The 144,179-nt window shown below is 36.0% G+C and overlaps 6 protein-coding genes and 1 long non-coding RNA gene across 8 annotated transcripts; 5 read left to right on the top strand and 2 right to left on the bottom strand.

The window, feature by feature from the left end:
* Positions 1 to 2,960: 2,960 nt before the first annotated feature.
* On the bottom strand, positions 2,961 to 4,954 carry LOC142622838 (uncharacterized). The gene is made up of 3 exons (XR_012841968.1): positions 4,840 to 4,954; positions 4,226 to 4,277; positions 2,961 to 3,171 (listed from the first exon to the last, which is right to left on the bottom strand). It is a non-coding gene; the product is annotated as an uncharacterized LOC142622838 (long non-coding RNA).
* Positions 4,955 to 58,744: 53,790 nt separating this feature from the next.
* LOC142627245 (uncharacterized) lies at positions 58,745 to 60,147 on the top strand. The gene is made up of 3 exons (XM_075801064.1): positions 58,745 to 58,851; positions 58,942 to 59,468; positions 59,615 to 60,147. Exons 1-3 carry the CDS (start codon positions 58,745 to 58,747, stop codon positions 60,145 to 60,147), a joined length of 1,167 nt encoding a protein of 388 aa, XP_075657179.1.
* A 24,670-nt stretch (positions 60,148 to 84,817) lies between these two features.
* LOC142627233 (uncharacterized) lies at positions 84,818 to 85,501 on the top strand. Its single transcript, XM_075801055.1, has one exon. It carries the CDS (start codon positions 84,818 to 84,820, stop codon positions 85,499 to 85,501), a length of 684 nt encoding a protein of 227 aa, XP_075657170.1.
* A 64-nt stretch (positions 85,502 to 85,565) lies between these two features.
* Positions 85,566 to 88,226, top strand: LOC142627223 (uncharacterized). The gene is made up of 3 exons (XM_075801045.1): positions 85,566 to 86,089; positions 86,245 to 86,439; positions 87,317 to 88,226. Exons 1-3 carry the CDS (start codon positions 85,566 to 85,568, stop codon positions 88,224 to 88,226), a joined length of 1,629 nt encoding a protein of 542 aa, XP_075657160.1.
* Positions 88,227 to 99,016: 10,790 nt separating this feature from the next.
* Positions 99,017 to 102,680, bottom strand: LOC142636828 (transcription factor bHLH68). 2 transcript variants are annotated; one of them, XM_075811398.1, is made up of 9 exons: positions 102,182 to 102,680; positions 101,678 to 101,996; positions 101,155 to 101,229; positions 100,747 to 100,812; positions 100,366 to 100,431; positions 100,155 to 100,214; positions 99,941 to 99,985; positions 99,635 to 99,679; positions 99,017 to 99,484 (listed from the first exon to the last, which is right to left on the bottom strand). In XM_075811398.1, the coding sequence occupies exons 1-9, from the start codon at positions 102,406 to 102,408 to the stop codon at positions 99,350 to 99,352; spliced, it is 1,038 nt and encodes a 345-aa protein (XP_075667513.1). In that variant the 5' UTR covers positions 102,409 to 102,680; the 3' UTR covers positions 99,017 to 99,349. The 2 variants fall into 2 exon arrangements, with proteins under 2 accessions (XP_075667513.1, XP_075667951.1); XM_075811836.1 differs by lacking the exon at positions 101,155 to 101,229 and having other exon boundaries at positions 102,182 to 102,631.
* A 17,567-nt stretch (positions 102,681 to 120,247) lies between these two features.
* Positions 120,248 to 120,989, top strand: LOC142627213 (uncharacterized). The gene is made up of 2 exons (XM_075801036.1): positions 120,248 to 120,426; positions 120,545 to 120,989. Exons 1-2 carry the CDS (start codon positions 120,248 to 120,250, stop codon positions 120,987 to 120,989), a joined length of 624 nt encoding a protein of 207 aa, XP_075657151.1.
* A 20,469-nt stretch (positions 120,990 to 141,458) lies between these two features.
* LOC142627207 (uncharacterized) lies at positions 141,459 to 141,839 on the top strand. Its single transcript, XM_075801024.1, has one exon. The coding sequence runs from the start codon at positions 141,459 to 141,461 to the stop codon at positions 141,837 to 141,839; it is 381 nt and encodes a 126-aa protein (XP_075657139.1).
* The last annotated feature ends 2,340 nt before the right edge of the window (positions 141,840 to 144,179 follow it).

Genomic DNA, 144,179 nt, shown 5'->3' with positions numbered 1-144,179 from the left:
CATTCTTCCTTCCACTCAAATTTAACATTCTTTCGAGTTAATTGTGTCAAAGGAGCCGCAATGGGGGAAAATCCCTCTGCAAATCTTCTATAGTAACCAGCAAGGCCCAAGAAACTTCTAACCTCACTAACATTTGTAGGCCTATCCCAATTAACTACGGCTTCTATCTTATTAGGATCCATCGTAATTCCATCCTTAGATATTACATGACCTAAGAACACCACTTGATTCAACCAAAATTCACACTTCTTCAACTTAGCATACAACTTCCTTTCTCTTAGAATCTATAAAAAAATCCTCAAGTGTTCTTCATGCTCTTCTTGACTCTTAGAATAAATCAAAATATCATCAATGAACACAATGACAAATCGTTCCAAGTATTCATGAAATACCCTATTCATCAAATCCATAAAAGCAACAGGGGCATTAGTTAATCCAAAAGGCATCACCAAAAATTCATAATGACCATATCTAGTCTGAAAGGCTGTCTTTGGTATATCCTCACCCTTAATCTTCAACTGGTGGTAACCAGAACGAAGATCAATCTTAGAAAAGACTTGTGCTCCTTGCAACTGATCAAATGGGTCATCAATACGAGGCAAAGGATATTTATTCTTAATGGTGACTCTATTAAGCTCACGATAATCAATACATAACCTCATAGACCCATCCTTTTTCTTGACAAATAAAACTGGAGCTCCCTAAGGCGAGGCACTAGGGTGGATAAACCCCTTGTCCAGCAATTCTACCAATTGCTCCTTAAGCTCTTTCAACTCTGTGGGTGCCATTCTATATGGTGCCTTAGAAATAGGTGCAGTACCTGGAAGGAGATCAATAGAGAACTCAATCTCACGATCCGGGGGCAACCCAGGTAGATCATTAGGAAAGACATCCGAAAATTCCCTCACAATGGGAATGTCTCCTATCTCCAATTCTCTACTTTGTAAATCCACTGCACTAGCAAGGAATCCTTGGCATCCCTCTCTAAGCAGGCGGTTTGCTTGTATGCATGATATCACATGAGGCATAAAAAGCAAACACAAAGCCTTAAATAAAAATTCTGGTTCACTTGGAGGCCTAAACACCACCTCTTTCTCAAAACAATGGACACTAGCATGGTAAGAAGCCAACCAATCCATGCCCAAAATGACATCAAAATCATGCATATCTAATAACACCAAATCAGCCAATAACTCTCTACCCTCAATACAAATAATACAAGACTTAAGCACAAGATTAGTCATTAAAGTATCACCAACAGGGGTAGAAACCGATAACTCAAAATCAAGTAGTTCGGGGCTCTTATCATGATTCTTAGCAAATGCACAAGAAATAAAAGAATGCGTAGAACCAGGATCAAAAAGAACTTTAGCAGGTGCAGAGAACAAAGGAAGTATACCTGCCACTACTGTATCCATGGCTTGAGCATCCTGAGTAGTCAAGGCATACACTTTACCTTGCACCTTCTTCCCATTGTCATTACCCTTTGTAACTTGAGATGAGGAAGAGGAACCCGAGCCCTTTGAACTTGGGCAATCTCTAGCAAAGTGTCCGGGTTGCTTACAAACAAAACAAATCTTGACCCCATCACAATTTTGTTCATCATGAAGTTTACCACAACGAGAGCAAGACTTCTTATCACTAGACTGAGGATAGGCACTCTTGCTATGCCTAGAAGATTGTCCTCTATTACCCGAGTTTTTAAAGAATCCTTTCTTATGCCCTTGACCCTTACCATGTTGAGAATTAAAGGGCCCTTGCTTCTTTTCACTCTCCTTGGAATTGGGGTTGTACTTATAATCTTCTTCGAGACTCATTGCCCACTTCACAGCCTCAGTAAAAGTATGCACTCAAAAGGCTATAATGAGAGGGTGAATCCTACCATCAAGGCCTTCTCGAAACTTTTTCACTTTCTTGGACTCATCCGGAATCAAGTAAGGAGCAAAGCAAGAGAGCTTAACAAACTTAGCAGCATACTCCTCCACTGTCATAGCCCCTTGAACCAAATCAAAAAAATTTCTTGCCTTACGGTCCCTCACTACATTGGGGAAGTATGCCCCATTAAAAACTTCCTTAAACTTCTCCCAAGTAATGGGAGTGTCCCTTCCCAACTCTATCCTCAACAATTGCTCAGTGCTTGACCACCATCTCTCAGCAGGACCCTGAAGAGCATATGTGGCATACTCCACCTTCTCAGCATTAGTGCATCTAAGGGCTCTCAGTAATTTTTTAATCTTTAGCAGCCAGTTCTCTCCTGCTATAGGATCAGGTCCCCCATCAAAAGTTGGAGGGTTTTGCTTATTGAACTCCGTAAAAAGGCAACTGTCCCTCCTCCGATCACCACCCTAGACTACTTTAGCAATCCTAGCATAAATCCTATCTGCCACTGCCACCTTATCAATCTCACTACCATCAGGAGTGACAGGTCTCTCACACTCTTGGCATTGCCTATGGCCATGCTCAGGAGCTATAACCTCATCCACATGCCTTACTTTACGTGCTTTCTTTTTAGGAGGCATAGTGTACCAAAGTACTTATACCTATACCCAAGAAACAAGCAAGTAAATCACAAGGCAACATAGAAGGTTAACATAGAAAAGATAGATAAGAAAAAAGAATAGCAGGTGGAAGCTGAAACAAAGGTATAAAATAAAGAATTCATCAACCCCTAATGCTCTGACTTAGATCAAAATCAATTCCTATTTTCAAAAGTCTACAGAATCATAACCTATGCTCTGATACCATAACTGTCACGCCCCAAACCCTAAAGGGTCCAAAGCGTGAGAAATATGTCTCAAGTACCTGTAAATTTTTTTTTTTTTAAACTTTTTTTGACAATTCAATCCACATAAATCCTATTAAGTACCAACATCAAGAATTATCATAATAATTCCATTGAATATACTCTCAACGTAAGTCAGAGCTCTAAGCATTAATTACAAGGACCATTGGCCACAAAAGAATAGAGATCTGAATAAACAATTACATATCAACAGCTTGTCCCATCAGTGGGAACACAATCACAACCACTATAATATACAAAAAATGAGTCAAGCCTATTCTAAGATGTACAACATCAAATACCTCCATCATAAAAGTTCAGCCTCCATTAGCAGTTAGTCCAACTACTATTAGCCACCAAAAAGCTGTCTCAAAATATTGTTGTCTACTCTGAAAGGTTTATAAAAATAATGGGATGAGACAGAGCCCAGTAAGTAGCATAATTAATGGGAGTGGGAGAAATGCAAGTTTCATCTTCAATAATAATAATATGACAAGAATGATTAAATAATGAAATACAAAATTTCTCTAAGTAACTACCTTGAAACTATATACTATAATCTGTGAGCATCAACAATATAATTTCCAAAGCCATAATATCTAACATAAGATAAATTATCACAATAATATACCACACTACCATATAGACCAGTCAAGGGATCCACCCATTCACAACTGGCATGATATTGTCCTTTCTGGTATGTAGACTCTTGGCCCCATGGACAGCAGCCTCACCCATACCCTCAAGGTTTCTCTCTCCCCCCATGGGCAGTAGAGAGAGCGCGTCAAATAGGCCTTTTTTTGCATGTGGTCTCTTGGCCCTATGGACAGCAGCCTCACCCACACACAATCAAGAAACCTCTTCCCCCCATGTGTAGCAGGGAAGAACGTGTCATCCAAAGTGAAAGGGCACTGACCTGGATTTGATTTCGTTGTCACAAAGACTACAAAAACCAAATCGGGTGATCACCGGAAAATCACACATGGCATGGTGTTAAAACCACATAAAGCTCACAGGTTACACGACTTCCAAATACATAGTTTATATCTAGGTAATTTCAGGAAAACCTTAAATAATCTAATTTCCACAAGGTTTGTAAGGTTTTCCACTTCATTCTTGTCAAAAGATTTTATATCAATTTCCCAATCACAAGACAAGAAAAGCATCTCTAGATTTTCTAATAAGCCATAAAGTTCATAATTTCCTTATCAAAGATTAAATAAAAGATGTTCATATTTTCCATGTTCACAATTCAAGCATTTCCCCAAATGCAATACCAAATATGATGCATTTTTATATATAATAATATGTAATAGGGTCACAACACAACAATTTTAAGAAGACATATATCCATATATAATTTTCCAAAATGTGTTTGACCCAAAAACATCATTTATGAAATATGGTTATTTTCCAAAAATATCCCATTAAGAAGCTACTTACCTTGCAACCACAAAATCCTAATTCTCCAAGCTCCAAGGAGATTAGCTAGAACCTAAACAATATCAAGTAAACCTATCACAATTAAGCATAGAGCTTGAAATTGTATCTAGCCACAATCTAGGAATTGCCAAATAAACACTTCCAAAGTCTCTCAACAAATTGATTCACAAGGCAAAAACTCCAATTTATAAAGTTAACCCATTTAATATTATCTCCAACATTATGACTAGCTTCCATAAAATTTACACTACATCATTAAGAGACCCATGAAAGCAAAAATCAACATATCCTCCAAGACAAGAAATTTAGAACTTCAACTAACTCCAAATAAACCTAATGACAATGGAAACATTAAATTTACCAACCATGACACATTATAACTTAAAACCCCTAAATTTTCCACCATACATAAACCTCAAGTTGCCATTTTTAGCACAAAATATATATACCCACTCATCAAATAGTTCCACCAACACAAAACCCATACATAAAAACACATAAATATCACTTCTAATGCTCATAAATCACATGGGTATCTTTATTCAAGCTTAGATAAAAAAAAAATAACCTCAAGAAAAAGTGTAAAACCCATGAAAAAAATTAGAAATTTTTACCTCAAATAAAATTATGAAGATGCTTAGGGGTTCCTAAGTATTTTTCCGGTGATCTTGCCAGAAAAATGATGGTGAGATGGTGTAGTTTGGAGTGGAGGCCGGCGGGTGAGCTTGAGGGAGTGAGTGTGTGTGTGTGTTTAAGTAAAGAGAAAAGAAAGAAAATGAAAGAAGAAGAAGAGAGGGATACGGCCAAAAGAGAGAAAAGATAAGAGAAAAAGGAGTGGTGGGGAGTGGGGTTAGGTGGGGGCACATGTGGACCACAAAAAAACTGACCTTTCTTTCTTTCTTTCTTTTTTAGTTTTAATTTTATTTTATTTCTTGGTCTGATTCACTGGGCGTGACAACTTGTCTATCCACTCAAATAATTTCCTTAATATTTTGAAAAAACAGTAAACACTTGTCAGTAGCTTTTGAAACAAACCTGTTAAAGGCAACTACTTGTCAAGTGAGTCTTTGGATGTCCTTGACATTTTTGGGGGGCTCCATGTTAAAGATCGCTTGGATTTTATTAGGGTTTGCTTTAATTTTTCTTTGTGAAACCGTAAAACCGAGGAATTCCCCTGATGCAACTCCAAAGGCACATTTGCTTGGATTCAGCTTCATCTTGTATCATCTAAGTATGTCAAAAGTTTTTTGAAGGTCATCCAAATGTTGCGTTTCCCTTGCACTTTTGACTAGCATATCGTCCACGTACACTTCAACATTTCACCTAATTTGTGGACGAAACATGTGATTAACTAGTCTCTGATAGGTTGCTCCTGCATTTTTCAGACCAAAGGGCATTACTTTGTAACAAAATAAACCTTGGCTTGTGATGAAAGATGTTTTCTCCTAATCAGCCTTGTCTATCTTAATACGGTTGTAACTTGACTATGCATCCATAAAACTCAGCAGTTGGTGTCCAGCTGTTGAGTCCACTAGCTAGTCAATGCGCGGAAGATGATAGCTATCTTTGGGGCACACCTTGTTTAAATCTATGAAGTCCACGCAGATCCTCCACTTGCCATTAGCTTTTTTGACCATCACTACATTTGCTAGCCAATCAGGGTAATAAACTTCACAAACGAACTCTATAATTACCAACTTTTGAACTTTTTCTTTGTTGGCATAATCCCGTTCTGGGGCAAACACTCTCTTCTTTTAACAGACGGGCTTGTAAAATGGGGACACATTTAAACGATGAGTAATCACACTTGGGTCAATCCCAGGCATGTTTTCATAACTCCAAGTAAAAACATCCATTCTCTTTTTAAGGAATCTAACGAGATCCTACCTTGTCTTCTCTTTCATGCTTGTCCCAATTCTAGTAAACTTCTCAGGGTTACATCTTCCAATACTTCAATTGGTTCAGCCATTATTCTTCTTTCTTCAATGTTCATTGTCTGCATCTGCTTGTCCATGGCCAACATTGCTAAGTGACATTCTCTAGTAGCTAGTTGATCTCCTTGTACTTCCCCAATGCCACACTCTATTGGGAACTTGATAGACAAATGGTAGGTGGACGTTGTGGCCTTCCAACTATTCAAAGTTGGTTGTCCAATGATGGCATTATACGAGGACAAATAGTCCACAACAAAGAAATTCACTTCCTTATTGTTTTGCTGTGGATAAAAGCCAACCACAATTGGTAAGGAGATAATGCCTACTGGTAGAACCTTCATTCATCCAAATCCGATTAACGACACACTCACTAGACGAAACAACTGTTGGAAAATTTGGTTTTGCATCTCATACAAAACACACAGTGGAAGCAACAAACACGGATCTACTTCATTCATGAGAGATAACATGTAGCCTTGGTTTCTAGAACAAAGAATAGAAAGCATACCTTGATGCAGTAAAATTCAAAACCAAGACTTGAGAATACCTCTAATCAAAATCCCAATTCCACATGGTGCCCAAGAAGAGTGGTCTCTCAATTAGTCTTTATGTACGTTAATTTTCCTTTGAAAAAATGTATTCTAAAGATTCTATTGAGAAAAAAAATTGTTTTTTCTTCTTTTAATCATACGTACATACTAACTACCCTTGGTAGTTAGTTTATTTAATAACTCTTATCAAATAAAAACTAATTATCTAATTGGGTTAAACTTTTGGGCCTACCTAATTGGGCTTTAATTTGTGGCTTGAGATGGGACCAAAGGAAACAATTAAGACTCTAGCTCCAATGGGCTTTGGGCTTATTTGTCAACTCTTGACAAGTCCAAAGTTACCATTAATTATATTTAATACTACTATATAAATATAATTGCACTCTAAGCCTTATTAATAAATTATATCCCAAGACTCTAATTATATCATTTGACCCTTCCATGAAATATCCATAGTGAACAAAGTCATAATGAATTGTTACTCTGTAAACAACTATTTTATTCTTGAGTACCCAATTTAATCTTTTAGTTATTCATATTTAGTGAAATCTAATTTCAATAAATATAAACTTTAGTAACTTCTTACTGAAGTGGATGCCCTGAATAACCAGTTCCCATTAAACTTATCTCAAAGGGATATTTCGTATCTCTATAAAAGGAGATTATGGACTCTATCTTGAGAATATGTGTTCCCTCAACACTACGTGTGGTTACCCAACATACAGAGGTTTTGACCGTCAATATTATATCCCAATCCTGATATATCAAAGTAACCTACATTTTATGATCGGGTTCACCATCCTCTTAGGATTGAGAGTCTATGAAATTGGAAGTCGTGAGATTAATCATTCAGGTGACAGTTGTTGATTGAATAATTAATCTCACAACGGTCAAATTCAATATGTCTTAACACTTAAGATACATCAACACATCAACTAGATGTCTCCACTTCTATGATCAACACAAACCATCTTAGTTGATGTGTTATAGTCTTCGCAGATGAAACACCCAATTTCATCACCGACTACAAACTACATCTTGAGTTTACAAGGAATTTGTGATTTATATCTTTTGTGACTAAATCACATAAATCACATACAATGCATCTCAAGGACTATGATAATGTCTCATTAGTTCATTTACAAATATTCTTTTATGATTAAACAATTTAATTATTTATGACATGCCAAATAATTGGATTTTAGGGCATAAACCCCAACAATCTCCCACTTACACTCAAAGACAATTTACCATATATCTGACACTTTTTTCTCTTTAGAGTAATTCATAGTCACTCTAAGGCAAGGTTTGGATTCAAGTTTTAGCTAGATTTATTGCATAAATTATCTTTTCTACTACTACATCTCACATATTAATATCTCTCTAATGTGATAATACTTACGCTTAATGTGTATCTTCACCACCTAGGATGAACACATATCTAAAGTCCAACTTCATGAATCACAATCAAACTACAAGTTAGAATTTGTACAACCAATAACCATCAAATCCTCACTTTGGTGGATAAGCATATAATCTCTCATTCTCCTAAGATATTTGAGTATATGCTTTACTGCCACTAAATTAAGTGATCCTAGATTCAATTGATATTTGCTTACCATGCCCACCGCAAAATAAATATTTAGCCTAGTATATAGCATAGCATAAAGACTTCCTATTAATATGGTATAAGGAACCGTCTTAATATGCTATTCCTTTTATATGTCTTAGGACTAAAGTCCTTTACAAAGGAACTTCAAACTTAAAAGGAAAGAATTATTTCTTGAAGTATTACATGCTATACTTGGCTAGAATCTAATATATTTAAGTAGTTTGAGATAGACCAAACATCCTAATTTCTGAATTTTAACAAATTTCAATTCTTAGGATGTGACCAATCTTTCCCAAGTACTTTATATCAAATTGGACCGAACAAAAAAAAAACTCTATTGATGAAAATAACTCTACATCATTCTAAATAATTAGAATGTCATCAACATACATTAATAAATTTATTATTCTATATAGCTTTTACACGTAAGGCATTTTAATACTTGATCAAAATCAAACAGTTTGATTGCTTGATCAAAGATGATATTTTATGGTTCAGATGCTTGCTTTAGTCCATAAATGGACTTTAAGCAACTTGCATACTAAACACTACTGGTTCTTTGCTATGAACAAGTCTAGTTATATCATATAGATGTCTTCCTCAAGATTGCCACTAAGAGAAGCTTTCTTGATATCCATTGACATATTTCATCTAAAGGAAATGTAATGGATAAGAGAATCTAGATAGAGTTAAACAAGACTATTGGTGAAGGAAAAATCTTTTCTCCATTAGTCTTAACTTTGAAGGTTTGCACCTTCTAATCTATCAATCTCATTTTCTTGTAGACCTATTTGAAGACAATAGGCTTAATGCCACTAGGCGCCTCTACAAGTTCTAGACTTTAAATAGAATCTAATTGTATTCACATAACCTTGATCCAGTAATCCATATTCATATCATCTATTGCCTTTACGTAGGACCGATGATCAAATTCATATCCTTGTGGAATGACTTCAAAAGTTTATCCCAAAAGTATGAATTTATTTGGTAATTGATAATCCTCCCACTACGATATTGTACCGGTGTAATAGTTATCTATAGGATAATGTCTTGTGCTATATGTAATACAACCATCTCATTTCTAAATGTATTTTATAGTTGTCCTACAACAAATTCTGACATTTTTCTTCTAGAACAATCTACCTTTAAAAGAGCCATATTCCTCTTTTATGTATGCACTGACTTAAAGAAGTCATTGGAACTTTATTCCTTTACAAAAGGAGCCCTAAATCATATTATCGTCTAAATAGAATTCATAGACTGGGAATATAACAAAATAATGGTTCTAAAAGCCCATCTTTCACCAATCTTGAATATCATTTAGATTAATAAGATCTAGACATAAGTGCCAAAACATACAATACCAAAGGATGGAAACATTCTTTTTAAAAAGTAAAACATGTAAATTTCCATCTGCAAAACAATCATGGACAATGCTTAGCTTTACCAAAAGTGTCGAGCTTATGTCGAGCTTCAACATTAAATCACGATAGAAGTCTTTTTGTCGAGATTGCTGTCGAGCTTAATGAACAACTCTTCTTCACTTGTTTCTTGGTCAAATCTTCATGGTTTTAACACTTAACTTGAACAAAATGTTTCTTGAAGTCTTAAACCCATCCTAGATCTACCAAATTACAAATAAAGTGCATTTTGTTTAAGGATTAGCCAATTAGATAAAATATGTCCCTAACAGAATGCATAGGTGACAAGGTTCCAATGGTTCTTATTGACAACGGATCTGCCTTGAATTTTTATCCTTTTAGCACCGCTGTCACTGTTGGCCTAGATATGGAGACCATCATTCCTTCTCCCTTGATTGTAAGGGCATATGACAACACTTCAAGGAAGGTCATGAGTATTTTCAAGACTCCTTGTGAGATTGGGCAAATGGAAACCATTGTGGAATTTCATGTTATGGACATCACCCCAAATTGCAACCTTCTCGTGGGAAAAGCTTGTCGTCACCCCAATGGGGCAAACCCCTCTTCACTACACCAAAAGATGAAGATCCCATGGAAAGGAAGGATTGTCATAGTGCTTGGAGATGGTGAGATCCTAGCACCGGTTTGTGGACTTGAGGAAGGAGGAAATAAGCTTTAAATAAGTGGTATTGAGTTCTTGAATATGGCCGGCTATGGGTTAAAGGATGAAAGGTATGCTACCAATTTCTGTTAAGATTAGTGCCCTTAAATTCTATTGTATGATGCTATGTATGTTATTATGTATAACATTATGTATGACTTAATGTTGTAATTAATAAAGTTGTTGTATTATTATCTAAAAATAATAGTAACATGAATATTGGGACATTATCATATAGTCCATGAGATGCATAGTATGTGATTTATGTGAAAAGTCACAGAAGATATAAATCACAAGTTCTTTGTAAACTCAGAATTGTAGTTCGTAGTCGGTGATGAAATTGGGCACTTCATCTGCGAAGACTATATAACATATCAACCAAGATGATTTGTCTTGATCATGGAAATGGAGATTTCTAGTTTATATGTTGATATGTTTTAAGCGTTAAAACATATTGAACTAGACCGGTGTGAGATTTATTATTCTTCTAACGACTGTCAAATGAATAATAAACTCACGACTTATATTTGCATGAACTCTTAATCTTGAGAGAATAATTGACTTGATCATGAGGTGTAGGTTACTTTGATATATCAGGAGTGAGATCTAGAGTTACGGTCAAAACCTCAGTATATTGAGCAACCACATTTAATTTTGATGGAACATATATTCTTAAGATGGAATTCATAGTCTCTTAACGGAGATACAAAATATTCCCTTGAGATAAGTTTAATGGGTTTGTTATTCAGAATGTTAGACCTAACCACTTTAATAAGAAATTGCTAAAGTATATATTTATGAAATTGGATTTCATAAATATATAATGAATAACTTTAAAGAATTAAACCGGGTACTCAAGGATAAGATGTAGTAATTTACAAAGTGGCAGTCTACGTTCATGACTTTGTATTACTACGAATATTTTATGAAAGGGTTACGTGTATAATAAAGTCTTGGGATATAATTTATTAATAAGGCCTAGAGTGCAATTATATTTATATAGTGGTACTAAATATAATTAATGATAACTTTGGACTTGTTAAGAGTTGACGGAAAAGCCTAAGGCCCATTGGAGCTAGTGTCTTATTATTCCCTTTTGGTCCCATTCCAAGCCACACACTAAAGCCCAATTGGAAAGGTCCAATAGGCCAGCCCAATTAGATAATCAGTTAGTTATAAAGGGAGAAACATACAGAATTTTTTTTATAGAAAAAAGTGGAAAAAGAAAATTAAGAAATAGTGTGTGAGAGAGTGTGAGACACACTTTCATTCTCCCTTTGAAAACTGATTGAGAGACCACACATCTTGGGCGTAAAGTGGCATTGGAGTGAAGATTAAAAGTGTTCCCAAGTGCTTCTAATCTTTGTTTTGAATTTCTACACACCAAGGTACGCTATCTTGTTCTTAAATTCTGAAATTTACATAGTGCACGTTATCAACCATGAATGAAATAGATCTTTATTTGTTGCTTCCGCTATGTGTTTTGTATGAGATACAAAACCAGATTTTTTCCTTCAATTGGTATTAGAGCCAGGTTTTCATATCATGATTGTATAGCGTGTGACTGAGTTTTAGAATTTAAGAAAACTATTATCTTTGTGTTTCAATTTTTTGCATCATATGGATAAAATGAAGAGGAGCCATACATTAACAAAAGTAATCTTTTGATAATAACTGCCCTTGAAGAGTAGTTATTCATGTGGGCCGCGTCTTATTTGAATCCATGTTCAACCACTGGAAGTATTTGTCTAGTGCATTGAAAACTTGTGTTGATGCTTTGATTGTTATTTACCAAGTTTGTACGGATTGCAATTTTTTCATGGTAGTTATTGAATGGGAGTTATGTAATTGTCAAATAACTTTGGATTTGCATTGCACCGTTTGGCTTGGACTTAATGCATGCATTTCATGGCTTGTTTTTATGGCATGGCTTGGTCTTTAATTGCTTGGCTTAGATTTTTTCATGCCATGATTTATACGGGTTGGTTACCACATGCATGAGGAGCAATTATTGCAAGTTAGAATAAGACAGAATGATGGCCCACGGTTGATTCACTTTTGTCCAAATGCATTGGTTTTGTGTGCAAATGCTTTATGGGCATGAAAAAAAAAACATACTATTCGTATGTGGAGATTTCCACCTTCTGATAGCACTATATATAATATAATATAATTATCATATATTATATATTGTACTTGGAATTGATGCATGGCTTGGTCATTTGTCTTGCATGAATATAGTCCACTTGGATGCATATAGATATAGGATTCTATTTGCTTATAGAATCCGTACATTGTTGTTCTTGATGGCCATAAATTATATATATATATATATATAATGTAATAAATATATATTACATATATTAATTTGTATATTATATTATATATATAATATGATATGGATTTTTATATGTAATAAAGGTTTTTATTACGTTATATATATTTATATACGTTAATGTTAGTTTAATGAAATTTATTCCTAATGAGATTAGGATTTTTTTTTTTCACATGTCTAGCATTATTATCATTCTTGATCTTAAAAACCTTTAATTTAAAATATCTAGTGGGAGAGAGATACAATGGTTGGATCTCATGGCCTCCATTGTTGGTTCATAGTAGTGTGAAATATATACTTTATCTTTGCCTCGAGCTTAGCATTCCATGCGGAGAGTATTTATTTCATGGTCCTACAAAATTGAATTTCCTGGTTTATAGTGGTTTGATAAACACCTTGTCTTAGCTTCGAGCTTTGCATTCCATGCGGAGGGTGTTTTATCATGGTACTACAAAATAAGCCTGTTAAAGGGATGAAATGTGGTTACACATGATTCTAGACAATGGTATACACTAGACTAAGTATTATAGTATCCTCTATGCTGAGTTCTTATTATTATTACTTAGAGGCTAAATATAAAACGGCATATTATTAGTATTTGATAAGAGTTATCATGATAGTACTAATAATGAGAATAGTTCTCAATCAATCATAGTATTTTTATGTTCACTCTATGTTGAGGGATATTGAATATGAGATTGGGTTGTCGTTGCATATATTATTTTATGGTTTTATTAAGGTTCCATATTATATGCTTTTATGCTAAATTGATAATGTCCAATTTACTTATTATATTCATGTTTATTATTTTCAGATTTTGTCATGGCATCATTTAGCCCACTTGTTTCTATTCTTAACCAAAACAAACTGACTGGATCCAACTATGTTGACTGGAAAAGAAATTTGGACATTGTTCTTACTGCTAAAGAGCACAAATATGTGCTTACTCAACCATGTCCTAATTTTCCTTCATTAGATGCTCCTCTTGAGGAAAAACAGCGATATGATCGTTGGCAGAAATCTAATGAGATGGCCAAGTGCTACATCCTAGCATCTATCTTTAATGTTCTACAGCATCAAATGCAGGATATAGAACTTGCTTCGGACATAATGCTTAGTTTGAAGGAGAAGTTTGGTGAGTAAGGCCGTTCTGCAAGGTAAGAAACCATGAGGCAAATTTATAATACCAAAATGGCTGCAGGAAGTTCAGTGAGAGAGCATTGTCTTAGGATGATTGCTAATCTGAACACATTAGAAGTTTTAGGTGCTGACATTGATGGAGAATCCCAAGTGGATATGATACTCCAGTCACTACCAGAATCATTCAAGGAATTCAGACTCAATTATAATATGAACAAAAACATTTATTCTTTGTCTAAATTAATGAATGAGTTAGTGGCGGCGGAAGGCATCCTTGGTACTTCTAGTGTTGAAGCCAATGTGGGTGAAACTTCTACTTCTCAACCTAAGTCGAAAGGAAAGGGTAAGAAGAAGAAGAAGAAGGACTTCACTAAGAATGGTGGTAAACAAATTGCCTTAGGGGTTGCCAACAAAGGAAAGAAAACTAAAGGAAAGTGTTTCCATTGTGGTGAGAAAGGACATTGGAAGAGGAATGACATTGGAAGAGGAATTGTCCAACATTCAAGGCTGCCAAGAATAAGGGTATGAAAAGTTCATTTCTTCTTGAAATATGTTTGGTACAGAATCCAACAGATTCCTGGTGTGTGGATTCAGGTTGTACTAATCATATCTGCAATTCTTTGCAGGGGTTCCAGGAGACCAGAAAGTTGAATGAGGGAGAACTATTTCTTACTTTGGCTGATGGGAGCAAGATTCCGGTTGAAGCTGTTGGAGTGTTTAATTTGTGTTTTAAGTCTAGAGTTTTAATATTGGCAGACTGTTTGTATGTACCTAATGTTCTTAGGAATTTAATTTCTGCAACTTACTTAGGTAAACATGGATATTGTGTTATCCTGAAAGACAATGTTGTAATAAAGAAGGATAAAGTGTTTATCTGTTCTGGCAATATTGTAGATGGTCTTTATATTTTAACTCCTGATAAGCATGAATTATACAATTCTGAATTAGATAGTAACTCTCATGTGAAATTATTAAAGAGAAAGTTTCCTTCTACTAGTGATGCATATCTATGGCACTTGCGTTTAGGTCATATTAATTCAAGTAGGATTCAAAGACTAATCAAAGATGGACTTTTACAGCCCATGGACTTTGATGGTTTTTCAGTTTGCAAATCTTGTTTGGAAGGTAAGATGACCAAACGACCTTTTAATGCAAAAGGTAGAAGAGCGCAAGATTTGCTAGAACTAGTACATTCAGATGTATGTGGTCCTATGTCAATCCAAGCAAGAGGTGGCTATGAGTATTTCATTACTTTTACTGATGATTACTCTAGATTTGGTTATGTGTTTACCCAATTGATTCTCAACTTCAGCCCTAAACTCTTTGAACTTTTCAAGGCCATTCGATCTGATTGAGGTGGCGAATACGTTCTTGGTGATTTCAAGGATTACTTGACTGAAAATGGGATTATATCCCAGTTGACTGCACCTGGAACTCCACAACAAAATGGTGTAGCAGAAAGAAGGAATAGGACTCTTTTAGATATGGTTAGGTCCATGTTGGGTTATTTGACTCTACCAATTTCTTTTTGGGGATATGCCTTAAATACTGCAATGTATCTTCTGAATTTAGTACCTTCGAAGTCTATTCCTAAAACACCTGTAGAGTTGTGGAATGGGTGTAAGCCTAGTATGAAACATCTCCACATTTGGGGTTGTCCAGCACATGTGTTGAAAGGAAAGTCTGACAAGTTACAGTCTAAAACAGAAGTGGTAATTTTTGTAGGGTATCCAAAAGGAACAGTTGGAGGTTTATTCTATAGTCCTAAGGATAATAAAGTGTTTGTTAGCACAAATGCCAAATTCTTGGAAAATGACTATATGAATAATTTTACTCTTAGAAGTAGAGTTGTCTTGGCTGAAATGAATGAACCTGTAGTTGAACAACCAATGGATGAAACTAGGGATGATGTGACAGTATTAAATACACCACAAGATACTACTTATGAGATGTTTAGTACATAGGTGCCTCGTCGTAGTGGGAGAATTGTTCGGCCTCCTATAAGATTCATAGGTTTGAGACAAACTTATGAGGCTATCTTAGAAGAGGCTGAATCGGATCCTTACACTTATGATGAAGCAATGAATGATATAGATGCACATCATTGGGTCTAAGCTATGAAATCTGAATTGGATTCTATGGATTCCAATCATGTATGAGATCTTGTAAAGGCGCCTAATGGCATTAAACCTGTTGGTTACAAATGAGTTTACAAGAGGAAGAGAGGGATAGATGGAAAGGTTGAAACCTTTAAAGCAAGACTAGTGGTGAAAGGGTATACACAAAGAGAAGGTATTGATTATGATGAAACTTTTTCGCCAGTAGCCATGCTTAAATCTATCAGAATTCTCTTATCCATTGCTACTCATTATGATTATAAGATTTGGCAAATGGATGTCAAGACTGCATTTCTTAATGGCAATCTTGAAGAAGAAATATACATGTTGCAACCAGAAGGTTTCATAGCAAAGAACCAAGAGCATATGGTATGCAAGTTGAATAGGTCCATTTATGGACTTAAATAAGCATCTAGGTCATGGAACATTAGATTTGATCAAGCAATCAAGTCATTTGGTTTTGAACAAAATCTTGATGAATCATGTGTGTACAAAAGACATCGAGACAAAGTAGTAATGTTCTTAGTGTTTTATGTTGATGACATTCTGCTCATTGGGAATGATGTAGGGGTAATGTCATCGGTTAAAGTTTGCTTGTCAAGCCAATTTGATATGAAGGACTTGGGTGAGGCTAACTTTATTCTAGGGATCAAGCTTTAGCGAGATCGCAAGAATAAGATGTTAGGCTTATCACAAGCTGGATATATAGATAAGGTTCTAGAATGGTTTAGCATGCAAAACTCCAAGAAATGATTGCTTCCTTTTAGACATGGAGTTCCTCTGTCTAATGACCAAAGGCCTAAAACTCAAGAGGAAGAAATATGATGAGACAAGTTCCTTATGCTTCTGCAGTGGGAAGTCTCATGTATGCCATGCTTTGTACTGGACCAGATATTTGTTATTCAGTTGGCATGGTTAGCCGATATCAATCAAATCTAGGACCAAAACATTGGCAAGCTGTAAAGCATATTCTCAAGTATCTTACGAGAACGAGAGATTATATGCTTGTTTACCATAGTGAGGATTTGATTCCCATTGGTTATACAGATTCAGACTTTCAGTCAGATCTAGATTTCAGAAAATTCACTTCAGGATGTGTTTTCAACTTGGGAGGTGGAGCCATAAGTTGGAGGAGTGTTAAGCAATCTTGTATTGCGGACTCCACCATGGAAGCCGAGTACGTTGCTGCTTGTGAAGTAGCAAAGGAGACTGTTTGGCTCAAGAAATTCCTTTCTGATCTTGGTGTTATGAGAATGGAGCAAGTTCCCATCACGTTGTTTTGTGACAATAGTGGAGCGGTTGCACAATCTAAAGATCCAAGGAATCACAAGAAAGGAAAGCACATTGAGAGGAAGTATCACATCATTCGAGACATTGCTGCTCGTGGAGATGTTGTGGTAGCAAAGATTGAAAGTACAAATAATCTAGCAGATCCCTTTACCAAAGCCTTGCCTCAAAGGACTTTCGAGTCACATTTGGAGGGAATGAGAGTTAAATTAGTGCACAATAGTCTTTAGGGCAAGTGGGAGATTGTCAGGATTAGTGCCCTTAAATCCTATTGTATGATGCTATGTATAACATTATGTATGACATGATGTATGACTTAATATTGTGATTGATAAAGTTATTTTATTATTATCTAAAATAATGGTAACATGAATATGAGACATTATCATATAGTCCATGAGATGCATTGTATGTGATTTATGTGAAAAGTCACAGAAGATATAAATCACAAGTTCTTTGTAAACTCAGAATTTATAGTTCGTAGTCGGTGATGAAATTGGGCATTTCATCTGCGAAGACAATAACGTGTCAACTAAGATGATTTTTCTTGATCATGGAAGTGGAGACTTCTAGTTGATATGTTGATATGTTTTAAGAGTTAAGATATATTGAACAGGACCGCTGTGAGATTTATTATTCTCCTAACGACTGTCAAATGAATAATAAATCTCACGACTTTTATTTGCATGAACTCTTAATCCTGAGAGAATAATGGACCTGATTATGAAGTGTAGGCTGCTTTGATATATCAGGAGTGAGATCTGAAGTGATGGTCAAAACCTCAGTATGTTGGGCAGCCACATTTAATGTTGATGGAACATATATTCTCAAGATGAAATTCATAGTCTCTTGATGGAGATATAAAATATTCCATTGAGATAAGTTTAATGGGTTCAGTTATTCAGAGAGTTAGGCCTAACTACTTTAGTAAGAAATTGCTAAAAGTATATATTTATGAAATTGGATTTCATAAATATATAATGAATAACTTTAAAGAATTAAACCGGGTACTCAAGGATAAGATGTAGTAATTTACAAAGTGGCAGTCTACGTTTATGACTTTGTATTACTAAGAATATTTTATGAAAGGGTTACGTGTATAATAAAGTCTTGGGATATAATTTATTAATAAGGCCTAGAGTGCAATTATATTTATATAGTGGTATTAAATATAATTAATGGTAACTTTGGACTTGTCAAGAGTTGACGGAAAAGCCCAAGGCCCATTAGAGCTAGTGTCTTATTGTTCCCTTTTGGTCCCACTCCAAGCCACACACTAAAACCCAATTGGAAAGGCTCAATAGGCCATCCCAATTAGATAATCAGTTAGTTATAAAGGGAGAAACATACAGAATTTTTTTTTTAGAAAAAAGTGGAAAAAGAAAATTAAGAAACGGTGTGTGAGAGAGTATGAGACCTAACCACTTTAGTAAGAAATTGTTAAAGTATATATTTATGAAATTGGATTTCATAAATATATAATGAATAACTTTAAAGAATTAAACCGGGTACTCAAGGATAAGATGTAGTAATTTACAAAGTGGCAGTCTACGTTCATGACTTTGTATTACTAAGAATATTTTATGAAAGGGTTACATGTATAATATAGTCTTGGGATATAATTTATTAATAAGGCCTAGAGTGCAATTATATTTATATAGTGGTATTAAATATAATTAATGGTAACTTTGAACTTGTCAAGAGTTGACGGAAAAGCCCAAGGCCCATTGGAGCTAGTGTCTTATTGTTCCCTTTTGGTTCCACTCCAAGCCACACACTAAAGCCCAATTAGAAATGCCCAATAGGCCAGCCCAATTAGATAATCAGTTAGTTATAAAGGGAGAAACATACAGAATTTTTTTTTTAGAAAAAAGTGGAAAAAGAAAATTAAGAAACGGTGTGTGAGAGAGTGTGAGACACACTTTCATTCTCCCTTTGAAAACTGATTGAGAGACCACACATCTTGGGCGTAAAGTGGCATTAGAGTGAAGATTAAAAGTGTTCACAAGTGCTTCTAATCTTTGTTTTGAATTTCTCCACACCAAGGTACGCTATCTTGTTCTTAAATTCTGAAATTTACATAGTGCACGTTATCAACCATGAATGAAATAGATCCTTATTTGTTGCTTCCGCTATGTGTTTTGTATGAGATACAAAACCAGAATTTTTCCTTCACTTCGTACCTTATACCAACATACAGTTGAACCCTTACCCTAATACCTAATTGGACTTGTTTTGTAGTGACAATCTCTCATTTTCAATGCACAGCTCCTAGTACGTGACTAACCAATAGATGCATATATCCCAATACACGACTTAATCACCAACTTGAGAAAGATGTTGGTTGCAAAGTTCTTCAGTTCATTAACGCGATGAAGATCATGGAGCTCCTTGGTTACAAAACCCAACGGCATACAAACGCAGCAGCTTCTTTTAGAGAAAGATGAACTAGGGAAAATTTTGTTTCCCATCACAATTTTGCATGAACAAAAATTTGCTTCACACTCGCACAACTGTGCTACCTTTGACGGCCCTTAAAATAATCCTTATATATGTTTAGGGTTGTGAGAAAAGAAAGCCTAAACATGTACACACAGATTGGAATGAAATCAAAACTGAAAATCTAATTTTCATAAATCTCGATAGATAGCTTATCTATCGAGCAGCTATCGAGCATCGAGCTAAAGCTGCCTTTTAAACCTCGATAGATTCCATCTGTCAAGCTAAGCATCGAGCTTTAAAATCCAGCACTTCTTTACTTGATTCTTGAACAGATTTGCATGGCTTTAACACTGGAACTTGAAATCTTGTTCCTTGAAGTATTAAACACATCCTTAAACTACCCAATTACAAGTAAAGTGCGTTTTTTTAAAAGATTAGTCAATTCTATATTGACATATGTTCCTAACATGATTCACATATGTCCTAACATGTTTGTTTCTACTCGTAAGAGCACCTTTGTTTTTCTTTTTAGTGAATCTAGCATAGTTAGTCACTTGCATTTTGCATGCAATTGGCAAAACAGGTTTTGGGATAGTGAACTTGTTGTTGCTCATTTCCCGAGCAACAAAGGTATTCGGACATAGGAAATCCCATGCAACTATTTGGAGTTGCACCCCGCCCTATGTGTGCATGATGTGTGTCGTGTGTGTGGGATAGGCCCAAATTGTACGTCAAAAGAAAATGTTGTCTCTTATTCTTTTGATTCTACTAGCAAAACTCACCAATCAAAATAGGGGCATCTATAGACACCACAATTTATACCCCTTACAACTCAGACCCCCGTATTCCAATGATGCTGAATTCTAAGACCCAAGGTTGGTTTAGGGCCCAATCAGAAGGTAAATTGACTTCAGAAGTATTAAAATTTAAAATATAACTGTTAATGAGCAAATAAATATATTTTTGAAAAATTAAGCCAAAGGAAACCCTCACTATGCGCACGCAAGAATCAGCCTGCGCATGCAACTTTCAAATCAATACTAGGTTTCTTTACCACCTCCACTTTGATCAACCAAGGCACCTCGTCGGTCAGTGATGATGCTAGAGTTGCCAAAGAGTTCGCATGCCTGTTCTGCCCTAGAGAAATTTGAACTAATCTCATTTTCTAAAACTTGCTCATCATCTTCTTTACAAGCTTCAAGTAATCGACCATCCATGGATCTTTGGCCTCGAAACTACCCTTAACTTGACTAACCACCAGCCGAGAATCCAAATACACTTCCTGGTCGGCTTCCCCAAGGCTAAGCACGGCCCTCAATCCCGTAAGTAGAGCCTCATATTCGCCCTCATTGTTTGATGCCCTAAATCCCAGCCTAAATGAATGTTCCACTTTCATTCCTTCGGGTCGTCATGCCGTGCATTGGATTCCTAAACAATGGGCTGGCGTCCCATGGGCCGCCCCCATATACCCATAAGGGGTAATGGGCCTGAGGCCGGATACTATTCATAGGCCATTTGGACCTGGGCCTAAGGGAAAAAGGGTCTATAGCTGGATATCATACATCATGCATTCACATGATCATGCATTCACATGCTCATGCATAATGCCATAGGTGTTGAGTTGCTGTAAGGTAAGTAAAAGTAAGTCATGCATTTAAATGAACATGCATGGTTGGGTTTGATAATTGTGATCTTGATGCCTTGGATGATGACATGTTTTGTTTGGCTTTGTTTCTACTTTTGATCTTTAATGCTCACATGTTTTTGCCTTAGATTAATGTGATATGATATGATGGAGTATGTGCTGAAGCATGCTTAGATGTATTATTGGGATCTGTGATGTGATGAATGCTTTGATGCCATGATAGATGAATGTTAGGACCTTTGATATGTGATGCCATAATAAAATGAGTGGTAGGGCTTTGTTTGCAAGCATAATAGATGTATGGTTAGGAATGTTTGATGCCAGGTTGATTGCTAGATGTATGCTAGTGTGTATGAGTTAGATAGAAGCATTAGTGTGCTTTTAATAGGGTTAAGACATAAGACACAATGATGGGAAGCCAAACTTAGGGTTGGGAGATTTTGAGTGCCTAACACCTTCCTAAAACCATACCTTAACTATGAACCTATATCTCTGGTAGTAAGATCAAAAAGTCCTTCCTCAAAAGGACGTTATGATGGAAATATACATGTTTGTATCGCATACAAAACATATGCAACGGAAAAATAATGGATCTACTTCATTCATAAAAGTTAACATGTACTATATAAGTTTTAGAATTTGAGAACAAGAGAGTGTACCTTGGAGCGGTGAATTTCAAAACCGAAGATCAGAAGCACTTAGGAACACTTTCAATCTTTACTCCAATTCCACTAATGCCCAAGATGTGTGGTGTCTCAATCATTTCCAAAGGGAGAATGTCAAAAAGTGTCTAACACTTCTTACACCACTTCGCAATAGTGTTCTTACAAAATTCTCTACAGAAAATTTTGTATGTTTCTCCTTTTGTATCTAACTGATTATCTAATTGGGCTGGCCTTTTGGACCTTTCCAGTTGGGCTTAAGTGTGTGGCTTGGAGTGGGACTAAAAGAGACCAATAAGACACTAGCTCCAATGGGCCTTGGGCTTTTCTGTCAACTCTTAACAAGTCCAAAGTTACCATTAACTATATTTAATAGCACTATATAAATATAGTTGCACTCTAGGCGTTATTTATAAATTATGTCCCAAGACTTTATTGTACATGCAAGCCCTTCATAAAATATTCGTAGTAACACAAAGTCATGAATATAGACTGCCACTTTGTAAATTACTACATCTTATCCTAGAGTACCCGGTTTAATCCTTTAAGTTATTCATCATATATTTATGAAATCCAATTCCATAAACATATACATTAGTAACTCCTTACTAAAGTGGTTAGGCCTAACTCTCTGAATAACAAACCCATTAAACTTATCTCAAGAGAATATTTTTTATCTCCGTTAAGAGACTATGAATTCCATCTTGAGAATATATGTTCCATCAACACTAAATGTGGTTGCCCAACATACTGAGGTTTTGACCGTTACTTTAGATCTCACTCCTGATATATCAAAGCAACCTACACTTCATGATCAAATCCATTATTTTCTTAGGATTAAGAGTTCATGCAAATATAAGTCGTGAGTTTATTATTCATTTGACAGTCGTTAGGAGAATAATAAATCTCACAGCGGTCTAGTTCAATATGTTTTAACTCTTAAAACATATTAACATACCAACTAGAAATCTCCATTTCCATGATCAAGACAAATCATCTTAGTTGATATGTTATAGTCTTCATAGATGAAATGCCCAATTTCATCACCAACTACGAACTACATTTTGAGTTTACAAGGAATTTGTGATTTACATCTGCTGTGACTAAATCACATAAATTACATACAATGCATTTCATGGACTATATGATAATGTCTCAATATTTATGTCACCATTATTTTAAATAATAATAAAACAACTTTATTAAACACAACATTAAGTCATATATAATATCATACATAATAACATACATAGCATCATAAAATAGGATTTAAGGGCACACACATCCTAACATGCTATATATATGGTTCCTAGGCCATTGCAAAAACCAGGTGACGATTCCTAAAAAACGACCCCTTGTGTCCACAAGGGGTATTTCAGTTATTTTATAAGTTTCAGTGGTATTTTGGTCATTTAATTGGTTTAGGGGGTATTTTGATTATTTTATAGGTTTTAAGTGTATTTTAGTCATTTTAAAGATTTCACGAGTTTTTCAGAAATTTTTTAGGTTTACGGGGTATTTTTTTTTTTTGTTTTTAGTTTCTAGGGGTATTTTGGCCATTTTTTAAGTTTAAAGAGTATTTTGGTAATTTTAAGATTTTGAGGGTATTTCGGTCATTTTTTAGGTTTAGGGGGTATTTTGGTAATTTTTAGATTTCGAGGGTATTTTGGTCATTTTTTAGGTTTCAAGGGATATTTCGGTTATTTTTTAGGCTTAGGGGGTATTTTAGTAATTTTAAGTTTCAAGGGTATTTTGGTTATTTTTAGGTTTTGGGGGTATTCAGTCATTTTAGGTTTAGGGTGCATTTTAGCAATTTCAGAGGATTTTAGGAGTACTTTGGTCATTTTCAAGTTTTAGGGGCACTTGGAAATTTTGATTATTAGGTAATTGGGTGGGTTGGGGTTTACCCATAATAATTTGGTTGAGTTAGGTTTGGGTTAGATTTAATTAGTTGAATGGATAACATCCAAACCCTACCCAAAAAATTTGAATAATATCCAAACCCTACCCAATTACCTTCTGTCCATTAAGAATTGGGTATCACCCAAAACATTTAGATCAAATAGGGTTGGATATCCATTACTCAATGGGTATGGTCATCCATAAATTCCTAATTATCAATTTATCTTGCTATTTGTGTATATTTCTGTTCTTTCATACAATAGTTTCTCTTTTTGGCCAAATGGAGTTTTTTTTTTTTTTTTTTTTTTTTTTGAGTAAGAAAAAGATGGAGTTAAATATTAATATTTATTTTTTGAATTACGTAAAATGTTAACCTAAGTTTATATCCTATCTTTAACATGGGTCACCTCGTTTCATATTTTGTTTTGTTTAGGGAGAAATTAGCATTCTAAAGCCCCCAGCTTTTTTTTTGGGCCCTCATTCACCTTTTTTTGGTGGGGCTATTGGCACATTGGGCCCAATTACGCATGCATTGTCTATGTGCCCTGCTTTTTTAGAAGTTAAGTGGGCCATTGTCAGGCCCATAAAAAGCCTTCTGTTGCTTGACAACAACTTTACGTAACGACAAATTCAAAACCCTCGAAATTGTTCTTCTTCTTTTTTGAGCAAATCTTCAAAATTATTATCAATATATTGGTAGATATGAAAATTTGATTAAAAATATTATCCATAATAGTTAATAGATCAAATCCTGAAACTTTATTTTAATTTTAAAAAAATAGCAGCATAGCATGTCAAATAAAACGTGATAAATAAATTATATATTAATACAAATCGTGTCAAGTTAAAATAATGATAATAATAACAACACTAGAAATTTTTTGATTTTTTTTCTCTTTCTAAGTAAAAATGGTTCTAGAAATATTTGAAGTGACATGAATATAAGTTCAAGACCAGGTGTGATTGATTTGAAAAATAAAAAAAAATTGTAAGTAAATATTTTATTTTTTTTACTGATGTGATTTTGTAAGTAGATTTAAAAAAAAAAAAAATATATCTATATATATATATATATATATATATATATATATATATATATATATATATATATATCGATTTGATTAGTTGTGTTGAATATTGTTGTTACTATGATTATTAAACCTCAAAAAAAAAAAAAAAAAAAAGGCTGGCAATGCATGCTAACATCCATTTTAAGAGAACTTTTTTTTTTTTTTTTTTGAATTTGAAATCATCCTCAAAATTTCATTAAATAGGAATAGAATCAAAATATAAAGCCTCCTCAGCTGGGGGAGGAGTGTCCTCAATCCAAATAACATCACTCGAAACATTTCTAAAATGCCTAGCTAATGAGTGGGCTATCGAACTGGCACTACATTTGGCATAATTAATCTTCGACCATCGTAGGCCATTGAGAAGACAAATTATGCCCTAGAAGATGTGTCCCAATCGAGAAGGCGAGAATTTCTTCAACCTTAGGGCATTCATGACTGACTTGTTATCACTTTCAACCACCAACTCTGAAAAACCACACTCCACAATAAATTCAACAGCTCGTTGACGTGCCAATATTTCTGCTTCCTTGCTGCTAGTCACTGGTGGTCCCTTAGCTAATAAGGAAGCCATGACTTCACCTTTGTCATTTCGTATAATAGCACCAATCCCTGAAACCGCCTGGTCTATGAATATTTCTGAGTCGAAGTTGAGCTTGCAGCGAGACAATGGGGGTGGACACTAGTTGGTCAAGTTAGCCACATTTGAATTAATGGAGAGTTAAGTGTTGGCTCTCTAAAACTCCTCTACATAGTCCCTATTTCTCTTGTTTAATACACCAGGTCCTTGCAACTATCCACCGTGAATCACAATATTCCGTTGGTGCCAAATGAACCAATGCTTGTACCAGAAACATTTCCAGCTCATCAGATGGAAGCCGAATTATTAACTCGTTCATTAATTGTAGCATATCAACTTAACCCAAGAGCATTTTCATAGGCGTATAGAGCACCCAGCCCAAACATCTTGTGCCACTCCACAAGTCCATAGTGCATGAATTCTAGTTTTAGGATGATTTTTGCAAACTTCACAAAATTGCCTTGTATGATTCGTTTTCGTGCCAGGTTTGCTCGGGTGGGAAGGATGTTGTGGCAAGCTCGCCAACCAAAAAATTTGAGTGGTGCAATTTGATAAATATAGTCGAAAGAGAGACAGGAAGCTATGTACTACAAACACGGAACACTCTTTAAGTTTTAAATAATACTAGTCTTTGAGCTAGGTTCTTTTATTTTTTTGAGTGAAGGTTAATAATCTACATCTATTATAATTTAGAAATATATTTTTTTATTTTTCAAACAAATAAAAATGATAAATGTAAGGACCAAAAATCATATAACACACTACAACACGTTGTATGACTAAAGATCCAAATACAATGAATTTGTAGAGAGGGTAGCAACAACAAAAGTCCTCCCTTTCGGTGTCTCTCCTCTCTTATTTATACCATTTGCCTTCATTATCTCAACCCTACACCTCTCCATCTACTCAACCCCTTCTATTGACACCTGTCCAGTCCTTTGTAGTCGGTAATGGAGAAAAGTTTTAGCTCTGTGCTTTGTATTGTTCAGGTCATGTCTACATTAATGCAGCGGACAAAACTGGTATTCCCTATTCAATGCGCCCAGAATGATTGGTACAAAACATTCAATGCAATGCTCATAGTTATCCATCTCCACCCGGATATTTGCAATATGTCTCATACATCATCAATCTCTCTCTCGCCTTTTGCCCGGCCATCCCACTTCATCCTCGGGCAGATTACTTTGATTCTACTCTGCTCATTATACCTTTTAGTATGTCTCCGGGTCTTCAGTTCTTTGGATCCTCGGGTCCTCAGATCTTCGGGTCCTCACAATAAACTTTAAAGATAAGTAGAAAAATGTAATTTCTTTTTTGAAGGTGAAGGGAAAAAATCCTAAATTTTAGGAATTCTCTTTTTGAATTCAAAATGAAATTTGTTATTTGATATTTATAATCTTATTTTAAAATGAAGTTACCATTCATTAATAAGGGTATTTTTGAACCACATAAAAGTCCAGTTGAAAGCAGGGAATTCTCTTATATATAGTATATAGATTAGAAGTATTTGTGGATGGAAGCAGATTATATATATAGAGATATATATATATATATATATATATATATATATATATATATATATATATATATATTTATATATAGATATATATATATATATATATATTTATTTACTTATAAAGATAATTGAACCTAGACATGGTAAAATGGGCTGTAATTTGCTGGCCCGACTTGAACCCGCCCGTTTTCAACCCACCCAAATCCGCCCATTTTTTTGTGGGCAACCCATGAAAACCTTTGTTTAATATCCATTCTTTTGTTTAAACAATGCATTAAATATGTTATTATTTTCTATTAAACAAATTTTAATCTTTCAAATGCACATATAACCTATTATGTGAATATCTTGTATATAATAAACATTCATTTGTTTCAAAACTTTAAAATATTAGAAAATGATGAATATAAACATTTAAAAATTGAAATTTGGTACCTTTAGCTTCCACAAAGTTTTCCACACTCTGCCCCCAAATTCTCCATTAGAGCTCTCTACGCACTTCTCCTCTCTTGCCATCTACCTCGCACCATTATACCCTGATTGTAGGAAAAAATTGGTTTTGTATCTCATACAAAACACACAGCAGAAGCAACAAACAATGATATATTTCATTCATGATTGATAACATGTACTATATAAATTTCAGAATTTAATAACAAAATAGCGTACCTTGGTGTGGAGAAATTCAAAACAAAGATTAGAAGCACTTGGGAACACTTTTAATCTTTACTCCAATTCCACTTTACGCCCAATATGTGTGGTCTCTCAATCAGTTTTTCAAAGGGAGAATGAAAGTGTGTATCTCTCTCACATATACACAATTTCTTATATCACTAATAAAAATTCTATATGTTTCCCCCTTTATATCTAACTGATTATCTAATTGGGCTGGCCTATTGGGCCTTTCCAATTGGGCTTTAGTGTGTGGCTTGGAGTGGGACCAAAAGGGACTAATAAGACACTAGCTCCAATGGGCCTTGGCCTTTTCTGTCAACTCTTGACAAGTCCAAAATTACCATTAATTATATTTAATACCACTATATAAATATAATTGCACTCTAGGCCTTATTAATAAATAATATCCCAAGACTTTATTATACATGCAACCCCTTCATAAAATATTCGTAGTAATACAAAGTCATGAATGTAGACTGTCACTTTGTAAATTACTACATCTTATCCTTGAGTACCCGGTTTAATCCTTTAAAGTTATTCATTATATATTTATGAAATCCAATTTCATAAATATATACTTTAGCAATTTCTTACCAAAGTGGTTAGGCCTAACTCTTTAAATAACTGATCCCATTAAACTTATCTTAAGGGAATATTTTATATCTCCATCAAGAGACTATGAATTCCATCTTGAGAATATATGTTCCATCAACACTAAATGTGGTTACCCAACATACTGAGGTTTTGACCATTACTTTAGATCTCACTCCTGATATATCAAAGCAACCTACACTTCATGATCAGGTCCATTATTCTCTTAGGATTAAGAGTTCGTGCAAATAGAAGTCGTGAGATTTATTATTCATTTGACAGTCGTTAGGAGAATAATAAATCTCACAGCGGCCTAGTTCAATATGGTTTAACTTTTAAAACATATCAACATATCAACTAGAAGTCTCTACTTCTATGATCAAGACAAATCATCTTAGTTGATACGTTATAGTCTTCGCAGATGAAATGCCCAATTTCATCATCGACTATGAACTATAAATTCTGAGTTTAGAAAGAACTTGTGATTTATATTTTCTGTGACTAAATCACATAAATCACATACTATGCATCTCATGGACTATATGATAATGTCCAAATATTCATGTTACCATTATTTTAGATAATAATAATAAAACAACTTTATTAATCACAATATTAAGTCATACACAATGTCATACATAATATCATACATAGCATCATACAATAGGATTTAAGGGCACAAATCCTAACACTGATCTCACTGAGTACTCACCATTCTTGTTGTGAAGCCAAAATATAGAGTTTGGGATATATCTTCGACTAAGTGGCACCCGTAAAATAGCTTCAGCATCTTCCTGATTGAAGTTCTGCAAAGTGAAACCTCTATTCCACCACTGTGAGTTTGAATCTATTAGCTCAGAGACCATCATCTCCTTATCAATATTCAATAATGGATGCAGGACTTTATTTGTGGAGTGGTTGAGAATCCAATTATCCTTTAGAATCTGGATAGAAGCTCCATTACCAACCTTTCAACATGATCCCCTCTATAGAATTGGTTTGGCTGTCATGATGCTCTTCAATACAAAAGAGTTATTAGGCAAGTCAGTTGCTTCCAAAAAATGACATCTTAGAAAATACTGAGCCTTGAAGCATCAAAACAACAGGGACTCTTGATCTTGCATCAATCTCTAGCCTTGTTTTGTCACAAATCCTTAAAGCCAATCCCACCCAATGATTTTGGTATAGTTAGTTTATCCCAACTTAACCAATGAATCTTCCTCTCGTTCTCAACTTGGCCCCACCAAAATCGAGCACACATAGACTAAAGTTCTTCACACAACTTTATAAATAGTTGAAACACTCTCATCGTATATGTAGGATTAGATTATGCTACTGCTTTGATCAGTACTTCCTTTCCCACTCTTGATAATAATTTTCCTTTCCACCCCTAAAATTTTTTCCGAACTCTATCTTTTAGAAAAGAAAAAGTATGGTATTTCTGCCATCCAACTAGTGTTGGTAATCCCAAATAAGACTTAAACCAGTCCACTTCCTTCACTCCCAATAGTGCCTTAATCATATCTTTATACTGGATTGAGGTATTGCCACTAAAATAGACTGATGACTTCTCCATATTTATACACTGGCTTGAAGCTTCTGCATATAGTTGTAATATCTTTAGAACTGCATTTTTTTTTTCATTTTCAGATGATTGGCAAAATAAGAGTGAGTCATCTGCGAAGAGTAGGTGGGAAATACAGGGGGGCCTTCTGCAAATGGACACTCCACGGATTTTCCCCTCCAATTCCGCTCTTTGCAAGAGAGATGTAAATCCTTCTGCAAATAAAAGAAACAAATAAGGTGATAGAGGGTCTCCTTGGCGGAGTCCTTTAGTGGAATTAAAAGTTCCATACTGTTTGCCATTAATCAGAATAGAAAAGGAAGTATAGGAAACACAACACATCACCCGTTAAACCCATGTGTCTAGGAAGCCAAATTTGAGCATGATCCTCCTTAAAAAATCTCATTCCACCCTGTCATAGGCTTTGCTAACATCAAGCTTCATAGCTAGTGCCCTGTTTTACCTTTCATCTTCCCACACATCGTATGTAAAGCTTCATAGGCTATAAGAACATTGTCATTGATCAATCTTACTGGAACAAAGGCACTGTGGGTTGGGGCAATTATATTGGGAAGGATTTGTTTCAACCTATTGGCCAGTACCTTTGCAATAATTTTATAAATGAGATTACAAAGGCTAATAGGCCTATAATCAGACATCTTCCTCAAATTTTATTTATTTATTTTTGGAATGAGTAAAATATAAGTATAATTTAATTTAGGTAACATATGACCAGTATTCAGGAATTCAAGAACAGTATACACAACAATATCACCAACAATATGCCAATTTTTTATTTAATTATAAAAGAGGGCATTCATACCATCTGGTCTAGGAGCCTTTTTTGGTCGCATTTGGAACAAAGCTACTTTGATTTCATCTACATTGAATTTTCTAGACAAAGTTTATTGCATGTTAGATGTCAACTTTTGTAGTATTACTTCAGGACATTCCTCAATCTGATTACATAAACCTGAGCTAAATATATTGTCAAAATATTGTACTGCCAAACCTGCCACAACCTCCATTTCTTCAAGCCAATTGCCTTGTGAGTCAGTAATCCCTTGAATGAGATTTTTTTTTATCTTCGTTGAGACGCTTTAGATTGGAAAATTTTTGTATTCTTTTCCCCATGCTTGATCCAATTAACCCTAGATTGTTGAGCCCAATAAATTTCCTACTTTTGAAGCCAGTCATCCAACTCTTTGCTAACCTACGAAAATTCACTCTAATTATGCTCTGTTGGGGAAGCAGAATTGATCAATTCAATCCGCTTTTTCAGGTTTTTAATTTCCTTCGTGCCAGGACTTGTTCTTAAAGCACCCCAAGCCAATAAATCTGAGCCATATCCAATAATTTTTTGGCGAACTGTCTCCAAGGCCAAGTCAAATCCATCCCTTTTTTCCCAAGCTTCTTTGATTATAGTCTTACAATCTTCCCAAAGCAACTAAGACTATTCAAATTTAAAACCACGCTTTCCTATGTTCCTATGTGATAGGCCAAAAACATATTGACCCCTTGTGATGAATTAAGTTGATTAATTAGCCAAGTTATTAATTAATCAAGTTAACATGCAAAGCGCGTGGTAGCACAAACAAATCACCAATAAAACTAAGTATGCAGTGAAAATTAAATGACACGGTGATTTGTTTACGAATGGGGAAAACCTACACGGCAAATACCCCACCGGGTGAATTTAAGGTCACTACTCCCGAAATTCCACTATTATCACAACAAGCGATTACAAGTAAAGGAATCCCAAGTACCTTACCAACCTACAGTTGAATCCTTACCCCAATACCCAATTGGACTTGTTCTGTAGTGACAATTTCTCTTTCGATGCACGGCTCCCAAGTACGTGACTAACCAATTGTGTGAATCCCAGTACGTGACTTCAATCACCAACTAGAGAAAATTGTTGGCTGCAAAGTTCTTCAATTCATCCACACGATGAAGATCAAGAAGATGCTTGGTTACAAAACTCTATGGTGCAAAGACACAGCAACTTCTTCACAAGAGAGATGAACTAGGGCAAGAACTTTGTCTCAAGTTACAATTTGCAAGAACAAGAATTTCTCAATGCTTGTACAACTTGCCACCCTTTGACGGCTCTTAAAATAATTCTTTTATATGTCTAGGGTTAGGAGAAAAGAAGGCCCAAAGACACATCCACGGGTTGGAATCAAAACAGAACTCAGAATCTGTTTTTCTTAAATCTCGACACCACTAAAGGTGTCGAGGTGTTGTCGAGCAGCTGTCGAGCCTCGGGGCCAAAACCGCTTCTTAAGGCTCAATAGATGCAGCTGTCGAGCTTTAATAAAGAGCACTTCTAAGCTTGTTTCTTGGACAGACTTGATGACTTCAACACTTGATCTTGAAACACAGTTTCTTAAAGTATAAAACTCATCCTAATTCTACCCAATTACAAGTAAAGTGCATTTTGACAAAGGATTAGCCAATTACATAAATAATGAATGACATATGTTCTAAACAAGTGAAACAAATATGTCCTAACAATCTCCCCATTTGGCAATCCATGACAAAACCACAAACAACAGATGAACATATGAGAGAAGTCATAAATCACTCAACTCATATACACTTGTTGAATAAAATAAAATCTATCCTAACACAAACTCTTGAAAAACTTTGCAAGAAGAGAGTTTATGACAAGTAGACTTTAACAACCTGTATTTCTGAAACACTTTAAATAAAACTCATCAAGGCATCTTAGTGTGAAACAGAGATAATAGATTGCATACAAATAAAGAATCATGTGTATAAAGAGAGAAAAGAAACAACACATGTAAAGATAGGTGAAAGAAACATACATCATCACATATATAACAAAGATGAGCACAATGTATGTAATAATGGTCACAAGACCTAGGTACAGGAGGAATATGTATCTAAAGTAGAGAAAAGAAAAAGATACAAGTAATCCTTACTACATCCCTCAACACTCAACACTCCCCTTATAAAAAAAATCCTATACAAGCTCTTCCCCTAAGTATGACTACTTTCATAACCAAAACTACTCCCCATTTTTGTCATGAGTGACAAAAGGTAGAGTGTCAAGTAGACATCTCATCGGTAGAGCTAGCATCTCCATCATCAGCATCCGAAGCATCATCGTCATCACCATTATCATCCCCAAACTCGGAAGCCACAAGAGGTGGTGGAGGAGAAACCTCGGGAGCAAAACCACCCATGGTCGCCTGTCGCCTAGCAATGCGACCAACACGAACATTCACCTAATACAACTCTGTAGAGAGCGAATCCAGGTGAGCATCCATGCGCTGAAGCTGCGCCATGATGTATCCTAGTGACACATCGCTCGTAGAATAAGAGGGAGCGGATGAAGCACGAACAGATATAGATGGAGCAGAATGGGAGAAAGGAGCTGCTAAACCTGTCTGACCCGACCTAAGCTGTGCCTCACTACATTTTACGGTAGCAGCGTTTATGGCAACCATGACAGAAAAAGGGTCGGAGACAGGAAAAGGGATAGAAAGATGGCGTAAAATCCTCGTGATAGCGGAAGGAAAGATGAGCTTATCACGGGTAGTCATATCCTTATACGCATCTATGATAGAAAAAATGAAATGTGAAGGAAAGTCAATGGTAAGATCCTCAATAAGAGACAACAGAAAATAACCACGAGGCTTTGTGATAGAGTTGTAATGAGAGAGAGGATATAAGACAAAAGTCATCACCATGTTTAAGAAACGAGGACCTTTAGCAAAAGGTCGACATGACGTAAACTAGTGCTCACCCCAATCAGAAGGGAACTCACAGAAAGCGGTGATCATCTCATCTTTGGACACAGTCCGCAGACGATCACAACCAGGGTAGTCAGGATGCGCAACCCTCAAAACATGGAGCATATCAGATACCAACTCCGGTGTGATGACTATGCGCGTACCTCGAATGCGAGTGAGAAAGAGAGGTACAGAATAATCAAATCAATGCAGGTTGGAGTAAAACTCCTGGATTAGCACAGAAGGATAAGTGACCGGGACGTCACACAGTGACTCCCATTCCCGTTTGTGAAAGAAATCGGGAAGGTTAGTGTCAGCAAAGTCTGCCAGAACAACTTAGCGTTCCGAATGAACACCTCGTTTGGAAAAGTTCTCCGAGAAGTCCTGATGGGCTTTCTCATCATGGAACCGAATAAAAAGAGGAGTGGAATCAGAAGATGAAGAGGCCTTAGAACGAAGAGGGTTCTGGGTCGAAATAGACTTACGTTTTGGTGCCATAGACACTACTAACGCAAACAGAAAGAGAGGGGGAAGAACGAAACACTCAGAAAAGTTCCAACACAATTCAAATATAAAAATTATATTGAATAGATAGAACGTATGCATGGGGAATGCATGAACATGTGACATGCAATATGAAAAACATCATGAGCTCAGCCCAATCCAATCCTACCAGCATACAAACATTTTGCACACATCTAAATGCATGAAAAGATAGTTAGAATGCTAATGTGATGCAATGCATGAAGTTTTTAAGATCAAATCATCAAAACCCGTCCCAAAAATTTCAACACAAACTCATCAATTTTGAAAAACCCCAAAATTTTTCAAAGACCCCAAAACCTAGGTTTTAAAAACATGAAATGCATGTAGAATGAGGGATAAGAAGCTTACCAAGTGAAGAAAAACTTGAAGAAGCTTGAAGAAACCTTAAGAAAAAGGATTTGGAGTGTGAGAGAGAGGTTTGGAAGGTGAAAAGACAGTTCTATCGAGAGAGTGATCGAGAGAAATGAAGAACCAAATTGCACAGAACCTTTATATAGAACCTCAGTAAATCTCGACAGATACAAGTATCGAGAGGTGTCGAGACATCTGTCGAGGTAGGTGTCGAAAAATACAACGTCGATAGATCCAGCTATCGAGAAGGTGTCGAGGAACAAGATAGGACATGAGAACAGATGCTCGATCGATCCACCAGGTGTCGAGAAGCTATTGAAGGGACAGGAGGTTGCTCAATCGATCCAGAAGGTGTCGAGAAGCTATCGAGATTGCGATAAGAAAAAGTTGAGAAGCTCAACAGACAGACAGGTGTCGAGAAGGTGTCAAGCCAACTTTTCAATACAGTTTTTCGAGAAGGGAAAAACACAATCATGAATGCAATCACGCATGCAACTCAACCAAAGATCCAATCAACATATTAGACTCTCAAAATCATCTCTCAACAACAATCTTAAGCCCATGGAATAAAAACAAACACACTCACACACTAAACAAGTCTAATCGATTTTATATTTCAAAAACAAGTCAAGACAGTTTAGTGAGCATACATCAACACATGTAAACCTTGTGATGGCCAAATCACATTGTACCTGCACATGTATCAAAAATAGCAAAGAATATTGCATGTTGTGCGTGAAAACATCGCAAAATTGCATAAATGTCTCTATGTTATGACGATTTGAGATATGAGAAAATCACTTTAACTCACACACAATCATAACTGTTTGATGGGGACTATCACCTTTGAGGTACATCCTATAACTCCCACATCTCCTAGAAAACACGCTTGCAATCATATTTAAAGCATTTTTTTTTATCTTTTTGCTTTTATTTTCTTTGCATATTTTATTTTTATTAAGCAAATCATGCATGGATATACAAATGAGAGAAAAGAAATACCCAATTATGTTAAGCTTTTTGACATTGCACTTTTGCTATGCCGAAGCATACAGATGTCATATCATGATTGGCGGGTAACAATGGTGAGATGGTTATTTATGCCTTTCTCTTAGGATTTTCTAGTCCTATCTGTCAAAAAGAGTGATACGAGTGTTAAATATAAGAGATTACTTAACCTTACTCATCACAAACAAAAAGCCACAAAGCTTACTTACTTAGTTGTGCATAGAGATGCTCATCTAAGTTACAAGAGATACAAAGTTTAGAAAACTCTGTTTCAATGGCCATTTTAAAGTTCATAAGAACCGATGTACACATACACACACTGTTTTTGTATTTTTCTAATTTTTCCATTTTTTTTATTTTGAAAACAAAACAAAATAAAAACTAAACAGCCACACAAAAACAGATAAACAATCATGAAAGCATGAAAGAAAAATGCAAATGCATGAAAGCATGATTTCAAAAGCAAATAAGAAATCAAGCAAAGAGAGTCCTACTTTAAATAGGAAGAATTAAAGCAGAGGACAAACGGAAAAAGATAATTAAGTCTTAGGATCCTTCCTCACCCACACAGCATAAGTCTTTGGCCGTGAAGATAAAAAGACACGTGTCCTAGTATGACTACTAAAGGACATAGAGGAATTAGAACTCCCTTGAAATTGAGTTAAAAAGCTCAAAACTTTTAATAACTTACCAAGAATAGGTACAGAACCTTTGGACAAAGGATGAGACCTATTGGACACTCGCTTATGAGGAAACAACTTGAAACAATTAGGCCGAGTGTGACCGGAAGCACCACAATGGGGACAAACATGAGTAGTTTTAGAGCTACTCGGCTTCCTAGAATGAGGTCTAACCTTAGAGGTTGACAGAGACCTCAACTTCGGACAATTTGGCTTAATATGACCAACAATATGACAATGATGACAAGTGGGGACAAATTTAGAATTTTTATTCAACCTAGGAGGAGTTTTAGACATAGGTTTAGAAACTTCAGCGTTAACATCAACTTCGGACAATTTGGCTTAATATGACTAACAATATGACAATGATGACAAGTGGGGACAAATTTAGAATTTTTATTCAACCTAGGAGGAGTTTTAAACATAAATTTAGAAACTTCAGCGTTAACATCAGATTGTTTACCTTTGTCTATCCTAGCAATATTAGCATTCAACTCTTCATTATTCCTTTTAAATGGGGGAATATAAAAATCTTTTTCTTTTGAGTTAGGCTCAACAACAAGTTTGACACTAGTTAAATTTTCAACTTCAGTTTTAAATTCAACCAGTTGCTCTTCCAAACTCTTAATTTTGTCCACCTGTGATGAAATTTGATTTTTAAAATTCTCATTCAAATTATTGGCTTCATCCAATTTTGCAATCAAATCATCTTTTTCAAGTTTGACCTTTTTAAATTTAGCTTTTAATTTTGCTGAACATTCAAGAGATTTCATACAAAAATTATAAAGCTTGCAATAGGCATTTGAATATCATCATCATCATTCAACACAAGATTATGCAAATCAAAACAAACAAGAGTTTCCATGACAATAGGAGTCAATGGATCACACAACAAAGATTAAACCCTAATCAGAGTGTGCTTGCTCTAATACCACTTGATAGGCCAAAAATGTATTGACCCATTGTGATGAATTAAGTTGATTAATTAGCCAAGTTATTAATTAATCAAGTTAACATGCAAAGCGCGTGGTAGCATAAACAAATCACCAATAAAACTAAGTATGCAGCCGAAATTAAATGACACGGTGATTTGTTTACGAATAGGAAAAACCTACACGGCAAAAACCCCACCGGGTAAATTTAAGGTCACCACTCTCTAAATTCTACTATTTTCACAACAAGCGGTTACAAGTAAAGGAATCCCAAGTGCCTTACCAACCTACAGTTGAACCCTTACCCCAATACCCAATTGGACTTGTTCTGTAGTGACAATTTCTCCTTTCGATGCACGGCTCCCAAGTACATGACTAACCAATTGCACGGATCCCAGTACGCGACTTCAATCACCAACAAGAGAAGATTTTTGGTTGCAAAGTTCTTCAATTCATCCACACGATGAAGATCAAGAAGATGCTTGGTTACAAAATCCTACGGTGCAAACAACAACTTCTTCACAAGAGAAATGAACTAGGGTAAGAACTTTGTCTCAAGTTACAATTTGCATGAACAAGAATTTCTCAATGCTTGTGCAACTTGCCACCCTTTGACGGCCCTTAAAATAATCCTTTTATATTTCTAGGGTTAGGAGAAAAGAAGGCCTAAAGACACATCCACGGATTGGAATCAAAACAGAATTTAGAATCTGTTATTCTTAAATCTCGACAGCTAAAGTTGTCATGGTGTTGTCGAGCAGCTGTCGAGCCTCGGGGCCAAAACAGCTTCTTAAAGCTCGATAGATGCAGTTGTCGAGCTTTAATAAAGAGCACTTCTAAGCTTTTTTCTTGGACAGACTTGATGACTTCAACACTTGATCTTGAAACACAGTTTCTTAAAGTATACAACTCATCCTAATTCTACCCAATTACAAGTAAAGTGCGTTTTGACAAAGGATTAGCCAATTACATAAATAATAAATAACATATGTTCTAAACAAGTGAAACACATATGTCCTAACACTATGTTTTTGAGGGGTTTGATCTTGGAGAATAAGAGGTAGGTGATTCGAAGAATGTGAGTAACAGTGATACCTGGGAATATAGTCTTCCATACCTCATTAGCTACTGCCCTGTCCAGCCTTTCCTTTGTATTTGCTTCCCCCGGTCTTCTATTGTTCCATGTAAAAGGATAGCCAATAGAGCCCAAGTTGACAAGAATACACAACTCTAATGCTTCTTGAAATTCATCAAACTAGCGAGGATGGGTTGGCCTGCTACTGAGTTTTTCAGCGGAGCTTAACATCTCCTTGAAGTTACCAACGCACATCCATGGTCCATCAACAAGGGAGTAGATATACAATATAAGGGCCCATGATTTATGGCCGTCCTTAGTCTCTAGCTAGCCATAAAATCCTGTTAGAATCCATTGAAAACCATCACTCTTGGTCATTATTGTAGAAATTTGATATTTTGAAAATTTGAAACATCTAAGTTAATACCCTCCTTCCACATTAGAGCTAGCCCGCCACCCATTCCTAGTATTTTGACAAAAAAAAAAGATTCTTAAATGGTAAATCACTACACTACTAATTAAGTCCTTCTACATCCAAACGTGTCTCCATAAGGAAATAGATGTTAGGAGCTTGTTCCCTCATGATTTTAGGAAGGCTGTGAACTATCCAAGGGTTCCCAAGCCCTTGGCAATTCCAACTTAATATTTTCATTGTTCCCAGCAAGGGTGGTCCTTTACCCCTGCCGATATAGATTCAGAAATACCATCTCCACCCACTATCTTAATATGTTTTTGGGGCAACTACTTTATCCCTTTGTCCCACTTGTCAACAAAGATGTCGACCACATCTCTTTTTCCCATCCTGATCTTAAGAGGAGTATTACTAGGCTCTGAAGGCCCATAATCCATTCTAGTGAATTTGGTCCACGTTGCTTTTGGTTTATTGGGTTTAGGCCATGATGGCCCAAACCTGAGCTAATATCCTTAGGCGCGGCAATTGATTCCAAATTTGAATTTGAAACCAAATCATCCCTCATCGAAGATTTTAGAGGATGACTTTCCTTAGTGGGATTATTGGCAACACTATTCGTCAAAACATTCTCTTGAAAATTAGGAACAATCCCACCAAATTTGTGCCTTCCATCGTAGGAATGAGAACTGTCCCTAGAAGTTGTTGCCCTAGCTGCCCCCATTTCCGTTGCATGCACCCCCTATTTCTTAATAGCCTGTTTGTCCTTGCTGGATTATTGTAGCCTTTGGTGGGCTAGCTTCACTTTAACGGGGTGGGGACCTAGTTTGCCCACTCACTACTTTCAACCAGTCACTGTATTGATAGTCAATGGGATCAACATTTTTCGACGCTGCATAATGTTTGGGACAATGTTGGTAATCATGTCCTAGTAAACCATAATAGTGACAAAAGATTGGCAGCCTTTCATACTTGTAAGTGACCCAGTGACATTCCCTTTCAGATCCCAGTAGAAATCCACCCCCACGAAGAGGTTAAGAAATAGGTAGAGTCACCCTAACACAAAGAAAAAGGTTTTGATCATCCACTCACCATCATTGTACCACATCCTCTACAATACCTAGTTTATTGCCCACCTCCGACGCCACTTTAGGAGACATCATGTCGAAGGGAGCCCCCCATATTTGGACCCACAGTAAGGCATGTTCCAAGACTACGTTAGTAGCACTCATTCCTTTCTGTCACCATTTGAGCATTAAGAGTTGATTATCAAAGGTCCATGGACCTCCTCTTAAAACTCGTTCTAGTTCAAACTCCGATTGAAACTTGAATTGGAAGAGATTTGATCCCACCTCATATATTAGCAACTCTTTATCTAGGCCCCATGCTTTCTACAATGTGTTTCTTGCTGCCCTTTGATTATAGGGCTTACACGTTAAGAACTTCCCAATCAAGCTTCGTGCAACTATCAATCTCTTCCATTCTGCCTTCAGTTGATACTTGTATCTATTCCTCTTCCTCCAACGTTAGCTTCAGCTCACCATACTATTAATAACTTCTTCAGCCATATTTCCAGACACCAAAAAGTAATGCCAAGCTAAGTAGAGGGGGTAGAGGATAGTGAGAAACCATGAGAGTTTAGAGAAAAAGAATGGGGATGAAAGGAGTTTGTAATTAGAAGTTAGAGGATAGAAGAAACCCTAGGGATAACCCAAGGGAGGGAGTGGCTCGTTTTCAAGAGAGGGAGAGCTCTTGCAAAAGGAGAGTCATTTCCCCCTTTTTAAGAAAACTTGAATGTGAGCTAAACAAAAACAAATAACTCATGAAGACATGATGTGCCAACGCCATGTTGGATAGGTCCCTTTACGACATGGCACACGTCTCTCTTTTCTTCGTTTTTCTTTTCTTTTTTCGCCCTTTTTCATTAACATCCAAAAGAGTGAGATTGACGTGGGGTCGCATGTATTAGTATTAGACAGATGGTTTTATTATTTATGAACCTCAAACAGAGTGATTCTTCTCTCTCATAAGAGTCCTAAAGTTAGTTGTGTCAAATACTAAATATTTATCATTTAACATACCAAATACCAAAAATCAAACTTCATCACATATGTCATATGCCAAAAAATTTAGCATATAGCTATAGTACACTTCTAGTAGTATAAGTTTGCTATAGCTATTTGCTAAATTTTAATAATCTCTCTTTTCTTTACTAACTCTTTTCCTCTTCTCTTTCGTATACCTCTCTCATCTCTCCTCTCTCTTTGTTACTTTTTATTTTTTTATTTTTTAATAGATAGTGGGTGTTGTGGGGGGTAAAAGTGCTTGAATAAACGTTTGGGCTTTGTGCCTGATTAGTTGGTACAATTCTGTTCAAACAGGGTCTCTAGGCCCACAGGTCAATCTGCACTATAGTGGTCCGATGAGTTGTCCGAGGAGGAGTATCTCCTCGGACAGGCCTAGCAAAGGCCCTGGGACTTGCTAAACGGCTTAGAGGCAGAATTCTGGAAGATCTGTTGGGTAAAGGTGTGATTCAAGCACCCTTTCGAAGCGAGAACGTGTGAGAAATATCTGAGAAAAAAGCTGCTACCACCACATTAAAGGCCCTGCATCTATCTCCTTGGCCGCATTAATGGAGAAATGACCTCTAAACAGTAGAATTCAACCTTCCAGCTATTATTTGAAGACTTTAAGAAGGTGGTGGATGGAACAAGTATCTGAAAGGAAGATTTGTGTTACACATGAATGAAACAGGGAAGAAGAAGAATGATATAAAAAGACGAGAGAGGAAAGAAAAGGGGGATCTTCTTTTTTGGAAACTAAAAATTGCAATCTTTTGCTTAGAGAAAGAAATACTATACAAATTGTCTTCGGCTTACGTCCGATGAGGGTTTTCCTGTTGTATTCATCTATCACTTGCATAGATTGCGGCATTCAAGCCTGTTGATCAACTTCCAACATCCCAAATCTAGGTTTCAAACTCATACTCTACAAATTTCATTGTACAAGGCTCTTTGGGCCTGAGTCCATCACTTGTTTTTGGGTCCGGGTACAAATTGTGCACTTATAATTGGCGCCGTCTGTGGGAATCTAGTGTTGAAGGAATTGGAGCATCATGGCAGGCTTAGGTTTGTATCATGCAGAATCTCAGGGATTCCAGCGCGAAGATCTTTTTGAGCGTCTTGAGCGTCGGAGGGATCAAGAGGGAAGCATGCATACCGTATATCCTGACGTGAGCCATTCGTGTGATGGAAGCAGTGCCACCCATGAGGATGATGCCAAGGCCATGCAGAGGGAGATTGACCACCTCAAGAAAAAGCTACGCCGTGTCAGATGAAGGCGGGTTTCACCCCCATCCAATCCTTTCTCAGGGGAGTCCCGGGGAAGCAGTTACAGTCCAAGGTCCAGGACTCCCCCTAGCAAAACCTTCTCTTACGAAAGGGATGACCTACCAAGTCATAAGCATAGGAAGCTTCCCTCCAGGGGCTTGGGGAACGATGCTATGAGCCGAGCATTGCACCAACTCTCCAAGTCGCCCTTCTTACACAGGATCGAGAAAGGAAGGCTCCCTAGACAGTTCACCCAGCCCACCTTCACCATCTATAATGGCAGGATAGACCCGATTGAACATGTGAGCCATTTTAATCAGAGGATGGCGGTGCATTCTCAGAACGAAACCTTGATGTGCAAAGTTTTTTCTTCTAGCCTGGGACCTGTTGCTATGAGATGGTTTAACGGACTAAAGTCGGGGTTTGTCGATTCTTTCATGGAACTTACTAGGGCATTCGCGTCTCGATTCATTACATGCAGCAGAGTCCCTCGACCTTTGGACTCATTATTATCTATGGCCATGAGGGAGGATGAGACTTTGAAATCATACTCTGACAGGTCCTGGGAGATGTTTAACTAGATCGATGGAGATTTTGATGAGGTGGCGATTAATACTTTCAAAGTGGGCCTCCCAACCAATCATGTGTAGTATTGAGCAAGTCTTAAAAACTGCAAGCTATGCATGATTGCACTTCCCTACTTCTTCAAGTCAGGGGGGGAAGGTGGGGGCTCCCCCTCAAACCTCAAAAGGCTATTTTAATTGATGATATGTTAAAATAAGAGATATGATGTAGGGTGTATTGTAAAATGGTGTATTAAAATAGATAAAGAAACTTTTTAGTGTGTCAAAATGACATTTTTTTTAACACTGCTAATGTTGATGCTCTTAGAGAAGCATTTAGCACACCAAACACAAAAGAAATGACCTTCATGAGATGTGTCAAATGGAATTTGCTACAGTGCAATTCTAATAATAGCAGTGTGTGGGAGATGTATAAATAGTTTGTTATTTTTTTATTCAAACTTTCTCTCTTTTCATATTTTTGGGAATTAATTAATAATTATTCAAACTTTCTCATTCTTATTTTTCTTTAATGATGTTAAAAAACAACAACAAAAAAGAAAGAATTAAAAAAGAATAGAGAATGAATATTTAAATAAAGTGGTAAAAAATAGAATACGTGATGTAAGCTGTATTGTAAAATGGTGCATTAAAATAGATAAAGTAACTTTTCGATGTATCAAAATAAAATCATTTTAGAATGCCTAAGAATCGTAGACAAAAAAAAAAAAAGGAAGAGAGAGGTAATTCGGAGAAAGAGATAGAGTGAGGTGATTTAGGAATGTGAGTTCACGAGACTTGTCATATTATTTTAAGATATTTTATAATTAAATATATGCTTGTTTTGTAGTAAAACAATTTTTGAAACATTTACTTGTTCTTATGTATTTAGTTGAGTTGTGACCTAGCCTGAAAATGAATCATAAAATATATTTTATAGTTTGGTTCGTAAAAAAAAAAAAATAGAAAAAAAAATCAGTAATATTCCTAATAATTCCAGTATATTATACAAACAAAAATTATTTAGGAGCCTCAGATGGGAAAACAAGCCCTAAATTTGGAATCTACAAGAAATATTAGGTGGAAAATTGAGGGGGTGTTTGGATTTTGTGTTTTCAATAACTCATCACTCTATTTTCATCACTCATCACTCATAATATTTGGGTCCCACGCAGCAAGCCCTTGTTTGGATGAGTTTCCATTTTTGTTTCCTTCACTCATATCTTACAAAATTGAGTTATGAGTTAGTGAATTTGGAAACAAAAACATTGTTGTTTTTGAGTTATAAAACAGAGTTACGATGGCAATTTGGTAATTTTCCTCACATACCGAGCCCCACAGTTAGAATGTTGTCTCATCATACTCTCTCTACCTTTACTCCCACACCAACGACATTATTTTTTTAGACTGAGACCATTTACTTCACTTTCCTTTCCTCCGTTCCTTTTCCTATTCCTTTACTTCACAGGTAGAGCTCTCCATTCCTTTACCCACCTCCCACTCCGCTCTTCTCTAGCTATAAGTGAGACTGCTTAAGCTATGACTCCTAGCAAAATCCTTAATATTTGAACCAATACCACATCTGGGGGGAAAAAAACCCTCTTATACTGTAGTGAAATTTTAAAATACTCGCAAGTGTACGAACCATACCGAAGTATAGTTTGACAAGAACGAGGTCGAACCCACAAGGACTTGAATGAACGTAGGAAAATTAATTAAATCTTAACCAAATTAATCCTAATCTAGTTTAATAAAAATTGGTTGTTTTAAAATTAAATAAACTAAGCAAATAATCAAATTAAGCAAATAGTTAAACTAAGCAAATATATAAAGCAATAAAAAGATGTAAACAATCAAGGGAAAAGAATTATGGTTTTGGAATCCGCCTTGTAAGTCATATCAGCATATATTTATGATCATTAATTTTTCCCAACTACTACATGATAATCTAGAACTCAATCTTGCTATCATGGAAAATATTCTCATTAAAATCTTTATTTTAAAAATCAAAAGCATGTTCTTCTTCGCTTCTTAAGTATAAAATCAAATCATCAATTGTATCTATAGCCAAAGAAATCACAAGATATATCCAATTCTAAAAATCAAATCATAAATTGTATCCATTGACAGATAAATCACAAGCGATATCCAATTTTATAATCAAGAATTAATAAACCAAGCATTCAATTAATTAAGACAAATCCTAAATCATGAGAAAAACATGATTGAACTCATATCTAGAATATCATCTTAGTCAATTGATATGAAGCAAGAACAATTTAAATCATTAAAGAACAACTATTGTGAGAAAAATCAAATCACATAAATATTACTAATAATCCTTAACAAGGTTTCATCCTCAACCCTAATTATAAATTTAGCTACTCATAATAATTAAAATAAAACACAAAAATAAAATACTAAACATTAAACTAGACAAATAAAATAAAACTAGCTGTCATGGAAGAAAACCAAAGAAGTAGCCGCACTCTCTATGTTCAGCCCTCAGCCCTAGCACTGGCCTCCCTTGAATTTTGCCCTAAAGAGCCTTTAAATAGGTCAATGAATCCTATTACAAGTTGAATTCCCGTTTGAGAAAAATTCCAGATTTTTAGGCTTCACTTAACCGACAATTTTGGCCCATTTAACGTCAGAATTCGGACTTTTGGTAAACTAAAAAGTTGTAGCCCTTTAAGTTAACTTTCCAGACCAACTTGAATCATCTCAATTGGACATCTGAACCGAAAGTTATGCCAAAAATACTAACTGATATGCAGGCTGGAATCCTAATCCGAATTGAACTTGGATTTGATGCAAATTTCCTTTGATTCCCTGCTTCAATTGGACTTAAATTTAATTGGGTTGGCCTTCTTTAACTTCATTATGGCCCTTGTAAAAGTAAAGTCCATTAGCTTTCTTCTTTGCACAAATCCACTTATTTAATTCCATTTTCCTACAAAAGATAAATTCACGCAATAAGATTCAATTAAGCACAAAATTGATTATTAACCATTATTCCAAAACCAAATATAAAATGCAAGAATTACCTCAAAATAAGTATGATAATGCTTTCTAACAATGATATAAATATGCAAAATTAAGCTATTATCAATGCACATCAAACTATTTCTGTAATCAACATAGACACATAAACAACAACAACAAAATTGTGATCTTTTATTGAATACCATGACATACCCACAAAAAATATCTAGGTTTTCTTTTCCCCTAATTTTTTTTTAAAAAAGAACAATAAAATTCATACCTTTGGATGGTGATAATTTTCCTTTGAGCCAAAAACCTCGCAGTCGGAGGGGATGGCAAAAGTGATCAGAATCTCGCAAGGAACAAAGCTTTTCACGGCAAGCACAGTGTGTGCTAATGCTCCACTAGTCGATGTAGCGAGCTTATGCTGTCTGATTCCACTTCTTCTCGTCAATCACCACTAATCTGATTAAGGAGCAGCGCTCCAAAAGGTTCTTTTCTTGGGATCATTTTTATGGACAAAGGACATTTAGAACTACTTGGTGGGTTCAGTTTCAGGGATGAGGATGGACGAAGAAGTTATGGCTTCAACATTGCTAGGTGAGGATGGAGGAGATGATTTGGTTCGGCATGGGTTTTGGGAGCTTTAGGGGGCTGAAGGAAATAAGAGTTAAAATCGATCTAGGCTAAAGGGTCACGCGAGTAGCTGTTTAGTGGGCAGACACAATGTTCAATCCGTGGGTTTGACATAAACATGAGTTTTTTGAGTTTTGGGAATGAAAACTCAACCGTGTTGTAGTGCCAAACATAATTGGGGTGTATCTTAGGGATTTTTAAGTGATAAGAAATGAGTTATAGGGTGACGAGTGATGATATTTGAGTGATGATTGATACGTAACTCACCATCCAAACATGGCCTAAGTGATTTGGGAAAAAACCATCATTTTAGAAAAAGTTAACTATCAATCAATGCCTACCAATAATGGCTATGTGGAGAGGAAAATAAGGAAAAGTTATTATTAGAAGAGTGTTTATTTATTTATTTATTTTTATTGTGTGGAGTTTATTGTGGTGATTTGTTGATTATGTAACATTTTGAAACTATTTTCTATCCTATTAGGCTTGCTTTCTCATTGATCGCATAAATGTTATTTGTTGGCTTATTTATGTCATACCAAACATTAGAAAATATGAAAAATGCATTTCATTGAAATAAACAAAGCATAAATATTTTTGTTTAAGTGATTAGTTATTGTGGTGATTAGTGAAAACATAACACATACAAATTTACACCACATGGTCTTGAAAAGAACCCAAGAAACAAGATGCATGGTTGCCATTCTTGTTGATTACAAAAGCCTTATAAGTTACTGTGTAGGCAAGCCTCAATTTTATTGCAATTAAGATCTTCTAGACCACTGTGCACTCTTAGCGTGATAGTCACTCCACAAGTTTAAATACTTGTGGGGCGTGGAGGACAAGGGACGTAGTTCAAGTCTCTAAGAAAGAGCTTCACACACATATACACTTAAATTAGGCTAGAGTGGAATTTCTATCATGTATCAAAAAATAAAAATAAAAATAAAAAAGATCTTCCAGAGTTTTTTTTTTTTTTTAGAGTGAATTTCAACTTATGGCATCTGCTCCTAATGATAGTTCTTTATCATCAGACCAAGACATCAATCAGTTTTTGGTGTAGGCGGGGATTGAACCCCAGATCTCATATACAACTATCAGATATTTTACCAGTTGAGCTAACTGAAACCCATGGAGTTTTTAAAGTAACTCTAACTCCACCATTAAATTCCTAAAATCCTATTCACTTAATTTGAAATGAGTAAATTTAGAATTTTTTTTTCATGACATTAACACTTAAACAAATATTTAGTCAACATTTTGGTTATTATTTAATTATTCATGTTATGAAAAAAATATTTAATCTACTCGTTTTAAAATATATGGATAGGATTTAAAGTGTTCAATGGTGGACAGGTGGAGTTATCCTAATAACTCTAGAAGATCCCATTCCCTTCTATTACTCAAGCATTACAAAAAATCTTAATGAGGGGAGATAAAACACCTCAACATAGTTTCTCAGGATCCTGATTCAAGTTTTAACAAAACAAGATGATTAGAGATAGAGTTTAAATCATTTCTAACATCTTTACAACCCAAGGCCAAAACTCTCAATCTTAGTCATTAAATTTGGACTTCGTTTTCCTTCAGAGTATGGAAACTCATAAGTTTCTTTTTTTTTTTTTTTTTTTTTTATAGAAGAAATTCATTAGATTTATTAGATTTGGCATAGAGTGTGATGAACTGATGAGTAGTTGAGACTGCTGAGTGGACCGAATAGCACAAATAAAAACCAAAAAGTCTAACATGCAACCTGTTAAAATTATTTCTTGGCCTAAAAAGTTGCATCAACAAAATTGTATCGTTTCCCAGTTTTTTTTTTTTTTTTTTTTTTCGGGTCTTTGGGGGAGGGCGGATGACTGAATTTTTCTCTAAATCAAATTAGAGAAAAAAAAAAAATCTGAACCATTGTATGGTGATTTGAATTATCAACCATAATAATCACGTAACATATTTTTATAGTCATATAGTCTTTTTTTTTTTTTTTTGGTTAGAAAAGTCATATAGTTTATTTAGAGGACTGAATAAGTTGCATGATAAAAAAATATATGTCAATAGTTCTATAAAAGTATATTTCAATTATCATATAATAAGTTAGAAGAAATTGTTCGATATATGTCATAATGAAATTTTTGTGCAAATTTTCTTAATAAAAAAAATCATAACATAAGGTACCTATTTAACACAAAATTGGTCGTGATGAGAAAATAGAAATGGTCAAACAAGTATCACCACGAATAAAAATTCTTTATCCCACTCTCATTTTATGTTCCATTATTTATAGCCTTCCATACATCTTTTTTTCTTTTTCTTTTTTCCCTTTAAAAGTAACAACGAAAAGTTTAAAAGAGAAAAAAAAAATAAAATCAAACACATAGAATATTGCAATTAAGGAAGCATTAAATGAAACATTAAGATTGACACAGTGTTGATACCATATTTTGTCTAACTCCGATTTACGCGTTAAAACAAATGCCAAAATAAAAGCCATAGCCAAAGAATATGAATAGTGGATGGTTGGTAAGTCTAGAATAGATCGAAAAAAGGTAAAAAACTACAAGTTCTAAAGCCAAAAAGGGTCAAAAATAAATATAACATGATTGGATAGTGGATCAAAAGGTCACAACATTTAAAAACCTTTTTGATAGCAATTGAGGCCAAAACCTTAACTTTTTTGTGTTCTTGTTTATATATATGCTGTTAACCATTTAATTTCAAGCTTTTCCCCATCCCCGTTTTACCTTAGTGTAATCCCTTTTAATTTCAAGCGATCCACATTCCCTTTTAGTTTACTGTCATCCTTTTAATTTTTGCTCAATCCCCCTTCTTTTTTTATTTTCCTTGCTCTCTCTCTCTCTCTCTCTCTCTCTCTCTCTCTCTCTCTCTCTCTCTCTCTCTCTCTCTATATATATATATATATAGACACACACACACACATATATATATACACATATTACTATCTAGGAACCTAAAAAAAAAAAAATTATATCCATCACTTTTAAATGGGTTTTAAACCTTAAGTAAAGCACAATATGAGTATGTCTCTTAAGGATGGTTGATGGCTCAGAACTCACATCTCTTTTTGATGAAGCACTCATAAGGCTTGAAAGAGATTATGACTTATTTACGAGGGATAAAAAATAAAAATAATACCTTTTAATGAACTTTATTTTAATATCATTTAAATTTCTACACTTTATTTTTCTTGCGTTTAATTTCCAGCACTTATTTTATTTGTCTTTAAATTTATAGCACTCTTATTATTGTTGCCCTTTACTTTTCTCATCAATAATGTGGCCATAGATTCATATGCTCGGGTAAAAAAAAAAAATTCTTTAATTGCTTTTTCTAAGGAAATGGTTTTCAAAAAAAAAAAAAAAAAATCTTTCTTCCCCTTTCAAAAGATGTTCGTTTTAAAATGAGGTCTTTTTCAAAAAGAAGAGTTTTTTCTTTAAACCTTTACTTCAAGAATGCTTTTTTTCAAAAATGTCTTCATAATTTTTTTTTCTTCTTCAACAACCCAAAAATAAAGTCTTTTTTATATAAAAAAAAATGTTTTTCTTTTCCATTAAAACTGTAAAACCAATTTTTTTTTAAAAAAAGGGATATTTTCAAAAAAAGTTTTCTCTTACCACACTAGAATTTCTTAAAAAAAAAAAAAAATCTTTTGAATGGGCAAAATTTGGTAAAGAAATTTTCCTTTTCTTAAAAATCATGAGATTTTTCTTGGAACCCAAACTTTCTTTAAAAAAAGCCATGAACATTTTCTCAAAATCTTTTGTTTAAAAGCCAATTTCTCCACAAAAATGCTTTTGATACAAATTTTCTTTCACCGTCAAAATCATGGGACTTTTGCTTCAAATCTTTTCAAAAAGAAAAACCCAAGAATTTTTTAAAACCTTTTTAAGTTATCTAGCTCTTTTTTACAAAAACAAATTTCCAAGACAAAGCTATTTTCTTCAAAGAATCATGGGGTTTTTTTGTTGGGGTTTATGCCCTAAAATCCAATTTATTGGCATGTCATAAATAATTAAATTGTTTAATTATATGAGACTATTTATAAATGAACTAATGGGACATTATCTTAGTCCATGAGATGCATTATATGTGATTTATGTGATTTAGTCACAGAAGATGTAAATCACAAGTTCCTTGTAAACTCAAAATGTAGTTCGTAGTCGGTGATGAAATTAGGCGTTTTATCTGCGAAGACTATAACATATCAACTAAGATGATTTGTCTTGATCATGGAAATGGAGATTTCTAGTTGGTATGTTGATATGTTTTAAGAGTTAAAACATATTGAATTGGACCGCTGTGACATTTATTATTCTCCTAAGGACTGTCAAATGAATAATAAATCTCACAACTTCTATTTACATGAACTCTTAATCTTGAGAGAATAATGAACTTGATCATGAGGTGTAGGTTGCTTTGATATATCAGGAGTGAGATCTAAAAGTCACGATCAAAACCTCAGTATGTTGGGCAGCCACATTTAGTGTTGATGGAACATATATTCTCAAGACGGAATTCATAGTCTCTTAATGGAGATACAAAATATTCCTTTGAGATAAGTTTAATGGGTTTGGTTATTTAGAGAGTTGGGCCCAACCACTTTAGTAACGAGTTACTAAAGTATATATTTATGGAATTGGATTTCATAAATATATGATGAATAACTTAAAGGATTAAATCGAGTACTCAAGGATTAAGATGTAGTAATCTTCAAAGTGGCAGTTTATATTCATGACTTTTTATTACTACGAAAATTTTATGAAGGGGTTATATGTCCAATAAAGTCTTGGGATATAATTTATAGATAAGGCCTAGAGTGCAACTATATTTATATAGTGGTATTAAATATAGTTAATAGTAACTTTGAACTTGTCAAGAGTTGACAAAAAAGCCAAGGTCGATTGGAGCTAGTATCTTATTGGTCCCTTTTGGTCCCACTTCAAGCCACACACAAGAGCCTAATTGGAATGGCCCAAAAAGTTAGCCCAATTAAATAATCAGTTATATATAAGGAGAGAAACATACAGAATTTTATAAGTCTCTTTTCATAAGTGTTTTCATTAAGAACATACAAGGAATGAAATGGTTTGTATGTGAGTGTTGGACACTCTCCAATTCTCTCCTTGGAAACTGATTGAGAGACCACACTTCTTGGGTATTAAGTGGAATTGGAGTGAAGATTAAAAGTGTTCCCAAGTACTTATAATCTTTGGTTTTGAATTTCATCGCACCAAGGTACACTTTCTTGTTCTTAAATTCTAAAACTTACATAGTACGTGTTATCAATTGCGAATGAAGTAGATCCGTTAATTTTTCGCTGCGCATGTTTTGTATGAGATACAAACATGTATTTTCCATGTGTTTTTCCAACATTTTTAAAGTTAACGCTTTTTTTTTTCTATAAAAAATAAACCCATGAATCTTTTTCTTTTCAAAATTAACATGCTTTTACCAAAAATTATTTTTTCTTTAGAAACTTTAAGTCCTCCAAATTTTTGGGTTTCCCCTTAAAAAATGGCATTTTCAAAAAAAACTCTTTTTTCTAAAATAGTAGGTGAAAACTCTTTTTTTGTTGCAAACTTTGCTTTTTCCAAACTTTCCTTTAAAAAATAGAATTAATGTTTCGAAATTTGTGTATGCATTGCAATTTAAAACTTTTCCTTAGAATAGTGTTGTTGAGGATTTGTGTCTATGGTTCAATTCCCTTGAATCCATAGGCACCAACCAAGCTTACATTGTTCCTCCCACTTTTTGGCATTGACACATTTTCATTGTCATCTTTTTTGCATGGTAAATATGAGAAAATTGTGGATGACAACAAGGTACTATTCTTCCAACTCCTTCTTTCTACTTTTGTTGTAATTTATTTGTATAATAGTTGGTACTCACATGCTATCTACTTAGTAAATAAATACTCACATGCTATTGTATATTATATCTCTCATTGCATGCTTCCTCACATGATACCTATGTATATATCTCACATGCTATGATTGTAAATACTCTTTGACATAATATTCACATGGTAAAGTAAATAAATTCTCACATATGTGTGTGTGTGTGTGTGTGTATTGTTTGCAAAATCTTTTTCAAAATTCAAAATGCCAAGTATCTTATTTCTTCATAAAATATGATGTTTGAATTAAATTAAAATGAGGTACTACTCTTTGAATAGGCATTGTGGGGGTGTCTAACACCTTCCCAACACGTAACTGAACTTCCAATTCTAAGATCTTTGGTTCGAGACTTCCGGTTTGCCTTAATTAATAAACCCTTAAAATTTAGTTTAGTTAATTAGGCAAATTAAAATGAATTAGACCCATAGGTGACGAATCACACCTAACAAATAACTAATGATTGGTGGCAACTCCTAAAATAAAAATAAGAAAAATGAACTCACACACACATACACCTCACCCTAAAAACACAAGCACACAAAGAGTCACGTCGCTAAAGACCCAATGAGCGACACACAACCAAAAAAGGAATTTTGTGGGTGTCCACACACAGGGTTTTTATCCTATCACCAATATTAGCCTTTGTTTGAGAGTTCATAAAGGAATGGAATAAAATGAGATGGAAATGAATGAAATTGAATGAAATTAAGTAATCTTGTTTGGTTATTTTAAAATAAAGTAATGGAAGATAAGTAACCTTGTTTGAGAGTAACATTTTTTTTACAGAGTTTCAACCTATGGCGTCCACTCCTAATGATAATTTTTTTATCATCAGATTAAGACACCAATCAATTAATAAACCCTTAAAATTTGGTTTGGTTAGTTAGGCAAATTAAAATGAATTAGACCCATAGGTGACCAATCACACCTAACAGAAAACTAATGATTGGTGGCAACTCCTAAAATAAAAATAAGAAAAATGAACTCACACACACACACACCTCACCCTAAAAACACAAGCACACAAAGAGTCACATCGCTAAAGACCCAATAATGGACACACAACCAAAAAAGGAATTTTATGGGCGTCCACACATAGAGTTTTTATCCCTATCACCAATATTAGCCTTTGTTTGAGAGTTCATAAAGGAATAGAATAAAATGAAATGGAAATGAATGAAATTGAATGGAATATTAATCTTGTTTGGTTGTTTTAAAATAAAAGAATGGAAGATAAGTAACCTTGTTAGGGAGTAACACTTTCTTTTAGAAAGTTTCAACCTATGGCGTCCACTCTTGATGATAGTTTTTATCATCATACCAAGACACCAATCAATTTTTAGTGTATGTAGGGATTGAACTCTAGATCTCTTATTCAACCATCAGAGACTTTACCAATTGAGCTCACTGGATCCCACTTGTTTAGGAGTAACATAAAGGTAAATAAATGAAATTATTCTATGATAATATTACTATTAGACTCCTATTTTAAAAGGACAAAGTTTGGCTATAAAATTGATTCTAGCCAATGGCTAAAACTCTTCTCAATATCATTTTATTCAATGTATATTTTTAACAAATCCACTATTGAATTACATTTTCTTTTTATATCCTTAATGCTTACAAAATTTTCGGAAAATAAAAAAAATCAATAGCTATGTCATCAATCAAATATTTAAATTTCAAGTTTTTGTAATATAAAATTATGCATAAAAAATAAGTTTATGGATCGAATAATAAATAACATCTGATTGACACAAAATTTGACATGCATATTAAGGACATAATGAACATGCAATCCAAATGTTCGATTTTCAAAATATCTAATATAAGTTTCATATTTGTAAATTGGCATATCCTGAGACAATACTCATTTTACTTGTATTTGAGTCTTTGGTTCTAATGTGTTCAAGAAGACCATGAAGTGGTTTAACAAGCAGTATTATTGAAGACATAAGAATACTCAAGAAACTAAACAAGAAAGCTGGAACTGTAGATCTCGACACATGCTTGATACCTGTCGATCTATCAAGATTTAATGAACCTCGATATCTAGCTCAACATCTCTTGATCTATCGAGCCTCTAATAAATTGAAATCCAAGAATAGTCTCTAGCCCATGATTACGAGGCTTCCAAGGTTTTCGTGTACTAGGGTTCCAGAGCATATAAAATTTATATTTTACATTTGTTATTAGATACACAGAGAGACATAGGGAGATACATGCTTAACAGGTGCTATTGTGACTTTTTGTGCACGTTAAGGTTTTATACCAAGCTGCTGTCGATATCGTATTTTGCCCGACCCCGATTAATACGTCAAAATAATGTTTTAAAACTCAAAATGGGTGAAAACCATGATTTAGTCTAATTGGAAGATGAAGCAAAAATCCAAAGTCAATTTTGTCATTTCTAGCAAGAATTAGACCAAAAACCCTAATCGAGGGTGGTCAAAAAGTCAACTTTTTTATCCGATCGTCCGATCGGGATAAATTTTGGACCATATTGTAGATCATATTTTTCCCTTCAAAATCACAGTTTGCAGGCCAAAATTGATGTTAAAAAGGATAAGAGATCAATAAAATACCAAAACTTTATTTAAATGTTTCACTATTTTCAAGTCAAAAGAGTTGTTTTTTAGGCGGTTTTCATGCAAAACACTATACCAACTGAGCAACAATTGGAGTAATTTGTATGAACAATATTGAATTATGATGTCTCACCTACCTTTCATAAAAAGGGCTTGACAATACCTACCATGGATTGACAGAAATGAATTTTCCAAGATAAGTGTTGTAGAATTTCCTACACTACATCACCTCCTTTCCAGACTTGATATCTCAACAACCACAACTCCAAATTGAACAAGGTCAAAGCCTATGGAAACTATACATCAACACCTTTCCAGGGACACCAAATTTAAATAAATTGGAGCTCGGATAGGCCTCCAAAAAGCAGCACATAAATCGGACTAGAATTAGGAAAAAGACGAAATAGGAAAACGTAGAGAGCAACTAGGAAACACTTGGTGAAGTGTTGCGCAACACACTTCACCTAGCCACATGACACCATGCAGTTACGTGGAGGGGTTGCAGAAACACCACCCTTTTGGTTCTCCCATCCTATAAATACCCTCCTTCTTTTTGGAAAGATGGACTAGAAAAAATGGATACAAAAAGCCTACAAAAATTCTCTAGATTGGGAATATTCTCTCTCTCTCTCTCTCTCTTCTCTTTAGTTTTTTTACTTAGGAAACCTCACTCCAAAATTTTCCACAACTCCCCCTTCCACCTTTTATTTCCAAAAAACCTTAGGTAAGTGAGTAATTTTGTAAGAAATGGGTTGGCTTTCTTCATAGCTATACCCATTTCCTTTTTCTCTTTTCCTTGTAAACATCATATTTTATATATGAAATGTTTCATTTATTTACTTGTCCATTTATATTCTAGCACTTTATTTCTTTGTTCTAATCTTTATATTGCTTGTTCTATTTATTTATTGCTCTTAACATATTGTCCTAGTTATATATTGCTTTATTTACTTGTTGCTTTATTATATGTTTGTGGGTTTCCCTTAAATAGTTTTTACACCTTATTCTTAGACACAATGTGGGTAGTATCCCTGTAAGGGTTGTAGAAGGCTTTAAGTCTCCCATTTCTTAACACGAAGAGGAACCCATAAATTCTAGACATTTAGGGGAAGTAACTTTGTTGTTTTATTTATTTACTTGTTCACAGATTTACTTGTTACTTTATTTATTTATTTGTTTTTCTTCATATTGCTCCATTTATTTATTGTTCTTTATTTGTTATGCTATATACTATGGTGTTCCTCTCTCTCTCTCTCTCTCTCTCTCTCTCTCTCTCTCTCTCTCTCTCTCTCTCTCTCTCTCTCTCTCTCTTTACATCTAAAAAATGTTTTCTACCCTTTTTCTTTTTGATTGTCTTCTCACTTGAGAAAGCAACCACAACTCCCATGATAAATCTTTATATTCCTAATTAGACGGTATGCAATGGCTTAGGCCGTGTGCATGACCAACCTTAGTTGAAAAATAAAGATTTATCATAGGTGGCTTTTTCTTAAATGGGTTCTAAACCTTGTTCCTAGGCACAATATGGGTGTGTTACCTAGAGAATGGTAGATGACTTGCCTTCCATTTCTCAATATGATAAAAAGCCCACATAAGGCTTGGGTTTAGCAAGATTAGAAATTATTTAGGAGAAATTTCCTTTTAAAAAATGATTTTCTGATAAACTTTAATTTAATGTCTTGTATTTGAATTCCTTTACATTCCAAGATCTCTATTTTAATGTCTTGTGTTTAAATTCCTTTATATTTCTGGCCCTTTCATTTATGTCCTCTTGTTTTTCTCTTTCCATTCTCATAAGTAATCTAGATTGGCATAAAGTAAAAAGCTTGAATAAACAAACCTCTAAAAATATTTTTCTAAAAATGGTTCCAATGACCAACCATTTTCTAAAAAAAAAAAAAAATGTTTTTAAAAGAAGTTTTACTTTTAAAACCCTAAAAGGCCTTCCAAAAGGGCATTTTACAATTTTTTTTTCCCAAAAACTCTTTTCTTTCTTCCTTATTCTTTCTTTCAAAATATGATTTTTACTACATAAAAAGTTTTTCTTTGAAAACCCATTTTGAATAGAAAATGTTTTTGATATAAAAAAAAAAAAAAAGGTAATTTTCCTACACCATGTTCCCTTCAAGAATAACGAAAACCATGAGATTATTAAGTCTAAAGCCTTCATTTCAAAATGAAACCCATTGAAACCTTTTTTGTTCATTTTTTTAAAGAAATTTTTCAATTCATTGGATTTAGTTTTCAACCATAACATTTGTTTCCTCAAAACTTTTGTTATCCAAACAAAAGCCGAGGGATTTTTGGATCTAAAAGCCTTTCCTTTAAAAGAAAAAACCCGTGGGAGTCATTTTCTTTAAACCAAATCTTTTCCAAAATTCTCTTTTTCAAAAATGGTTGTTTCACAAAAAGATTTAAAAACATAAACTTTGTTTCTTCAAAAGAAAACCTTTTTGTCATTTTTTTACAAAAATTTAAGTTGAATCCTTTTTTTTTTTTTTTTTTTTTTTTTTTTCTAAATTGGATAAAAACCATGGTTTTCAACTAAAACATGGAAACCCTTTTCTCAAAATAAAATGGTTTTTAAACTCTTTTCTTTCTTAAAAAAAAATGAAACTCTTTTTCATAATATATATATATATATATATATATTTATATATATATTTTTTTTTTACTCTCCAATCTCCTTTGAAACTAACACTTTCAACACCTTTTATAGAAAATCCTTTTTACAAAAAATCAAGAAAACTCTCTTAAGCCTTTGTGCAAACTTAGTTTTTCAAACAATCTTTTTCTAGAATCTCAATCCTTTTCTCAAAAGAAATTGTTCATTTTCTTTTAGGTAAGTTTTTAAAGTTTCCATCTTTACACTTTTGTGCATATTTGTTTTGAGCTTTCCTAAAATTGCATCTTTTAGAGGTTTGTGTTTGTAAAGTTGTGATTTTCAACTACATTGTGTTGGCTATAATTCTGTGCCAAATTTGATTGTAATTTCTTCAATCATTTTCCCTGTATGTATATGGGTTTATTTGTAAAGGAAGAGTGTGAGAGATTAATGAAGAATCAAGCTTCAAGAGTTGAATTAGTGGATTTCGCGACTGGCTCGCGAGAAGCAACCCGCAAAAAGGCTATGTGTGGAGCACATGACTAGAAGACAAAGAGTCGTGCCAGGCTGTCATTTTCGTGACTATCTCGTGAGAAGGGCCAACTTGCGAAGGACTCGTGAAAGTCTCTATTTGGCAAAAAGTTGTGTTTTGCTTTACTAAGTCTTTACCCACACTATATATACCTTCATTACCCACAAATTGTAAGGAGTGCTTTTCAGAGAGAAAATCCTAGAAAATACACTTGAGAGTTAGAGATTGTTATACCCACAATCATCTACACATTTCCTTGTGATTTTTCTCAATTCCTACCTCTCCATCTCCAGATCTTTGAGAGGTTGCTAGCGCAAACACTTACCACACCCATTTTGAATGTAAGTGAGATTTTGGTACTGTTGGAAAGCATTGGAAGGAGCCATTCATTGACGGATGCAATTTGGCTGAATTGCGGGATCCAGAAAGCTAGAGAAGACAAGACTCTGAGAAATCCGTTGGTAGCAGGAACTTGGAGGGCTCAAGTACATGGAGTAGACTAGGCTTGGAGGGTCTTTTGTTATTCGTGTACTTCAACTTTATTCTCTAGTGAATCGATTTCAACTTGGAGGGTTGAGGAGAGGTTTTTCGCCAAGTTCTTCAGTTTCCTCTTTGATAACATGTATCGGTGTTATCTTGTGTTTGCATCTCTCTTCCCTACTCTTTAAGTTTTCATTTTATTGTTGATGATGGATGAATATGGCTTAGGGTAGTGTTATCGGTTCATTGCGCTTATTTACTCTTGTTCCGCACTTAGTATAAGTTAGAGTAAAAGCAATCTAACCATAATTTTTAATTGGGGATCTAAACAAGTTTTTGTGTTTTAGCACAAATCTGAGCTTTCAATTGGTATCAAAGAGGGTACACTTATCCTAGTGTGAACCTAGACCTCGTGTGAGATGGATAAATCTCAATCCCTTAATGCACCTTGCTACTTTGATGGGAGTAATTATGCATTTTGGAAAGTACATATCCGTGCTTTTCTTTGTGCTATTGATGAGACGATGTGAGATTCTATTGAGAATGGATATGTAAGACCCACAACAACCAAATCCGAATGGGATAAGGCTACTCTTGCTTTGGCAAATGCTAATAGAAAAGCTATTAATGCCATTTTCTACGATGTTTCTATTGATGAGTTTCATAGGATTTCGCATGCGAAGACCGCCAAAGAGGCTTGGACTATTCTTAAGACAACCTACAAAGGTACCAAGAAGATCAAGGACTCCAAGCTTCAAATGCTCACTACTTGGTTCAAGGAAGTAAAGATGAGCAACAATGAGTTGTTCGATTCCTTTTATGGGAGACTCAACAAGATAGTGATAGCCAAGCTTAATCTTGGGGAGAAAATTGAAGACGCCAAGGTGGTGAGGAAGATTTTAAGATCCTTACTCGAAAGCTTTTGGGCTAAGGTCACAACCATAGAGGAGAGCAAAGATTTGGATGAGATAAAGATCCAAGAACTCATTAGATCTCTCCAAACCTATGAGCTCGAACTGCCTTCTTACAAGTCCAGCAAATCACTTGCTCTCAAAACTATAAATGAGAGAATGGGTGATTCCTTTTATGAAGACAATAACTTCCAGAAATTTCTTAAGATGAAGAACAATGGGAAGTCGTTTGGCAAAGGAAAGTTCTCATCCTCCAAAATGACATGAGGGAGTTCAAGTAGAAGGATGAGAAAGACTCGTCATCAACTCAAGGAATCGTGTGTTATGAATGCAACGGTCATGGACACCTAAAGAAAAAATGTTCAAACTACTTGAAAGGAAAGGGTAAAGTGTTTGCTACTACCCTTGGTGACTTGGAGAGCTCAAACTTCGATGTGGAAGGAGAATGTGATAGGGATGGAAACTATTCGGCCTTCATGGCAATTACCACCATTGATTCCAGAGATGAGTTGAGCGACTTGGTTGATGAGCTAGGTGTACATTCCGAAGGCGAAGAAGTTGATGATTCGAAAGATGAGGTTGTGTACCTCAATGTAGGTGAGAAGAACCTTCAAGAAGTGTATGAAGCGTTGCTTGAAGATTGTGGCAAATATGCCAAAGTTGCAAAGAATGTTGTTAAAAAGATGAAGAAAGTGGAAGAGGAGCATAAGTTCATACTCGTGCAACTTAAGGACGCGAAATGTGAAGTTGAAGAGTTGAAGGAAGAATTGTTGAATGCCTACTCCAAAATCAAGTTCCTTGAACTTGAAATAATCCAAACAAATGTCAAAGTGGAGCGTATTTCCACCAAGAAACTTGACAATGTGCTCTCTTCTAAAAAACCTTCAAATGACAAGATCGGTCTAGGCTAGACCAGTGAAGGAAGCTCAAGCAGTGAACCCAAGAAAGAAGTGAGGTTCATATTGGCCAAAAATGTAGAGAATCCCAAGGTAGAAAAGCCCAAAGGGGAAAAGCCCAAGGTTGAGACCCATGTTGTTCCAAAGAGAACCATTGGTGTAAAACCAAAGGAAAAAGGGAAGTCATTACCCAAAAGTCTAAGGGGACCTCAAGTGAATCACTTTTGTCATCATTGTGGCATGCAAGGGCACACAAGACCAAATTGCTTCAAGCTTCAAGCTCTTAAGAGGGCCGATTCTCTACGTGGCCAAGATAACTCAAGAAGAATTTCGAAAGGAAACCAAGCTAAAGGAGAAAATGAGGGACAACTCACTGGAGTTGTTATGGAGATGCTGAAGAACATTTCATCATGCCTTACTAGCTTCACTCTGAAGTTTTAGAGTTATGTTGGTTATACCCCTCCATCTAAGGATCCCATCCAAAACACTCATACAGTGTGGGTGAGGAAGGGTACTCATGCATGATCACTCACTATGCCCATGCATTAATACTTCCAATGTATTAGGGTTATAGCTTTATGCATCATGACATATGTGATCTTCTTGTGTCATTGCTTTTGTTTTAGCATGTTTCTTTTACAGGTCTTTGTTTGTTTACCTCGTTTTGTTGATTTTACTTTATTGCTTTGTTTTTGAGTGTGTTGAAAAAAAAATCAAGTATGAACTAGTCCATGAAAATGAAAAATCTCAAAAAGTCTAATTGCTTGTGTTGTGTACATCACATGTTGAGTTTGGCCTAATACATTCGTACTAATGGTGTAGTGCATTAACGAGCTTAGTTTGTTGTGTATGCATATCTTTTAAGTGTGAGCGACATCTAGAACTCTACGTTTGATTGTTGTAAATAGATCTTCAAACTTGTCATGAATGATTAGCCAATAGTCTTGTTTAATCTTGATACATGCGTAGACTTGTGCCTATATATCTCCTCACAATTTTTTTTCTTTTTGAAAAGAGCTCTTCAAATGTTTATCTCTAAAAGAAGAAACGAGTTGAAAAAGCCTTGCTTAAAAAACTAGTTTGACTAGGAAAGGTGGAGCAAATATGTATTAAAATGTACAGTGTCAAAGCCAAAGGCTTATTCATCAAAGAAATATAAAAAAGTTCATGGCATTGTTTCTTAAAAATTTGAGTTGTATTGATCAAAATCATGAAAAATGAATGCCAAATGAAAAGCTTTCTATCATATGTAAACACACTGGTGAGGGGTCATATATGTTCATTTTTACAAGTGAGATAGGTTACTTGATTTTGTGCTAGTTGTGTATGACTTGATTGAGTTGATCATTGAAGCTTCATACTAGACTATGGACTAGTTCATACTTGATCCACATGCACAACACACATGTTTAATGTTCAATTAATGCCTATTTTTATTTGTATGATTGTACGTGTTCAACTGTGATATGTGTATACTCAATTGCTTGATTATCAAACCCAAAAAGATTTTTGAGTATTTTATATGTTTTTGAAAGTGTTTTAGTATAGCATTTTTGTGTTATGAGTTTTTTCCAAAAAGCCCATTTTGTTTTGTTGAAAAACTCCTTCAGAGGAATTATCGCGAGTAAGAACTTATCCACAAAAATGAGGAAGCTATTTTCGGTTCATCAAATTTTTACACAGAGAGTTTTGCTACTCCCTCGCGACTCTCTTGCGAGAAGTATCTTCCCGCGAAACAAGCCTTTTTGCTTTTGAGGCCATTTCGTGAGTAACTTTGAAAGTACCTTACCTGCGAAAGAAGCAGTTTTTCAATTTTTAAAGGCAAACAATGACAGTTTTTTAAAAACATTTCTTTTGCCTCCTTAATGCCTCTCTCAACCCAAAACACATTTTCACTCAAAAACTCAACCAAATCTCAAGGGTTTACATCTCTAAGACTCATTGAAGGTATGTTTTAACATTCTTTCTCTTTTAAATCCTTAGATTAAGCCTTAGATTCTAGGATTTCTTGGGTTGGGTTGTTTGAAAGGGGTTGGGAAAAACTTAAATTGTTGTCAAAATTTTTTAATTTTCTTGATTGGACTGTGTCCCATTGTGTTTGGTTGTGTTTGTGTTGGCCCCAAATGGCATTTTAACATGTATTTAGGCAAGTTTTCCACATGTTTATGTATTGTTTCAAATGCTAATGGTTTGTATGCATTCTAAGTGTTTGATAAAATACCCAGATGACATTTTCTCGTTGTTTTGGACTCCGATGAGTACCAATTTTTGGGGATTACTATTTTTTTACATGATTAACATATTTTGATCATTGGTTGTGTGTTTTACACACTTTGCCCCATGAGTACTTTGTCATTCATTGCTCATGCACACCACAAGCACACTTGATGCATACATTCAATCACTTGACATATTTTGCGTTTCACTTATGCTAGGTAAGTTTTTTTAAACCTTTAGCACTTAAAACTTGATCTTGTGACTTTGTTTACTTGTCTTTATGCTTTTTAGAACTATATTGTTCGTTTTTATGGACTAACTTGTATCTAATTAAGTTTGTTTCCATGTTTGTGTTTGTTGTTATTTATTTGTGTTGGTGTTTGTTCTTGTAGATGTCTCCTCTCAAGAAAAATGACTCAAAGAAGTCTTCAAAGCGCCCCCACATCTCCTCGGACTCATTTAGAAATGACAATGCTAGCATGGCCTTCCTTGATCACTACAAACGGGCCCTAATCATTCTAGAGAGGTCAATGGACATAGAGTCCCTGAATGACACTTTCATTCCGGAAGTGTTTAAAGAAAGGACATGGACCAAGTTGCTAAATCCAATGGGTGATGTGTTTGAAGACATCGTTCATGAATTCTCCGCTGTTAGGACATATGTGTTTCACTTGTTTAGAATATATGTCATTCATTATTTATGTAATTGGCTAATCCTTTGTCAAAACGCACTTTACTTGTAATTGGGTAGAATTAGGATGAGTTTTATACTTCAAGAAACTGTGTTTCAAGATCAAGTGTTGAAGTCATCAAGTCTGTCCAAGAAACAAGCTTAGAAGTGCTCTTTATTAAAGCTCGACAGCTGCATCAATTGAGCTTTAAGAAGCTGTTTTGGCCCCGAGGCTCGACAGCTGCTCGACAGCACCTCGACATCTTTAGCTGTCGAGATTTAAGAAAAACAGATTCTGAGTTCTGTTTTGATTTCAATCCGTGGATGTGTCTTTGGGCCTTCTTTTCTCCTAACCCTAGACATATAAAAGGATTATTTTAAGGGCCGTCAAAGTGTGGAAAAGTTGCACAAGCATTGAGAAATCCTTGTTCATGCAAATTGTAACTTGAGACAAAGTTCTTGCCCTAGTTCATCTCTCTTGTGAAGAAGTTGCTGTGTCTTTGCACCCTAGGGTTTTGTAACCAAGCATCTTCTTGATCTTCATCGTGTGGATGAATTGAAGAACTTTGCAGCCAACAATCTTCTCTAGTTGGTGATTGAAGTCGCGTACTAGGATCCGCACAATTGGTTAGTCATGTACTTGGGAGTCGTGCATCGAAAGGAGAAATTGTCACTACAGAACAAGTCCAATTAGGTATTGGGGTAAGGGTTCAACTGTAGGTTGGTAAGGTACTTGGGATTCCTTTACTTGTAACCGCTTGTTGTAATAATAGTGAAATTTCGGGAGCGGTGACCTTAAATTCACCCGGTGGGGTTTTTGCCGTGTAGGTTTTCCCCATTCGTAAACAAATTACCGTGTCATTTAATTTTCGCTGCATACTTAGTTTAATTGGTGATTTGTTTGTGCTACCACGCAATTTGCATGTTAATTTGATTAATTAATAACTTGGCTAATTAATCAATTAATCCATCACAAGGGGTCAATACGTTTTTAGCCTATCATTCGCCAATGCCATTGTGGAAGGTGATCACATCAATTGTTGGTTAAGGGAGAGAGAATTCTCCGTCTCTAGGGAATCAATTCAAGAGATCTTGGAGATTTAACCAACGACTTTGGACACATCTCTACAATATGATGAGAGAAAGGAGAAACTTGAGCCTCTCGTGGAAGTTCTTGGAGGACAACTCCCTGAGTTCACCCTTGAAATGCGAGCCTTAGCCTATATCATGATCTTTAACCTCTATTCAATGAAGAACTTGACGACTCTTTCTGCGCTAAGGACCATATTCTTATATGATCTTTTCAGTCATAAGGAGATCAACATTTGTTGTCACGTCTATCACCTTTTTGTTAAGTGCATCAAGAAGAGGAATTCAAGGCTAACACTACCGTTTCCAAGCCTTGTTATGTCTCTCATATTAAGGGCAAGGGTGAAGATTCCAAGTGGGCTTCAGGTCATGCAAAGGGAAGACCCTATTAGTGAGCAAACCATCATCCGAAGCAAAGCACACATTCTAGGACCAAGAGTCAGTGTATCTTAGATTCGTAGAGATGAAGAAGCAGCAGAAGAAGGCAACACCGATGACAAAATCGAACGGTACACTTCAATACCAGAGGGTATTGCGCAACCTTCTTCCCAAGCGCAAGCAAGAGCACCCGACCGCCTTGATCTTCTACTTGGGAGGGTTGAAGAGTTGCATTTGATGCTAGCCTCACACATCAGCTACTCCAAGACTCAATTCACATACCTTCAAGGACAAATCACTACCCTCTCATCTCAAGTTGATGACTTGATGCACAAATCAGAGTCAGAGTTCGAATTCGACGCATCTTAGGATCTTTGGTCATTCCAGTCAAAAAGGGGAAGTAGTTTATAGAGCTTGAGGGGGAGTACAACCTAAGGGGGAGTAGTATAACATTGGTTTATTTTGGTGGTTTCTAATTTATTTTAAGCATCCATAGCTTTTGGATGTTTACAGTTCTTTTATTTAAAGCTTTCAAGTACTTCAATTTAAAACATGGAATTTGTATCTTGGTTTTTATAGCCATTTCTTGATGCTTATTGTTTTCTATTTCTCATTGCCTTAGTTTCTTTAATGCATCTTGTGTATATCAGACATGCAATTAATTTTAGCATTGCTCTTAATTGCATTACGTGTTCGGATGACCATTTACTTGATAAATCTTCATTGTGGTCATTTCCTAATGACTGTTTATGTTTGATCAAGTTATGCATAATGTCATATATCTCTTTTGGCATCTTGATTACATTTTACTTGATCCTTATATGTGCCTTGTGTTCTACTTGTCTTGAGCTTAATGAAGTTTTGTTGTTATGTGCAAGTGTTTCAAGATACAGGTGTATATGGTGCAAGTGCTTCACAGCTTCTAGAATTAGGTGTGAGTGAGTTTTGCCTATGTTCCCAAATTCACGTTTAAGTCTAGAGTTTGGTTAGTAGTTTTGTCATGGAATAGAAAAAGGGGGAGATTGTAAAGTTGTGATTTCCAACTATATTGTGTTGACTTTAATTCTGTGCCAAATTTAATTGTAATTTCTTGAAACATTTTTCCAGTGTGTATGTGGGTTTATTTGTAAAGGATGAGTGTGAGAGATCGATGAAGAATCAAGCTTTAAGAGTTGAATTACTGGATTTCACAACTGGCTCGCGACTAGCTCGCATGGAGCAACCCGCGAAAAGGCCACAAGTGGAGCACATAATTGAAAGATGAAGAGTTGTACCAAGCTGTCATTTTCACGACTGTCTCATGAGAAGGACCAACCCGCGAAGGACTCACGAAAGTCTCTGTTTGGCAAAAAGTTGTGTTTTGCTTTACCAAGTCTTTACTCACATTATATATACTCTCATTATTCACAAATTGCAAGGAGTGCTTTTTAGAGAGAAAACCCTAGAAAATACACTTAAGAGTTAGAGATTGTTATAACCATAATCATCTACACATTTGCTTGTGGTTTTCCTCAACTCCTACCTCTTCATCTCTAGATCTTTGAGAGGTTGCTATCCTAAACACTTACTACACCCTTTCTGAGTGCGAAGTGAGATTTTGGTGTTGTTGGGAAGCAGGAGTTTGAAAGGCTTAAGTACATGGGGTAGACTAGGCTTAGAGGGTCTTTTGTTATTTATGTACTCCAACTTTATTCTCTAGTGGATCAATTTTGACTTGGAGGGTCGCAGAGAGGTTTTTCGCCAAGTTCTTCGGTTTCCTTTTCGATAACACGTCTTGGTGTTATCTTGTATTTGCATCTCTCTTCCCTACTCTTTAAGCTTTTAGTTTATTGTTGATGACAGATGAATATGGCATAGGGTAGTGTTATCGGTTCATTGAACTTATTTACTCTTGTTCCGCACTTAGTTTAAGTTAGAGTAAAAACAATCTAGCCATAATTTTTAATTGGGGGTCTGAACAAACTTTTTTGTTTTAGCATAGATCTGAGCTTTTCAATTGTAAGTTGAATTTATTCAATCATGTGTTGGCTTTATTCCATGCCAAATTTGCTTGTAATTTAGCAATTAGTTACCCCGTATTTAGGTGGGAATTATGTAAGGGTAGTGTGTGAGAGAGTGTGAAGAAACCTCAAATGTGTTTACTCAAGAAGAGCCTCACGATTGGATCTCGTGACTGGCGAGTCGCCAAAGGTGGCACATATGTGCAGCATGCATGGGAGTTGAAGGGTTGTGACAGCTGAAGCACTACATGACAAAACTTTTAGTTTGGCCAGGCAATTAGCTCACAGCTCAAACTCGCAACTTGTTCCAGTCACGAGGTCGAGTCACCAGAATGCCCTATTTGGATAAAACCTGACATTTCACATTCCTCATACACTCTACTATAAATACCCTTATACCCACGAAATATTAAGAGCTTCCAGAGAGAATTTTAAGAGAGAAACCCTAGAGAAAAACAAGATTGACTCATCCACAATCTTCATCATTTGATTCTCCAAATTCCTCTACTCTCATCCTTACCATTGACATATCCTTGAGAGGTACATTTGCCAAATCCTTATCTCACCATACCCATATCATTGAAGAGGTATTTTGGTGCTTGGGAAGCAGTTCAAAAGGGACCAATTCATTTTGGTTGATGCAATGAGCGATTGTGGGATTTGGTGAGCTAGAGAAGACAAGGTTCAGTGTAATCCTGTTGGAGCAAGAAGCTTTGATGGCTTAGGTGCACTGGGTAGATTAGGCTTGGAGGGTCTTCTCCTATTTATGTATCCCAACTTCATTCTCTAGTGGATTATTGACCACTTGGAGGGTGGCGAAGATGTTTTTCGCCGAGTTCTTTGGTTTCCTCTTCGATAACACATCAACGTGTTATCTTTGTGTTTGCATCCTGTAGATGACTAAATTCTTAGTTCGAAATAAATCAAACAAGTAAAATAGTTTCACAAATGCGAACTTGTATTGATGAATATGTGGTACAATTCTCTGTAATTACAAAAGAGTGATCCTCTGATTCGATCTCCTTGAAAGATTTGTTAATTGGAATTGTGGTAATATAATTTTGATTCGAAAGGGGAGCCTTGATCAAGTCTGGAGGATAATCTTGAGGGAATCCAGACCAAATGGATGGATCTCAAATTATGATCTTGAGAGCTTAAATTTTGGACACCGCTAGTACTTCGGAGAAGTGGGTCAGATTGGTGGTTTCTAAGTCCAAAACAAATACGCAGATTTCAAAGTCAAAATCTTTATGAAAACCTGATAAGACAAGCTTTGCTCGAACATCTTGATTTTCGGTCAAAGTTTACATCAAAGCCAACAGTTGTAGAATCACACTATTTGAGCAATTTTGGATTCTCTAATGAATAAATAGACCCCAAAATTGGAACGTACGCGAAAAATCGAGCAAGAGGTCCTTTTCAAAATTTTTGACTTTTGGTCAAGATTTGTGCAAAAGTCAACTTTTTAGAAATTGGACTCTTGTGCAATTTTCAAGTCTCGGTTGAAGAAACAGATCCCAAAATTGGAAAGTATGCGAAAAACTGAGTGGGACAGGCCCGTTTTGAAAATTTTGACTTTTTGGTCAAAGTCAAAGTTCCAAGACTGTTGTGCAATTTTCAAGTCTCGGTTGAAGAAACAGATCCCAAAATTGGAAAGACACGAAAAACTGAGTGGGACAGGCCTGTTTTGAAAATTTTGACTTTTTGGTCAAAGTCAAAGTTCCAACTAGTCAAAGCTTTTTTTTTTTTTTTTTTTTTTTCAGGCGGTCCGAATCCGGGTCGGTTTTCTAGGTTGGTCTGGGTCAAACCGGTTGGTGGAGGATGACGTCATCCGTGACGTCATAGCGTTGAAGTCTGTGTCAACGTGTGCCACGTGCACGCGCGTGAGAGATTGCCGGCGCGTGTGAGCGCGTGGAAGGTGAGGGTGGCGTGTGGGAGCACGTGAACTTGATGCTGGGATCTCCGAAGCATCTGGCAGTGCATGGAGGAGCGTGGAAACTTTTTTGGACCCGAAATTTTTGGGTCTTGTCGATCTAAGGCCGCTGGATCGAGTGGTAATGCCACTTTCTTGAAATGAAGTCTGGATTTGTACGAATATGAAGGAGTAGGCCGCGATCCTCTGAAGCTTTTGGCGGTGCGTGAAGGCGCGTGGTAACTTCGATGAGGTTGACTTTTCTGGGTTTTGGAGGTTGAAGTCAGTTTAAGATCCTTGTGTGTTCATTTTTGTAAAATAATGTCAAGATTTTTACAAATCTAAAAGAGAAGGTTGTGGGTGACCATTTGTCTTTGTATTGGCTTTTCTTGTTCTTTTACGGCGGCGGCTCTGACAAGGCGTCACCTGTGCTTAAACTTAAGGGTCAGAAAGTAGTCGGTGAGCTACCGTATTCTGTTTGTCATCTTTCATTTCAACATTCCGTGTAGTTTTCATTGACTTTAAGTGTATTTGAGTTGCAAAGTCTGACTTTAAACATTATCCGTTTGGGTGGCAGTATTTTAATGGCTTGCCTACTGTTCCTTTTTTTTGTCTGTTATCTCAGAAGTTATCTATATAAAGCCACCGGGCCATGCATGAAGTTATACAAAGCATAATCTCAGTGGGTAACGTAATACAAGTGTAGAGATTTTTTTTTTTTTCACTTAATTGTTATTATTATATATATATATATATATATATATTTTTTTTTTCACTTTTTGATTTTTTTTTTTTTGACAGGCTAGAGACTAAAATTGAAGCTCACTTTTTTTTTTTTTTTGTTTACGTGCTATGAGATTTTCTTCTGACAAGTTCTTTGTGGTTGCTTGTTTTTGTTATGCAGCAATGTCAATAATCTTTGCAAAGTAGCCACATCACGAGTCTTGGCCATTGAAATCGCACCAGCATTTGTCCTTGTACTGAAGCTGCACTGACACTCTTCTTTTGCCATAAAGCTACCTTGACACTTTATTTGCATGACCATGCCGATATTTATTGTTGCCATGAAGCCATGTCAACACTTCATTCACACCAAAGCCATGCCAACATTCATCTTTACCATGAAGCTACGTCAACAGTTCATTTGCACCGAAGCCATGCCGACATCCATCTTTGCCATGAAACAATGTCAACACTTCATTTGCATCGAATCCGTGCCGATATTTATCGTTGCCATGAAGCCACGTTAACAGTTTATTTGCACCAAAGCCATGCCAACATCCATTTTTGCCATGAAGCCACGTTAACACTTCATTTGCTCTGAAGCCATGCCAACATCCATTTTTGCCATGAAGCCACGTCAACACTTCACTTGCACCAAAGCTGTGCCAACATTCATCTTTATCATGAAGCCATGTCAATACTTCATTTGCACCAAAGCCATGCCGACATCCGTCTATACCATGAAGCCACATTAACATTCCACATTGGCACTTGCATTTGCATTGAAGTTGCACTAATATTGGCCTTTATAATAAAGCTTGAAGTTTCAAGAAGCTCCCATTAAGACTTCGAGGATGCAAAGAGATTCCAACAAGACGTTGAAGTTTCAAGAAGCTCCCATCAAGACTTTGAGGATGCAAAGAGATGCCAACAAAACCTTGAAGATGTGAGAAGAATGTTGTCATGATTTTGACATTGCACGAACATGTCCTTAGAGGAGAGATGATGCACGAACATGGTCCTATTGCGTCAAGCCCCCCATGCATCAAAAGGCCAAGAAGCTACAGTTGGGTGTAGAGGTTCTGGTGGCTGATGGATGAAGTTTGCATGATATTGACAAGCTTTGCACTTTTTAGCATACTCCATGGAATCTTGCACCATCGTAAGCCAATAGTAACCCATTCGCTTGATCCTGTAGTGTAACTTAGGACCTGATTGGTGTGCACCACATATTCCAGAATGAGCCTCCTCTAAGGCTTGTTTAGCCTTTTCCTCTCCTAAGCAACGGAGAAACAAACCATCAAATGAACGGCGGAAGAGAGTTTCTTTATAGTAAATGAATCGAGCAGCCTTTCGCCAAACTTCGGTCTTGTAGCGTACATCATCTGGGAGTCTTCCATGTTGAAGGTACTCAATGATCGTTTGTCGCCAATCTTCTTTTTCGACAAGGCATACAAATATGACATTGGCTTGCTCTTCTTCTTTTTCTTCTTCAACCACGAAAGGCACCATCCACCTTTGAGAAATAGCAACTTTGGTTGTCTCTTCTTAGGATAATGCTAAGGCAGTAGCCAAATTAGCTAAAGCATCAGCCTGTCTATTCTCCTTCCTTGGTATGTGCTCCAATGTAATTGCCTCAAAATTTGCGAGCAACTTCTTCGCATAATTGTAATAAGGGACAAGGTCTTCTTTCTTGACATCATACTGCTCCAAGATTTGGTTGATAATTAATTTGGAATCCCCAAAGATCTCGAGTTACGATATGCGGATCTCAATGGCCATTTGTAGACCAATGATCAATGCTTGATATTCGGCTACATTGTTAGAGCAAAGTTCGCTTAATGAGAACGAGTATAGAAGTATTTGTCGTTGTGGAGAAACAAACACTACACCTGCCCCCGCTCCTTCTTGACGTGCAGCCCCATCGAAAAACATCATCCATGGTGGCATTACTTCAATGTAAAACACGTATTCGTTTGGGAAATCATCAGAGAACTCCCAATCAGATGGAACTGGGTGATCAACTAAGAAATTTGCCAATACTTGTCCTTTGATAGCTTTTTGCGGAACATATGCAAGGTCGCATTGTTGCAGCAAGACTGCCCATCGAGCTATGTGACCCAAAACCACTAGCCTGGCGAGGACATATTTAATCGTGTCCGCCTTTGCTATCAAATGAACCGTATGTGCTTGCATGTAGTGTTCCAGTTTGTCTATGGCAAAGAAAAGAGCGAGGCACATCTTTTCAATAGGAGAATAATTTAATTCAGCTCCATTGAGAGTTCAACTTAGATAATAAAGGGCTCTTTCTTTCCCCTCTTTATTTTCTTGTGCCATAAGAGCACCTAGAGACCTTTCTTGTGCCGCAATGTATAGCACCAAAGGCTTTCTAGGGATAGGAGCACCTAAAACTGGAGGATTAAGCAAATATCTTTTGATGCACGCAAAAGCATTGCTACAAGCCTCATCCCATTCAAAGTGTGCATCCTTCTTCATCAATCTATTGCAAGGTTGACATCGACCTGCCAAGTTTGAAATAAATCGTCGTATGTAAGCTAGTTTTCCTTGCAAGCCTCTAAGTTCTCACAGGTTCTTGGGCTCTGGCATTTTCTGGATAGCTTTAATTTTGGACTAGTTAATTTCAATACCGCGGTGCCTCATAATGAAACCAAGAAATTTCCTAGATGTTACGCCGAAAGCGCACTTGCGAAGGTTCATTTTAAGCTGATACTTTCTTAAGCGGTTGAACACGGATCGCAAATTTACCAGATGGTCTTCCCTCCTTTTTGTTTTAACCACCAGATCATCGACATAACACTCCACGTACTTATGAAGTACATTATCAAAGATCTTTTACATGGCTTGTTGATAAGTAGCACCAGTGTTCTTTAATCCAAAAGGCATTACTTTGTAACAGTAAATGCCTTTAGGGGTACGAAAAGCTGTGAACTCTTCATCCTTAAGATTCATTCGAATTTGGTTATAACCAGAAGAGCCATCCATGAAAGATAAGGCTTCATGGCCAGTAGTGGCGTCAACCACGATCTCAGTGATAGGTAACAGAAAATCATCCTTGGGACATGTATTGTTCAAATCACGGAAGTCAACGCACACTCGGATTTGTCCATTTTTCTTTTTGACAGGGATGATGTTAGCGATCCATTCTGGATACTGTACTTCATGAATGAAGCCTGCCTCAATTAGCTTATTGACCTCACGAAAGCGTCTTTGAGCTTGTTTTACAGGGTGCACGCCCTTCTTTACTGCCAAATGGTGTAAATCAATACTTGAATTGAGCCCAGGCATTTCTTTGTAAGTCCAAGCAAACACATCTTTATATTCTACCAGGAGCTGGAGATATGCTTCTTCTTCTTCAGGAGTGAGAAGGGCACTGATGAAAGTTGGTCGGGGTTTTTCAGTAGTTCCTAAATTGATCTCTTTAAGTTCATCAACTGTAGCCTGTACTCCATCTTCCAAGGCTAGGGGAGCTTCATCGACCTCATCCTTGGTGGCTTCAACATCTGACAGTGTATCTTCTTCTACTATAATATGAAACGAGGATGATACCTCTTCAATTTGCTCATTGTGGACGAGTGACTGACTTGTGTGTACAATCGTTCGCCTTTTGACTTTGAGAGCTCCTTCAGTGCTGATATCTAAAATAAAGTTACGTTTCATGCGTGAAGGAATACTACTGCGGATCTCATCATTAGCTTTCTCCTTCTTTTGAACCTCAAAGTTTATTGAGTTTTGAGAGCAACTATCAATGGGCCTTTTTGTTGTCCCCAATCGATTAAAGACTGATCCACACGCAAAAGTGTCCCGACTTTGCGTTAAACAAGCCGTATTTAACCTGTCGAACACTGTAATTCGTGACGATGAAGCTTTAATGCGATCGAATACTGAGATGCGTGATGAAGAGTGATCTTTTCTTTGATTCAAACTTTCGTCGACCTCTACTGTTATGTATTGGGAACTTGAAGCATTGCTTCTTTTATTGATCCATATTTGAGCTAGTGGTTCTGGAGTATAACCTATTCCGGTCTTTGGGATAGGAATTTCATGCCCTTCAAGCCGCATTTTCCCTTGTGTTTTACTAAGGCCGTGCATCTTTTCTTCGGTGGCTTCTGGAATTAGTTTCCCTAGGCCGCCTTGTTTTGAGAAATCGTAGCCTGCTTTGGCTAATAGCCTATATGCCTTTGGGTCAAACCATTCTTTCGTCCACTTACTTGGTAGAATACCATGCTCTGTCAGACTTTGTGAAGACCTCACGAATCCATTTAGTGGCTTCAAGGGCAAAGGATTTGTGGATGAAGTTAAAGGCATAACATGATTTTCTTTCAATATGGCTACATCCTTCATCGTGAGCTTTGTAGGAGGTCTTCGCATGTCCATTGTAGATTGAAGGCATTCCGCGAATGGTGATTGTCCGTTCTTGCGGTGTGATAATGGTACATAACGGAGGAATGGAGGGTTATTGGAAGGCGTTGAACTTTCCGCTTTCTCTGAATTACTAGTAGATTCCCTAGACTGGTTATTCCCATATCCTAGATCTTCCTTTGGGGAAGGAACATCCTTTCTAGTGATGAATTTAACATGCTTCTTTTTACCCTGCTTGCTTTTCATGGACGGGATTTCAACCAGGAGAACTTTATTAGGGATATCATCTTCTACATAAAACTTCGCGTCAGCAAAGTGAGCTTCAGTCTCAGAAAAAGGCTTCAAGTCGGCATCGACTTTCTTTATTCCACTTTGAAGATTCTTGAAACATTGGTGCAAAGTTTACGGCACTATTCTGTTCCCATGGATCCATGGACGTCCTAACAACATGTTGTAGGTTGTCTTGGCATCAATGACATGGAACAAAACGTTGCTTGTCAATTCTCCAATGATTAGCTCCAAGTGGATCATGCCGATGGTGCGTTGTCCTCCTTGGTTAAAACCTTGTATGACCAAGCGACTGTGCGATAATTCCTCCATAGCAAGACGAAGTCGTCTCATTGTCATTTTCGGTAGTATATTAATAGCTGAACCTCCATCAATGAGAATGCAATCAATCTTTTGTTCACGAGCATAACCAGAGACATAAAGATTGTGAGGCTTAGAACCTAACAATAGATCCTCATCAGTGAAAGTTAAGTCTGGAGAGCACGCGCAACATTCCTGTGTTTGTTGAAGTGTATTGGTACAAGGAGTGTAAATCTTTGGCTCTTCAAGAGCTTGGGTGATCCCTTCTTTTGGTGAGGTGGAGGATTGTGAGGGTTCAACTTTATCAACCTGAGATTTGAGTTGTTCTAAAGATGAAAAAGTCTCATTTGAACTACCATGGTCAACACCTTTTTTTTTGTCATCAACTTCGCAACGAGAGACCGTGTGAACAGCCTCTGCTGACTTGTTTTGAAAGAATTTTATGGGGAAGAATTCTTCCAATGTGACGAGACTTCGAAATTTTTGGGTTTGTACCAAATCATCATACATTTTTGCTCTTAGTCCTTCTTTCCTTTTATCATTCTTTCTTCTTGACTGAGGCTGAATTTGGTTTTGTGCTCTTCTGGACTCTTGGGTGATCAAATGAAGAGGGAATACTCGTCTCTTCTTCCATCTCTTGCGAGTAACCAAAGTCCAACCCTCTTCCTCATCCACTGTTGACTTTTTATCATCATTTGAGTTATAATCAGATGCTTTTTGTGAGAGCTGAACTTGAATAGGTTCCAAAGAACCAAATCGGATGAACGTGGTATTTACCCCCTGCTTAGTAGTTGGAGACATACAACTAGGTGACCCGCAAGCAAATGTTGCAAGATTTGACTGAGCAACATCACTAACATCTAAGTTGATTTTCCTTTCCTTGGCTAGCTTCATGATGAGTTCTTTAAGAACAAAGCATTTTTGGATTGGATGGCTTAAGATGCGATGACACTTACAATAGTTCGGGTCATCAACTTTTCCTACCTCTTCCGATCGTTTGCATTCTGGCAATTCGATTAATTTCAACTTGAGCAGTTGTTCTAGCATTTCGGGCATATCAGCGTCAAGGAAAGGATACTCCTTTTGTTCCCATTCCTTGAATGATGAGCGACGCGCCTCACGTCATTGGCCTCCCTCAGGCCTCTTCTCATTAGCCTTCACATTTCTTGTTGAAATTTTGACTGGGGCAGGGTTGATATTCATGGAGTCTTTGACATTACTTTTCGTACTCCTGTCATTTTTCTTTATTTCCTGCCTTTCTTTCCTTTCTTCAGGTACGGGAGGTTTCATATTTCTATGGCAAAAGATACTCAATTCCATGTCGTGTGCACGAGTTGCCAATTCTTCGAATGTTTGGAGCTTTATCCCTTGCAGGATGTATAGAAGTCCCCAGTGCATGCCTTGGATGCACATTTCTACAGCAGATTTTTCAGACAGTCTATCATTACAATCTAGACTCAAAGAATGCCACCGATTGATATAGTCAACAACGGGCTCGTCTTTCCACTGCTTAGTATTGGTAAGCTCCATCATGCTTACTGTACGGCGTGTGCTGTAAAACCGGTTAAGGAACTCCCTTTCCAACTATTCCCAACTATTAATTGACTCAGGTTCTAAGTTCGTATACCAATCAAAGGCATTCCCTTTCAGCGAACGAACAAACTACTTTACAAAGAGGCCTCATTGAGTCCCTACGTTCTCACAGGTTTCTACAAAGTGAGCAACGTGTTGCTTAGGGTTTCCCTTACCATCGAATTGCAATAACTTGGGGGGTTGATACCCATTTGGCATTCTCATATTGTCAATACGCTTCGTATAGGGTTTTGAATATATGAGAAAATGTGTAGAAGAACCTCCATATTATGCTCGTATGGTGTTCGTTATCATGTCCTGCAGTTGTTGGACAGATATTGAGGCCATTAAGGTGGAATGTCCGTGTTGAGAAGTGCCTTCACCTCCTTTTCCCTTATCACCCCTAGCGTTTTCTCCCTTCAAGGTAAAGCCAGGAGGGTGCTCAAGGTCAAGATTTGATTCACCTGAATCTTGGACTTCCAATTTGTTCATCAGGGTTGCAATTTAGACATCCTTATCTTCAAGTGCTTTTGTGAGAAGGGTGACCCTTTGTTCCATTTCAGCCATCTTTTCTTCCATAGTAGAGGTGTTGGTCATCATTACTGGCATGACCTCTAGATATGATGGAGAAAACGATGAGTCAAAGGCATTTTATTCCTTAAGTTTCTCATCACGGGTGAAGAGTTGATAGAAAAGGTCTTTGTTGGGGATGATTCATCATTGATCTCAAAATCTTTCGAGACAGACGAGTCCTTAGTGGTAGCTTTCCTTTTTGCAAGAAAGTCCAGAGAGATGGTATTATGAAGCTTGCTTTCTTTGGTTGATTGGGGTTGCAGTTGATCAAGAGCTTTGGATCGACTGCGAGTGATTGGGTCGACATAACCATTGGCAACAGAAGCATCAATCACCGCTTTTTGAGCATTCTTGTTAGAGGCCATCAAAGCTAGTAGCAAATTGAATTTCTTTTCTTTTGAAGGAGAAAGAGATGAGAGGCAAAGAGGTCCCACCGGGCGTGCCAGAATTTGTAGACGACTAAATTCTTAGTTTGAAATAAATCAAACAAGTAAAATAGTTTCACAAATGCGAATTTGTATTGATGAATATGTGGTACAATTCTTTGTAATTAAAAAAGAGTGATCCTCTGATTCGATCTCCTTGAAAGATTTGTTAATTGGAATTGTGGTAATATAATTTTGATTCGAACACGAGATATCCTTCAATGTGGTTGAGGAATGGATCGAAGATCTTTGAAACGGAATTACAATGAATCTTTGGCTATAAGCTTGTTAGAAATTCTTTGTTCTTCGTGTTCTTTGTGTTCTTCGTATTCTTCGTGCGTTCTTCTTTTCTGAAGGTTTGTGGTGGAAGTTCTTTAGGGCTTTAGAGGCTAGAATCCTTAGAGCTTCACTGGTCTGTGGTTTGTTGAGGTTTTTGGAGGCTTTTGAGCTTGATTCTAGTGACCTTTGAGATCTAGACAAGTAGTGTAGATGATTTTGCTTTGAATGTTGTTTGTATTTGAGGTTGAAGTTCTTGGAGGCTTTAGGGTTTGATTCCGGCAAAGCTTCTGGATTTCTGAACTTACGATATCTTTTTCCTGTCCCCCTAATGTCTTAGGAAGGCTTCTATTTATAGGAGTTTGGGGGTAGGTGAGCGACACGTAGCAGAGTCTGATTGGTGACACATGTCACAGCCTGATTGGTCCACTTATATCATCGCTTACACATGCTGGATTGCTTGTGTCATCGCTTACATGTGCAGGGCTGCTTGTGTCATCGCTTACGCATGCTGATGCGTTTCATGCCTTTATTTCAATGACACTTGGCAAATTTCTATTGGTTTCTGAATAGTGATAGCAAAACCTAGCAGTCGTACGTGGCGCTTTGTAATTGGTTGTATTTTGTGGACTTGGTAGTATGATGTGTCAGCTTGTGATAGGTCAGGAATTTTCCCTCTCTACACATCCTTCTTCCCTTTCTCTTTACCTTTTAATTACTGCTGTGTTTGTGATTAAATATGGTTTAGAGTATGTTACCAATTTGGTTATTGCTTATATTTTATTTTTCGTACATATATTTTTTGATTATAAGCTTGTGTTGGTTATTTTATATTTGGGGGTCTAAACGTTCATAGATGTTTTACACATTATTTGACTTTCAATTGGTATCAGAGTAGGTGCACTTGTTATGGTTTCATTACCTCAGTGTGATCATTGATCCCTTGTGTTATTTGCGATGGATAGCGATTTGTATGCTTCTATGCATGTTTTGGATGTTGATGAATGTAACATGCCATGTGTTTGTGAAAATGCCTCTATGAGTGATAATCCTCATGATTGTGATGCTATGTTACATGAATCCTTTGGTGTTGTTGATATTCCTAACATCAAGCTCTTGAAGAAAAATTCTAAGAAGTTTCAAAAGAATTTGAGCAAGTTATTTTGTGAAAAGGATGATTTGATTGCTAAGCTCAATGAATCTAATAAATTGGTTGAGAAATATAAGAAACTTGTTGAAAATTTACTTGAAAAGCTGAAAGAGTTTGAATGTTTGAATATGGACTTGGATGCTAAACTTATTTTGTCTAACAAACTTGTTGATGAGCTAAAATGTGAAAATGAATCTCTTATGATACATGCCAAGCGTTTGATTGCTGAACCTATTGCTAATAAGGATGGAAATATTTGTTGCAATCATGTTGTGGTACCCGATTTTGTGCCTATTGTGTGTTCTACCACTAAAGACAAATAGGTGTACATTTCTCCACACAAAAGAAACCAAAAAGTGGAGAGAAAGGCTATTAAGCCAAAGCCTTCGTTTAGGTCTCAATCTAAGGTTTTGGATGGATCTAAGTTTGTTCCAACTTGCCACCATTGCGGTGTGATTGGTCACATAAGGCCACAATGTCTCAAGTTGAAGAGAGAACAAGACCATGTTGTTAGATCCCTCCCCAAAAATCCTAGTGGACCTAAACGCATTGTTTGTCACCATTGTGGTGCCCTTGGTCATCTTAGACCTTATTGCTCTAAGTTACAAGCTCTTAAAACAATCAAAAGAAAAGAGAAACTTGAGTTTTTTGGAAGTTGTGCTATGAAAGCAAAACCAATTTTCGGAGAAAATGGTAAGTTGTTGAAGAAAGTTTTTGATGTTCTTACCTCCTTGTCTATGTGCATCTCCAGTTATCAATCTTCCAACCTATGTCTCACTTCTCATGAGACACTCATTCCAAACAATCGTTCCATTTGGATGAGGATTGATCATTGAAGTTTCATTCTAGACTAAGGGCTATTCCACATTTGATACACACACACAACACACATGCCTAATGTTCAATGAATGCCTTATTCATTTATTTGATTGTACTTGTTTAAATATAATGTGTGTGTGCTCAACTATATATGGATCAAACCAAAAAGATTTTTGATCATTTTATATGTATTTGGAAGTGATTTTTATCACTCTTTTGTGTTCATGTTTAGTGCTTACTTTGTTTTTCATTGTTTTAAACATGTTTTGTGTTGAAAAACAGGTGTCAGAGTTTTTCGCGACTCATCTCGCGACTCACCAGTCGCGAAACTGGAAAATGCATTTTTTGTGACTCACTTACGACTCGCAAAAATCTTCTTGACTCATCTCGCGACTCGCCAGTCGTGAAATTTGCAAGTCGCGAGTTCATCCAGAAGCTTTTGCGACTCACTTGCAACTCTCGAAAATCTTCATGACTCGCCCAGTCGCGAAACGCCCAGAAATAGCTTTTTAAAGAGCTTTTCGTGGGAAACCTGTTTTAAACCTCTCCCATCCTCTCTAAAACCCCTCTTTCAATATTTTTACATCAAAACCCAAACAATTTAAATGGTTTTCATTCCATTAACATCTCTAAGGTAATTTTTAAACTCTTTTCATTGTTTTGGATCCTTAGATTATGTTTTGGAAAGTCTTGTGCTCTTGGTTGGGTTTTTCATCAAAGGGGTTGGGAAAACTTAATTTTTGTCAATTTTTTGTATGGGATTGGTTTTTTTTTTTATGATTTTCTTTGGATGTTGGCCCCTTGTGACAAAAAGAACATGTACTAAGGGTGGCTTTTATGATGTTCATGCATTGTTTCATATTGTTGTTCATAGTGTGCACGCTAGGCGTTTGATAAAAATGTCTCATAGGCATTTTCTCGCTTGTTTGGACTCCGATGAGTACCAAAATTTGGGGTTTCTCATGTTTCCTCATTAGGAACATGTTTGGTTTATTGGTTGTGTATTTAACACACCTTGCCCCACATGTGCATTTTCCATGCATAGGTCATGCATTGCACATAGCCACCTCTTGCACACACCTATACTACCCTTGTCATACATTGGTCTATACCTTGATTCTTCATCCTAGCATGTCATGTTTACCTATGCTTTGTAGTATTTTGTTTTGTCTTAGGTTTGAGCTTCATTTTCTCATTCATCTCACACCCTTCATGCATCATTATCATTGTTCGTATCTTCATCTCTTGCCCTGTTTTCTCCTTGACCCCTTTGTCTGTTCATGTCAAAAAGGGGGAGAGTATACTCTAGAGTAGTATACCGGAGAGTTTTGTCATTTCCATATGACTCTTATGCACATTCTTAGGGGGAGAAATTCTATTTCTTGTGCATATTTGTAGGGGGGATATATTCCATAGGGGAGATGCATATTCCAAGGGGGAGAAAACATTATGTTAATAAGAAAACTTTGTTTTGTCTATTTCTCTTTATGTTTGTTTTCTTGTTTGCTTTTAGTACTTTTAATTAATGTTATGCATTTTCTTTAGTACATCACTCTTGTGCCCTTGTTGGATCTTGTATCCTTGATGAAATTTAAACCTAATGCTTCTTGCTTTAGTGTTCTTGCATCAGTTGAGTGTTGGACATGCAAATGATTTTTTGCACTGAGCTTATTAACTTGCATGTCCGAATGTTCATTTCTTGTGTGAATGTTCATTGTGATCATTGTTTATAGTAATTGTTCATGTTTAGTCAAGTCATGCTTTATTGCTTTAATCTTTACTACTTGATTGCATTGTGCTTGCTCCAAATGCATTTCAAGTTTTTTGCTTACAATAATCATCTTGTGTTATTGTTTTCAAAAAAAAAAAACTTGTTCGTATGGTTCAAGAGCTTCACAGTTTCTAGAGTTAGGTGTGAGTGAGTTTTGGCAACTGTTCCCAACTCATATGTTAAGTCTAGAGTCCGTTTTAGGGTTTTGTCACGGAATAGCCAAAGGGGGAGACTGTAAGATTGAATTTATTCAATCATGTGTTGGCTTTATTCCGTGCCAAATTTGCTTGTAATTTAGTAATTAGTTATCCTATATTTAGGTGGGAATTATGTAAGGGTAGTGTGTGTGAGAGTGTGAAGAAACCTAAATTGTGTGCACTCAAGAAAAGGCTTGCGACTGGCGAGTCACCAAAGGTGGCACACGTGTGGAGGATGCAAGGGAGTTGAAGGGTTGTGACAGCTGGAGCACTACATGACAAAACTTTTAGTCTGGCCAAGCAGTTAGCTTGCGGCTTAAACTCGCGACTCGTTCCAGTCGCGAGGTTGAGTCGCCAGAATGCCCTATTTGGATAAAACCTGACATTTCACATTCCTCATACACTCTACTATATATACCTTTATACCCACGAAATGTTGAGAGCTTCCAGAGAGAATTTTGAGAGAGAAACCCTAGAGAAAAACAAGATAGACTCATCCACAATCTTCATTCTTTGATTCTCCAAATTCCTCTACTCTCACCCTCTCCATTGACATATCCTTGAGAGGTACATTTACCAAATCCTTTTCTCACGATACCCATATCAGTGAGGAGGCATTTTGGTGCTTGGGTAGCAATTCAGAAGGGACCAATTCATTTTGGTTGATGCAATGGGCGATTGCGAGATCCGGTAAGCTAGAGAAGACAAGGTTCAGCGTAACCCTGTTGGAGCAAGAAGCTTAGAGGGCTTAGGTGCACTAGGTAGATTAGGCTTGTAGGGTCTTCTGCTATTCATGTATCCCAAATTCATTCTCTAGTGGATTATTGACCGCTTGGAGGCCAGCAGAGAGGTTTTTCGTCGAGTTTTTTAGTTTCCTCTTCGATAACACATTGGCGTGTTATCTTTGTCTTTGCATCCTTCTTCCCTTTCTCTTTACCTATTAATTACTGTTGTGTTTATGATTAAATATGGTTTAGAGTGTTACTAATTTGGTTATAGCTTATATTTCATTTTCCGCACATATATTGTTTGATTATAAGCTTGTGTTGGTTATTTTATATTTAGGAGTCTAAATGTTCATAGGTGTTTTACATACTATTTGAACTTTCAAGTGTCTATAGTCCAATTTCATTGAACCAATAGGCACCAATCAAGTTAACATGTCCCGCCTCCTTTGGCACTAATGTTGTAGTCTATTGTGTTTTTTTACATGAGAAATGAGGCAAATGGAGGATGGCAACAATATACTATCTTTCTTACTCTCCCTTTTTATTTTCAAGTTGTAACTATCCATACTAAATACATGGTATGTAAATATTCACATGTTATATATATTATTTCTTGTAATGTAGTGAACTTCTTTCACATGCTTTGTATTAAATAATTCTTTGCAATAAATATTCATATGCTACTTTATAAATAAATAAACACTCACATGTATATATGTATATTTTTTGTACCAAACTTTTCCAAAAACAAAATAACAAGTATCTAATCCTTTTCATAAAAAAGATAACGATAAAATTAAAATTAAAATGGGGTATTGTCCTTTGAATAGGCGGTGTTGGGTGCAAAACACTTTCCCCACATATAACCAAACTTCTGAGTCCAAAATCTTTGGTTTACCTTAATTAATTAACAACCCTTAAAATTGGTTCTAGTTCATTAGGTAATTTAAAAAGAATTAGACAAATAGGTGATCAATCAGACCTAATACAAAACCAACGGTTAGTGATGACTCCTAAAATAAAAATAAGAAAAAGAGACACACACACACACACACACACACCACCTCACCCTAGAAACACATGCACACAAAGAGTAATGTCACCAAGGACCCAATTTGCAATAAACCCAAAAAAAAGGAAAAAGAAAAGCCCTTAACAAGGCTTTCTCTTTTCTCAATTTTTGGAGCGACGTCCACAGCTGCTTCCAAATCTTCAAGCATGGATTGAAGAACTCAGCCAAACAAAAACAATCAACTATTTTTGTGTTATCAGTCACATACTGAGATCCATGCAAAGGAGAAATCTCTACAAGAATAAGTCTAATTAAGTATTAGAGCTGATACTAGTATTGGTCAGTAGGTTCTACTATAGGTAGGTACTTTAGGAAAACTTGATTTGGATAAAATTTCTTGTACTTGTAACCGATTGTTTCTTTATTAGCGGATTCTTCGAAAGTGGTGACTTGAAATTCACCTGATGGGGTTTTTGCCTGCAAGTGTTTTACCCTATCATGATCAAATCATTGTGTCAAACTTATTATCCACTGCACTTTAATTTAGTTTGGAGAATTGATTGTGCCCTAATATGATTTGCATGTAATATTAACTAATTAATCAACTTGGGTAATTGGATTAATTAACTAGAGTCAATCTATAACCGAACATGTAGCCATATTAAAAAAAAATTAGTGGAAATTGTAGCCAATGGCGACAACCAAGTTTGTAGCCAAACTTTGTTCATTTTGAAATAAAAGACTGAATATATAAGGGTATTTTGGGAGTTTTAGTATAAAATATATTAAACCTAATTTCCTTTCCCTTGCAAATTTGAGATTTTAAGAAAATAGAGAGGAATGGTATTCTTTTCTTCCCATTTCATTCCCTCCCACTTAAACTTCTAAACAAGATAGTGGACTTTCCATTCCCTTCATTAAAACTCCTAAGCGGGGGAAATGAATGAATATTTTAAAATCATTCTTTTCATTCCTTTTCATTTTATCCATTTCCCTCCTCCCAAATGAGTTGTTATGATCATTGAGTTGAATACAAATCTTATGTATCACTTTATGCTCCACCAATTTTTGATACCCATTTTCGTGACATATTTTCTACAAGCCTGATTCAACCAAGCCTAATTTTCTTGTGAGTTCAATTCATGTATTATATTATATTTTATTCTTTAAAGCATGGCTCAAGCCTATGTGACATATTGGGGAAAATTGAGGAAGTGTGGTTTGGAGGGTATGAGTTGATTTCTTTTGGACCTTGTGCATTAGCCTAGCCCATGCATGCTACCAAGTAGGCAAGGGACATTGGTAGCACCTCTGGCTCATAGAGGAGGTCTTGTACTTGAAATTTTTATCCTAAAAAAGCATTTATGCTCTAACTGACTGTGACCCAACTTTTTTGCTCTACCATTTGTTGCTTGAAACATATAACTGGCCTTAAGTAGTTGGCCTTGTTTGCTGTAACTACCAAATGCAGCTTCCAAGGATCTGTCATGCCTAGGAAATATCAGCCCATGAATTTAGGCCAATTCATTTCCCAAATTATGCAAAAAAGCAAGGCATCCCTCTTACCCAATTAAACCAAATTTGACCATATCCTCTTTGGTTGATACCTTGGGGTTCAAATCATCTTCTATTGACCTAAAACCTGACACTTAGAGCACCCCAAACTCAATAAAAAAAAGGCTCCAATCAGATTCAAAAGGAACCAATCATGTTTTAAAAAAGACAAGAGTCTCTCTTTAGCTAAAGAAACCAACCACGTTTTCCTCACAGAGCTGAAACTTTAGAGCAAAAGCCCATTAATGCCAATTAACATCCTCACAATTCTAAATCTTGTAGTCAATGAAAAGCGAAAATTAATGGGCTTTTGCTCTAAAGTTTCAGCTCTATGAAATATGGATTAGTGGATTTGGGTTAATGGATTTGGGTTGGAAATATGGTAACATGGGAACCTCCCTCTCTTTCTCACAACCTCTCTCAATTTTCTCTTTTCATTGACTAATGGCGGAGGCTGATGAGCAGCCCCGCCCCTGCCAAGCACAATGAATCTCCTAAGCTGGAACTGTCGTGGGCTTGGGAACCAGACGGTAGTTGAAGTCCTCTCTCATCTAGTGAGGGAGAAAGCTCCTAAAGTTTTGTTTCTAATGGAGACAAAACTATTTTGTAGTCGAAATGTGAAAAGTACAAGATGATCTACCCTACTGATGTATGGTGGTTGTCCCAAGTGTGCATAGAAGTGGCGGGTTGGCTCTTTTATGGATGGAAGAGGTGGAGTTGCATGTCCAAACATACTCACCCAACCATATTGATTCCTATATAAAGTCTGAAAATTCAGTTTGGAGATTCACCGGCTTCTATGGGCGGCCAGAGGAGCAAAGGAAACACGAGTCATGGACTTTACTCAAACATCTTCACTCCAAGAGTACAGCTCCATGGCTGTGCTATGGAGATTTCAATGAGATTTTAACAATGGAGGAAAAGCAAGGAAGGCTCACACGACCTCTAAGACCAATGCAAGAATTTAGAGAAGCACTTCTTCATTGTGGGTTAGTGGATTTGGGATTCCAGGGTAACATTTTCACTTGGAACAATGGACGTGAAGGTGAGGGTTTTGTCCAAGAAAGGCTTGATAGGGCTTGTGGAACAATTGAATGGAGGGCCTTATTTCCACATGTGAAAGTCACTCATCTCCAGGCAACGTATTCGGACCATGTGCCTATTCTTATATCAACACACCCACCCATCGACCTTAGGAGAAGAAAGAGGCAGCCAAGGCGTTTTGAAGAAAAATGGTCCACACATCCGGATTGTGAAGGTTTGATCCGTGAAGTTTGGGGAAGGGAAACACAAAATAGGAGTCTAATGTTTAAGCTCTTTGAGAAGATCAAATAGTGCTGGGTTGCATTAGTGGAGTGGAGCAAAGCCATCTTTGGGAATTCTAAAACCAAATTACAAGATGATGCAAGCAGAACTTGAAGATCTTTCATTGCAAAATAGTGCCAACAATGCCCAACGCATTAGCACATTGAAATCGGAGATAAACGCAATTCTACATCATGAGGAGCTATTTTGGAGACAAAGGCCCCGATCCATATGGTTACAAGCAGGTGACAAGAATACAAAATTATTCCACCAACGGGAAAGTCAACGGAGTTGGAAAAACCATATATCGGGTATTCAGGATACGGATGGAGGTTGGCATACATCGGATGAGCAGATTGCCCATGTTGCCGAGCAATACTTCAAAGAGCTTTTTACCCCAACAAACCCCACAGATATGGGAAGCGTACTTGATGCGGTGGATAGGCGTGTCACCCTAGACATGAACAATGCATTATTACAAAAGTATACACCGGATGAGGTTAGACGGGCCCTATTTCAAATGCATCCTTCAAAATCTCCTGGACCTGATGGTATGTCACCCTTTTTCTTTCAAAAATATTGGAATATTGTTGGATTTGATGTAACTAAGGCTATTCTGTCAGTTTTAAATTCTGGCCATATGTTGCGTAAAATGAATTATACTCACATTGTACTGATCCCAAAAAGAATGATCCTGAGCAGATGTCATATTATTGGCCCATTAGTTTGGGTAATGTGGTATTTAGAATTCTCTCTAAAGTCTTGGCGAACAGGTTGAAGACTATCCTACCAACGATAATATCTGAGGCTCAAAGTGCCTTTGTTCCAAACCGTTTAATCACTGACAATACCACAGTGGCATATGAACTATTGCACAGGATGCGAAATAATAGAAATGGAAAAGTGGGCCAAATGGTGGTGAAGCTGGACATTAGCAAAGCCTATGACCGAGTTGAGTGGGGTTTCTTGTGAAACATAATGATAAAACTGGGCTTGGATCGCAGATGGGTGAATATGGCAATGGAAACGATCACCACAGCATCTTATTCAGTTATTATCAATGGGGAACCTAAGGGTTTTATCTCTCTTTCAAGGGGGACAAAAGGACCCTCTTTCGCCATATTTGTTCCTATTGTGTGCAGAAGGGCTTTTAGCTTTACTGAGAAGAGCTGAAGAAAACCGATCTCTCAAGGGAGTTTTGTCTTGCAAACATGGGGTACGTATTTCACACCTTTTGTTTGATGATGATAGTCTATTGTTTTGCCAAGCAACAGTTGATGAATGCCATAGACTACTTGAATTATTGGGCAAATATGAAGGTGCATCTAGACAAGTAATTAACAAACAAAAGACATCCCTTTTCTTTAGTAAAAACACGAGGCAAGGGATGAGAAATGAAATTCAGCAACTATTGGGTGCACGAGTCATGACGGAATGTGAAAAGTATTTGGGCCTTCCGATCCTAAATGGAAAGTCAAAGGTGGGAACGTTCAAGGAATTACAAGAAAGGATCACAAAGAGGGTAATGGGATGGAAGGAAAAGTTTATCTCAAAAGCGGGTCGTGAAATCCTCATCAAAATGGTGGCTCAAGCTATCCCAACCTATTCCACGTGTTTATTCAAGCTCCCTAAATCCATATGTGACAATATCAATTCTCTTTTGGCTAGATACTGGTGGGGCCAAACCGGGGCGGAAAGGAAAATTCATTGGATGAGTTGAAACAAGTTATGTATATCAAAGAAGAGGGGAGGAATAGGGTTTAAGGATTTCCATGCTTTCAATCTTGCTATGCTAGCCAAACAAGCATGGCGTCTAATTCACAATAACGGGTCTCTATTTTATAGAGTTTACAAGGCAAGGTATTTTCCAAACACTTCCTTCTTGGATGCCGAGTTGGGGAATAACCCATCCTTTGTATGGTGCTCTCTACTGGCTGCTAGGGATATCATTTATGCTGGCTCTCGATGGCAGATTGGGGATGGTAGGAAAATACATATGGCCACTCATAATTGGCTACCTCACCCCCCAGTATTTATCAATCCACCACCAGTGAATATGACAGTTCATGACTTGATAAATGGGGAGTCTAAGCAATGGGATAGGGGGAAACTTTTTGCTACATTCGATAGACGCACCTGCGAGACCATACTCACCATGCCTCTAAATCACCAAACCACACAGGATAGATTGGTATGGATGGAGAATAAAACTCACACCTTCACGGTTCGTTCAGCGTACCAGGTTGCGCTATGCTTACAGCAGCCAAACCACGCCGAACATTCATTGGCGCAAGCTCAGGGAAACACATGGAAGAGGATATGGAAGCTGAACGTGCCACCTAAAGTACGTACTTTTCTCTGGAGAGCATGCTCAGGATGTTTACCAACAAGGCAGAACCTGCATAAGAAACGAGTTAAAATCGAAGAACACTGCGAACTGTGTGCTCACCAAACTGAGACAGTCAGCCATGTGTTGTGGGAGTGCCCTTTTGCGAGGAATGTATGGGCGTCATTCAAGGGAAGTATCCAAAAATGCAGTAACGAGCCTACCGATTTCCTCTTCCTCTTTCAGAAGATGTGGCAGAAGCTCAGCCTTGGGGAGCTGGAGAAGTGGGCAACTACAGCTTGGTGGATTTGGCATGCTCGAAATAAAGTCTACTTTGAGAGGGTCCAGCTCCATCCAAAGGTCATCTTTGAGAGTGCAATAAAATGGCTTGAGGTATATCAACGTCTAAATGAGGCACAACGTGTATAGTTGGGACTTGGTGAAGGTGCTTTCAAATTCTTTTATGGATTGTATGTTTAATGAAACTCTTGTGGGACATCGCAACATGTCTAAGTTGTTTGCTGATGGTCCACCCAAAGACTAGATGTTTGGTCTAGTTTAATACCCTGTACATTTGATTTTTTTGAAATAAAAAATTTCTATCGTTTCGGGCTCAAAAAAATTATGACATTTTGATTTCTCTATTGTTAAAACATCAATACCCTTTTTTTCATTATACATTTGAAATTTTGGGCTTAATTTTCCACAAACAAATAGTTCTAAAGAACTCAAGGGAAAATTTGGACTAATCTTGCAATTTTGACCCTTGTCGCAAAACGTCCCCGACACTAATTATAGTATGTTATATGTCTAATTTAATTTCCATTTTAAGACCTTTTAGGTTCAATCAAATTCGGGTCTCTCATTCAATTTATTAACTTAATTATTATGTCAATCATAAGAAAACTCATGGTAAGTTGGTAACTAGTTATTACTTATTAATCTATAGAGATTGTACTAAGTAATAAAACTGATTTAGTTTGACACAGTGACAAAACTAGGATTCGAAGTCGAGGGGGGCAAATATAATTTTCTTGAGGGGGGCAAATATACTTTGCCTTGAGCTTATTTTCTAAAATCTTAAATATTCACCTACTATTTAATATTTCTAAAAAATTTGGGGGGGGGGGGGGGGGCACAACCCCCCTCAACTTGTACATGGTTCCGTCCCTAGTTTGACAAATCATAAAAATGATTTAGTTGATTGTAATAAGTAATAAAACTGATTTAGTTTGACAAATCATAAAAATGATTCAATTTTGATATCAGTTAGATAAAAAATACAAAAAATTAAAAAATAAAACTAAAATTTTTTGTAACTCAAAAAAGGTAGGTGAATACCTCCAAACATTTAAAGATCATAACTTTACACTTACTTGTCCATTTGAATGTGTTAAAGCATTACATAAAACTCAATAGTCACTAATACTTACCTTATTCTCATTAAAAGAAAAAATCATTAACACTTTTTACACCTTTAATATTATATTTTATTACACCTTTTTGAATGTACACCACTGTCAGTTTCTTTAAAATATTTTTTCCTCTCTCCGTGTGTGTGTTAAAATACTTAGTATTCTAAAAAAAAAAAAGCAAAAACATTATACTTTATTTATTACTTTTTAGTTTTGAGTCCTAGATTGAATTCAGGTAAATTAGGATTCTCTAAAATTCTTAAGTGTTGGTTTGTTAACTCTACTATAGCGTTTTTGAAATCCAATCACATTCATTGTAAAATGAGCACATTTAATTTTGACACACCACTAATAATTTAACTTGATAACTTATTTGAATTAATTTTTGCGACAAACTTTGTGCTCTAGCAATGAAATATGGTCATCGCAAAAAGCTTTATTTCATGTACCTCTAATGTCAAATTATCTGGACTTCAGTTAAAACCAACTTTAATGGAAATATGTGCCTGAAAATGTCATTCCCAAAACTATTTTTTAGAAAATATGCATGTGAAAACACTAAATTTTAAAGATAAATTCGAAGGAACGTGCATTTAAATAACTGAATTTGAAATTAATTTTTACAGGATTTTATCCTTTGAAGAGATTGATATATAATATTTTTTTACATATTTCATTTTGAAGAAAATTGCTTAACTAATAAATTCTTTTGTAATGCATACCCAATGGGCAAGTATAAATTTGGAAGATAAAAGATATATAAATGAAGCAATCCTAAGAGTATGTTTAGATTGCATGAACCGTGCATATTTAAGTTTTGTAAGTCAATTGGTTGACACTTCTTACATATTTTCAAATGAGACATTCAAAGTTTAAAACTTCAAATTCTCCTTCCTCTAATTATTGAATTATTGGGAGCTGGGGGGAGAGAGGGAATTATTGGGAGTTGGGGGAAGGGGAAGGGGAAGGGGGGGGGGGGGGGGGGGAGTTGCTTGTACAGAGATTGCATGCCCGAAGTCAATGGATACTAATTAGTCAGGTTTAATGAGTTTTGTGGCCCAACTAGACCCAAATAGTAAGGATTTGAGATTTTCTTTAATGAGATTGAGGTGGATTTGGGTTCAAATTTTTAATTCTTCTAGGGTTTGTGTTTTATGCCTTAAGTACCCGAACTTGCACTACAAAAAAAGAGTCTACTAGCGAGGATCAAATGCCCTCGCAAAAATTCAAATATCGTCGCAAAAGGTTATTAGCGAAGGCATATGGCCCTCGAAGGCCGTCGTATTTGCTCTTGTTGCTAAAAGAGATTTTGCGACCATACCTTCGCAAATAGATAATTTACGAGGGCAATCCACCGTCGTTATTGAACAAATCCGCCCTCACAAATATATTTACAAACAACGAGAAAAGTCGACGACTTATTTTTAGCAAGAGGAAGCAGTCGTCGTTAACAACTATTTGTGAGGACCTTCATACCCTCGCAATTAATTATTTGCAAATTTCAAATTGATGACATACTTTTTAGAGACAAATAGTGTCATCATTAAAATTTATTTGTAAGAGCTTTTAAACCCTCACAATTAGTTAGAAATAATAATGACGACGTTAAGCTGTCACTTAAAACGTTTTTGCAAGGGGTTAAGTTGCATCGCTATTCTATAAATTACGAGGGACTTTGTCGTCACTATGAAGTTATTTATGACCAAATTTTTATGTCAACAGTGATAATATTTTATATATTTTATTATTTATTTATTTTTAAGTTATTTTATATCATTTCTGTTTAATTATCCTGTTACAATAGTACAATGATTACTAAAAATTGATCCATCAAAACATAAAAATTCTTATAAATTCAAACTTTAAAATATAGAATATACAAAGAAATCCTAAAATTAAATCATGACATAAAAATATTGTTTTAAACTTAAACAACTAGAATTATGACAAAATCTATATTAGTTTTTCTCTAAGTCACCCTCCAAGTTGTTTTCGACCTCCATGTTATTGTTTGAATTGTCCTCTTCATCTCTGCTAGTTCTTAAAAAAAAAAAAAAAAAAAAAACATTAAACATGAGTTAAAATAATGGTTAGGAGCAGACGCCATATGTTAAAACTCTCTAAAAACAAATTAAATATAAATTAAAATAATATAACAATTGTGAAAAATGTAAATCACAAATAATGGTTAGAGAGAGTGCAAGAGAGATAGAGAGAATTTATGACACGTATTTCATTTATACTCACCTCCCATTCTTCATCCATCCATTTATCCACCATCTTTTTCCAAAAGGGTGTAGGAATGAAGAAAGGACCATTCTTGTAATGATCTTCTTTCTTTGTGAACTTCTTAAAAATAGGATTTTTAATGTGAAACATCCAATCAGAATAATGGTGTTTCACATATTCCACAAATGCCTTCTTCACTTCCTTGTCTAGTTGCTTATGCTTAAAATGTTGAGATATATAGCAAGCATACAGAGTTTTAAGCTCAGATCTTGGGTACTCAGTAAAAATCATCCAAGCTCCATTCAATTTTTGGTGAAAAAGATTAGTAATCTCTTGAGCAGCTTTTGGTGTGACGATTTTGGCTTTACTTTTACCTTCCCTTGCCATGTCTACCTTTTTTTTTTATAAGCCCTGCCACGTCTACCTACTATTAGTTAGTATTAATATGATGAAAGTATAATATAAATATGTATATTTCCAATACAAATGTGTTAAAGACATGATCCACTAATAAAAGATGATAGACCTCATCCCAAATCCAACGATACTTGTTGCTACAATCAACACACAAATAATTGGTTTTTATATCTTTATTTATTGAATATTTAAATGCATACTCTTAATTCTTATAAAAAGAAAAAAAAAATGCATACTCAAGAAAATTTTTCAACCCCATTAATATACTCTATGCACAATCTAGTAGAATGATGCATCCAAAAAGAATTGATTTTATCTCCTTGATATTTTTACATAACTCTGACATTTGATGAGAAATACAATGTTGAAAAGCAAAGTAAATCATAAACACTAGCAAAAACAGAGTGCACTAAATTGGCCAAGATTCCAAAACTCTTGTTATCATATGTATTTATCTTCAAGTACATTGATTACCATACTACCATTAATATAATCCAAAGTCTAGCACGCATCGATCCCTATTTCGATTATTGAACCTAATTTAAATGATGATTTATGAAAAGTTTTCTTATATACTACATCTACAAACCATGCATTAATGCGTCCATAATCACCAACATGAATCAATGGAAACCATGGCTGACATATACTACATTTAAGCTTAGATTCAAACAATAATGAGAAATTTAAATTCATGTTAATTTGAATTTCTCATTAGAGATTCATTTCCATGATTTTTGCAAACAATTAAAACACAAAAAAAGAATTTACCAAAGCATCTGAGACATCTTTATGTATTAACAATATCTCAGAAAGGCTTTCGATTCTTTTAGTTAGTAAGCTAAAATTTTCTCAACTTCACAAGCATAGAATGAAATTCCCCTCATCAGCTACAATCAGAAGCCCAATCACTGAGCCAAATTTTCACTATTTAGCTTAATTTCAACAAAAAGAAATCACAAAGCAACAAAAATTGAACAAAGATTTTCTATTTCCATGAATAAAAAAAGAGTTCAACAAGAAAATACTGTCATCAAGCTTACGTTTTCCAGGAAATATTTTGCCCCTGTATCTGAAAGCTTATTCAAAAATCCTATAACTATATACAAAACCCATTTAAAATAAAATATAAACCATAAATTAGATATTAAAAAAAAAAAAAAAAACTCACTCTACCCTTGCCAATATGATCCATAACCTCACATAAGAATATTAAATGAAAATACTCACTCTACCCCTAGAAGTCTTTGATCCTTTCAAATTCAGTCTTTTATGAGGCTAAATCGCTTAAAACACCCCTAAAATTGCAAGAAAATAACCCAAAAAACAAAGATTAGAATCACCAAATAAGTTGATCGGTGAACTAAAAAACCAAAAAAAAAAATTAGGGATTAGGGTTTACCAAAGAAAGAGCTACATAGCTCTGCGGCAAAGAACTGAGAGGAGAGAGAGACTGATTGGCTTAGGAAGTGTGAGACTATGAGAATAATTTTTTTTTTTTCAGAGGGTGAGAGAGAGTGAGACAATGACTGTGAGAGTGAATTCTGAGATGAGGGAGAGGAGAGGAAGAGTAAAAGGGAAAAATACAGAGTAAAAGAGTTGGGTGGGATATGAGAATAAAAGGGAAAAATACTGTTTGTTGGGCGGGATTGGGTTGTGTGTATTTTAGAATTGGAAAAATACAGAGTAAAAGAGTTGGGAAAAATATTGCACAGTAATAATAACCTACACGGCTTCGTTTCACTTGAAAAGGAGACTGAGAGTTGTGTAAAAAAAGAACTCTAAAATGACAATCTTTTCAATTTAGATATTATATTACTCCTATATTATAATGGCCAAATTACCAAACGTGAAATGAAATAAAAAAAAATTAAAAAAAAAACTGAAATGACATAAACTTAGTTATTCAGCTAAATAAAAAAAAATAAAAAATAAAAAATAAAAAACGAAATGGTCTTGAACACGCTAACCTGTCCTTCCTAAAACAAATAGAAAAATCCAAATCTATTCACTAACTCCGTAAGTCCGTAACCCAGGTTCCAATATATATATATAAGGTCGGTCGGTTTTTTCTTTGGTGTACAAATCTTGCAGCCGATCACTGGATCGGCTGACTTCGGTAACAGAAAATGCCTGCCAACACCGTGCTAGGAGGATTCGGTGGAGCCTTCAGTGGGTTAGCTCGGCGCGGCTCTTGTCGGTTTCGTCGGCGTCGGTGTAGTCCTGAACAGGCCTAATACCATAGTAGCTTTAAGCTTCATCAACTATCCTCCTCAACATTTTAATGATATTTTATATTAGATTTCAAATTGATAACAATGGTTTACTATGTGGTATGGTTAGTGATTTAAGTAAAAATCAATATTTAATTCGTAAATCAACTTTGACATTGTTATGTACTTATATACTTGCTTATCTATTATGTTTGCTTTTGATTTAATTTTTTTTAATTTATCAGATGAAAAATACATTTGAAATATGGATCTTTATATTTATTTAGGGATTATTTTAGTCAAATTTTGTATTTATATTAATTTAATATATTAATTTATATTTAATCAATCAAAAAAATTATATTTAAATAATTACTAAATTAATTATGACGTCATCACATTTCAACCTCGATTTGACCTCGGTCCAGCCTTAAAAACCTTAAACATCTCTCTTTTACTATTCATTGAACGGTCTGGGTTTGAAAACCATGATCTCCACTAAACTAGCCAAAGTCATATCTAGGAGAGCAAATCCAAAAAATCAACTCCTTTCCTCTTTGTTCACTCTCTCCCTCCTCAACCAAACTTATTTCTCTCTCTCAGGTGTAACGTAACACAATCAAAACACAAACGCAATCTACAATTAGAAAAAATTTAATTAGAACATGATCAAAGCATCTCATTTCACTCTCCCTCTTTTTTTCATCACTATGGGTCTAACCATATTCAAGACCTAATTTTGATTGTCCCTTTGAAATGTGTGCAACATAGATTAAACAAGACACTTGTCCAATCTTGAGGACATATGTCCCAAGATATCATACGCACATTTAGAATAATACATGTGCTTCGATATAAATGGTTTTGGTTTTAGAGGGGCAAATGTCCTCACTTTAAATTCTTTTAAAAAAAAATCATGACTAGTGATGGTTAATGTCGAGATAAAATAAAGATCTCAATGATTTCCGTATCTTAATCACGTTTTAAGGTGGGGGAGTCCTAATCATTGCAATGGGGTTTTTGAAAAAATGGAAAACCTTTTAATTGAATTTAAAACAAAATTTTGAAGGAAGTGGTTTGGGTTAACTCACCTATCACTCTCATATTTTGAAAATCCAACCATTGTATTACATGTTCTATATGGTCTTAACGTGAATGCCAATTTTCATGCCAATTGGATGTAATTTTCCTTTTGATCTATGACTCATTTTCTATGACATTATTTTAAACAACAAAAACTTAAATTCAAACAATTGATTGATAACGTGGCTATTAATCTTTGATCACCTTTAAGTTTTATAAGCATGAAAAATATATCAAGATAATGTAATCTAACGGTAGATTTATCAAAATTCAAATCGAATTAAGAAATATAGAGTTGGGTTCAAGTTACACTTAACATAACTCTAAAAAATAGTCCACTACCCAATAACTTATTATTGAATTCATATTTTGAAAATTCAACCGTTAGATTACATATTCTATATGGTCTTAACATGCATGCCAATCGAATATAATTTACCATTTGATCTATAAACTCATATTTTATGCGTTATTTTAAACTACTAAAAGTTGAATCTAGACAATTGATTGATGACATGGCTATTAATTTTTAATCACCTTGAAATTTTGTAAGAATAAAAAATACATGAAGATAATGTAATCTAACGGTAGATTTATCAAAATTCACATCGAATTAAGAAATATAAAGTTGGGTTCAAGTTACACGTGATGTAACTCTAAAAAATATTACATCACTCAATAACTTTTCATTGAATTCATCTTTTGAAAATCTAACCGTTGGATTACATGCTTTATATGTTCTTAACATGAATGCCAATTTTCATGACAATTGGATGTAATTTACTATTTTATCTTTAAACTCATCTTTTATGCGTTATTTAAAACTACAAAAACTTGAATTTAGACAATTGATTGATGACATGCCTATTAATCTTTGATAACCTTGAAATTTCGTAACCATGAAAAATATATGAAGATAATGTAATCTAACGGTAGATTTGTCAAAATTCACATCGAATTAAGAAATATAGAGTTGGGTTCAAGTTACACGTGTTGTAACTCTAAAAAATGTTACACCTCCCAATAACTTATTATTGAATTCATATTTTGTAAATCCAACTGTTCGATTACATGTTGTATATGTTCTTAACATGCATGCCAATTCTCACTATAATCGGATGTAATTTATCATTTGATCTTTAAATTCATCTTTTATACGTTATTTTAAACTATAGAAACTTGAATTTAGAAAATTGATTAATGGCATGCCTATTAATCTTTGATAACCTTGAAATTTTGTAACCATGAAAAATATATGAAGATAATGTAATCTAACGGTAGATTTGTTAAAATTCTCATCGAATTAAGAAATATAGAGTCGGGTTCAAGTTACATGTGTCATAACTCTAAAAAATGTTACACCTCCCAATAACTTATTATTAAATTCATATTTTGTAAATCCAACCGTTGGATTACATGTTGTATATGTTCTTAACATGCATGCCAATTTTCACTATAATTGGATGTAATTTATCATTTGATCTTTAAACTCATCTTTTATACGTTATTTTAAACTACAAAAACTTGAATTTAGAAAATTGATTGATGGCATGCCTATTAATCTTTGATAACCTTGAAATTTTGTAACCATGAAAAATATATCAAGATAATGTAATCTAACGGTAGATTTGTTAAAATTCACATCAAATTAAGAAATATAGAGTCGGGTTCAAGTTACACGTGTTGTAACTCTAAAAAATGTTACACCTCCCAATAACTTATTATTGAATTCATATTTTGCAAATCCAACCATTGGATTACATGTTGTATATGTTCTTAACATACATGCCAATTCTCACTATAATCGGATGTAATTTATCATTTGATCTTTAAACTCATCTTTTGTACGTTATTTTAAACTATAAAAACTTGAATTTAGAAAATTGATTAATGGCATGCCTATTAATCTTTGATAACCTTGAAATTTTGTAACCATGAAAAATATATGAAGACAATGTAATCTAACGGTAGATTTGTCAAAATTCACATCGAATTAAGAAATATAGAGTTGGGTTCAAGTTACACGTGTTGTAACTCTAAAAAATGTTACACCTCCCAATAACTTATTATTGAATTCATATTTTGTAAATCCAACTGTTCGATTACATGTTGTATATGTTCTTAACATGCATGCCAATTCTCACTATAATCGGATGTAATTTATCATTTGATCTTTAAATTCATCTTTTATACGTTATTTTAAACTATAGAAACTTGAATTTAGAAAATTGATTAATGGCATGCCTATTAATCTTTGATAACCTTGAAATTTTGTAACTATGAAAAATATATGAAGATAATGTAATCTAACGATAGATTTGTCAAAATTCATATCGAATTAAATAATATAGAGTTGGGTTCAAGTTACACGTGTTGTAACTCTAAAAAATGTTATACCACCCAATAACTTATTGTTGAATTCATATTTTGAAAATCCAACGGTTGGATTACATGCTTTATATGTTCTTATCATGCATGCCAATTTTCATGCCAATCGGATGTAATTTACCATATAATCTGTAAACTCATCTTTTATACATTATTTTAAACTACAAAAACTTGAATTTAAACAATTGATTGATGACATGAAATTCTTGAATTTCAGGCTACAATTTTGAAGTTGAAAGTACTATCACTTTTTTATTGGTACAATTGTTTAGAAAATAAGGATAGACCTTTCTTATATAGGATATATATAAAATGTTTTTTTTTAGACTGTAAACAAAAGGTTCATCTAAAGAATACAAAGTGCTATATGTTTATGCGTTTCTTTTTATTTTTCTTTGAATTTTAGAATAACTTTTTATCTCCAAAAAACATTAATATTTTCATGATTATTTGCGAAGGCCAATTTTAGCCTTCGCAAATAATTTAGTATTAGTGAGGGTATATTTGTAATTCACATAAAAAATAAACTTTTTGCAAGGAATTTTTATTGTCCCTCGGAAATAATTTGGTGGGAACATTTCCCTCCAAATTTTTTTACATTTTAATGATTATTTGTGAAGGTCGATCCTAGCCCTCGCAAATAATTTAGTATTAGTGAAGGCATTTTTTTAATTGTCACAAATAATACACTTTTTGCGAGAGATTTTTAATTGTCCCTCGCAAATAATATGGAGGAAAAATTTCCCTCCAAAATATTAGTATTTGTGACGACTATAACAGATAATTGCGACAGCTTTTTTTGTTGGTCACAAATATTTCACATTTTACCAAGCATTTGCAAGGGCTTTATTTTGCCATCACAAATAATATTTTTTCAGAGGGCTTTTTGGGTCCGTAAAAAATTCTTGGTCGCTAATAGACATTTTTTTCTTATAGTGTTAACCCATATATGTATTTAAATTGCTAAAATACCATAATTATTAAGTTTATTTTCACAAATAAGCATACCTCTCTTTCTACCTCAAAATATTATATAATTTAGTGTACAAAATCTTACTAATGGGAAACTCTTTTTTTAGAATTTCAGAAGTTCAATTTTAAGTTGACTTGATTCAACTAATTTGATCTGACTTATGGTTAGATAAACCAGTATGTTAAAATGTTTGAGTTTTTTCAAATATAAATGATATATGTTTGAGGTAGAATTTCTAAAATTTTTAATATGGTTTGATAAAGGATTTGTATGTAAAATCCTCGCACATGATTTTTTAAGAATTTCTGCCAGACAGAGCTTTTGTGCCCAAGTACACTGCCACTAGTGCTAATCAATTTTACTCCATGAAAGTTGTCATCATTTATAAAAATGACGAGAATGTATCACAGATTCTTGTAATGCCTCCAGATAACAACGCTAATCCGCAAGTGCTGAATCATACATAACGTTGGAAGCCATTCCTAAAGCGCAAGCGACTGACAATAAAACGTTCCAATTCTAAACATGATTAGATGAATGCTACTTTCTAAGCAACATTTAAGATGATCAATCATACTAACACTGCATATACAAGTAAAGCATTGTAGCAGCAGCTTTAGGATGAAGATAGATAAAGCTTAATTGACATAAATTAATTAGTCTTAAGAGGCTTACAAATGCTAGCCACATGTACAGCGCACATGTATGAATTCAAGATTGTATAGCATCATGAGCAATCAGCCTTAGATTTTTAGCAGAGTGACTGCTCATGATGTTATATCGTTTCTGTGAAGCTCTTATTGTGCTGTATATGTTACCAAATTAAATTCCCATCTATCGGAAGCCCCCTCCGAGAGCTGGAGCCCAATAGTCAGCTCCATTGTCACTCCCAACTTGCAGTGTACATGACACCGGAACCAGACACAACCCTCTACTCCTCAGGTCTTTCTTTGGTTCTTCATGAGAATCCTAACAATTTCAAACGGAAAACAAAAAAGTGCATATTAATTCCACTTCATTTTTTATTTAATTATTGGACTTGTAAAAAAGCTTACAGTTGTACAAAGAGGGAAAAGAGAGAATATTTAAGAACGAATTAACTGTATTGTCAAGAATTACCTGCTCAGGACCACCTTTCCTCTTAATACAGTTCTCATTCAGCAGCTGGTAAAAAACACACAACAATTCAAAAGCATTAGTGCTAATTAAATTACTTTCTGGATCTTTAAATTTTTGAAATGTAAACAAATTATAGTCTATTGTCAGTCTTTTGGTTCGAATTGCTACGGGTTGAAAGTCTGCAAAGCTAATAACATAAGTACTACATCCTTTTACTTTGTTCAGAAAACACAGTAAAGTTGTAGCTTTTCAAATCCAAGTTCCCCACACAACCCTTTAAGGAGAAATGGATCCAATAAAGCATACCTGACCAGGGTCTTCAGGAAATAAACAATTCCTTTCTCCTTGAACCTAACAAGAATGTGGCACAAGAAAATAGCAATCATTAATCAATTAATGTCAAATTATTGACCATATATAACTCATGCACATGAGAGAGAGAGAGAGAGAGAGAGAGAGGAAGTGAGAGTTTATTCTTGCTTTGGAAAGTGAGAAATGAGTTTATATTGTAGTTTCTTACAGACTGTTGTTGCTGCCTCATGTTTCCTGATCCACTTCCCAAGTAAGGTAAGCTTAGGGCCTGCAATCCAACATGGGAAAAAGAAAAGAGTATATTTAGAACTTCAATAACTAAAGAATACTGAAAGAACATTGAGAAATGATACTTTTACAGTGTGCCATCACTCCCTCATGGTTGTTTGCAAAAATAAAGGGAGGAGGAGAAACATCACCTCAATTTGACTCTGAAGGAATCTGATGTATCCAATAGCTTCTAACAAGACAGAGGCTGTGTCAGTCTGCAAAAGGTGAAAAATATACCACACACCACAACCGTCCAAAGTCATATTTCTATGTCTTCTTTAATGCTTAAAGAGAAAAAAACCCTAGTCTAGTGATTTGAGAAAAAGATGATGAAGAAAGGAAGCTTTTTTTTTTTTTTTTTTTAAATGGAAAAAGAAAGGAAGCTTTGATCATATGCGAGAAAAACTTCTCCTTATGAGTTTCCTCTTAAAAGATTTGTGATTTTTTTTTTTTTTTTTGGTTCTAATTTATTTGACATATCTACTGTTTGAGGCATCTTAATTATGACTTTTAGCTAGTTTAAAAATTACCTTTCCAAATGGAGATACAAGCTGGTGGAGAGCAGTAATTCTGTCACCTAATTTCTCCTTCCTCACCTGAAATTTAAAATAAGATAGAAGAGAAACTGGATGAGGACATGATTGCAGTACCTTTTTTTATTTTAAAGTGAGTGAGTTTTCCTTCTATACTGATGGATAAATAGAAGAGAGAGATAAAGAATCATCACCATTGACAAATGGACAATCAAGAAAGACAATAGTTACTACCCATGGATGTTCGTATGTGTCTGTTGGGCATGTGTAGCCTGCGGGTGTGGTCTGGATGTGGACATAGTCGTGTGGTTGTGAGTGTGTGTGTGTGTGTGTGTGTGAGAGAGAGAGAGGGAGGGAGAGAGAGAGAGTTTTAGGGGGCAAGGTCTTTTGAGATATAAACATTACCTTGAAGGTAGGTTGGGTTGAAGAAGGCTGAACCCTAGCTTTCTTAAGTGCCCCACCATTTGCAATGCTGTTACACTTATTGAGAAAAGAAAGAAGATAAGAATCTTGATTGTTTTCACTAATAAATATTACTGGCTACACAAGTTGGTGGATTGGGGGAGGAGATAAATAAGCAAGAGAAAGTGCACACACAAAAAATGGAGGAATTAAATTATTAGTAGGTTAGTAGGAAAAGAATACTTTAAAAAAAGAAAAAGAAAAATGGCTAGCTAAATCAATCCATTCACAATGTATAATAGATCATTCATACAAAGAATTAATTTATTTTAGATGAATGACCAATGAAAGTTTTAAAAGCCTTTACCAAACACCCAAAGAAGAAGAAGCATCTTAAAACCATATTCATGAATTTACAGCATTCATTTCATAAATTTAAATCTGAAAGAGACTCTTGAATTGCAACCCTAGAGAATCAGGAACTTTTAAATTGACAAGATCACGAACTTTAGCCACTCTTTCTTACCTCAGAAGATCGATCGGGTGGTGGGTGCCTTCCATCTACCTTATTACTAGAGAAATCCAACATGTTATTGTTAAAACTTGTCACACAAGATGAGTTTGGAGATGAAGCAGGCATTACTTGAGACCAAGTAGCTTTTGCTGCCTGAAAATCCTCAGTTCCATGCCCATACACATAGTTGCTTACTGAGTTTTCTTGCTTGACATTAACAACAGAAGCATTTGCAGCCTGACTATATAATTGTTCCCCCCAATTCTCCAACTTTTTAGCAGCTTGAAACTGGCTCATACCATCCTTATCTTCTTCTCCCACAGATCCACCCCTATAAAGAAAAAAGACCCACATAACAATCCCACTAAATTACCAATATTTCATCATTAATAACACTTATAGTTTGAAATAAAGAGATAGATCATGAAAACACAGATATTGGACTATGAGAAAGTGGTAAAATAGATAATCATGCAAACATGGATCTATGAGAAAGAGAGACAAGGGAATAATTACAAGAGTAGTTGGCTCCAAGACTCAGGAAGCTCCTGGCTATCATGCCAAGAAGGAATTGAAGAAGAAGAAGAAGAAGAAGTGGGTGCATATTGAGGAAAAAAAATTGGACTAGGCAAGAAATGAGAAGATGGTTGTGTTGGTGGACGCATGTTATTAATATTCCAACAGTTCGGGTTTCCAGCCATCATTTGTTGCACCGGTGAGCTTTGTAAAACACCTCTATTCATCCCTATAATCCTGATGAGAAACTTTCCTTCACTCTTTCTTCACCTTTTCTTTGTGTGTGTGTGTGTTTTCTTTTAAGCTTTCAAACAAAGTCTTTGTAGAACCTCTGAGAGGTCCTCTTACTTTGGGTTAAGTAGGGGAACCCTCAAATCCTGTGTTGGAGAGAATTTGAATAATCATGGAGTCTTGAGAACCTTTGTCTCTGTTTTCTTTCTTTTTCTTCTTTCTTTATTGCTTTGCCTTTTTCTTTCTTTCTTTTATGTTTTTCTTTTCTTTCTTGCTTTTTCCCCTGCTTTTTGCTTTATCTCAAAGTGGGACAGAAAAGGCGGGTAGCAACAATTCCTTACGATTAATTAAAAAACAAAAAATATATATATAGATCTAAAAATATATGTACAGCGACTGTGAGTGTACATATTTTTCTGTATACCAACCGTGGCAAGTTAGAGTTAAAAATATATATACAAAATTACTATAAAATTTATTACAAAAAAATTTATAAACTTATATGGCATGTAGTATTCATAACATTACTCATTCAAGTAATGGGAATGACATAATAATTTTCACAACCCTTGTTTTAATAACGATAAAAGTAAATTTTTTTTGTTGTTTGTCACACTATCCCATTGATAAATTGCAAAAAGTTTAGTAACACATATTTTGTCACACATTTGATCAGAACTTACACTTGTGCCAAATGGTAATTAGATGACTTTTTTCAAAATATTATAAGTAAATTAATGTGTAAATGATGTAATCTAATCATAAGTTAATAAATGTATAAGTTGTAGTAAATAGTGAATTGTATGACAAAGTTTTTGTCACTAGAAGAATTGGATAAATTGAGAATATACTACCTCAATGTTCTGAAAAAGGTGGTGTATATAAATTTATATATATATATATATATTTAGATGATATAAAGTTATGTATTGGTTCACCAAAAAAAAAAAAAAAGTTATGTATTGTGAAATTAATAGGGCAAGTGGTGTATACAAACTTATATATTGGGCAAATTAATAGGGCATGTCTATCGTACCATCACTAGCTAGTTCTTTATGAGTTGAACATAAGTAAAAATGTTTAAACCAGAAGGGACATTTGGAATTTAATCAAATAGTTGGTCGATTTACTTAATGAATCTTACTTTTTGGTGTTGAGTCATACACTCATGCTCATAGCTATGAGTAGGTTTTGAATGATAGCCATCTAATCTGAGCACAGCAACGTGTCGTGGCTGTCATATATAGCAAAACCTTTTAAATCTTTTCTATAAAATTTGAATTTAAAAGGTAAACCCCACTCAATTTCTTATATCACTTTGGGATAAGGCCTAAATCATAGCATGATTTTGTTAATCGTTCACTCTTAAGAATCATTTAATGCACGAAATATTCCATTTATCATCTATCTAGAGACTTGTATTGTACACCTTCACTAGGGAGTGGGAACGAGGCTAGGGGGGCTCTAGCAATAATGAAAGTTTTATTAAAAAAGCCTTTACAAACTGATGTGTTAACTTCATAATGTAGAAAGAATTAGTAAGTAATTAAGATCTTCTCAAAAAAAAAAAAAAGGTAATTAAGAAATTTATATATTATATTGTTTGGAAAATCTGATTTAGACCCCCAAAACACTTATGTGACAGATTAATTGAATGATTGAACAAGTTATTCCACACAAATAGTATAAACACTTACTTTAATTACAGTTTTAATATAAAAACAGTAATAATGAAAGCAAAACAAGACACAAATTTTATAACAAAGTGGAAAACTTATAAAAAACCTTTTCGATGTGAAAAACCATTCCAAGGATCCAATCCCTAAAAATATTCGCTAAAAGCAATAATTACAACAGTTTACTTAGAAAGTATATGCACAATTAAACTCTTTATTATAGCCTCATCAAACATCTCACTTTCCTTCCTCCTCCAATTGTCTTAGAACCTCCGAAATCCTTCTACTCAAACGTCCTCCATGAACAAACCTTGTTCACATCCCAGAAATCCACAAAACAACAATAGCGCCCCATTCTTGAGAAACTAACTCTCTTCTTTCAAACAATCAAATGTTTAGGCATAAAAGAAATGCTCCAAGAGAAACTCTAAAAAAAAAAATCTTACAGTGAAAAAACACACAAAGGGAGACGAATTTTGAAACTTTTAAAGGAGTTAGATTTACTCTTTGTTATAACACACAAAGGGAGACGAATTTTGAAACTTTTAAAGGAGTTAGATTTACTCTTTGTTATTAGTAGCCTCATACTCTCTCTGTGTAGTATGGGTCTGTTTTATATATGAAATCATTAGGTTAAGTTGCCAACCTTCAAAGTCAATTCACTAATTGTCACAATTTCTCTCATGCAAGGGTCTCATAAACTTTTTTTTGAACTTCACTTATACAAAACTTTTGTTCTTTGAAATATTTAGGTCTTGTTTGGTAATGGTGTTTAAACAACAAAAACTGTTGTTTAAATACCACAACACGTATTTTCACATATTTTTTCACTCACACGTATTTTCATAAAACTTAAATAACGTTACTAGAAATCTCTTACCAAACAGACCCTTAATCAATTCATTTGATATATTTCTAACCTAACTCCAACACATCAATTTTAACCACTTTTCTTTTAATTAATTTTGTCACATGGAATTAGTCATATCTAAAATTCTAGAACGATAATAGCTTAAAATTTTTGTTATAGAAGTGATAGTAGTTTTAGCAATTTATGGTTCTGTAATCAATTCTTTTGTTGAAATGGGGACAAGGCTCCTTATCAATGCCATGTAAAATATTCTCATAAAACAAACACACAAAAATGCCATATAACATGCACTACTTAACTCAAGTTTTCAATTTTAAAAAAATTAAAATTATTAAAAAAAAAAAAACTTTTCAAAATGGAGTACAATCATCTCCACTTCACTTAAAATGAAGAGAATCCATTTCACAATTATGATTTTATTTCCTACAATTAACAATATATAGAGTGTCATATCATTTAAAACACCTTTAGATTTAAAATATTTAATAAGACCCTTGAAATATATCCATTTTAAATTTAGAGGATTCTAATCCTTTCATAATAGTCATTTTAAACCACCACACACCTTTGTAGGTATTTATGGAGAAATTATAAGGTCCTCATAGTGGACAAGTGACGTGGTCCACCATTTTACTAAAAGACCCCTACTTGTTTAAAATTGCTGAATTAGAAAAAAATTTTAAACAGAAACTGATTACTGACTCAATAATTTCAAACAAGTAGAAGTCTTTTAGTGGAATGGTGAACAAGTGACATGGTCCACTAGAGAACTGTCTAATTTCTTGTATTTATGGGTGTAAGGGAGACAAGAACCGAGTTCAAATTTCAAAAAAGAACTTTATACACATATACATTTAAATGAAGCTATAGTAAAATTCTAACTCATATATATATTTTTTTTTTTTAAAAATAGTGATATTAATATCGTCCCAATTCATTGCCTTGAAAGTTTTTCATTTGTACTAATATTTAATAGTTATGGTAAGGGAATTTGTACCCCGAATTAATTACAAGCAATTAGATCTCATAGAGTGCTTTAAATATAATTAATGTAATTGTAATCTCTTTATAAACGTTATTCATGAGATGACTAGGAAGATTATATTTCTTTCTCTTTTTTTCCTTATGGAAAATTAACCAAACTAAAGCAGAAAGGCACACAAATTGACTACCAATGACTTCGTTTCGATGATAAAAGTTTTAAGATTGGCACTACTAGTTAGTAGAATAGTGGTAATGGTGTCATCTGCACGCATAGACAATTAGTGGATGGTGTATTTATGTACAATAACCATACATGCATGGTTGTTTGTTTGTTGTTAAAGTTTCAATGACCTGTGAGACTGTGAGATTACGGATAGAGGTGGACCGACCGACATACATACATACATACATACATACATACATACATACATACATACATACATACATACATACATATATATATATATATATTACACACCCTCACTTTTCAAGAGGACAAAATCTAGGGTTTAGAGAATTAGAGATCCCTAACCTCAGGTCTCTAAACTAATTAAAGAGAATGATTACCATTTCCAAGAATTTTATTATAGAATTTATTTTGATCATCACTTTTATGGGCACCCCTTCATTTCTGATATAGGGCGCCGTAGCTATATATATTGCAAGAAAGACCAAAATGGTTTTGGCTTCATGTGAGTTTGTGGCCATATATAGGTGTCATTTTTATAACTAAAAGTAAGGTAGAATATATGGATTATGGATATCTCAACAATATTTTTCCCAACTAACTTCGATGAATTTTGATCCTTCAAATTATCTTATCAAACTCATATAATCCATTTACTAAGCTATTAAATTAATTAATAAAAACCCAATAACTTATTTAAGAAATTGGCCTTTTAATTTTTTTTTTTAATCTTCTTTTGTTCTAGGCTTCTAGTTCTAGCCATGATCCAAAAGATGGGTATAGGGGGTGCTCATTACAAGTACTCCAAAAAAAAAAAAAAAAAGTCAAGGCCAACGCATATCACTTGCTGGCAACTTCCATATCTATCTATATATATATCTCTCTCTCTCTCTCTCTAGATATATATATATATATATATATATATATATATATATATATATATATATATTAGTAATTAAAAAGAAGAAGAAGAAAACATAAAATAATAATGGAATTATTCTCCTTGGTATAATTGATAACTTTAATTTATTCCATGACATATATTCCTTTGAACCGCATTTTAATGTTAGAAACAAACAAACAAACCCTTAAATCTCGAGCTAGCCTGACCAGTGACTTAGGAACATAACCATATGTTTTTGGGGATATTAATTAAGGGGAGGAAGAATGGCATGTCTTGTCCGTACTGCCAAAATCTTTGTCGGGGGCGCCATGTCTTCTTTAATTTTCTTTCCCTTTCTTTGGCTTTCTTCTATGTCCTCCCATAAAACAAACAAAGAACAAACACCTCCCTCTTGTCCTCATCTTCCTTCGCTTATATTCTTCTCTCTCTACTTCTCTACCATCTATACAATATATTATATTTAGTACATTCAATATTAATTAATTGTCAATTTTTTTAAGGAATTAGTTTATACAATACTATATATTATATGCCCTTGAATCACAGTAGTAGGAAACGAAAAATTTAAAAAAAAAAAATTAATACCTTGGGCCCATAAGGTGTAAGGGCTGAATATCCAAATACCTTCTCTACAAAAAAGTTTACGCATCATGTTTATCAACCATAGCCCTGTGTAGTAAACTACACATTGGCAAAATTATTATTTCACACTTTCGGATGTATACTACTGCATACAAAATGTCCATATTTTTATGCATTAATTGTTAATTTACACTTTACACGATGTAAAAGAGTGCAGACATTATTGAATGTCGAGCAATCAAAGGCTGTGTAATAAATAGATCCCAGCAAATGTTAAACTACCAATCTATCATTGTTTTAAAAATGGATTTTGTTAATGTGTGCGGCACACAATAATTAAACATTTTTTAAAATATTTTTTCAAAAATTGAAAAAGTATTGACAGCTTTTTCAATTCTCGAAAAAATATTTTAAAAAATGAATGGCTTAATGTGTGCCCTTAGGGCACACATTAATAAGACCCTTTAAAAATTAACCGAAGTGCTATATCAATTTTCTTCCAAGATTTTGTAAGAAAAAGTATTATACTAGTAGTACTACTTGAAAGTTCTTCCACTTAAATTCTCAAGATAGAGAATAGAGTACATTGCCTTTGTTTTGTCTAGAATCCTCTATCACAAAACAAGTAAACGATCTATGAAAAAGGATTCCTCTGTCCGAAAACAGATACTACTTTTCATGTTCATTAAAAAAAAAAAAAAAGATACTATTCATGATGGAGTACAATCAACTCATATTTGTACGCATTAATTCTAAAACTTTTTAATTACCTTAGCGATTTAATTAGAATGCTCAGTAAGTAGCAGGACGAATCTCGAGTCATTTGATTTTGTCCTCTGTCACAACAAAATCTCAGAAAGAATGACGCCGACATATATGCGGTTGATTGGTATGACTAGTGTTTTCAATATCACTATTATTATTATTATTATTATTATTATTATTATTATTATTATTATTATTATTATATGTAGCACATCAACTAATTAACTATTAATTTGTGTTGTGTTATGAAACCGACAGTTTTGAAACTTGCCATGTCGTTTCCTTGGACCTGATTATTTCAACTTCTTCATGTTTGATCATAGGATTCCTCATCACATGCTCCTAAAGTCCCTTGAAGTTATCCAATATAACCACTTTATTATGATCACAAGGCAGCTTAATTTTTCTATGATTGTAGTTTTTATACATATGTATAGGACACCCTATATCCTCTATTCCTGTTTAGGCAAAAAAAAAAAAATTAGAACAAGCAATGCTACAAGTAGCTAGGCTAATTGATCATCTTCTATGAGAAACAAAGATGAGGAGCACGTGAAAATTATGAATTTATGATGTGCTTTCACTTTCTTTTGTTTTTGTTATCCTATGTGAATTCCACTTTCCTCCCTCAACTTTCTATTAGAGTTCTAGGTAGGCACATATAAAAAGTATAGTGCAGTGCAGTCTATATCAAAAATTGTTGTAAAATTATATTAGGTAAAAAGATAATAAGGGCGGCATTGAAGATAAAATATAATATTACTGCCTTGCAATGGATTACAAATGGGATCAATTCTATACATAAATTTTGACTTTCGAGTATATGAGTATAAGCAAGACAAGAAACCTACACCTATTTGTAGAATGTCATTATCTTAGCTATCAAGTAGAATTCATGTTTAATGTTTTACGAGAATGTGATGTTACACATTGATGGTGTTCTGTAATTATTGGAAAATAACATATAGTAAAGAACAAGAAGTGGAAAATAACCCTGTTTAAGTACTCAATCACAATGGCATGAGGAAAATAATTGCTTGAACTCTAATATAGCCCTACCAATTTCGGATCAGCCACTTGGTAAGTGGAAACGTTTAGGTCCACCTCAAAAGGAAAAAAAGACACAATGGAAATAGAGGGTGTTAAATTGAAACAGAAAAGGAAGGTGGATAATTTGAGGGAAGTGGAGGATAATGCCGTGGGGAAAAAAGGAAAGATTAGAGGTGGAAACAAAAGCTTTGGGAAAGCTTATGGCCCAACATTTAGGATCGGTTGTGGCTACTAAGCAGCACCATCTGATCCAACGAGTATCTTAAGTTAGAACTACCGGGGCTTGAGAATCACCAAACAGTTCATGCCCTTAAAAGGACATTACAAGATGGAGCTCCCAAGGTCATCTTCCTTATGGAGACGAAGTTACCATAGGAAAGGATGAATTTTTTAAAGCTTGAATTGGATTATACTCAAGGGTTGGTAGTTTCAAGTGATGGACAAAGTGGAGGATTAGCTTTATTGTGAAAGCCGGAATCAAAGGTGGAGGTTAGGGGCCTTTCACGATGATACATTGATGCTTATATAGATTATAATAATATGGTAGAGGTATGGCGGCTAATTGGCTTCTGTGGCCAACTTGATACAAGCAAAAGAGAAGAGACCTGATCGATTCTTGAATCTTTCGGAACTCATAATCAACATCCATGGCTATGCATTGGAGATTTTAATGAGATAACCAGTCGTAATGAAAAATACGGAGGGAGTCCTAGACCAGCTAGACAAATGGATAGATTTAGAGCAGTTATTAATCTGTGTGCTTTTCATGATTTAGGTTTTGTGGGATCACCATTCACCTGGTCAAAAACTAATGGGGAGGAAGGATGGATACGGGTTCGATTGGATCGCACTCTAGCAAATAATGAATGGATAGAAAAATTTCTAGGAGCCAAATTACACCATATTTCCATGTCTACTTCTGACCATTCTCTACTTGTTTTACATTTTCCATAGGCAAGGCAAAACCTCGGAGGTGGAGCAAGTTATTTCATTTTGAGGCAATGTGGCTTCAAGACCCTTAGTGTGATGAAGTTGTCAAAGAAGCTTAGCATGATGGTTTATTTAAATTGGGTGGTTATTTGTTTGAGACTATATGAAAAATTACAGAGATAGATTCATTTCTTGGAATAAATTGGAGTTTGGCCATGTTGGCCTGAAGATAGCCGAGCTACTGAAATTTCTACAATATTTGCAACTTCAAATTGGAGATACTATGAATGATGAGAGAGAGGAGGTCTGATGTGCACTAAATGGTTGGTTTGGATACAGAGTCTGTAATGTGGAATCGACGATCCATGTGGCTGGTGCATGGGGATCAGAATACTAGTTTTTTCCATGCAAAGGCTTCGCATCGACACCAAAGAAACTTGATATTGGGACTTTGTGATGCAAAGGGTGTCTTGCAAGAGGATGATCAGAGGATTGAAAGCATTGTGGTGGATTACTATAATAGCATCTTTAAATCCAATGGTCCAACAGATGCCTCAATGGTGGTGAATGCTATCCAACCCGTGGTGACTGATGCCATGAATAAAGGCTTAGTTCAAGAGTTCCAAGAACCAAAGGTGGTCAAGGCGTTGAAACAAATGCATCCTAAAAGAACTCTAGGACCTAACGGTATGCCTCCTTTGTTTTATCAACATTACTGGTCTTTAGTTGGTAACTGAGTAACTAAGACTGTCCTTGACTTCTTAAATCACGGTATTAGTCCTCCAAAATTCAATGAAACTCTTATGTTGCTCATACCAAAAATTAAGAACCTCACAAAGATCACCCAATTTTGACCCATTAGCCTTAGTAATGTCATCTCTAGATTAGCCTCTAAGGTTCTAGCCAATAGGTTGACACGCTTATTTCCACATATTCTTAGTGAGAATCAAGCTACTTTTATGTCTAAACATCTTATTACTAATAATGTCTTGGTTTCTTTTAAAACCATGCATTATATTAATCAAAAGAAATCGGGAAAGGTTGGGGAGATGGCGGTGAAACTTGACATGAGTAAGATCTATGATCAGGTTAAATGTGACTTTTTGGAAAACAAGTATGCTTAAGATGGGTTCCCATGTGAAGTGGGTCAATATTATGATGAGATGTGTAAGCTCGGTTTCCTACTCTATCAAAATTAATGGGAGACCTTGAGGCCACATTACCCGCACACGGGGATTGGGCCAAGGGGATCCTCTCTCTACCTATTTATTTTTAATTTGTGCAAAAGGTCTATATGCTCTTTTAAAGAAATTTATGGATGATGTCTTACTGAAAGGCGTTGTAGCATGTCCAAGGGGGCTAACAATATCACACTTGCTTTTCACAGATGACAACCTTATTTTCTACCAAGCTACAAGGGAAGATTGCACTAGCCTAGAGAATGTTTTGGAAACTTATGAGCAAGCTTCTGGTCAACAACTAAAATGGGACAAAACTTCTTTGTTTTTCATTAGTAATACACCACAGGGCATTCAAGATGATATAAAGTTCTGTTTTGGCACTGAAGTTATTAAACAACATGAGACATATTTGGGTTTACCTTCTTTAATGGGAAATCTAAATACAATACCTTTCGACAACTAAAGGAGGGGCAGGATAACAAACTATCTGGGTGGAAGAAAAAGACGCTATCATAGGCTAGAAAAGAGATTCTTACTAAGGCAGTAGCACAAGCAAGACTAACATACAATATGAGTGTCTTTAATTTACCAAACACTTTATGCAATGAGATGACAAGCATGGTCTGCAAATTTTTGTGGGGACAAACTAATGGAAAAACTAAGATGGCATGGCTTAGTTGGGACAAAGTTTGTACTCCAAAGGAGGAGGGTGGCTAGGGCTTTCGAGATCTTAAGGCTTTTAATCTTGCACTTTTGGTGAAACAAGGATGGAGACTACAAATAAATACACCATCTCTAGTCTATAGAGTTTTAAAGGCAAGGTATTTTCCTGATACTTATTCTTGGGGCTAAATTGGACTCTCGGACTTCTTTGGCATGGTGAAGCATTATTGTGGCGCAAAATATTGTCCGAAAGGGATGTAAGTGGCTGGTGGGTGATGGGAATTCAATCGGAATTTGGACTGATATGTGGCTTAATGACCCGACCTCTTTGAGAGTGCTCTCCCAGTCTAATACCATTTCTGCTCAAGCCAAGGTAAGTGTGCTTCTTGACCCCAAACACGTGCATGGCTTGAAGAACTTGTGTGTCAAATTTTTATTCCAACTAATGTCCAATCAATTCTTGGTATTCCGCTAAGTATTTGTCTCCCAAATGATAGACTAATGTGGGCTTTTATTCCAAAGGGACAGTTTACAGTCTGTAGTGCCTACAAACTCGCAGTGGCTAAAAACCGGACAGAATGTATGGTGGGAGCCTCCAATGCTGATATTCACAAGAAATTTTGGAGGAGACTATGGAGCTTGAATCTGCCAAATAAAATCAAATCATTCTCCTGGAGTGTATGTCGTAATATCATCCCTACAAAGGTGAACTTGCAGCATAGACAAGTTATTGACATCATCCCTACAAAGGTGAACTTGCGGCATAGACAAGTTATCGATGAAGATATGTGTCAAGCTTGCGGTCTAGGGGAAGAGTCTAGCGGCCATGTGTTTTGGGAGTGTGGAAAAGCCCAGGGAATGTGGGGTTTAACAGTTATTGCATTTGAGACACAGAATGATATAGAGAATTTCTAGACTTGGTATGGTATTTGATTTCGTCCAAATGCAGGCAATGATACTCTAGAGATAATATATATGATCGCTTGTTGTATTTGGTATAACAGAAATGTAGTAAGGCAGGAAAGTGCTCCTCCATTGGCAATGATGGTGGTCCATAAAGCTCGGCCCTTGCTTACTAAATTCCAGACAGCCAACCACATTATTGCCCAGCCGAGGGTGGACATGAATGACTCATGGACATTACCGATAACACCAGCTTACAATGTAAACGTGGACGGAGCAGTTTTTACTCAAACTGGGAGGTCTGGGGCGGGGGTAGTGATCTGTGACCATGAACGATGACTTGCAGCTGCAATGAGACAGAAGCTTCTTCAACCTTTGGGCCCAATTGAGATTGAGGCAAAAGCTATGGAAATTGGAGTTTCTTTTGCATGGGATGTTGGCATAAGGGATGTGATAGTCAAAAGTGATTCAAAGATAGTGGTTGACACTCTACTAGGTTTATGTACACCTATGGTTGTTTTAAATATTCTGGATGGTGTAGCCCACAAACTTAAAAATTTTAGATTAGTTCAAGTCTCCCATTTGAAGCGACATCTGCACACCTATTGGCACAACATGCCAAAGAAATAGATAATATTGATAGTCATGTAACATGAATAGAGGAAAATCCATCATTGATTGAGTCAGCTATTACTCATGATGTAATGAATTTATCTTCTTCTTTATAAAGTTACAGGCTTCTCATTAAAAAAAAAATGTACTCAATCACAACTATCATGTGTATATATATATATGCTAAGAAAAAGTAAAGAATAGAGAAACATGATCAGAGTTTCGATCATTGCCCATTGCTAATTATAAATTAGTTACTGCATGCTTTGAAACTAATTCATAAGACATCAAACATGGACTCTATTGGAATATTCCATGTAAATAAAGTGGTTAATTATATACTGAAGTTCTACACTACATAATAACTAGGTTGTGATTCCATGTATATGTATAGAGAAAATTGAAAATAATCATGTAGGGATAGAAGGCCCAGAAAATGTATATTGGGTCGTAGGCCTCGTCCGATGACATTTAGTAGTCCGACAACAAATGGATGTTAGTGAAGAAGTATGAATCAGTGAGTTACAAAAGGATTATGACCAAGAAGGTTTGGGAAGGTAGTCTGAGGAGGAATGCCTCCTCGGCTAAGCAAAACAAAGGTTAGAAGGTCTGATCTGCCATCCAGAGCAACACTCCAGACGATTCTACTGAAAATGATAAATATCAGGAGGGAATAGGACAAAGGGGAGCTAAGATATATCTAAGAGAAAGCTACTACCACCGCATTAAATGCTTTGCAGCTAACTCTTTGGCCGCATTAATGTGGAGGTGATACCTAAACAGTGATATTCAGCCTTATAGCTACTCTCAAAGACTTCAGGAATGTGCTAATGGGACAAGGATCAAGGCCAGCAACTTGACCTACACGTGGAAGGTGGAGATGAATAAAAATAGGAGAATATAAGGGAGAAAGAGACTCTTTACAGGGGGTTCATCTGAGAATCTGTAGAAAAAACACTGTAGCAACAAGAACTAAAATTGTAATCAAGTCTAAAAGAAATATATTCAAGAACTGTTCACCTCAGACTTTGCCTAGGAAGGATTTTCTTTGCATACAGCTTAACTTTTTTTGCTATCTTATCATCTTTAGTCCACTGTGAGCATTGTTTAATTCATTAAAGCCTAGTTTTTAGCCTACTCTCTAAAAATTCATTGTATTGGGCTTTTTGAGCCTTAATCCTATCACCTCTTGGGCTTAGAATCCAAATTGTGCCCTTACAATTGGCGCCATCTGTGGGGATTACTTGAGCTTTAGTGAGATCAACGTTCAATTATGGTGGGCTTGGGGCCAAACCGAGAAGAATCTATTGGGTCCTAACGTCAAGATCATTTTCTTAATCTTGAGCGAAGAAGGGACTGGGAGGTTAGTCTGCACACCACACACACTAGTAGGAGCCAATCTCGGAGTGGGAGTCACATCTCTCATGAGGAAAATACTAGGAGCATGCAACTGGAGATTGACTATTTGAAAAGGAGGATACGCCGCGAGCAACGTAGAGGAACTTCTTCAAGTTTTGACCATTCTTTTGGTGACGATAGTGATAATAGCTACTGGCCTAGGTCAAGGACTCCTCCCAGTGAGTCATTTTCATGTGATGAGGAGCGCCATGATAGGTGGAGGGGGAAAAGTCCATCTCACAAAGGCCTAGGCAACGATGCTATGAGTAAGGCTCTAAATCATATTTCTAAATCACCTTTTACCCGTAGGATTGAGTGAGGAAAGCTTCCTCGGCGATTTACTCAGCCAACATTCACCATGTATTACAACAGAACGGATCTTGTGGAGCATGTTAGCCACTTTAATCAGAGAATGACTGTTCACTCGAAGAATGAGACCTTGATATGCAAGGTGTTCCCATCCAGTTTAGGGCCCGTGGCGATGAGATGGTTCGACGGTCTGAAGGAGGGTTCTATTAACTCTTTTAAGGAGCTTACAAAAGCCTTTGGTTCTCGGTTTGTAACTTGTAGTAGAGTTCCTCGGCCTTTAGACCCCCTATTGTCTATGACTATGCGAGAAGGGGAGACCTTGAAGACGTTTTCTGACAGATACTGGGAAATGTTTAATGAGATAGATACGAATTTTGATGATGTGGCTATAAGGACATTCAAGGTCAGCCTACCTACCGAGCATGGTTTGAGGAAATCTTTGACAGGGAAACCTTTTAAGAGTGTGCGTCATCTCATGGACCGTATTGACAAGTATAAGCGGGTTGAAGAGGACCAACAATAAGGGAAAGGGAAGGCTAAGGTGGTCCATCAGGATTAAAGAGAGTTTAGGTCGGACAGATACAATAATAATCGTCCTCAAAGGGATTTTGCTAGGCAATCTGGACCTACTGCTACTCAAGTGGTTAACATGGTGTTCTGAGAGCCAATGCATCAAATCCTAGAAAAAATTAAGAATGAGTCATACTTTAAATGGCCGAATAAGATGGGAGGAGACCCCACGAAGAGTAATCAAGGCCTTCATTGCCAATACCACCAAGAGCGAGGACATACCATAGAGGATTGGAGGACTTTGTGGAGTCATCTGGAGTAGCTGGTCAGAAGTGGAAAGTTAAAGCAATTTCTACTTCAGCCCAATGGGTAAAGAGGCTAAACAGGGTCGGGAGCTCAGAGAGATGCTTCTTTAAGGCCACCTTTAGGCACAATCAGTGTTATTCTGGCTGCTCTGAGGAGAAATGGTTCTCTTCCCTCCAGGGTGATGTCCATAGCTCGGCCACTCATAGAGGACTCATATCCTGAGCCGAAAAGGACTAGGAAGAAGGTCCGATCAGCGTTGAGTTTCTCTAATGAAGACAATGCTGAAACCTTACAGCCACATGATGATGCCCTAGTGGTCACCCTCAAGATAAGGGGTATGATGTGAAGAGGGTGTTGGTAGATCAAGGCAGTGGGGCAAAGATCATGTACCCTGATTTGTATAAGGGGCTAAAATTGAAACTTGAGGATTTGGCATGTTATGATTCACCTTTGGTAGGATTATACAGGAAAGTTGTTATTCCAAAGGGCCAGATTAGACTACCAGTACAAGCAGGTTCAAAAGTGGTGGAGGTGGACTTCATTGTAGTGGATGCTTACTCCCCCTACACTGCCATTGTGGCAAGACCCTAGCTTCATACCCTAGGAGCCGTTTCTTCCACCATGCACTTGAAAGTGAAATATTCGTTCGGGGACCAAGTTGAGGAATTGGTTGGGAGCCAGTCTATGGCTAGGTAGTGCTTGGTAGCTGTAATTAGGCATCAGGCTGAAGGTGAGTCCTCGGCCTCTGCTGAGTAGGGCTTATAACAATCAAGGATGCCAGTGTTATCTACGGATGCGGTGTTAGAAAGGGAAAATTGTGAGGAATTAGAAAAAGTTGTTATAGGTGATGATAAGGAGAAATTTTTCCAGGTTAGAGCTCAGTTGCCACCTCAAGAGAAGGAGGAGCTGATAGTGTTCCCTAGGAAGAATTTTGATGTGTTTGCATGGAATGCTTATGAAGCTCCTAGGGTGGATCCAAATTTCATTTGCCAACATTTAAATATCAATCCAGCTGTCACCCCCAAAAAGCAACCACCTCGGCGCTCATCTAAAGAGCATTCTAAGGCTATCAAAGAGGTGGTGATCAAGCTTAAGTGGGTTGGGGCTATTAAGAAGGTGTTTTTACCCTGAGTGGTTGGTCAATACAATTTTGGTAAAGAAGAAAAATGGAAAGTGGCGAGTATGTGTAGACTTCACAAATTTGAACAAAGTTTGCCCTAAGGACCCCTTCCCCATGCCTCGAATAGATCAATTAGTAGATGCAACTATAGGCCATCCCTGGATGAGCTTTTTAGATGCCTTTCAAGGGTACCATCAGATACCATTAGCTTTGGATGATCAGGAGAAGACAGCTTTTGTTATGCCTACTGGAAATTACCACTACAAGGTGATGCCTTTTGGTTTAAAGAATGCAGGGTCCACCTATCAAAGGATAATGACCAGGATGTTCAAGCCACAACTAGGAAAAAATATTGAGGTTTATATAGATGATATGGTAATGAAAAGTAAGGTAGAATCCAAGCATGGTGGTGACCTTGGAAATATCTTTGAGATATTAAGGAAACACAAGCTGCGCCTTAATGCTTCCGAGTGTTCTTTTGGTGTTAGTTCAGGAAACATTTTAGGTTACATGGTCACTCATCGTGGAATTGAAGTCAACCTTGATTAGATTAAGGCAATTAACAATTTACAACCTCCTCGAAATCCCAAAGAGGTCCAAAAGTTAACAAGAATGACTACTGCCTTGAACCGATTCATCTCTCGGTCAACAGACAAGTGTAGATCTTTCTTCCAATTGTTGAATAGGTGGAAGGGATTTGAATGGACCGAGGAGTGTGTCCTGGCCTTCCTACAGCTAAAGGAATACCTTTCTCAGCCACCCATTATGTCCAGGCCCGAGGAGGAGGAGGTTTTGTTTGCTTATATTGCTATAGCTTCCTATGCAGTGAGCTTAGTGCTGATACAGGTTGATAATGGAGTACAAAGACCAGTTTATTATGTAAGCAAGTCGTTGCATGAGACAAAGATTCATTATTTACCTCTACAAAAAGCCATCTCGGCAGTAGTACATGCAACACTTAAGCTCCCTCGCACCTCTATTAAGGGCCAATGGAAGAGGAGAGAGAAAAGCAAACATGGATGGAAAATCAGTTGGAATGGTCTTCTTGCAGGAACCTTTAACTTGAAAAGTATACATTAATGGTGCAGCTAATCAAAGAGTATCTGGAGTACGGCTAGTTGTGGTTAGACTTCTCGGCCCCAAACAATGAGGCTGAGTATGAGACTTTGTTGGTAGGGATGGCTATGGTTCAAAAAATGAGAGGAAAAACAGTGGAGGTGTTTTCAAATTTAAGGTTAGTTGTTGGATAGGTAGAAGAAGAATTGGAAGCCAGAGATCTAAGAATTCAAGAATATTTAAGTCAGGTTAGGCACTTGCAATCATGTTTCGAGTCTTTCACCATACAGCAAATCCCTAGAAGCAAAAATACGCACGTTGACTCTTTTGCCACACTCGCAACCTCCTCAGAGCAAAGTGTTAGGACATATGTGATTGATATTTGGAACATATGTCAACATTTTATGTATTGGCTAATCCTTTGACAAAGTGCATTTTACTTGTAATTGGGTAGATCTAGGATGTGTTTAATACTTCAAGGAACAAGGTTTCAAGTTCAAGTGTTAAAGCCATGCAAGTCTGTCCAAGTGTTAAAGCTATGCAAGTCTGTCCAAGAATCAAGTAAGGAAGTACTGGATTTTAAATCTCGACAGTTAGTATCAATCGAGGTTTAAAAGCTGTTGAAGCCTGTGGTTCGACAGCTATCTCAATAGATGGCTATCTATCGAGGTTTATGAAACTTAGTTTTTTAGAGTTATTTTTCATCCAATCCGTGAGTATGTGTTTAGACTTTCTTTTCTCACAACCCTAAATATATATAAGGATTATTTTAAGGGCCGTCACATAGAGCATAGTTGCACAAGAGCACAATTCCACAAGTGTGAAGAAAACTGTGATCGGAAACCTAGTTGCCATAGTTCATCTTGAAGAAGCTGCTGTGTTTGTACATCGTAGAGTTTTGTGACCAAACAACTTCATGATCTTCATCAGTTGATGAACTGAAGAACTTTACAACCAACATCCTTCTCAAGTTGGTAATCAAGTCACGTACTAAGATCCATGCATCTATTGGTTAGTCACATACTGGGAGCCGTGCAATATAAGGAGAGATTGTCACTACAGAACAAGTCCAATTGGGTATTAGGATAAGGGTTCAACTGTAGGTTGGTATAAAGTATTGGGATTCTTTTACTTGTAACCACTTGTCTTGATAATAGTGGATTCTCGAGAGTGGTGACCTTAAAATCACCCGATGGGGTTTTTGCAGTGCAGGTTTTCCCCATTCATAAACAAATCACTGTGTCATTTAATTTCCGCTGCATATTTAGTTATTTGGTGATTTGTTTCTGCTGCCACGCTCATTGCATGTAATTGAACCTAATTAATTCACTTGGCTAATTGATTGGTTAATTCATCACAAGGGGTCAATACATTTTTGGCCTATCACAAAGTTTACCTCGGGTCATGCTAGTTAAAGATTTATGCAGGCCTGCTGAGGTAAAAAGGGAGAGAGCACAGATTCATCAAATTAGAGTGGGACCTAGTTGGATGGATCCCATAGTTCTATTTCTTAAGGATAAAATCTTGCTCGAAGAGAGAGAGGACGCTGACAAAGTGCGAAGAAAGGTTCCTCCTTTTTGGTTGTCCGGGGACCAAAAATTGTACAAATGCTCTTTTTTGGGCCATATATGCTATGTATCCATCTTGAGGCTAGAGCTCTCTTAGAAGTGTTGCATGAAGGGATTTGTGGAAGCCATACAGGGGGCATATCGTTGTCTCACAAGGCCTTCACTTAACGGTATTGGTGGCCAGGTATGCAAAAGGAACACAAGAGTATGTGAAGAAGTGTGATCAATGTCAAAGATTCACTCCAAACATTCATCAACTAATGGGTGTCTTCAATCCTTTGTCTAGTCCTTGGCATTTTGCTCAGTGGGAGTTGGATATTGTAAGACCCTTCCATAAAATAGCAGGAAATAGGAGGTGGCTTTTGGTCGACACTGATTACTTCACCAAATGGGTTGAAGCTAAGCCACTAGCGAACATCAGGGATGCAAATGCTAAGAGGTTTGTGTGGTATTGTTAATCGGTTTGGGATTCCTCACACCCTTATCTTGGACGATAGACTTCATTTTGATAGCAAAGCTTTCAGGATGTATTGTTGTGAAATGGGTATTAAGAACAGGTATTCAACTCCGGCTTATCCCAAGGGAAATGGACAGACCGAGGCTATCAATAAGGTCATAGTAAGCGGGCTCAAGAAGAGGTTGGATGATGCGAATGGCAAATGGGTAGACAAGCTGCCACATGTGCTCTGGACATATCAGACTACCCCTCGTAGGTCAATTGAGGAAACACCCTTTTCAATGACTTATGGAGCTGAAGTAGTGATTCCTTTAGAGACTGGATTCCCAACGCTAAGGACAAGCTCGTTCACTCCAAACAACAATGACAACCTATTAAAGAAGTGCTTGGATTTGATTGAAGAGCAGAGAGAAAATGCCACGGTTCAGTTAGCCTACAATCAACAGAAGCTCAAACAGGGGTATGACTCAAATATGAGATTGAAACCGTTAGCCCCTGGAGAATTAGTGTTAAGAAAAGTTGTGGGTATTGTAAAAAAAACTTAGCATGGGCAAAGTTAGGGCCCAATTGGGAAGGGTCATACTGTATTACTTCAGTAGCTGGTATAGGTGCTTATTTCCTAGAAGATTTAGACGAAAATGTCATACCACATCCTTGGAATGTAAATAACCTGCAAAGGTACTGTTATTAATGAAAGGCAGCTCTGCCATGTTTTTATTTTTGACATTATGTGCTCTGTTTATTATTTGTTTGAATATTAAGCAGAACCTTGGTCATGTCTGGCTCCTCAGACCACATACTTTGAGTAAATTAATATTCCTGATTATTTTTCTAAGTATTAAACGGAACCTTGGTCATACCTGGCTCCTCGGATCACATACCTTGGGTAAATTAATACTCTTCATTACTTGTTTGAGTGTTAAACAGAACATTGGTTATGACTGGTTCCTCGGACCATCTGTCTTGGGTAAATTAGCATTGCTAAGCATTTAATTAAGTGTTAAACAGAACCTCGGATATATCTGGTTCCTCAGACCATCTGCCTTAGGTAAATTATCACTGTTAAGCATCTAACTAAATGTTAAACAGAACCTCAGCTATGTCTGGTTCCTCAGACCACCTGCCTTGGGTAAATTAACATTTCTTTGATTATGAGAATGCTAAACAGAACCTCGGCCATGTCAAGTTCCTTGAACCACATGCTTTGAGTGAATTAGTAACCAACCTAGCTATGGTGGATGACCAAGACCCTCATTATGGTAACTTAATTGAAAGGGCACACTTGAGCCTCACTTAAAGCATTTTCAAGTACATTCATGATCTGTTCACGAGCTAATTGTCATCTACAACTCCTTAGATCTACTACTAAGTGGGAGGTTATGTAGGGTCTTGGGTGGATGGATGCTCCACCAATTTCTGAAATCAAAAGAAAGCCCAGTGATATGCAGGGTCCTTTGAGTTAATCATACTGAAGGTATGTTCTTGAAGTTAAGGGTACACTTTGTTATAGATTGTAAACTTGGAAGGTTAAGCCTGTTTTGTTGCTCATTATGTGGGGTGTAGCAATTATAATATCACTGATGCAGATAAATAAATGAAGTTATATCTCATTTTCACATCAATTAATTGTGAACTAAAGCAGAAGCTATGTTAGGATTTGCATAAATACCACAAGTGTAAAAGAGAAGCTCATAATTATCACTAACTTAAGCCTTAAAAAAGGGCAAATTGATTACAAACTTTGAAAATGAAGATAACAGTCACAATATAATAATAATAATAATAATAATAATAATAATAATAATAATAAGTTTACAAATTCTAGTCTAGGACCTAATTAATCTTTAGCGGAGGGTTGGTCTTTCCTGTGGCCTTGGCATATTTGGCAGTTTCAGCTGTGGTGGAGGCTAGACCTTTACCCTTGAGATCCTCCTTGGCAGGCATAGGAAGAGTAGCCAGGACAATCTCCAAGTTTTGGGAAGTCTCTTTCTCCTTAGAGGAGTCCTTGGGTGCAGCTGAAGGCTTGGGGGCATCAAGGACTACTCCCTTAATTGTGTCTTTTTCCTTTTCAGTAACCCCGAGCTGTTCTGCCTCTTTAGGAAGACTACCAGAGGAGGTGAGGGCCTTGGCAAGACTATCCTCACCAGTATCTGTCTCTTTGGAGGTAGTGTCAGCCTTAGAGTCCAAAAGGCTTAATGTACGATTGGCGGGGGGATAGTATACACTCTCTACTCTCCTAAGGCCAAAGGAGACCTCAACCCCAGCTTGGTTGAGGGCCTCATTCCACACTTGGAGGAAGTAGATCCTACATACCTCCGAGACCTTAGCCTTGAGAGCCTCCTCAGTCTCTGTCACCCCCACCTCGTAGCCGTCCTATTCGACTTTATCCACGGCCTTCTCTGCCTCCTCCAACTTCTTCTTCAAGACCTTTATATGCTCTTTAGCTACAGCCAACTCATCCTCAGCCTGACAAAAATGTTTGCATTGAGTTTCTACCTACTTCTCCTCTACTCCTTGCAGAGTAGCCTTAGCGCTTTTCCTCTGCCTATCAACCTCGGTTAGTTGGGTATTCAACTCTTGGATCTTCTTATCTGCCACCTTGAAGGCAACCACTGTAGCAATATGCCTGGCTTCTTCATCCTTCATTTACCTGTGGGAGCTGTTCACCAACTCCTTGGCTCTGTGTGCAATGTGGAGAGCCTTTCAAGGAAAGAAGTACAATGTTTAAAAAAAAGTTATAATTTTGAATATGAGGAAGCTAATTTATAGACTTACCAGAGGAAGGTCCCTCTTCAAGCTGAGGAACACCTCGTGTTTCCTCCAGGCAGTAGTAGAGTGTATTCCATAGCGTTGACCACGTGCGCAGCCTTCCCCTGCTAAAAGTCCCTGATAAAATCATCGGCGGGCAAGAGAGCTCCATCTAGCACTATGGAAGGAGTCCAAGCTAGAACTTCAGCTTAAGAGTCACCCCTCTTGTCCACAATGGCCCCTTCACTGGAGGACATTATTTGTATTACCCTGGCTTGTTTGGCCCCCTTTTAGGGCTCAGCCTCCTTAGAGAGTTGGCTTTTTCCTTCTTCCACCACCTCCTTGCCCCTCTGATCCCTCTTCCTCTTGTTATCGACAAGATCAGGTCGAAGAGCTTGGGTAGACGGAAGGGTGGGAGGCTTGGCTTGAATTGCCTTCTCTGGCGCGTTGCCTCCTGCTTAAGACTTCAGCAAGTCGCGAAGGCTTGATCTCGTCTTGAGCTCTAGCACCATGGCATCTGGGATGGTGGGATCTTCCTGGGTGTGGCTTACTTGCGCTGGATGAAGGTGGCTAAAATCACCAACTAGGGCTTCTGGGGACTAAGGTTAGTTGAAGAACTCGAAGTCATCTTTGGAGTCTGAAACTTCAACCACTTCCTCTTCATCTTTAATTGCTGGTTGAGAGGGAGTTGCTTCCTCTTCAACTGTGAAATGGAAGGGTAGCTCTATTTGCTATACACCTTCTAGGATAGGGCTTGGATTGAGGAAGCCCAGAACGACAACATTTATCAGGTGCAAGCACTAGTCCTTGTCCTTAATCATGCACTTCGGAGACTAAAAGCTAGATGATAGCGGATCATAGCTGAGGATGAGATGAGTTGCTCTTAGTTGCCTGTCCCTTTGGACAAAGACCTTGGCCTTGAGCACTTTGTTCAAATCTGGCTGGTTGACAAGGTTTAGGTTCGGGACAGTAGAGTACTTATTTGCAAACCATCAAAAAACAGAAAAACACTGTTAAAAAAGCAACATAAGTCAAAGAAAAATTCAATTACAAGTACAAATAGGATAAAATGGGTGAAGAAGATGTTAGTAATAAAAATGGGTGATATTAGAACAATAAACCTAGACCTACGAATCCCACCTGGTGTCCCATCTCTCGTCGGGCAGTGAAGGCCATTGTTCTACTCCCCTGAGACAATTAAGTAGTCTTTATTCATGCCTTTGATGGACTCAGGGAGGCACAAAATGAACCTGACCTCAAGAACCCTAGTTTTTAGGTTGTACCCTTGCCCTTTTAAGTGGTGGCGGTTGTAAATCCAATTGATTTCATGGTGGGTGAGGTTCAAGCCCATTTTCTCATTTAGGGCGTCTACGCTACCTAAAATCCTAAACATATTAAGGGCACACTAGGTGGGGGAAAGCCTATGAGCTATTAGATAATCCCTAGTAACTCTACCCATGGGAATTCTCATCCCTCCTTCTATAAAGGCAATCCTAGGAATTACTACTTGTCCCTCCTGCCTCACGGTACGTCACTTCCCTTGTTTGCAGTACCTAATAGAAGGGGGATTCAGTATTGAGCTTTAAAGCTCTCTATACCCTCTGTGGTGTCTACTAAGTAAGCAAATCTACCCATATAAAAAAAAATTGAAGGTATTGAGGAGACGAGATGAAATTAGACAGGCTGAGGAAGAGAGGACTCTAAATAAAAAGAAAGACAAAAGAGAAGAAAGAAGGAAGAAAGTGCTAGATACAACTTACGAGAGAGAAAAAAGGCTCCTCGAACTAGCTCTTGAGTTTTGAGGGTGTAAAAAGTGAGGTAGTAAAAGCTTCTAAGCAATATATATATATATATATATGAGAGAGAAAAGCAAGCGGGAAAACTCCCGCTCAAGTTCTCAAAAAATCCCTAGCCATTGGAGCTCCATCGTACCGTAAAACATGGGGAACATGGAGCTGCAAAAATTAATTACAGACACATCCCAAATGCCAAAACGTTAGTAGCATGCTTCTAAGAAGTTGAAAAGACACCTACACAGACAGAAGTGATGTAAGGGAAGAACAAAAGTATTATTATAATATTGAAATTCCCTTTTTTTCGAGGAGCAAAGGAAGGAAATTTCGAGGGGCTATTGTAGGGATAAAAGGCCTAGAAAATGTATACTGGGCCGTGGGCCTCGTCCGAGGAATTTAGTAGTCCGAGGACAAGTGGATGTTAGTGAAGAAGTACGAATTAGTGAGTTACTGAAGGATTATGACCAAGAAGGTTTGGGAAGGTAGTCCGAGGAGGCATGCCTCCTCAGCTAAGCAAAGCAGAGGTCAGAATGTCTGATTTTCCATCTAGAGCAACACTTAGGATGATTCTACTGAAAAGGATAAAGATAAGGAAGGGATAGGACAAAGGGAAGCTAAGAAATATCTAAGAGAAACCTGCTACCACCGCATTGAATGCTCTGCAGCTAACTCTCTAGTCATATTAATGTGGAGGTGATATATTCAGTCTTACAGCTACTCCCAAAGACTTTAGGAAGGTGCTAATGGGACAAGAATCAAGGTCTGCAACTTGACCTACACATGGAGGGTGGAGATGAATAAAAATAGGAGAATATAAACGAGAAAGCAGCCTTTTACAGGGGGTTCATCTGAGAATCTATAGAAAAAACAATGTAGCGACAAGAATTGAAATTCTAATCAAGTCTAAAAGAAATATATTCAAGAACTGTTCACCTCGGACTTCGCCGATGAAGGATTTTCTTTGCATACATCTTAACTTTCTTTGATTTCTTATCATCTTTAGTCCACTATGAACGTTGTTTAATTCATTGAAGCCTTGTTTTTAGCCCACTCTCTAAAAATTCATTGTATTAGGCTCTTTGGGCCTTAATCCTATCACCTCTTGGGCTTGGAATCCAAATCGTGCCCTTACAAATCATAATTGCATACTATTTACATTATTTAATGTCTTATTAATTGCACTCCTTGATTCTTGTATTATTGTAAATAGTTGTACCAAAATTAAGAAATTAAATTGGACACTTGGCATTAAATTAGGCTCCAATTGAAATCTAATTATTATTTTTTTAGTTTTAACTTTAAGAGGTCATTATTGTGGCGTTTTGGATTTTGTGTTAGGTGTTAATGCATCATTTATTTTGGCATAATTTTTTTAAAAATAATTATATGGGACAAGTGGCACAAAATTAGCTATCCAATTTATAATCTTATTGGATTTTCTCTCAATTTTATATGAGTTAATTTGGGTCTAATTACATTACACTAGCTTGTAACACATGTATATGCATGAATGTATTTTAAAATAAAAACATTTTTTATCATAAAAATATACATAATTAATCGATGGTTAGTGTTAATGGACACATTTTATATATACACACATATATATATATATATATATATATATAATTTAGAATTTAATTGGCTTTAGACTCTTTGATTTTTTTACCTAATAATTCACTTGCCACAAAAATTAAAACTTAGATAACGTGGCAAAAAATTGGATTCTAATTGAAATCCAATTTAAAATCTGATTGGTTTAGACTCCTTGATTTTTAGATTCAATAATTCACTCGCACAAAATAAACTTTCTCAAAAAAATTAAAAATTAAAAATGGGACACTTGTCGTATAATTGAGAATCCAATTAAAATTTGATTGGATTTTATCTGAGTTTTGGCTATTGATATATACTAGCTTGTAATCCTATGCATATGTATGGATATACTTAGATATATACACTAAGATGTATAGTATAATATATATATATATATATATATATATATATAATTTAAATACTATTGATAATCATTCTTATATTTTGTTAACTCTTTAAAAAGTTTTGTAAGAATATTATTAAGTATAAAATGTAAACTATATATGTTTATTTATTTATTACTTCTTAATTTTTGTTATTGCTAAGTACTTTTTTTTTACAATTCATTTATTCTTTTTTTTTTTTTTTGAAATTACAATTCATTTATTCTAGACTCTTTGGTTTTGGTACTCAATAATGGAAAATTATTGAATACTTCGGAAGTACCATAAATGCGTACTCCCCCCTCTCACATAAATTGTAAGTCCCACCATGAATTTAATTAGTGAGACTCACAATTATGTGAGAGGTCCTCAATAACTCACTTGGATGAATATTTATGATATGGTCTCACATTTTATTCACAAACTAGAAAATAAAACTTTTTTCTAAAAATAAATAATTTATGACACATAGCGCAAAATTGGACTCTAAATTGAAATTCTAATTGGAGTTTCTCTGAGTTTTTTCTATATAATATATATATATATATATATATATATATATATATATATATACACACACACATACTAGCTTATAACCCCATGCATATACATAGATATATAATAAGATGCATAGTATAATTCCTATATATATAATTTAATACTATTATTATTATTATTATTATTATTATTATTATTATTATTATTATTATTATTATTTGAAATCTGTCCAGCTTGTTATCTCTATAACAAATGGTATTAGAAATGACGGTTCAATTGTTTCTTTAGTGGTTCTTGAAAGCTCGAATTTGTGTGAATACACAAGAGCTTGTTTAGACCCCCAATTAAACAATTACGGCTCGGTTGTTTTTACTCTAACTTCAACTAAGTACGGAATAAGAGTAAATGCGAGCAAACAAACAATAAAACTATTCTAAGCCATATTCATCATATATCAACAATAAAATGAAAGCTAAAAGAGTAGGGAAGAAGAATGCAAACACAAGATAACACTGAGACATGTTATCGAAGAGGAAACCGAAGAACTCCGCGAAAAACCTCTCCGCCGCCCTCCAAGCGGTAAATCGATCCACTAGAGAATAAGTTAGAGTATACGAATAACAAAAGACTCTCCAAGCCTAGCCTACCCAATGTACTTGAGCCCTCCAAGCTCCTACTACCAACGGACTTCTTGGAGTCATGTCTTCTCTAGCTTTCCAGATCCCGCAATACGCCCAATTGCTTCCCCCAAGCCTCAACGGCTTCTTTTTGTAAATCCCCAAAGCTTCCAAAGCTCCAAAACATTCTCTACACTCTGAAAATGTGTGGGTTATGTTTGGGTACAAATCTCCTCTCAAGGTATGACAATGGGAGAGGGGATGAGAAGATGTTACAACGATTTCTCACTAAGGATGGGTAGCTCTCTCTCTAAAAGATGGGTGTGTGTATTGTAGAAAACCTATTTAGGGATTTTCTCTTTGAATGGCCTCTTGTACATTTATGGGTAATGAGAATATATATAGTATAGGTGAAGGGTAAGAAAGTCACACTTAAAATCCTCTAGGCAGAATGTTTCGCAAGTACTTCGCGGGAAGGCCTTACCCGCGAGACACTCGCGAAATCGATAGCCTAGCATGACCCTTCAGCTTCTAGCATGTGCTTCTCACGTGGCACTTTCACAGGTAGGCTTCTTGCGAGCTTCTTTTGATCTTCTCTTGAAATCCACTTGTTCATCCAATACATGCTCGATTCTTCACCAACTTAATACTAAACCCAATACAATAAAATCCTACAAAATAAAAGGAACAAAATTGCAGCAATTATAACACTTTTTGTCATAGAATAAAGCCAACATCAAACACAATTGTAAATCACAACTTTACAATCTCCCCCATTGGCTAATCCGTGATAAAACACCGTATAACAAACTCTAGACTTAAACGTGAGTTTGGAAACAATGGAAAAACTCACTCACACCTAAATCTAAAACCTATGATGAACTTGGAACATATATACCTGCAACCTAAAACACTTGCACAAAACACATTAGACCCTCAAGGTAAATCAAGTGATAAAAGGACAAGTATAATGTAACAAGTAAAATGCAATCAAGTAAACATGATGTGAAATATATGAGCAACTTGATCAAACACAAAACAGTCATTTGGAAATGACTACAATGAACATATAGCAAAGCAAATAATCATCCAAACATGCAACCAATAAAGCACAATAGCATAAGGATGTATGCATGTCCAACACATAAACATGATGTAATGAGAGTAACAAGGCATAGATACTAAATGTAACTCAAAGCACCATAAAACAGCGAGAAAACAAGCATAAAGTAAAACAAAGTAAAACAAGGTTTTCTAATAAAAGTTGTCTTCTCCCGTTTGGTATATACATCTCCCCTATGGCTTTCTCCCCCTATGAATGTGCACGAGGTAGAATTTCTCCCCCTAAGAATGAGCACATGAGTCATATAGAAATGACGATACACTCCAGTATACTCTCCCCCTTTTTGTCACGAATGGACAAAAGAATCAAGAGGAACGAGGAAAAAAAAGAAGATATGAACAAGGGTAAAAGATGATCCATGAAGGGTGCAAGATGAATGAGAAAATGAAGCTAAAACAAAAGATAAAACATCTTAAAGACACAATGCTGCAAAGCATAAAGTAAACATGACATGCTAAGGATGATGGAACAAAGTATAGACCAAGGCATAACATGGATACAAGAACATGTTATATGTGCTAAAAGGTCTAAAAAGACTTAACTAGCATGAGTGAATACAAAACATGTCAAGTGTTAGAGTGTGTGCATCAAAGATGCATCTAGTGTGCATGTGAGATGCATGACCAATATATGAGCAAGCTCTCACGGGGCAAAGTGTGTGAAACACACAACCAATGATCAAAACATGATAAACATGCATAATCATGGTAATCCCCAAAAATTGGTACTCATCGAAATTCAAAACATCGAGAAAATGTCATTTGGGTATTTTATCAAACAGTTAGAGTACACACACTATACATGTATGTTAAACAATGCATGAACATATGAAAATCTTGCCTAAATACATGTTATTTTTGCCACAAGGGGCCAACATCAAAAGCAAATAAACATTTAAAACAAAACCCAATAAAAAAGATTGACAAAAATTAAGTTTTAATTGACAAATTCCCAACGATGAACATAAAACCCCCAAAAACATAATCTAAGGATCAAAATCAATGAAAAGAGTTAAAGATTACCTTAGAGATATTAATGGAATGAAAAAAACTTGAATTTAATTGGGTTTCGATGTAGAAACAAGAAAATAGGGGTTTGGAAGAAGATGGGAGAAGTTTGAAAAACATGTCCCACGAAATGCCCTTAAAAAAGTTAATTTAGAAATTTTCACTAGAAGCTGGGAATTTTCGCTGGTAAGCTTCCCGCGAAAATTTCACTAGTAACTCATGGGAAGACCTTACTTGCGAAACAATCGTGAAACTCTTTGTCCAAAGTTAAAAAACTTAAGAATTGGACCATTTAACTTGCGACTAAGCTTACACATGAAATAAGCCATGAAAACATCCAGAAAACATGTTTTTCACACAAAAACAACTTGAAAAACTTTGAAAAACATGGGTGATACAAATCACTTCCAAAAGCAAACAAAAAGAACAAAAATCTTTTTGGTTTGATTCACATATGATTGAGCACACACACATCTCATTTAAACATGTACAAACACACAAATGAAATAGGCATTCATTGAACATTAAGCTTGTGTGTGTGTGTGTGGATCAAGTATGAACTAGTCTATATTCTAGTATGAAATTTCAATGATCAATTCAATCAAGTCATACACAACTAGTACGAAGTCAAGTGACCTATCTCACTTGTAGAAGTGAACATATATAACCCCTCACAAATGTGATTACACTTGATTGAAAGCTTTTTGTTTTGCTTCCATTTTACATACTTTTCATCAAACAACTCAAATTTTGAGAGTCGATGCCATAAGCATTTTGAATGAACTTTGACAATTTAGCCTTTGGCTTTGGCACCATACATTTGAATATAAATTGCTTTCTATTTTTCCTAGTCAAATACTAGTATGTGCAATGGCTTTTTTAGCTCAAAATTCTCTTTTCGAGATTGACATTTGTAGAGCTCTTGAAAAAAAATGTGAGGAGATATATAGGCACAAGTCTATGCATGTATCAAGATCAAGCAAGACTATTGACCAATCATTCATGACAAACTTGAAGATCTATTTATAACAATCAAATGTAGATTTCTAGATGTCGCTCACACTTAGAAAATGTGCATACATAACAAGCTATGCTCATAAATACATTACGCAATCAATACGAAGGTACTAGGCCAAACTTACATGTAAAATGTGCTCAAACATATACAATCAAACTTTTTGAATTTTTCACTTTTTATGTGTTTTTAGATTTTTACTCACACCAAAACAAAGAAATAAAAGTAAGATCAAATGCAAAAAAAATGCTTATAAAAAAAATGCAAGATGCACAAATGCATGATAATGAAGCATCTAATACATGAAAGGTCATACAAAGATCGAAAGAATTAGATCAATGACCAAAAGATTATAAGCTCAACTATAGGAACCCTTCCTCATCCAAACGAAACGATTGCTTGGAATGTGTGTCTCATGAGCAGTGAGACAAGGATTGGAAAAATGAGAACCGAAGATGCACATAGACAAGGTGGTAAGAACATAAAAACTTTCTTCAACAACTTACCATTTTTTCCAAATCCGGTTTTACTTTTATAGCACAACTTCTAAAAAGCTCAAGTTTCTCTTTCTTTTAAGAGCTTGAAACTTAGAGCAATGAGGTCTAAGATGACCAAAGGCATCACAATGGTGACAAACAATGTGTTTAGGTCCACTAAACTTTTTGGGAAGGGATCTAGCAACATGGTTTTGTTCTCTCTTCAAATTTGGACATTGAGGTCTTATATGACCAATCACACCACAATGGTGGCAAGTTGGAACAAACTTAGGTCCATCCTTAAATTAAGACCTAAACAGAGGCTTTGGCTTAAGGGTCTTTCTCTCCACCTTTTCATTTCTTTTATGTGGAGGAATGTACACCGATTTTTCCTTTGAGGTAGAACACACAATAGGCATACAATCGGATACCACAACATGATTGCAACAAATATTTTCATCCTTTTTAGCAATAAGTTCAACAATCAAACACTTGGCATGCATCTTAAGATATTCATTTTCATATTTAAGATCATCAACTAGTTTGTTAGACAAAACAAGTTTAGCATCCATGCCCATATTGAAACATTCAAACTCCTTTAGTTTTTCAAGAGATGTTCAACAAGTTTCTTATACTTTTCAACCAATTTTTTGGATTCATTGAGCTTAGCAATCAAATCATTCTTTTCACAAAAGAAGTTGCTCAAATTTCATGAAACTTCTTAGCCCTTTTCTTCAAGAGTTTGACATTTGAAATATCAACAACACTCATAGATTCATGTAACATGCCATCACAATAATGAGGATTAACACTCATAGAGGCATTTTCACAAACACATGGCATGTTACACTCAACAACATCCATAGAAGCATACAAAACACTATCCATGGCAAAACATACACAGGGTCAAGGATCACACTAAGGTAATGAAATCAAAACAAGTGTATCCGCTATGATACCAATTGAAAGCTCGAATTTGTGTGAAAACACAAGAGCTTGTTTAGACCCCCAATTAAAAGTTACGGCTAGATTACTTTTACTCTAACTTATCTAAGTGCAGAACAAGAGTAAATGAAGCGCAATAAATAGATAATTGGTCTAGTGCATAAACATGAATAACAAACAATAAAAGTAAAGAACAAAAGTAAAGGAAGAGAGATGCAACCACAAGATAACACCAAGACGTGTTATCGAGGAGGAAACCGAAGAACTCAGCAAAAAACCTCACCGCCGCCCTCCAAGCGGTAAATTAATCCACTAGAGAATAAAGTTGGAGTACACGAATAACAAAAGACCCTCGAAGCCTAGCCTACCCAATGTACTTGAGCCCTTCAAGCTCTTGCTACCAACAGACTTCTTGGAGTCATATCTTCTCTAGCTTTCCAGATCCCGTAATATGCCTAATTGCATCCGCCAAGCCTCACCGGCTTCTTTTGGTAAATCCCCAAAGCTTCCTAAGCTCCAAAACACTCTCTACACTTTGAAAAGGTGTGGGTTGTGTTTGGGTACAAATCTCCTCTCAAGTTATGACAATGGGAGAAGGAAGGAGAAGCGACTACAATGATTTCTCACCAAGGATGAGTAGCTCTCTCTCTACAAGGATAGGTGTGTGTGTGTTGTTGAAAACCTATCTAGGGTTTTTCTCTCTACATGGCCTCTTATACTTTTGTGGGTAATGAGGGTATATATAGTATGAGTGAAGGGTAAGAAAGTCACACTTAAAAATCCTCCAAGTAGAATGTTTCACGAGTATTTTGCAAGAAGGCCTTACCTGCAAGACACTCGCGAAATTGACAGCCTGGCATGACTCTTTAGCTTCTAGCATGTGTTTCTCACGTGGCTATTTTGCTGGTAAACTTCTAGCGAGACACTCGCGAAATCCACTAATTCTTCATTTTATGCTCGATTCTTCATCAACTTAATACTTAACCTAATACAATAAAATCCCACAAAATACAAGGAACAAATTAAAGCAAATACAACACTTTTTGTCATTATATACCCACACATTTTTGTTGCTGCACATATATTGCATATGCATGTAACTCACATATATATAATACCCAAGATCAATTCAGACAGTATAATGCCTCTCTTGTTGATATTTTTTGTTAGGTTAAAATGAATCAATCCCTTTCAAATTAATTAATTACCCAAGTTAATTAATTATATAAAATTACATGCAATAGCATGGTAACACAAACCAACCACCAATTATAGTAAATGCAGCGGAAAATAAATTTGACACGAGTGATTTGTTTACGAATGGGGAAAACCATCGAGGCAAAACCCCACCGAGTGAATTTAAGGTCACCACTCCCAAGAATCCATTATTATCAATCACAAGCTGTTACAAGTATAAAGAATCTTACCAAACCCTTTGGCCTATCCCGAAATACCAACCTACAGTTGAACCCTTACCTCATACCCAATTGGACTTGTATTGTAGCAACAATCTTTCCGTTCAATGCATGAATCTCAATACATGACTAACCAATGATGCACGAATCCCAGTACATGACTAACTCCAGCAACTTGAAGAAGAAGTTGGCTACAAAATTCATCAGTTCATCAACAATGAAGATTAGGAAGCTCCTTGGTCACAAAATCCTTGGCGTATAGAGGCAATAGCTTCCACAGAGAGAATAATGAACTAGGGCACTATTTGCTTGCGTGACGACCTTTAAAATAAGTATTATATATGTCTAGGGTTGTGAGAATAGAAACCTTATACAAATATTTTAGCATGGTCCGAAAATCAAATCTAGAATATCTAATTTCTTAAGTCTCGACGAAAACAACTTCTGTCAAGTTTCAACATTAAATCTCAATAGAAGTTTTTCTGTCGAGCTTTAATGAGCAGCTCTTCTTCACTTGTTTCTTGTTCAAATCTTCATGACTTTAACACTTGAATTGAATAACATGTTTCTTGGAGTCTTAAACCCATCCTAGATCTACTCAATTACAAGTAAAGTGCATTTTGTCAAAGGATTAGCCAATTACATAAAATATGTCCTTAACATTTTTAATGTTAAATAATTCATTAAAAGATAGTGTATCCATTATATTTTGTGTTTTGTTGGCATTTTTTATATATGAATAAGTTGTGTTATATTTGTTCATAGTTTAGTAATTAGATAAATGTTAATAACAACTTGTGTCAATTTTTTGTTAAACTTATAAAATGATTATGTGGTGGAAGAGGAGCTGAAGAGGGAGAACCATAGAATAGAACCGGCCCAAGGGGCAATACATCCCAGCTATATGCCATGACATGTCTGGATCAATCTAGATAAGACTGTTTGAGAAACTGAGGAAAGCGGTACATCCGAGGAACCCAAGGGACAAGTATTCTTTGGGAGACCAGAGAATGACCATCAAGTCCACAAATGCCGAGAGCTAAGTAAGGAAGGAGAGACGTACAAGTAAAGAATGGGGAAAGTTTCCAAGTAAAGCACCCATCACCTCCGCATTCATTACACTACACCAATTCAACTGGCCACATTAATGATAGAATGACCCCTGAACACTGCCCTCACAGCTTACAACATATTCTACCACCTCCAGCAATGCCCTGATGGGACAAGCATCCAAGTGAAGAGTAGTGGCTATCCAAGTGAAGGATCGAGATGCAACCATGGTAATATAAGGGAAAGGAACTCCTCTAGAAGGGGAGGAGGACAATGAGAGAGAAATATAAAGTATAAGCAAGAACTTTGTAACCGAGAAGGTGATATCATATAAGTTAAGGCTCCTTGGACCAACCAAAGGAAGAATTTATACCAATCTTTGTCTTTTTCCGCTATTTTCCCTCTTGAAGCTTCTTCCTTGATTGTATATTCTTCTTTGAATCGTCTAACACAACTAGTTAGGCTGGAAAATGTTGGTCTTGGTAACCTACCTCTACAAATTAATTGTATTGGGCCACATTACAATACCTACCCATCTAACTTAGGTTGGGTCATTGATTTAGCCTCCTACAATTGACGACGTCTGTGGGAAAATCACCTTGAATCATTACTCGTAATTTTCGTTGATTGAGAAATGGCAAAATCTAGAAGAAGTTGAACTATTGCTCACGGCGATAGAGAAGAATTTGTAGGGTCCCTATGTGGGATCAATTTTTTAACTTCAAGTGTAGAAAGGATCACAAAATACCCCTCTTTCCTAACATAAGGGCCACTTCTGTCCTTTCAGACCATATCAGTAGAAGCCACTCGCAACCTATGAGTCAAGTTTCACGTGAACAGGAGATGCCTATTCTTAGGTTGGACGTATGTCATCTACACCGACGACTCATAAGGGAAAATAGAACCCCCTCACCAAGTCAAAGCTCTAGCTTGAAAGGAAAGTAAAGTTACAAGCAGAGAACTAGGAGCCCACCTAGCGAGTCTTTTACAAAATCCTCTCATTCAATGGGGGGAGAAAGACATTGCTACAAAAGGGCTAGAACTCCACATCCCGAGAATATAGGAAACGATGCCATGGGCAGGTCCCTGCGCCAAATCTCTTGATCACTATAGGTGCAACGGGGAGTATGCCTCAGTCGAGTGGACCGTGACGGAGAAAAAATTGAGTCGCCATCTAGTTTTATGGCTTAGGAACAATGTATATAGCGACCTTACGTGGAAGGACTGATCTTACTACCGGAGTATGGGTTCGAAGTTTAGGTACGGCTTGGGAAAGTGTTAAGCACCCAAGACTACCCAACCCATGGGTTAGCTTCCACTCATTGTGTCTTATATCTTAATCTCATTAAAGGCATGTTCAACATTGCGTACTAAACTCACACACACGCTAGCATACATCTAAGCAATCAACATGGCATATGTCCCACACTCATCCATAGCATAAAACCCTACCATTCATTTAACACACACATGCATGCGCGCGCGCGCGCGCGCACACACACACACACACACACACACACACACACACATATATATATATATATATATATATATCCAAGGGCAGCGAATATATCACAAGACAGAAACATCAATAAGGAATTAATCAAGTATATTCAACCATGTTAATCAACCATATCATGCTCACCACCAAATCAAATGCATATTCATGAAGAGAGAGAGCCATGAAGAACAAAAGGAACAAAAAGAACACTAGTTATAAAACCCAAATTAAGGGAGAGCCATGAAGAGAGACTCACCTTACTTATGGAACACAACTTAAATTGATATTTAACCAACCCCTCAGTGCCCACACAACAAGATCAAGTAATAATCAAAGGAATCAAATTATTCAACAATTCATAGGTAATCACAATTCAAAATCAAAAGGTTTTTAAAAGTCCCTTTAAGAACAAGTTTCTGCCTTAGTTTTGTGCTTGAAAAAGGTTTTGAATCTATGTAAAAAACATGGTGGCTGCTGCCCTAGGGTTTTTGAGAGAGAAAATAGGGTTTAGAAATCAAAGAGGTGCTTTTTCTAGCTAGGGTCTAAGTTTGGAGTCATAATGTTGTATTTATATGTTTAAACTAGGGCTTTTTAGGCTCATTTAAAGGGTTCTGGACATTCCAAAAGGTCTAGGGGCCAAGCCCCATTAGAGAGGGGATCTTTGGGCCCTAAAGAATGAAGTTCCAGGCTTCTGGAAAAGGCCCTGCATATATAGGTACACATATGCGTACGCATGCATCCCAAAAAATCCTAATTTAGATTGCTTAGATGGCCCGACTTCAAATGGCCATAACTCACTCAGTAAAATTCAAATTAGGAAAAATTTGTGTTCAAATTGAAGCTTAGGATGTCTACATTTCAATGAAATAAACATAACTCAAAACCAATTTGTAGATCAAAAGTTATGGTCAAAATAGTGAGCAAATGTCATTTTTCATCATCGTTTTCAAAGCGATTTGAATACTTTTGAGTTGTGATTACTTCCAAACTATCAAAATAACTTCAAGGGATAATTATACTTTACCCATCTGTGGTTTGCCTCTAATTTGACTTGCCTACCTGTGGTTTCAATTTTGACACTTTACCCACCTGTGATTCCCTCTGTTACTAATCCGTAACCCACCTCTGTTAAAATTAAGGGTAAATAGGTATTTTTGCTCATGTTTTATGTCTCTTTCCTCCCAAAACAAAAAATAGCATAAAAATGCAAAAGAAAGAAGATCAAAAAGTGGTATTTTTCTCTATCTCCATTCACACAAATCTTGAACATGAAGAACATACCAAAAAAAAAACCCAAATCAACCTACACAAGATCACTGACTCAATGAAACATCTTCGAAAAATCATTTCTCCAGTTGGCAAAAGGCGCCACTGAAGCCGAATCAATTCCTTGTCCCTCCATGAAAATTGGGTTCTAATCTTATAGCTTAACTCTACAAAACCCAAAACTTGAAATCTAAATATAAATTAAATTTTAATAAAAACAAAAACTAACACCATGGTAAAAGGACCAGAGGTCCAGAACAAATCTCTCTGATGCGATTCTGGAGCTGGTTGTAGAAATCGATGCCCCAATGGAGAGGCTGTTGTGATTCATCAGAAGAAGAAGGGCAGTGGACACTGAAATGAGTGAAGGCATTGTTGTAGGCCTGGCGGTGCAAGTGCTCAGACTCGAGGATCACGCCGTTGCAGTCGAATACCAAAGCTTGTAGAGAAGCCAAAACCGAAATTGAGAGCTGTTTCTTGGATGAGCTGAGAGATTTTGATCTAAAGGTTTGGAAGCGGCGAAGAGTGGTGACTAAAGCTGAATCAGTTCCTTGTCCCTCCATGAAAATTGGGTTCTAATCTTACAGCTTAATGATTTTTCAAAGATGTTTCATTAAGTCAGTGACCATGTAGGTTGATTTGGGTTTTTTGTTTTGGGTATGTTCTTCATGTTCAAGATTTGTGTGAATGCAGAGAAAGACAAATACCACTTTTTGATCTTATTTCTCTTGGATTTTTGTGCTATTTTTTGTTTTGGGAGGAGAGAGACATAAAACTTGAGCAAAAATACCTATTTACCCTTAATTTTAACAGAGGTGGGTTACGGATTAGTAACAGAGGGAATCACAGGTGGATAAAGTATCAAAATTGAAACCACGGGTAGGCAAATCAAATTAGAGGCAAACCACAGGTGGGTAAAATGTAATTATCCCTAACTTCAATTATCTTTTTTAGACATGTGAAGCTCATCATTGGGACTGGGGATTGAATTTTATTAACCGGGTTCAAAATGAAGTGTTTGTAGTCACCTTTACCCAACCAACTTTAGGATCTATAATGAAAATACTGACCCAGTGGAACACGTGAGCCATTTCAATCAGAGGATGGCTATCCACTCTAGGAATAAGGCCCTCATGTGTTAGATTTTCCCATCAAGTCTCGGCCACTTTCATGAGGTGGTTTGATGGACTTGAAGAGGGCTTGATAGGGTCTTACGAGGAGTTTACCAGAGTGTTTGGCGCCAAATTTGTAGCATGTAGTAGGGTCCCTAGACCTCTGGATTCTTTGCTCACTATGGCCATGAGGGAGGGAAAGTCCTTGAAAACATACTCTGATAGGTATTTGGAGCTCTTCAATGAAATTAACGGGGACTTTGAGGACATGGCAGTCAAACCCTTCAAAGTGTAGCTACCCATGAACTCAAATCTAAGGAAGTCCCTCACTATAAAGCCTACTTGAGACAAGCACCAGCTGATGGATTGCATTGATGAGTACAAAAGATTTTAGGACAATCAGGTACAAGGAAAAAGGAAGGCAAATGTCTTCACACCCAAGCAAAGAGGCCCTCGGCCAAACAGATTTGGACCTAACTGACCAAGGAGAGACTTTTTCAATCAAGCCCTCCAAAGCAGCGCCCAAGTGGTTAACTCAGGGTTCAAAAAGCTTATATATCGAGTATTGGAGAAGATAAAAAATGAGCCTTACTTCAAGTGGCTAAATAAGATAGGAAGGGACCCCACTGTGCAAAATTAGAACCTGTACTACCAATATCATCAACAAGTTCATACGATAAAGGATTGTAGGACGTTGCGGGATTTTTTAGAACAGCTAGTCAAAGTAGGGAAGTCGAAACAATTCATACACCAACTTTAAGCCAAGGAGAGCAATTAGGCTCGGGTTTCCAATGGAATGTGGCACCATGCCCACCCTTGGGAATCATCTGTAGGAAAAATTGGTTTTGCATCTCATACAAAACCTATAGCGGAAGCAACACAAGGATCTATTTCGTTTATGAGAGATAACATATAACCTTGAGTTCTAGAACAAAGAACAAAAAGCGTACCTTGATACAGTGAAACTCAAAAACAAAACTTGAGAATACCTTCAATCTTCATCCCAATTCCACATGGTGCCCAAGATGAGTAGTCTCTCAATCAGTTCTTATGTATGTTGATTTTCCTTTGGAGAAGTGTATTTCCAAGATTCTGTAGAGAAAAACTATTTTCTCTTCTTTTAATCATACATACACATTAATTGCCCTTAGCGGTTACTTTATTTAATAACTCTTATTAAATAAAAACTTATTATCTAATTGGGTTAGCCTTTTGGGTCAGCCCAATTGGGCCTAAGTGTGTGGCTTGGGATGAGACCAAAGGGACTAATAAGACTCTAGCTCCAATAGGCCACAGACTTATCTGTCAACTCTTGACAAACCCAAATTTACCATTTATTATATAACAAGTACCACTATGGAAATATAATTGCACTCTAGGCCTTATTAATAAATTATATCCCAAAACTCTAATATGATATCATTTGACTCCTCCATGAAATATCCATAGTGAATAAAGTCATAATGAACTGTCACGTTGTAAAAAATTATTTTATTCCTTGAGTACTCGATTTAATCTTCTAGTTATTCATATTTATGAAATCTAATTTCATAAAATATAAACTTTAGTAACTCTTACTAAAGTGGTCGGCCATGAATAACCAGTTCCCATTAAACTTATTTCAAGGGGATATTTCGTGTCTCTATAGAAAGAGATTATAGATTCTAGCTTGAGAATATGCGTTCCCTCAACACTACGTGTGGTTGTCCAACATACTGAGATTTTAACCGTTAAACTATATCTCACTCCTGATATATCAAAATAACCTACATTTCATGATCAGATTCACTATCTTCTCAGGATTGAGAGTCTATGAAATTAGAAGTCGTGAGATTAATTATTCATGTGACAGTTGTTAATTGAATAATTAATCTCACAGCAGTTTAGTTCAATATATCTTACACACTTAAGACATATCAACATATCAACTAGAAGTCTCCATTTCCATGATCAAGACAAACCATCTTAGTTGATGTGTTATAGTCTTCACAGAAGAAACACCCAATTTCATCACCAACTACGAACTATATTTTGAGTTTACAAGGAACTTGTGATTTATATTATCTGTAACTAAATCACATAAATCACATACAATGCATCTCAAGGACTATGATAATGTCCCATTAGTTCATTTATAAATAGTCTCATATAATTAAAAATTTTAATTATTTATAACATGCCAATAAATTGGATTTTATGGCACAAATCCTAACACCATCAACGTTATCTTTTCTGCTCCAAAAAAGGAGGCTAGTCCCTTGTCTAGGGTAATGACCAATTCATCGCGGTTGGGGGTAAAAGAAGAGGGCAGAGAGTCCAACCATACTAGGACTTAAAAGGAGCCAATTCTCTGAGGCCGATAAGGTAGGCACTTTCTAGCCCCACGATGACACTCTTGTGGTCACTCTTCGAATAAGAGGGTTTGATGTGAAAAGAGTAATGGTAGACTAGGGAAGTGAGGCTGAGATCATGCAACTAGATTTGTACAAGGGGTTAGGATTGAAACCTGAAGATACCCGTAGGTATGATATCCCCTTGGTTGGATTTGACAGAAAAACTGTAATCCCAAAAGGAATTATTATATTGGCAGTACAAACAGGGAATGAATTAGTTGAGGTAGACTTCATCGTATTTGATGCCTATTCACCCTACACTGTAATTTTGGCGAGGCCATGGCCCCACGAAATTGGGGAAATATCCTCCACTCTACACATGAAAGTGAAGTACCTAACCAAGGAGCGTGTTAAGGAGCTGTTGGGATGTCAAACCATGGTGAGGCAATGTATGGTGGCTGTTGTAAGGCACCAAGCCCGGCAAGTAAACCCTCCTAGTCCAGGCCTCGCTTCATAACAACCAGTAGTTGGAGCATCAGGGGCTTTAGATGAAATGGCAGGAACTAGTGTGCAATATGAAGAGTTAGAGAAAGTCATCCTTAGGGTCGACAATGAAAAGTATTTCCAGGTAGGAACACAGCTACCACTAGCCGAGAAGGAGGAATTTTTGATCTTCCTAAGGAATAACTTGGATGTTTTTTCTTGGAGCACATATGAGGCCTTAGGAGTAGATCTAGAGTTTATATGCCATCACCACCCAGCTGCAATGCTGAGGAGGCATCAACCTCAGCGATCCTCTAAGGAGCATGTTGAAGCAGTAAGAAAGGAGGTTAACAAGCTCTAGCAGGATAGGGCCATCAAAGAGGTTTCCTATCCTAATTGGCTAGCCAACACTGTGGTAGTCAAGAAGAAATCAAGCAAATGAAGGGTGTGCGTGGATTTCACCGACCTAAATAAGGCCTGCCCCAAAGATCCATTTTCAATCCCCATAATTGATCAATTTGTTGATGCAACCTTTGGCCATCCTTAGATGATTTTCCTAGACACTTTTTAAGGCTGCTACCAAATTCCATTAGCATTGCTAAATCAAGAAAAGACAGCATTCCTCACCTCGACCGAGAACTACCATTATCAAGTAATGTCATTTGGCTTGAAAAACGCTGGCTCCACCTATCAAAAAATGGTGACAAGGATGTTTGAAGCTCAGGTAGGTAAGAACATGGAGGCCTACATAAATGATATGGTGGTGAAGAACAGGCACGTATCCCATTTGGGGGATTTGGATAAAATCTTCTCAATCCTAAGGAAGCACAAGCTACGCTTAAATGCCTCTAAATGCTCTTTCAACATGAGATCTGAAAAATTCTTGGGATATATGATCACCCACTGAGGAAAAGAGGCTAACCCTGTCAGATCAGAGTTATTCATAATCTGCATTCACCTCAAAACCCAAAGGAGGTGCAGTGCTTGACCAAAATGACAGCGGCTTTAAATAGATTTATATCTCGTTTGGCTAATTGATGTAGACCATTCTTCCAGCTGCTTCACAAATGGAAGGACTTTGCTTGGTCCAAGGAGTGCGACAAGGCTTTTAAGGAATTGGAGAACTATTTAGCTCATCCACCAATTTTATCCAGGCTTGAAAGAGAAGAGGTCTTGTATGCCTATATAGCAATCACGACACATGCAGCGATCCTAGTTCTTGTTCGAGCGGAAGAGGGGGTACAACAACTTGTCTATTACTTAAGCAAGTCCCTCTAAGAGGCAAAGATTTGATACCTGCCCTTAGAAAGGGCCATCTTGGCCATTATACATGCCATTAAAAAGCTTCCCCATTACTTCTAGGTGTATACAATCGTAGTCGTCACCCAACTTCCCTTACAGGCGCTACTCCAAAAGTCGGACTACACCAGGAGAGTGGCAAAGTGGGGAACTATATTGGGAGCATTAGATATCAGGTATCTACTAGGGACGACCATAAAGGGGCAAGTTCTAGCTGACCTGGTAGTTGAATTCACTAAGGGAGCAGAGAATTGGGGTACCAAAGAGGGAGGTATGCTCGAAAAATGGATTATGGTTGTTATAGTGTCACCTCTACCACATTAGGAATTGTACGTGGATGAGGCTGCTAACTAGAAGGGTTCAGGGGTGGAATAGTTATAACTTCTCCAAAGCATGTTACTATTGAGAAATCCTTAAGGTTAAGCTTCTCAACCATGAACAACGAGGTAGAATATGAGGCTCTCCTAGCAAGCCTAAATGCTGTCAAAAATCTCGGGGGAAAAGCAGTTGAAGTGTTCTATGATTCAAGGCTCATTGTGGGGTAGGTGAGAGGAGAGTTTAGGCCTAGGATCAAAAATACCCATGCTGATTCATTAGCAACCCTTGCCACTTCAATAGGAGAAAGCCTACCAAGGATTATAATGGTGAAGAATCTAATGGCATCAAGTTGGGATAGCCAGACCCCTATCATGTCACATCAATGGCAAGAGTTGGGGCTTATCGCTTAGAGGACCTAAATGAAATCCCAATACCTCTGCCATGGAATGTAAATAACCTACGAAGATATTATTATTAATGAGAAATACTGATGTTATTCATATCTTGTCTCTTTTTCTTAAAAGTTTTGTTCATACCAATACCTTGATGTTATTAAACTCGTTAGCACTAAAGGTTATACATAACCTTAGCTAGGTTTGACTCCTCGGGTCACCTGCTTTGGGTAAATTAACTCTTATATAAATAAAATAAAATAAAGCTAAGGGTTAAACAGAACCTCAGCTAGGTTCGACTCCTTGGGTCACTTACCTTGGGTCACTTACCTTGGGTAAATTAACTCTTATAAAAAAATAAAAAT

This window comes from Castanea sativa, chromosome 1 (genome assembly GCF_040712315.1).
Source record: "Castanea sativa cultivar Marrone di Chiusa Pesio chromosome 1, ASM4071231v1".
NCBI lineage: Eukaryota > Viridiplantae > Streptophyta > Magnoliopsida > Fagales > Fagaceae > Castanea > Castanea sativa.
The sequence above is the reverse complement of the archived record's forward strand: the minus strand, read 5'-3'. Positions and strand labels throughout refer to the sequence as shown.

Bases quoted from the DNA above. Each gene is read 5' to 3' on its own strand.
- LOC142627213 (XM_075801036.1), top strand. From the start codon at position 120,248: ATGGGTGTCTTCAATCCTTTGTCTAGTCCTTGGCATTTTGCTCAGTGG. The intron at 120,427-120,544 runs GTTTGTGTGGTA...TATTAAGAACAG, and splicing joins AGGGATGCAAATGCTAAGAG to GTATTCAACTCCGGCTTATC.
- LOC142627207 (XM_075801024.1), top strand. From the start codon at position 141,459: ATGCAACTAGATTTGTACAAGGGGTTAGGATTGAAACCTGAAGATACC.
- LOC142636828 (XM_075811398.1), bottom strand. From the start codon at position 102,408: ATGAATAGAGGTGTTTTACAAAGCTCACCGGTGCAACAAATGATGGCT. The intron at 99,986-100,154 runs GTAAGAAACTAC...CATTCTTGTTAG, and splicing joins TGAGGCAGCAACAACAGTCT to GTTCAAGGAGAAAGGAATTG. The intron at 99,680-99,940 runs GTATGCTTTATT...GTTTTTTACCAG, and splicing joins TTCCTGAAGACCCTGGTCAG to CTGCTGAATGAGAACTGTAT.
- LOC142627223 (XM_075801045.1), top strand. From the start codon at position 85,566: ATGATGCAAGCAGAACTTGAAGATCTTTCATTGCAAAATAGTGCCAAC. The intron at 86,090-86,244 runs GTCAGTTTTAAA...CTTGGCGAACAG, and splicing joins GATGTAACTAAGGCTATTCT to GTTGAAGACTATCCTACCAA. The intron at 86,440-87,316 runs GTGAAACATAAT...TCTATTTTATAG, and splicing joins CGAGTTGAGTGGGGTTTCTT to AGTTTACAAGGCAAGGTATT.
- LOC142627233 (XM_075801055.1), top strand. From the start codon at position 84,818: ATGGTGGTTGTCCCAAGTGTGCATAGAAGTGGCGGGTTGGCTCTTTTA.
- LOC142627245 (XM_075801064.1), top strand. From the start codon at position 58,745: ATGGATAAATCTCAATCCCTTAATGCACCTTGCTACTTTGATGGGAGT. The intron at 58,852-58,941 runs GTGAGATTCTAT...AAATGCTAATAG, and splicing joins TGTGCTATTGATGAGACGAT to AAAAGCTATTAATGCCATTT. The intron at 59,469-59,614 runs GCAAAGGAAAGT...ACTACTTGAAAG, and splicing joins GAACAATGGGAAGTCGTTTG to GAAAGGGTAAAGTGTTTGCT.